Consider the following 119,584-nt stretch of genomic DNA (forward strand, 5'->3'; position numbering starts at 1 on the left):
CGGGCGCCTTTAGGCCTGCCTGAAGGGCAGGTTGGTGTGACCCTTCTCTCCCCGCACCCGCCGGGCCCTGCCGGAGATGTCTGGGGCGAGGGAGAAGAAGCGGGCCAAGAAGATGAGGAACCAGCCGGCCAGCGTCACCCTTCCTGCAGAGCCGGGGCCCTTCCCCGGCGGCGGGAGCAGAGCCTGCCCGCCTTCAGGTACGACTGGGGGACCCCCTGCCCAGGGCTAGGGTGGGAGACCGTGGAGGGACTGTGTGGTGTCTGTCGTGTGTACCCGCCCCCCCCGCCCCGGGCTGGATGTATCCGTCTCCGCAGCCCCGGTGCCTTGTGAGGCGTTCCCGGTGTGAGAGCACTCCAGGGCTTCGTCCTCTGCCGTTGGCTCCCTTAGCCCTGGTTCTGCCATAAATCTCGTTAATACGCGCTTCTCTCATCCCTTCGACTACACGACAAATCCAGAGGCGCCCGCTGCGGTTTGTATTCTTAAAATGAATTTGGATGTTATACCCCATCCAGTGACCTCCCTTTCAGTCAGACTTAGGAGCCGCCGGAGGAGGTGGTTTAGCCTGCGGGCCTTATGATAAATACGCTATTTTTCCATTTGATCTGCATACCCAACTAATTTGCCTTTTGTCGCTTGTATCTATGGAAGAGTATTGGCAGGAGGCAGTAAGGCACTTCCTTAAAATGGCAGCGTTGTTAGGTAGTTGCTGGAGCATTTTGTGCACAGGTAACCTTTGCAGCTGAAGACTGAAGGATCCTGTCAACCTGCATGCCAGATGCTTTTTTCCCTTTGTGTGTTTTGACCTGCATCCTGTATGCTTTAATTTGACTTCGATTTCCATCCGCCCTCCCCTTTTCAGGCTTTTATTTTGTTACCTATATTTTTTTGGGGAAAAAAAAAAGCATAGATAAGAGCAGGCCTGTTACTGTGAGGCCTTCAGAGGTTGACAAACTGCATTTTTGTGGTTGAACAGAAAAATGCTTGTGTCACTATGTATTTAGGTGACTGAAGAGTTCCTAAGCAGGCAGAATGACATAGCAAATTATGGTCAGCCCTGTCTGAAGATTTTGGAATACCATTGCAGGAGTACTGCCAAATTAAACACATTTTTCTAACTTTATTTGTATCAGGAAACTTCTAAGATTATGTTATACTTTTCTGTCCTGTTGAATAGTATGCAATATCATACATATAACCTTCTTCTGTAGTGTTAGTATCTTGGTTTTATAGGGCCATGTTGTAGAAACAGGAAATAAAAAATTCTAAATAGGAGTTATAAAACTATGGATCTACATAGTACCTGAAATAATTTCATTTTTCTTTAGGTCTTAAGTCTGGCACTGTCTTTTGAAACACTCTTCCATTTTCTGGTTAAAATATTTAGTTCATTCATTCTTAGGAAAACTTGATAGTGAAAAGGTGTGTTTGTGACATGAGTTAATAGCTGTCCAGTTACACTCCCATGATTGACCTGGGCTGTAGGTCTGCACAGATTTGCTGACTGAGGCAGCATCCGTCCACCTCTCCCAGCTATTTCCTTCTCACCTTCACCTCGCTGTCTGGACAGTACTGCTCTCAGCCATGTGGAAAACCCAGATCAAGGAGTTATTCTACATAAAAACTAACTTCTGTTTCCACCCAGATTATTTTTTCACCTGAATTACTGCAGTTCTGCATGACGTGTAGTTGCATTGGGGCTGCAACAGCATTGCTGCTGAACGTAAAACTTGGCTTCCTGCTTATTTGAAATGGAAAAAGGAGCTTTTTGCCGTTTTAGGTTCACATAAATTGATGCTGTTGTACGTGAATCTGCTCCTGGCTATTCCTCATACCAAAAGTATCATTTCTGGGACAGTGGATAGGCTTATTTCAGAGGCTGATCAACCTCAGATCTAATATTTTTAGTCTCTTACCCCACTTCTCCTGACATACAGGTTGATTTTTACTAGAGGAGCTCCCTGAGCTGTATGGCCCCATGTTCCCTCAATCATCTTGATGCAGTGGGTGGTGTGGTGGGAATGGCTGTCTAGAGCCTTCTTAGTTCAGTTGGCCAACATGAGCTGCCTGCGAACCATATATAAAGTTGTACTAGAAATCTTAACCAAGACTTAACTGAATAGGTTGAATATAAACTAATCTTTAAACATGGACTTCAGGGCCCCCTTAAACTTGAAGTATCGTTAGGTTCTTATCACCCTTGAAAGGTATTTCTGTACCTTAGAAAGCTTACTGTAGATTTTAGTTATTTAATTTCAATATTGATTTCAATGCCTGTGCCAGAAAAGTAACTTACTGCACCAACATACATGTGTCACGCTTACCTTATTTGTTGCTGTAACAGAATTACATGTGAGACAAGAATACATTTCCTTATCGGGGAAAAAAAATCAAGGGGCAAGAGGGAAAAATATTAACTTTGTTAGTTTGGTACTAAAACACTGACTATGCAGTAGTAAAAATCAGTACTGATGTTATGTAGACCAATTTTAGTCAGGTCTTTCCTGTTGAATCTGATAGAGTATTGGAGGCAAAGTCTGGACTGAGTACCATTTTCAGAATGTGCAAAAGTTACTTAATCTGCTGCAGGCTTGCTGCAGGACACTGCAAAATTTTCTTTCTTCCTACAAAAAATAACTTAATTATTCTGACTTCTGATTACTTTTTCAGGTACAAATATTAAGTATTATAGGAAGAATGTGCAGTGCAGTCTTGTGAGGAAAGACTGCATAGCTACCAGTCATTCTGGCTGCTTTGCATTTTTCTCTTACCTCTTTTTATCTCTAAACCCTCCAGGAGATGTTCGTTCTGAGCAGCAGTATCAGCAACAGAAATTTTTGAATCAGTCATCTGGGCCTTCTTACAGGAAAGACCAGTATTTTCCAAAAGGACAGAACAGAGGAGAGAGAGGAAGAGGAAGAGGAGGATTGCAAGGAGGACGCCAGAGTATTTCTGAGGAAATGCCAAGATACATAACAGGTTTGTATATAAGAAAAAGGTCATAATTTATATGTCCAGGGCAACGTGCTCTTGATTAAGTTTGCTGTCTGTTTTTGGTTTTGTGCAAGAGCAAAAATTAGAACTGATGCTGTGTTCTTCTGTTTTTTTCTGATTTTCTCCAAAATACAGAAGTAGTTGGATACTGGGATGAATGACCGTTATGTTCAGTGTCCTTATTTGAGCCCAGAGGGCAACTGAGCACCAGGCCAGCTGTTCGCTCACCCCTTCCCCCTCAGGAATGGGAAGGAGAAAGTAAAGTAGAAGGCTCAGGAGTCAAGATAAGGACAGAGAGGGATGACTCGCTCATTATGGTCACAGGCAAGACAGGACTCATAAGGGGAAGAAAAAGAACATCACTTAATTCAAACACTAACAACAACACTTAGCAGACAGAGTGGGACAGTGAGAAGCATTACCACATTTTAAAAACAATTTCCCCCACCCCTCCCTTCTTGCTGAGCTCAGTTTTGTTCCCGATCTCTCTGCCTCCTTACCTGCAGCAGCGCAGGGGGCAGGGAATGGGAGTTGCAGTCAGTCTGCTGCTCCTTCTTCCTCAGTGGGAGGACTTCTTGTGACTCTTCCTCCCAGGTTTCCCTTAAATATGTTATTGCAGAGGCACAGCCACCATCACTAGCTGTCTTGGCCTTGGCCAGAGGTGGGTCCAACTTGGAGCCAGGGGAGCTTCAGGAAGCTTCTCACAGGAGGCCACTGCTGTAGCCCCCTCCCCTGCTAGCAAAAACCCTGTTACACAAGCTCAGTGCATTCAATGAGTCCTTTTCAGACTTCTGAGTTAAAAAGTTTCACTTATTTATAGCAAGGGGTATGCATTTTGGTTTCTGTGCAGCAGCAAAATGAGTACTGGTAATCATTTGCTTTTAACATTGCCAGTGAAACTGTTTTTGCACACGATGTGAATTAAAGACAACTTTTCATCTAACAGAGTGTTTATTAGGAGAGCAGATTAACTTTTCAAAATGTGGCGGTGCTGATAGTTGATATGCTTCCATAAATAGAATAAGACCAACCTCTGGATTTTTATTTGATCATTTAAAAGCAGTCTGAGATGATTACTACTTCCTTTTTTGTCCGTGCTGAAGTTTTTTAATCTCTTTGAATACTTTCTGAAAAGATTGCTACTCTAATAAAGAAGTACTTAATGCAAACAGGACTTGTTGGTTATACCAGGGCTTTGAGATTCATTCACGTAGAAATATTTGTTTAACCATACTTTTAAGTTCAGATATCTAAATAATTGAAACTTATTCAGTAATAGTATACGGTATTTACTTTTATCCCAAGAAGACATTAGGCTGATGTACTAGGAATGTTCTGCTGGAATTCAGTAATTTATGTCCAGTGACCCTTTCTTTGACTTTTGCTGTTTGTGGTGCTCTAATGCAGTTCTTTTCATTCTAGTGTCTACCTTTGCTCAGGCTCGTGCTGCTGAGATCAATGCCATGTTGAAAGCAGTTGCACAGAAGTCTTCAAACTCTCTAGTTTTCCAGACTCTACCTAGGCACATGCGAAGGCGAGCTATGAGTCACAATATTAAACGCCTACCCAGGCGGCTCCAAGAGATGGCCAGGAAAGAGGTATAAGTGTTTTTTATACTATTTGATATATTATCAGCATTATATAATACAGCACAGTGTTCAGCTGTACATTTATGTTCAGACCTGAGCTTATCTGCAAAACTTCTCTGTGTACACAGGTTCTCAAACTTTGATTTGGATTCAAAATGCAGGAGCGTCTCAGTTTTAGGTAGTAGCTTGAGTAGATCTCCCTAACCGCTTGCCTTTGAGATTGTTGGACATCTTGAAAAGCTATTAGAGTAGTGATGATAAAAGGGTCCACTGCAGGAGGGGTTGTTCAGGCAGTGCATTGATTCCAGGTGATCCCACAGTCCTCGGTGACACTTTGTGCCTTGCACCCCAGCACAGCTGTAGGGTGTGACCCTGCCAGCCTCAAGCCAGCACAACCTGGTCATGACCTGTGTGATGGTTCATGTGTTAGAGCTCAAACATGGGAGGTACGTTGGAGTTGTTGGCAGACTGCGTACAGCTTAAGACTTACTAATTGACTATTCTTGGTTGCTCATGAAACTAATTTTGTGGCAGTATCTCAACATTTAGTCAGAATGCTCCTGTGGAGTTAACTTGCTGCTTACTCACTGTGGCCTTCCTGTGTGATTAAAAAAAAAATAAATTGGTTCAGTAGGATTTTATTGTGAGATTAATCTGTCTGACATTTGGCATTAGTCACTTTATCATCTCTAGACTCTTCTTAAAGTGATCAAGTGAGTTTGCTTGGTAAATTTTCTATGTATTAAGGATGATTAACATATTTTTTGCATTCTTTTTTCCTTTGCATTGTCTTTTTTCTCAAGTCCTAAGTTGTTTGAGACCTTACTCCCTCCACCCTGAGTTCCTGAAGATAATCACTTGTGATTCAGAAATTGCTTTGCGTACTTCCACAAATGTTCCTTAGGACGTGTTTTATTGGATCTCTGTAACCTGTATCTCTTTTACTCCTCTGGTTGGCATTCCTTTTGCTTTGTTAGTCATGACCAGGGATGCAATTTGGCCTGTTTTCTGAGAACTGAAGGAAGAGGCATGGGCTATTTTGTGTAGTTAGTTATGTGCTTTATCCTTGTTAAATAATCCAGATTTTTTAATGTTTATGCTTGGTTCTTTTGTGTTCTGCTTTAACTCCTTTCACATGATGGCTTTCTAACTTCTCTGTACATGCTCACACTTATTCTCCCATCCTTGTTTCCACTCCTTGTATGATTCTTGGATTTTTGAGATTATTTAATTGGCCTCGGAGCAGGTGTATTTATTCTGCTGTTTTCATTCCTCAGATCTTTTTGTATAGTTTGCGTGTTTGCACAGGTTGTTTTGTTTCGTGTTTTCTTGTAGCTTGTCATACCTCTGTGCTGTTTTCTTTTGTAAAAGTTCTGCCTATTTTCAGTGTTTGAAGTCTGCTTCTTCAAAGTTAACTGCTCCAATTCTGCTGCATTTTCTTCCTTTTTCTTAGACTCTTATCATGACCATTTTCATCCAAACACTTGGATCATCTCTTCATAAGTTTGAAGACATACATTTTTCATCTACAGTGCCACACCCCCTTTTCTCTGTCTTTCTGAACCAGTCACTCACATACCATTGATCCAGTGGTTTATATTGCCTAATCTGAGATAGAATGATGGGTCCAATGGGAACGTATTTTATTTTTTTGTGCATTTCTGTTTAGAATCCATTGGTTGCTTCACTGTTTTCTGTGCTCTTGGCAGTGATCTAGCATTCTTATTCCTTTGCTATTCTTATAACCAGTGGTCTATTGTCAGCTATTCTTGGTGAGCTTATGAAGGACGCATGAGTAAATTTTTTTGTGTGTCTTACGGTCCATATTTCTACCACTTATCCTTGCAAAAAGACAAACCAAACACTGAGAGAGTCAAGCCTTCCTCTGCAGCCATGCATTCACCCATAATTCAGACCTTGACTGGGTATTTATCAAGAATTTGGTCAAGACATCACCACAGTCCTTTCTTGTTTTCTCTTACACATTATAAATCTTCAGGGTCCTACCTGGCAGTCTGAGAGTCCATGCTGCTTCTGTACGAGCTCAAATCTTCAGGTGTTCCTAATGTCATGTTCATTTGTTCATATGCATATATTGATTTTGGACAAAAACTTCACACAGGAAGTAGCAGATCTTATTATTTTGGTTTATCAATGAGTTCCAGTCAAACCTTGATGCGCTTGTGTGGATGGGGCTTGTGTATAGTTTCAAAATGTTAGTTAGCCTCAGAAATTATGGAGAACTAACATCATAATATAGTATAACTCGATGCTAGTGCTTCCTCTATCCTTATATATGTCAGCCTTTTTCTTCTACAGAAGTTTGTCCTTTTGAGATTTACTTCAATGTCCTCTTTTTTAAAAACAGGCAGAGAAAGCTGTACACCAGAAAAAAGAACAGTCAAAGACTAAATGCCGCAAAGCTAGACGGCGCCACATAAATTTGGTAGCAGAGTTTAATCGCAGGCAAAGAAAGAATATTTGGCTGGAAACACATATTTGGCATGCAAAGAGATTTCATATGGTAAAGAAATGGGGATACTGTTTAGGAAATAGCCCTACGGAGAAGAGCTACAGGGCTTGTTACCGAGCCATGACAAGACACTGCCTTCTTCAGGTACCACGTTTATGTTTTCTTTGTTATTTTGCCAAATTGAAGTAATCAGCTGTTTAGTTATAGTGAATATTTCTGTCTCTTTGAAGTACTGTTGTGTCAGCTGTTAATAACTGCTAAGTATGAAATGAGTGGTTTCATAATTGTAATGAAGGGTAATAAGTATCAGAGAACAAGATGAACCTTTAGAAGACTCTTATGGTAACTGACTGAAATGCTACATCTTCAGTCTTCTCAAGAGCTGAGAGATTCAGTGAATCTCTGCATCATCTTCCTGAGCAGGACGCTATTGAAGACAGATGCTTTGTTCCATGTCCTTTTTGGTCTGTTGGTTTGAGAGGCAGATTGGTCCTTCAAATGAGAAATGCCTGACAGCAATCCTATAACTAACAATTTTAAGTGAAAAAAGAAAACTTGTTTCTTTTTGATACCAATTTTATTGAATGAAAAATTACTACTTCAGTGTAAATTTTGTGAAGCTCTGTCTGGCCCTTCCTTGCCAGGCTTACTTTCAAGAGTTATTCTCACTTTACCACTATCCTGTTGTTTCAGGACTTATCATATTATTGTTGCCTGGAGCTGACTGGTAAAGAGAATGAGCTTCTGAAGCAACTTGCTCGAATATGTAGTATTGACACAGGTAAAATTTATGTGGTACAAAATAAAGTTAAGGTTCTGAATAGACTGAAGGATGACCCATCCTTTTTCTTTTTTTAATATTCTGTCAATCTCAACAGTAGTAACAGAGTTGATACTGAGTTGTGATTTTGGTTGAAAAACATGATTAAAATGTCTCATACTAGGACTAGATGTTCTTACTTTATGTTGTTTATGTACCACACTAAATGTGGTACAGCATTAGCAACCCAGCAGCCAGACTGAATTTAATTTTAAAAAAATTTTTGAAACAAAAGATTATTTTGTTTTTCAATAAATATCACCTTCTTTAGGATTAACGTTTGAAGAGGCTTGTTGTCTGTCTGGAAGATTCGAGGGCTCCCTGAACCTTTACCGTGCAGATCGCTATCCTGAGGATATGCTAGGTCCTGTTACATTTATTTGGAAACCCAGAGATGGGTCTGAAAACAGACATTTGTGGATCTGGATGCATCCAGCTCTCAAACAGGTTTTTTTTTTTCCTCTATAGTTGAACATGGATTTCTTTATGCATTGTACATTTTTAATGCTGAAGATAGCTTCTGAAAAGTGCGGAAAAGCTGTATATAATCCAAGGCTTTAGGAATTAAAAGTCCTAAGACTGTTTCCGCTCTAACAATATTTATGTTCTGCACCTTGTTTTTGTAAAGCTTGTACAGAAGGTGCATGCCTCTGAGGTTTTGTAGTGTTTGAGCTTGTTAAAAGTTTCCTAGTGTCACTTGTTTCAGGATACTTTTGCAGTATGATGTTGCTTGATTCATTCACAGCCTTCCCACTGACTAAGTTTAGTCTCATCACAAATAATCATAACCTGATACTTAGCTATGAACTTTAAAAAAAGTAAAACTTTGTGCCCCATCAGTTTTTCTTACATTATTTTGAGTGAGAATAAATTCTTAGCAACATTCAGTGTTACTTTCATCTCTTGCTAGTAAGCCCTGGACTTCATTAGAATGAAGTTTATTGCCTTAAATCCATATAGGAAAATAAAATAGCAGAGTGTAATTCTTAAAACTGTACTTAAGCTTTGCAATGCTCTGCTTATCATCCTGATCCAAACTTTTCATTTTTCTTAAGGACATACTGAGAGAGTTAAAAGCAATTTTTCAGTGTTCAGAGCCTGAAGAAATCTATATTCCTGAGCCTGTTACGACATCAATTCAAGAGGAAAACCAAATGGATGGTGTTCTGAGCCTTGGCAAGAAAAGAAAGAAGGAGGATAAAGAAGGAGAAAAAGCTGTGCCAGTGAAAAAAATAATCGGTGACGGCACTAGAGATCCCTTCCAGTCCTACTGTTGGGTCTCACAGACTACTAGCATTGTGATCAGGTTTGTTCATATTAGAATCAGAAACCGTGACCCATAACCACTTAATAATAGCTGAATTCTGGCTTAACAGTACAGGGGAAAAAATTATGTGTTGTATGATTGTAAATTCACCTGAAATTTTCCTTGTGTTTCAGTGATAGAACCATGGAGATTCTCAGATACCGGCTGATTGGCCCATTATCACACTCTGTCCTTACAGAGACCTTGAAAGCTGCTTCTCTCCAAACAGTAAGGAAATGGGCAGAATGGATATTACCGTAATTTTGATAAGGTTTCTAGAATGTGCAAGCTTGGTTTTGCTAGAAAGAATCATAAACTATCTAGCCTTACTTATTATAAAGGTGAACCTATGTATTTCTACTTTCTTAGATTCTCTTTTTGACTAATGCTGATTTCAGGAAGAACTCCTATATGGATTTTAAGTGAGGGTGGGGAAAAAAAATAGAACTGATGGTGCTGTTGAGCAGGTTGTATAGTTTCTGCTGTAGTAGTGTATTCTTCTGAGAGGTCCAGAATACTTCATATACTCTAAGAAACCACAGATCATGTTTCTTGAGCAGTGAGCTAGAGCACCTAGAGCTAAAGGGCAAGATGTGAAAGGTTTAGGAAACTTTTTTGTTTTCATTAAATTATGCACTTTCCCCAGGATTTTGTATTTTATTGACCTCTTGACACATAGCATTGCTGTGGTTTTAATGGGGGTTTTTTGTCTCTTGCAGCAAACGTGGCGAGGTCATGAAATCTCTGGCTTTCTGTAAGAAATAATTAATGACAGAATTAGGAAGCATTGTGGATTGCTTTGTTTATTTTTGGAACACAAGTTAAATTGAAGTGCTTAATGAAAATTACTGTAAAGTGGAATATAGGAATAGACTGCATCAGGAAAAAATTATTTTGGTTTGAAACTTGAAGAGGAAGAAAGTGACCATAGTGGTTAAAGGAAACTGAGAGTTAATTCATACTGATAGAAAATACTGATTAACCACTTGAGTTTGACTAGATGTGTTATTTTCCAGGAAATGGCAGATTCAGAGACAGAACTGAATAACTGGTGGGTAGAAAACTGCAAGGACTCTGAAAAAGTATCTCTTCATCAACATCAAAGTGCTATCTTTGAGCTATTAGAAGGTATTTAGGCATGTGGGTGCTATGGGAGGAGGGGGAATCCCTTAAACCCTAGTGGCCAAAACTGGCATGCTAATAAGTTGACTTCAATTGGAAATGCTTATTTTTTGCTTGATCAGGAGAGTAATGCCACTGAGCATGTGCTTAGATAATTACTATGGCATGTCAAAGATTTGAGAAATGTTACATTAAGTTTTTTTAAGGGTATTTTAATCCTCTGTGTAGTCCAAACTCTTAATAGATAAACTGAATCTTGTTTCTTATCTTCATGAATTTAGATTGAGATTGCTGATGGGATATACAGTCTGACATGTACTCTTAGTCTCCCCCCAATACGAATCAAATTAATGCACTAAGTTGTACAATACCTCCACAAATAAAATGAGAGGCTCCTACACAAAGTGAAAGTATTATACCTTGCTTTATATATTTTCATTTCTAATGAGTAGTTGTATAGCTGGCTGAGTTGTAAAGTATCATAAAGTTAATAACATCTCACTTTCTAGCACTGAAGCAGGTAAGGAACTGGCTTTGGTAGATCTCACGCACTACTCGAGCTATTCAGTGTGAGGCAGTTAAGCAGAGATGAGGTAAAACTTTTAAAAAACATTTTAAAATTTTCTTTCTCTGGAAGACGAGTATAGAACAAAGTTTGTTTGTTTCTTAAGAGATATGCCAAATGCAAAGGATGAACTGAGTCTGTAAGTTGTGAGAGTGTTCTCACTTCTGTGCTAAGCATAAATGTAATTGCAAATTAGCATAAATGTAACTGCAGACTGTCTTACGCTGCTATTGTTGTCTTTGGTTATTGGACATTTAACAAGCATCGGTGAGTTTTCAAAATATGTTAAATTGAGTACTCTGGATGGCTTCTCTGGCTTACAGTGATGTCATGTCCCTGCAAGCAAAAATGCACAAAATAGTGCAGAAGAAAATCACAACTTAGTTGGTGGTTTCATGGCAATGTTCATCTGTGTATTTTTAAAGGGATAAGTTCACCATCAGAAATGCCACCAGGTACAATACTGGGCCTCACTGTTGGAGATCCTCGAGTCAATTTGCCAAAAAAGAAGATAAAAGCCATGCCAGACTTTGAAAAATACCAAGGTAAAATGCCTTGCTTATATTATGCTTCTTGTGGAACTGCCAAAGGCAACAGATTCAGTTTCTCTCTACACTTTTGTTTTCATTTGCTATCATCTACTGATTATCTCTTGCTGTTTTCCACTAGCATTCGATTTCACAATGTTTCCTTACCCTTTCCACAGCCCCTGGCAGAACAGAAACAGCTTGAAAGTTGCATAGGTTTTAGAAGAGCAATTGTGAGGGAGGGTCATGCACCAAAGCTGGTCTTGTGCTCAGTGGAAGCCTCTGTCTGACCATACAGATGATCCAGGTTCGAATCCTGGCAAGGCCAACCAGGTGCTAAAAGCTACTTAGTAAGTTTCTGTTTGACATTTAGTCTTCCTGATGCTGTTTATTTCTCCAAGAAGATATTCTGGTTTATAGTCCTACAGTGATGAAAGTTGTGATTCCAATGGAAGAAAAAAAAAATTACCATTGCATGATTAGCATTTCAGATGGCCAAGATGCTGATTATGTTAAGAAATGAAAGATGCAAGGGTGACTTATGAAACTTTCATTTCAGTGTTGACTTACACAACATTTCAGGGCAAAATTCAAATTCAGTTGGATATGAATGTCCTTGAAAAATGTGCAAGAGCATATACAGTATACAATGGGGTTTGTGTACAGTGCTGTGTAGGTGTTTCCAGTTAAGCTGACTAGACACAGACTGCCTCACCTAATAATGAGAAACACAATAGCCAGCTAGCAAGCAGCAGCAAATAGGTCAAGTTGAAGGTTCAGGAGATTGAAAATACTTTACTACTTTGGTGTGTTTGCAAGACAGTAATCTAGCCTCACCTTTCACATAAATCAGGTTGAACATCTATTTCAGTTACTGTCTTTTATGTCTCTGCACAACTCTATTACTCTGTATCTAGAACAGACTTTCTTCTGTTAATTAGTTCTGCTCAGCTAACTTTCTCATCACTAATGTTCCTGTTGGAAATGCTACGGCATAAATGACCTCTACTTTGGTTCCTTCCTGCTGAGAAGTAAGGTGAGCACTTGTTTACAGGTACTGGTTTGAGCTGTAGAGGAGTTAGCAACTACAAGAAGTAATTCAACTCCCTTCATTCTGCTTGTCATGTCTGTAAAGATGTGCTCAAGCAGGCAAGATCAGCAGAAGGCATCTAGGCATTGGAAATGTCTCATAGTGTTTTCTCTCACTGGTTGTCCCTCAGGAAGGAGGGCTATGGTAGAGATAATGATGTAAAATAGGGAGTCAAGAGGAAGGTAATACCTATGCCTTTTGGCTGGCTAGAAATGGCCGTCTTCAAGATCTTTCTACTTGGGGTTATCCTTCACTTGCAAAAAATTTTCTAAACTACAGACACTCGGAAGAGCTGATGTTGCTGAGGGGTTTTTTTTGTTTCATTATGAACTTAACTGCGTCTGTCCTCTCTGACTTTTATTCAGAGGGAGAAGGTCCTTGTTCAGCTAGAAAGGAAAGGTGAACTGCATGATACCTTCTAACTTAGGTTCTGCTAAAGGAATTGGTGTTATACACTACTAAGTTGAGTAGGTAGAAGGATGAAAGAAGACAGATAGTATAGCTGTCTTCTAGTAGTAAATGAAAAGGACAATGATAAGCAAGTAGAAGAGAAGGCAGCCCTCCTACAAGAAGTAGTTAAGGAGAGAATAGGAGGGACTAATGGTTCAGCAGGGAATGTGGCTGCTGTTTTCCACATTTCCCACCTGAGTGACTTCCTAATGCTCTGTGGGAAGGGTTACAGGATCATTCACAATCTCCTGCATCCATAGTACATGTGCAGTGGGGAAACCCTATGGTATGGTAGTCCATCTCCTACCTGAGAAGCTCAAGATTCAGGTCCAACTGCAGCTCTCCTGTTTCCCTGAGTATTCCTAGGTGTCAGTTGGAAAGAGAGGCTACAGTTACTTTCCAAAGACTGTTGCTCCTAAACTGATGCTATAGTTGACTCTGACAGCTACTACCTGTGCTATAGCCCTACCTTAATTGGCCTCTTTATTCAAGTAGCTAAAAGCAGAAAAGTTAACATTTTTTAAAATACTTCTAGAAAATGCATTTTATGTCTAATGTGTTCTCTCTATGCAAGCATTATGCTTTCTTGCCACTGTTCACTGTTTCAGGACCCATTATAAGGTCTTCCCAAATTCTACCAGTTTAGTTTGTAATCTTGGAGCATGGGATCCTGTTGCATATTTCACTGCCTCTGTACACCAATTAGATTTACTCCTTTTTCCTATAAGCCTTCTTGATTGCCTGGCAAGTTTGCAGGAGTTTAAAAAAATCAGTTAAATATATGAAGGGAAACCTACTGAAGGCCACTAAGCGCAAAAGAATAATTTCTAACTGAAGAAGTCTGTAAGTCACAAGTGACGAGAAACAGGCAGAGTGAGGAAATGCAGCGCTACATACTGATTGTAGTGTTGTACTTTTCCCCAGGACCCTGTTATTGGCCACACTTGAAGTCAGATTCCTGAAATATCCAGCAAGAATTTCTTCAAAAGCAACATCCTCCCAAAGATTATTCTAGTTTGATTTAGCATTTTTGCCAGCATTTTTCCAGTCAGTTCTGTCCCCTCAATTCTACTGGCTCTTTTGCCAAGAGTGACTCAGGAATGGAGACTATCCTCCAATTATTTGGCGGGCAATTTGTTTAACCAAAAAAGGAAGGAATTTAATCATGGCTTATAGTATACATCACTACATCAATAGTATTATCATCAACATTTCCACAGTAACACCCACCCAAAACAAAGCTAAACTTTTCCAAGATCTGTTATTCCATTTGGGTGGTATTCATTTGCCCCTTCTCTAAGAAGAAATCTTGTGAGCCTTAGAACTACATAAAATTTCTGAGCCTTGGTTTTGATGTAATTTTACTCAGATGTGGTAATACAGTGAGCTGATCTTTATTTAAGAAATATCAGTATTTTTTCATTTGCCTTAATGATGTGTCATGCTGATTGAGCAATAAAAAGGAACCCTTGCTGTATTCCTCACTTTCCTCCTCTTTTTGTTTCTTGGACATTCTGTTAGTATTAGTAAGATTGAAATGGCATTGCGTATGTTCGCAGATTCTGTATGTGTTTTAGCCTCTCTTGTTTAAAATTGTATAAAAGCTAACTGATTTTCATAGGACATCTTTGTTAACTTAAAGATGGATTGCTTGTCAAATGAGCGAACAGTTTAGGTAAGTTACAGCTGTCATCTTTGCTCGTGGATTGTCGTAGAGACAATCTGTGAAACGATACATGTCTGTCCATATCCCTTTTTTCCAAAATGCTGTTCTAAGATACGCCTGTGTAGTTTTTCCCTTGTGAGTGACATGCTAACAAATCAAAGGTAATTTCAGTCTTCCCCAGTTATTCTCACTCCTGAATGCATATGCATGTGTGCAAGCTGTGTATTACAGACATGTGCTGATGGGATTTAATCAAGGAACTGTCCTCTTCCCTTCAGGCTGGGGGATAGAAACTTTGTGAGTAAATCACTTTTCGCTGCCTTCTCAGCAGGTCTATGCCTTCAGGAAGTCAAGACTTCTGGTAAGCAACCAGTGCTTACATGACTGCAAATTAGTGCTGTTCTTTTCTCCATTTTAAAGTACACTTCAGACATTTTAATATACTTTTACTGTCTTCTGTGGGAGAATGCAAATTCCCATGCCTTAAAAACTGTTCAATATGGAGTATGGTGGAACTTTTAAACAGTCAGTGAATGAGATGCATAGAAGGAGAATACATCATGAAAGATAAGTGAGCTAAAGTTCCTTCTGCAGATGCAGAGCCCAAGTCCTTGCCAGTAAACACACCTCTTGCAGAAATTTAGGTATCTGGCATCAGTTTTCTTGGTACCATGCGCCCCGACGTACATATGGCTCTGAAACCACTCCCTAGCAATGCTGACATTTTTGCTTATAGAGGGAAGGAAAAAATTCAAATAGAAGAACTCTTACTCTTAGGCCTATCTTCTAAGACTGTTAAGATAATCAGCTATGCAAATTAGAACAACAGCTTGAAATGGAATAAAATCTTTCTCTATCTGCCTGTATTGTCTAAGCACTAACCATCGACACCAGCAGAAGTAGATAATGTGCTGATTGTCACTGAGACCTGTGTGCTTAGTAATACAACTTCCTATTTCCTATATTAGCTCTAACATCTTCCACTATCATCAGCAGCTTACTCATCAGTAGGGTTATTTCCCCTGCAGTCTTAAAATGAGGACTGAAGAAAACAGGAGAGAGGTAAGAAATAAGAGTACTTGTGTGAGGATTTGGGATAATGTATGAATTATGAATTAATGTGTGAATTACAGTATGCTTAGTAGAGAGATTAAATTCTCCCAAATTCAGTGATCAAGAGGATCAAGGAGAACGAATGTATCAAGTTAGAGAAGGATATTTTAGTGTAGTGAGTGGGATATTGGGTGGACTGTGGTGATGGTAAGAGACTGATTTAAAAGGGCTTTCTAAAGTGGAAAAAAAAATTCATGCCATTATAGAATATAGGAATTGTAGAGAACTCCCAAGAGTATGACAAGGATAGACTGCATGAACTGTAGTAATATAAAGTGGTAAACAATAATTCAGAGGAAGTTATAGTGAATAATTTACAGTTGAAGGAACTAGAACATGTTTAAATAATTTAGCATAAAGAGATTCTGTTGTTCACAAAAGCTCTCTATACACAAGATAGAAAAGTCACTTCCCTTACCTTACGTTTGCTTGTAATTATGTGCCCTTTCCCCTTGGTTTTCTGTAAGAATCAGGAAGGGATTTTCCATCACTAAGCAGAGTTTTGTTGCTGTCTTTTTCTTCTTCCTCTGAGGCATTGATATTTGCTGTATCTGCAGACAGAATGTGTTTTGCCTCTAGGAGTGTTGAGCTCTTAAGATTCTGCTCAGGTTCCTGTCCTTAATTTTTGGTCTGAGAAGGAATTCTGGTTTAATTGGCAGGGAATTGGCAAGGATTTACTTTTTAGTTTTATCATTCTTAATCTGAAGGAATGCCACCCTAATCTGGCAATTTCTTTAGTGTTTCTTCCTCTCATGTGAATATAATTCATCAGCAAGGACACATAGCAAGTATCAACTTAGTAACACCATCAAACTGTCAGGAGTGCTGCCATATTTAATATTTCAAAGGATTTTTGCAACTCTTAGTAATGGGAACATCTTAAAAATTAGAGATTTAAAATAAATAATTATTGCAGTTATGTTTGGTAGTACCTATTGTGTTAGTACCACTGAATAATCTGTCTTCTGTGCTCAAAGTCTTTGTCAACAATAACTAGAAAAATTAGCTGAATCTTCTTTTGAAAGATTCTGTGCTTTAAAAAACAAAACAAAACCCAACACATAATGTTTGTTTAATATCTAAGACCTTGTGGATGACAAAATGAGCAGCAGTCCCTGTAAATTTTAATCACAGAGCTATTAATAATTTCATTACATTACTTATTGTTAAGAATTATTTTACTTAAGAACATGTATCAGCATGCATTACATACTGTACGCTGAAGGCTTTTAATCCATAGATCACTAAAGGTACGTATACATTTTTCTTTGTTTAGATTGCAAAGCCGAAGAAGAGATAGGTTATTTAATACTTCAGCAACCAGTTTTAAAGCTTAAAATGTTATTTATCTTCAGTAATGCACACAACTGTTGGTCTGTGCAGATGTAAGCAAGGAATAGTCCCTTCCCTGAAGTTCAGAGCCTGAAGAGATTCAGAGTGGGAAGCTAGTGCTAAATAAGTAGTTGCATGCTAGTCATATCCATAAAAGTATTTCCTATAGGTGCAGTTCTTAAAGTTTGTCCTTGCTTCTCTTACAAGTTTACTTAGGCAGACTTATTTCAGGCTTTGTAATGTTGCTGTTTCTGATTTGTACCAAACCTGTTGAGCTTCACACTGCCTAAAAGGTCAGATTCTAGAATGTTAAAGGTGGCACAGTAAAGATAAAACTTGCATTGCCAAAAGTGATGTCATTTGTAATAAGAAATGCCTGTAAGAGAACACCAGGTTAATGCTTCTGAACCAGTTTATTTCATATTTTTTATTTGGATAGTGATGTGATAGTAAGATATTCCAGAAGCAGTGATGCTTGTTAAGCTTTTAGTAGTCTGTTTCTGTAGTTGTCTGCTCACTGTATTATGATAGTATAGTGGTTTTAAACTTGATACTTAAGCAACAAACATTGTTTGAAGGTTCTCTTCTTTTGTAGATAATGATAAAGTTAGGCAGCTGTACCTGGAGGGTGTACCTGTAGACTGTGCTCACAGCTTTATCTGGGACCAGGACATCTGTAAGAACGTCACTGAAAATAAAATCTCGGAGCAGGTAACTAAGAAGATGAATTGCCATGGAGAAAATGGCTAATGGTCCATAGAGTCCGTAGAGCAAGACTCTTGAAACTTGTATAAATCCAAGAGCAGCAGTTTCCCGATGTCACGGTATCTAGCTGCTGAGTTGAAGTGTTTGTTTTGTAGCCTTTGTGTAATGTTCTTGCACAATCATTGTTCATGACTCAAAAGAAAGCTTTATTGGATTGTCTACAGGCCTAAATAGTTGTAGGTTTATTTATCAGAAGGGTTTGGAATTGGATTTTCCTGTATCACCTTGACTCCAGTGCAACAGATAAAAGGGATGAAGTGGCACAGAGAGCCTCTGGCCATTTGCTGCTCAGTCACAGCCAGGACGATTCTCCTGACAGAAGAATTGCAGAAGTTGGAAGTTGTCATTCTGAACTGCAGCACACTGTGTTGTGGGCATTCTGGGCAATAACCTCTGATTTGTAGAAAGCTTTATATGTGCTGTTACAGGCTTGAAATCTCCTATCTTGACACTTCTGTTGGCAGTGGAGGAGCAACCCATAAAATGCATGGCTAAAAAGGTGATTTAGTCACAAGAGGTGATCAATTTTTGGAACCATTGTTATCAAAAAGAGAAAAAAATTGTATGGCAGAAAAATCTAAGTATTCTCTTTATGAAAATTAGTTTTGTGCTTTTTCAAACTGGCTGACGTAGTGTAAAAAAAAGCAGAGTACTTACTAAATACTACACTAGTACATGACAGTTATTGGCACAATCTTTTTGCATATGACAGTGTTCATACTGTCATGAAATGTCATGTTTACCTTATCAAACAGATGATGCAGAAGGGACACGTAAAGAGGCAGTCTGCTGGTCTGGGTTTTTTATAAATGTATCCTTAATGTGGTACAGTGAAATACAACAACTGGTGATTGACAAAGCCTTGGTGCCAGCATGCTTTATGTGAAACTGTTTCGTGACCAAATGTTCTTCCATCTCCCTGGATGTAGTTCAGATTTGCTTCATGTATTGACAGACTGTCTGGAAGCACCTGTTCAGTCTAGTCTTGTGCACAAATCTATAAATACCAAGTTGCAATAGCTTTTCTTCCTTCATCCGTGCTGTAGATTTTTGCTTTAAGTTTCTTTACCTGCTCTCTGTCGAGGTCTATGGAGTAATAAAGGGAGAAAAAGGGTGTTTAATACTTTTTTCTAAAAACATTTTTTATGCCTTGATAAAGGTCAGTTCACGTATGTAGTATATTACTAGCATATTTTTCCTAGTTATAAGCTTACCTCCTCTCTGTATCTTGGAAGGGTATATGGAAGAGGGAAAAATGGTTACTAACTTATGGGAAATGTCTCCTTCTTAGGATTTAAACCACATGAGAGCTCAATTACTGGTGCCTGGATCACACCTTGATTTGGGTCCTTGTGAATCTAAGATTCCCATACTGTTGGTGCAGCAGCCAGGGAAAATGACTGGAGAAGATCGACCAGGATGGGGGAGTGGCTGGGATATCTATCTCCCAAAGGGCTGGGGCATGGCTTTCTGGATTCCTTTTGTAAGTGACTTTCATTCTAAATTGCAAGTAAACATGAGAGATTATGTAATTTGGTTCACAGAAATTTATTTTAGAGAATAGAGTTCATATTGTGTAACCAATTCACAATTACAGGATCAAAATCCCACTTTAAAAAAGGGTGTATGAACTGGTTGATGGCAGAGGCTTGGTCTTAAAATCTTAAAAATAAACAATAGCTTTCCATATCTTCTGTCAGGTGTAACTGTGTCCACATGGCAGTCTAAGGCAGGAAATCAGTGTGGGGAGTAAGGAGAGAAAGCTGATGCTATAGCTCTTCAGTTTTGCGTTTCTACAGTCATATACCTCTGAAAAGAAATCATTTGGTGCTGCTGCTAATCCATTTCCAGCTTGGTTGTCTCCACCACTCTGGCAACAAATTAGTTGCCTCTGATTTGGGAGAGAGCTTGAAACACAAAGTTTGAGTTAAGCTTAACTACTCCTCTGGTGCTGTTTAAAACATCCTGCTTTGAATGTTTAGATGGCAGTTTTAATGTCTTTCTGCAGTTAAATTTATGCTTTAGAACGTGCAGGGGGATTAATTGCAGTGATACCTATTGTACAGTTAAAATAAATTGGGCAGTGATTTTGTCAAAGTAACGTGACATTCCTGGCAACATACAAGATCAGAACCTGTGAAATTCCCTTCAGTTTTGTTGATAGTTTTTCAGAATTAAATTTAAAGAGCATGACTAACATTTTTGTTGAAATGAACACCTAGAACTGTGAAAACCATACTTAAGTTTATTTTTTGAAAGCTAAAGGAACAGGCTTCCGATTTTCTAAGTCAGTAGCTTCCAGAGCATTAATGTTTTTGTTTGTTAGTAACCCAGAATCAGTACAAACATTGCTTTCTTGGGTTTTGGTTTTTATAACAGATATATCGAGGTGTAAGAGTCGGTGGCTTGCAAGAGGCTTTAAAGCATTCTGAGTATCAAAAAACACCTCACACTCCAAATGATTTCCCAGACTGTCAGGCTGGAGTGCAGTTTGCCAAAGAACTGGAAACCAGTCTTCTTGAAAAATTCAAACGGTAATATTAACTTAAAAATTGATTGCATGAATGAAAATATTAAAATATTGTCTTAATTGCCTGTTGTGTTCATTTAGACTTGGATTTTATTGAGGTCTTTCACTAGTGTTTCAAATCCTAGTGCTGTATAAAAAAGAAGAGAATCTTAGATATATTTAACAGAAAAGCTATGCTAAATTGGGCATATAAATTAACTGAGACTTTCTATTCCCAGAGATATTCTCAGTTATAAGGCTAGAACAAGGCTGCGTAACAATAAAATAAACAAAGTATTTCAAGCTCCCTTAGCAACAAATGAGGGAGAAGGTAGGCAAAGGCAGAATATAAATGTATGTACTAAGTGTTAAAGAACAAACTAAATGAAGAGGGATATTTCACTGTCCACTTTTTAAATACCAGGTATTCTGAAGTTTGCATTTTCACTACCATAAACACAGAACTCTTAACCATGAGCATGGAGTATCTGGAAGTGTCCTCTGCACCAGCTGGTGTTGGATCCCCTTCCAGCTAGGAGCAGGGGGGTAGAAGTTCAGAGGAGAAGGTGGTGGTGTCAGTCACAGTACATAGAAATATCCAGCATGTCTGAGAGGATATGGTGGTCAGAAATACAGCAGTGTTGTCTGGAAGTATAAAATTCTTGTTTGGTGAGATTACAAAGGGAATGCAAAGTCAACTTTCTAAATACTTGGTTTTGAAAACAGAAAATTATATTAGACCAGTAGGACAAAGTAGAAAGTCTTTTGAAGTGCTAGGGACTAAACAAGGGCCCAGGAAACAAATATTCTTACTCATTTAATTTATCATTTAGACGTCCACCTGCAAAAAGGGCAAATTATGTCAAGCTGGGCACTCTATCCCCTTTTGTCTGTCCTTGGGGGCAGCTGACAAAGAACTGGGAAGGAAGAATGAAAGCTTCAAGAGAACTTGTATGTCCATCTTCCCCACACCCTGAGCGCTGCGTAACTGAAGGGCATAGCTTTTGTGACTCCAAAGCAGAAGTGGTCAAAGAAGCCTCCCCTGAGACTCGTGAGGTAGAGGAGACCATGGAAGTAACAAGCTCTGAGAGTGCCCTAAAGACAGAGGATGTTACAGGCACCCAAGACTTTGGTGAGAGATGTGAAACTATGACAAATGACTTTATTGTTCTCAGGTATGTCAAACTGGTACACAGATGTGAGGTGTTATTGCTTTGTTGGGTATTATTGAATTGGGGAAGGGAAGAGCTCAGACTTGATTATTAATACGAGAGAATTATTTGATCCAAATACAGTGAGGAGGTTAAGTAGTTTTGTCATAAATCAGAATTTGCTGTTGAGTGAAAGTCCTGCTTTTCTCCAGCCAACTTTGTGACGAGATGAAGTAAATGTCTTGAATTATCTTTAATTTAACACTCTTGAGTTTACTGTGTTCTTGGAGTTGGTGTATTCTGTCTGCTTCCACGTGGATGGAGCTTCTAGAGTCTCCTGTTTGTGATTTTAAAACTGTTGCTGTGTAAATCAGCTTGCATTCTCTTTTCTAATAACATCGTTACAGGTGGTTCTTGCACTACTTAATAAAGTCTATATAAAAAAAAAAAAAAAGAGAATCCCCTGCATTCCAATGCAACGCATGAGGGCAGCAACAGTGTTTGGAAAGTGCCTGAATGCAAGTTTTTCATTTTTGTGTAGTTATCAGGGGAAGAAAACATTGGCAGTTCTGAACTGCATTAATGTTGTTGAAGGTTTTAGAGCATTTGTGATTTAACAGGTTTTGGTGGTTTTAACAAGTAATGTTTTCTTCTTAAGAAATAGCTTCACACACGAATTCCACTCACCCTTTTTGTGCTAAGCATAATACAAATACCAGCTTGGAAGGTTACAGAGAGCCCCAGGGCTTTTTCTAATCATGCTCTTACAAATATGCAGGGCACTTGGTTTCTGTTGTAGGACTTATTAGTAACTATCCTTGATGTTTATTTTTAAATTTTTTAATAGGAATGAGAAACTACTAATGCAGTTATCAGCCTGGTGCTATCCCACTGCTGGTAAAGATCGGCGAATCCGCCTTATTTCTCGACTGGGGCAGAAGGAAATGACTGAAGATGTCTTTTTGCCAATCTTGATGAGCTATCCAAGGGCTCTCGTATGGGTCAACCTGTCTCTCTTGAGAAAGGGGAACCCTGAATTACATGCTATGATTTGCATCCCAACAGAAGACGACTTGCTACATCTAAGCAAAAACAAACTTTTCTGTGGTCCTCAAGAACCCAAACATCGTGACATATTCAAGCACAAGGTGCAAAAATTAAAAGAGGAGAAGAAGAAGAAGAAAAAGGATACCATGAAGGCTCTAGAAGGTGACCCTCTGGGTGTTCCAGATAAAGAAGCAACTGAGGAACATGAAGATCTCATTCTTGGTCTTTGGGCAGATGCTCTCCCCGATGTTACTTCCCACTGCTCCAGAACTCTCTTGGGATATGTCACTCGAGGGGATTTTTCATTGGCTGTGGGTTGTGGAGAAGCACTGGGTTTTGTTAGTTTGACAGGGCTGCTTTATATGTTACACAACCAGCCAGCAGACAAAAAAGGGATCGTTTTGTTAAGAACTCCAGCATCTTTACAGTACAGATTTGCAAGACTTAGTATTGAGGTTTAAGTATCATTGCAATGCAGTAGAATGCCAAAAATACCAAAGAATGTCTGTTTTGTCTTCTGTGGCCTTTCCGATATGTCTCAAATTTGAGAATATTCTGAGCCCAAACAATTGTCTTGAGGATTAGGAAATAATTAAAAAGCTTTGTAGCATTATTCATGAAAATAACTAATGCATAAACAGACCTAATATTTCCTTTGATATCTGTATTGCTAAGGATTTCTAACAGTAATGCATCCATTATCACGATGTTCTCTAAAGAAGCTTATTATTAATTTTTCACCTCGGAGAACTGGGGATGCTGTAACAACACACAGGAAATAATTATTTTCCTTTTAGAAACCTTTTGGTCAGATAGATTGAAGTTTTTCCAGTGCACTTTCACATGTAACTGCATGCGATCTGGACCAATGTATATAGCAAGTGGCTTTTCCCAATTCCTCCTGTCTGAATACATGTGGCTGCAGTGGAACAGAGCTAAGTAGAGAAACCTAGCACAGAAAGCAGAAGGGTACTTATTGTGGTGGAAAAGGTCTATGCTTAAATGACATGCATGGCTGGGCTATAGAATCTTGAATTATAGCAGCTGGAGCTCTTAAATTGGAAAGCATATCAGTCTGTCTCTAGTCTAAGAGAGCAAACTTTTTTGAAAGGTAGTAAGCTTTTCAGATGCAAATTGCTGTTGGTGGGTCAGCATACATTTTTCTGTTAATAGGGGATATTTTTGTTTCATAAAATATTTTTGAATGGAACGTGCTAGGATTGAAGGTTTCTTCATGAATGTTCAAACAGTCATAAAACATGCTGGAGGGGTGAGGGGAGAGAGGTGTTTGATTTGACTGGAGTGGTGTGGGTTGATGTGTTGGTTTTAGTGTTTTGTTGGGATTTTTTTTAATGATACTAGCCATTCTTGAGTTAAGCAGCTTGAAAATTAGTTTATAATACACTGCAGTTCAGTAGCAGCATGATACAAACATATGCCTGTTGGTAGAATTACCCTGGAATGATCATGTACAAATAAAAATGTAATCTATTCTTGATTCAGTAGTATACTGACTAAGATTGATTCTTTAAGAAATTAAATATGAATCAGTTGGTGACTTTGTTTCTAAGTGTCAGTCTGGAAATGAACTCTCTCATTCATAGTTTTGTTTGGAAAAGTCTTAGGTGAATAGATTAATGTTGGCTGGAGGTGTTCGGTGGAGGAAGGGTTTAGAGTCCCTTACCCCCACAATTATTAAAGTTTAGGGCTATTGTTGGATTAAACATGGCACACACATGGGGAAGGGGTGAGAACATCTCTGATTGCAAGAGAAGTATTTGAAGTAGGGCTGGATTTTTTTTTTTTCCTTTTTACAATCTTCAGACCAATGTAAGAATTGTGCAATGGTTGGAGTTATGGTGGCATGTGGGATGTAAAGATGCAGCCTCTAGCACGGCCTGGACTACAGCTTTATGAGAAATCATGCTGAACTACTCCAACATCACTCACCTTTGATGCACCTGATAAAGCAGTCATTGTCCTAGAAAGGTCCTAACAAGCATCTGCACAAAAGCCGGCAGATGGCCCCAGAGGAAAAAGCTTGGTGCTGTGCAGGGCTGGGATTTACACGCTGCTTGCCGTGTGACTGCGAGTGCTGCAGCCTGTAGGTATGTGTGAATGAGGAGCCCCTTAAACATTACAGCCTTGGCTGCTCTGATGGAGTTCTGTCATGGTAATAATCCTGTATTTAATGAATCTTTTGAATTTTGAGCCCAATTTGAAATATTTCAAGGATCAGAGTTTCCAGAGCTGTGCTTCATGGGAAGAAAGGAGGGGAGGTGATGTTTATATGGCTTTTTCCCCTGTTGCCTCCCTCATTTTAGTAGATACATATTTTCTTGCCTCACTAAACCTGGCTCATATGTGAGAAAGGAAGAGGAGAAGCCCCCCACCCAAGCTATCATTTTTTCTTTTCTGCTTGTAGATCTTTTGTTCACTGAATCTTTCCCAGGTTTTTATTTTTTTAAAAAAAACATCTGGAGTCTTTTTTCTTTTCCTCCTATCGGTAATTTCTGCCAGGTTTTCATTTTGACACTTCCTGTTACTTTTCTTTGATTTTTCATCCTCTATTTCTGATTTATGATCCTTGTCTCTGGTGAGCCAATGAACAGAAACTGGAATCCAAGTGCATCCTGTTCTGTATATCTTGTAATATCGCTACACAGTTGTTTTCCTTTAAGTCAATGATTTATGCCTTAAGACTTCACTCTCCTTGTAAAATGTACTGCAAGCCCGGTAAGTTAAAAATGCTCAAAACTTTCTGACAAACTTTGGCTGAGAAATACTGTGACTTTATGTAGCTGCAAGGAAATTTTTATCTGTTGTTGGGATTTCCAGATTCTGAGCGTCTCAAGGGTGACTTAGTCATAAGAACTGTGTCAACACCAGATAATCAAACTGTGGATAAGTAAACCTGTGTTATCTGTGTATCAGCTGGAGAGTATGCCTGTGTTCATCGTATTGAATCAGATGTAGTTTGCAGCACACATCTGTTCTTTAGCTGTATCTTAATGCAGTTACTACACATTGGTTAACTACCCCAGACCATCTCCATCAGCTCCTGTGGGCATTATATGTGATCATTCTTGGGAACCCAGGAAGCTCTTGCCCAGCAAAGAAGTTCTCACAAGCTTTCCAGTTCTTATGCTGTTCTCCAGATAACTTTCTCAAAATGGATACCAGCACAAACCCTTAGTTCTCGTTCCTTGCTTGGCAAGAGCTTTTGGAAGCTGAAATGAAGCACAGAAGGCAATTCTGGCATTATCTGTAGCACTGTGAAGAGCTTGAATGCTAACATGCTGCTCCTGTAGCTCTGCCTACGGCTCCCTCAGAGTTCAATAAATGTAAATACTTGAGATTCACCTGGTGAAGGGTCTTTTCCTAGCCTGAACCATGACTTGCATGGTAGTTGCCTGTTATGTGAAGACAGGCACAGTGATTAATGGACCTACCAAGCTGAGGGTCTCAAGGCTTTGAGATACACGTTCTTCACCATTGCAAATCCAGAAAATTGGGTTGGTAAAAAAGAGGGTAGTGATTACTCTGTGGGATGAAGCAAGGTGTGACCGTGGCTAGATTGTTGTGTGTTTGTTAAAGACATTCAAGGCAATTGGTTTGTTTAGCAGCATGTAAGTAATGGAAAAAGTTACCTGGCAGGAAGGCAGCTGGGGTTGTTGAAAAACTGGGTAAATAATTGTCAGGGTGACTGACCGCTCGATGGAGGTGGAAGCTGTGGAGGATCATGGCACACGCAGACAGAGGGTAGTCAAATGCAGCATGACAGTTTCCTTTCAGTGCTCTAAATCTGGAAGAGCCAGATAAGTCAAACCTGATCCATTAACATGTCCATTTGAGGTAGGTAGTGGGAACAAAGCTAGGGGAGTACACTGCCAAAGGCAGGTTTCTGAAGCACTAAGACCGAGAAAAGCAATAGCGTTGTTTATTTTCCAAAAATAAAACATGCAGAAAATCCCCAACCCAAAGCACCCAAAGTCACGTGTTGCTAAATGCTCTTCCCAGAGGTCAGCAATTAAAACAGTTTACCTCATGCAAATTCAACTCAGCTGTACTAAAATTCTTTGTGAACACTGGTCTCATCAGATCCTTGCAAGAGCAAGTAAACTTGTACTGAATGGTAAGAACTTGGGGAAAGGACAGAAGAGTTGGGCTGAAACCTTTTTGTGGCAGCTTTGAAAGTCAGAACCTGCTTGATCCTGGACAAAATGAAATTAATGAGTTCAAGGTAGTTTGAAAAGTAGAAGGGATGGCAAAAGAATGGAACAGAAAAAAACACAGCTTTCATTTATTACATTGGATCTCTTAAAGAAATACAGTTTCTTCTATAGTAGGAAAAATGCCTACACAGAATGGTTTGGGGTTTTTCGGTTTGGGTTTTATTTTTAGAATTTTTTTTTTTTTTGATAACTGCAACTGCAACGTACCAGCATCAGCTTGCTTGACACATTTTATCTGTCTTTTCATTATGGGCTTACAGTAGTGTTGCTAATCTGACAGCCTTGCACAGCTAAACCCAATTCTTAAAAAATAGAAATCAAAAAGACATCCGGGACACAGCAAGAGTAAAGCAGAGCATGAAAAAACAGTCTGAAGGAAGAGAGCGGCTCAGATGTCATTATCCAAATATGTGAGGATTTGCTGTAATTTCTAGAAAGGATGGTGCAATTCAGTATTTCGTTTCATCTTGAGAAGATCAAATAAAGGGCCAGAATGAGAAAGGCTGTTTGTTTCAGCTCAGTCCTTCTCTCAGCATTGTATTTCTTAGCCCAGAAAAATCTTTTCTTTTAAAAAGAATACAATGGTTGTGATGGATGAGCGAGCTCATGCATATGAAACCCGTGTGTCCATCAGGGCTCACTCTCACACATCAATTATTTCTGGTTTTGTTCTTTTTTACACATTGGGCAATATCAAAAAGGCTCTTTTTTTGTGTGTGTCTTAGCAAAAGGATGGTGGAAAAACAAACTTGGACAGGCAAAACCCGAGTTATGCAGACCTTTATCACTCAAAAATGAGTTTAAATGTCACCTCAGAAATAAGCCACCTCCTCTTACCCACTTGAGACACCCTAGCTGTTTTAACTGTGGCTCTAGTGATGAATCCAATGTGTCTACAGTTGTAATTAATTATAAATACCACACGTGTTCTTCTGAAAAATCTTACCCAGGTTGTACCAGGTGTCACTGAAGGCAGCTAAACCTACAGGCAAAGCCAGTCGCACAGAATGGGTTGGGTTGGGTGAGAAAGAGGGACCAGACATGTGAAAGTCTGTTACTTAGCACTCCAAAAGATTCAGAATAGTTGCATGGAAGAACAAACTGAAAATCTGCAATTAAAAATACACCTTCCAGATCAGCTGTTGCTTAAGGCAGTGATTTGAAAAACTTTTTTTAAGATGCATGTGGAATTGGTTTTGATATAGGCCAGCAGGGACTAAAGGGTTAACGATAGATAATTTATATTCCTGTAAGACATTTTGTCTTACAGGAATCAATTGCATCCAGGTTTTCTGAATATTTTTACAATGTAATAATTCTTGTAAATTAGTTGGCAAATATATCAAGGGGCTTCCAAATGAAATCACAAAAACTTACGAAATTGGCTAGGAACTGTAACCAGATTTTTTTCAAAGGGAAGCAGATGAAAATAAACATTAGTGCATCAATAAAATAGTAGTCCAGGGAAAGTCTTAAAAGAGAAATAATTGTAATTTCCATTAGTCCTTTTAAAACTTTCACTGAGCTACTGTATTTTGAGGTTAGTGATTTATAAGTATTAAATTATTTTTTAAAAAAATTAGCTGTAGTAAGGACTGACTTTTATGCCTGTAGATAGCACACAATGGCACAACTTCTAAATTGGCACCCCTAAAACTACAGATTTCTGTAGCCTCTAAAGTGTCCCCAGACCCGATGCTGAGACTGAGGAGGTTTCCAGGGCACCAGGCCCAACCCTGGGTGAACATGTCCAGCAGCTGCCAGCAGAGACAGGTGCTGGAGCCTGAGAAAAAAAATCTCTGTAGAAATTGCTCCAGGAGCAATGTGGCAGCACCCTCTGTCAAAAGCTGTGGAAGCCCATCCTTCCCGTGCTGATGGGGAAGCTCTGGAGTCCTTTGATGTTGGAGAAGGGTGAGTAACAAATAGCTCAGACATCCCAATCCTGGCATTCTGGGTGCATTTGAGAAAAAAAAAAAAAAAAGAAAAAGCCTCCCTTTTTTTATGTAGTAGCCATGCAGAAGGCTAGTTTTACTCCTTTTTAAATTGTCCAAGAAGACTAGAAACATCCAGAAAATAGCAATTCCTTGCCTGAAGGCTTATTTCTCACATCATATGCAATCAACTCCTTTTCGTTGTACAAGGAGCTGGTGTAAAGCTAGAGCTCACCAATGTTACAAGGTGTTCTGTGCAAGTGCTTGCACATGGGCAAATACATGTGACACACATGGTAAGAGGCTTCCTAATGAATGTTCATTTAAATAACTTCTTTGCTTGGAGCAAATAATTTTCTTTGATTGCCTAAGGGCCAGAAGAGGCTTTACACAGCTTTAAAACAAAAACCTCCAAAGTCAGAGGTAGTTTTAATCTCACCTGGTAAAAGGGCTATGGATTGAAACTTGACTTTTCATTATTTAGAAAGATAATTTGAATGTTATTATAGACTTGTAAAAATGCATCAAGTTCAGTTCCTTTTTCTTAGTGGAAGGTGTTCTTGCAGCTTATTGAAATTATGTTGCAGACGCAGTAAAACAGACCACATCAGAAAAATAGAAGTCCTAGGAAAGATCTCCCTGTAATATAGAGCATAAAAGCATTCTGCAACAAGAAAATGTTTGGAGAAGATGGTCTGTCATTCACATTTTTAAGCAAGGCAGAAGGATGCACCAAGTACTGTCTTCTGGCTCACCTGCAGTGCCCCAGGCATTCAGCCTTCCCAGGACTGGAAGAGTGGATTCAGTTCCCACATGGAGATTTTCCCAAGACCTGTACTCATACAAGATGGAGAGGAAACTGATACATGTGCCACTAGCAACACAAACTTTGGGCTATTTCTCTGGATGAAGACTAAGCCCAATTCTTGGAGTCTCCTGTGTAAACAGTAGCAGTCATCCATTTGCTGTTTTGATTTTTTTTTTTTCTATTTAATTTCTTATAATTGTAGAGCACTTCAGGTTTTTAATTGTAATGGGATTATTTTCTATAGTGTATATGCTATATCATATAATGTTTAATGTGTACATTAACACACATCAAATGAAGAGTTAGATATAAGTCCACAGCATTAGCATGTGTCTCAAGTAATAGATCTCTTTCATTAGTTAAAATGCTTGGTTTTTAAGAGCTAAGTATTTCAAACCAGCAGTGTGCAGCTGGGCAGCACCCCAAAGGGGACCTCAGCCTGTGGGGGGATTTTGGTCTGTAACCCCCATTCTGGTTCTCATCAAATCCTTCTGCAAGGTCCTCTGCTGAGTTCCCCACAGGAGTTCATACTCAGTGCCCTTGCCATTTGGTGTGGAATTGTTTATTTCTGACAACTTCTCTGCTGAAGTGTAGTGGAGACCACAGAAGAGGGAAAGACCATGTTTATGTTCTGTGTTTTAAATTCCACTTTGGTCCTACTCTGAGTAAATCTTGGCCTTCATTTTGAAATACTGTGTATTTTTCAATGCAGATTTCCTTCTGTAAAAGGCTGTCAAAAGCTGAAAGATTACTGTCCCACAGTACAAGGAGGGATGCTGTTAGTCTGGCCAAGCAGCTATCAAAAATATGCAGGAAATACAACATAAATTCATTTTTCTCCAAATGTTTTCTACAGACAAGATCCCAGGCTATTAGGTTAACTCCAGAGACTATAAAGACAATAACTTGAACTAGGAGTCCCAGGACAGTAGCCAGGTTTCATGTGGTCTTCAGAGATGGGAACAAAAACCCCTACCAAAAATAACAACTTCACCACTGAAAACAGTCAACTCCACATGTCAGCTAGATTTCAGAGTTTATTAAGAAACAAGAGCGGTAACCTATCTGCAAGGTCATTAAATTGATGACCATTAAAAATTGATTCTTATCCAGATCCATTTGTAAAACTAATTTGCATATTTTCAAGAATTAGTCTATGGGGATCTAGACTTTGAGAAAAACATACAACTTGCAGTATTTGTTTCTTCCTTTTCAGTCCTTAAAATGTTTTGATCACTGAGTATTGAAAAATATGAAAAGCTTCAGCCAACCTCCGGACTGAAGTTTGAGTCTCCTTCTCAAACAGGAGCTGAACAGGGTTTCTGACCTCACAGACAGGATATGCTTTTATCCCATAACATAAAATTATAAAAACTCTTAAAAAATTCCCCTTTGAACTTTGACTGCTAGTATTAAATTTTTTTTTCCCTTTAGATGTCACCTATCTTCTTTCATAGACTGCAGTGTGCATCCTTCAGTTAACAGGATGATTTTTCTGTATGTACTTTCAGTGTTTGTCATGGTAAAATTTTTTCAAGTGGAAAATACAAGGGGAAAGAATGAAAAGTAGATATATTCTCTGACCCATTAGACATCCAAGTATTTTTTTCCCCAAATATGAAGCAATATATCTTACATAAAACTCTATAGCATGGGTTTCAAAAAAATTAAAATATTAATTTCAATAAAAATACAAATATTTCTAGTATGTTTTATTTTTCCACTTTCAAGCCCGAAACGCCCTTGGATAAACTTGCAGGGCACTTCTTTTCCCTAAGTCTCTTTTGGGTACCAGCATGCACTCAGAATTGATTCCTTTCCTCTAAAGAATGAAACCATCAACCTCTATTTCCTGCCACTTCAAATGCAAGCTGGATGCTGAAGGAAGAAAAATAGTGATTGGCAGAGCTTGGAGAGGGAGCCAGGAGGAGTGAGGAGTGCCAGCTCATCCAGTAGAAAAACTCATGTGAAACAATTCCTGGTCCAAGGAAATCAGACCAAAACTCTCACTGTAACATCCATCATTGGTAGAAACAAAAGCTGTTGTGCTTCTGAATGTGTTCCAATTTAATGAAGGGACAAGCAACCAAAAGGAAAAAAAAAAAGAGGAACCCCCAACTGTGGCAGCACATATGAACAACATCTCTTCACAAGGGAAATAAAGCACTGAATTAAAATTTATGGTTTCCCAGTAGCATTACATACCCTGGGAACAGTGAATGTTTTGTTCCTTCCCAAAATGACAAGTGTTAAGATCATAAAATCAAGCTGAACTGGAGTAGCAAATTGATTCTAGACTATCTAGTTCTTCCAGGCTGTGTCATGCCATGTGGAGTCAGTGGTTGGTTGCCTAGGGTAGCAAAATATTAGGAATAACACAGTATTTAGTGACTGTTCCTTATGAGCATGCCTCTGAGAGGGGAGGTGTGTTCATGTGTTACTGTGCTTAGGGCAGCAGAAACGCTAGAACTGAGTCAGTCCTGAGTGTTGCCTTTCTAGCCAACTTTCCAACAGCAATGAACTAATAGCATTTCCAAAGGTTAACATTTCTGTAACTTTGCCAAATGGTAGGGTCATGCCCTGTTCTTCTGCTAATACAATTTACTTCCCTCATTTTTTTTCTCATGACCTTTTCCCCACTTTGCCACCATCCATTTTGGCCCTTTCCCATATTGCTACAGACCTCTAACATACTGCTGAAATTATCAGCTTCATATTTGTGTTTTGCTCTGGGCAAGTAAGTGCTGCAGAACTGCTGTAGCTGTAACAAATCTGCCTAAACCTCAGCTGTTAATCATGCAACAAACATCATACTCTCTTAACTTCAGATATGTGCAAGGTTACTCATATGTCCAGCATGTTCAGGGCTTAAATCTGGCTTTAATGGAACATTCATCAGCAGGAAGCACATAAGCACATGGAGACATTGCCCTGGTGTTTACCCTTACAGTGTGATGGTACATCTCCATTTTTTTTGTTGTTGCAATAATGCAACACTGTGTTCATCTGAGAAGAATGTGTTCCTTGAAGCCTTGACTTTTGATAAGGTCACTATCAACACTTTCACCCAATGTGCAATTACCGGGTACAGGTGTTCCTGCCCTTTGGCCTGACACCACCTGGTTGTGGCTCGAGATGGGATAATGATCTGGATGCATCACTGGTGTTATCTGATGTTGCATGTCTCTGTTAGTTTAGTAGTCCTTCAGTACTGGAGGATAATCAACATGTGGTTCTCAGCCTCAGAAGCTCTTCTTGCTGTTTTTTAACATTTTTTTCCACAAGTATAGTATTGTAATCTTTTCCCTTTGGATGCTACATGCTATTCTTGATACAGTGGATGTGATGTCTCAAAGGCCCAGCAAGATATCAGGGCTTCTGTGCCTCTTGTGTCATCTCCTGGCTCAACAAAGCCATTTAGTAGCATGAATGCAATGAGAACAGGTGACATATTTACTAAGAAGAGATGCGACTCTTAGCCAAAAGAAAGTAAGAGACACAAATAAGAGATGATCCCTGTTCAAAGATGTCACTCTTGTTTCAGCTTTCTCCGAAGAGATGATCACCATTTACTTGTTTACTGGGCTCTGTTATTCCTTAGTTCTCAGAGAAACAGGTCTGCAAAACTCTAATTCAGCTGTGACCATATTCTCTAGTTAATGTCTAACTTTTCAGAACACACTGCATTTTTTTGTAGCACAACAGCATCTGCAGGTGGCACTAGCAGAAGTGCTGGCCCACAAGCTTCTCCGAAGCTTTCATCTGCAGCCAATGGATGGCCAAATGTGCCTGGCTGAGGCTTATAGGGGAGAGCACTACTGTACAGTTTTGTGATCTGCAAGAGCTCACCCCGGGCATGGGCTTTGTCCCTTTCTCCAGACCCTTGGCTTCCTCAGGCCATTTATTTCTGGAGACATCAGTACTGCATATGGCTGTTTGCTGCACGTAAATGCACCAGGTGCAGGTTTAAGGAGTGAGACAGTAACTCCCTATCCCACATGCTTGTTAGGTGATTTCCAGCAAAATCCTTGTAACTATCATGTCAACAACAAAAATTTTCTTCAGGACCCAGCACTGTTCTGCACTCCATGAACATATTTCCACAGCAAATGTTACCGCCTGAGACTGCCTTTTGCTTTGAAGTCTTACTTGGAGGGTGAGGGAACACAGGGAAGAGATCTGAGTATATTTTTATAATGAGGAGAGGGTTTTTTCTTCACTTCCCGCTCATGCAGTAATGGCTGAACTTTGCTTTCTTTCTTCTTGTGAAGGAAATGTTCCAAAATAAACAAAACCACCAAGTTGCAAGCAGCTGCGCTGCTGGGAAAGCTGGAACCGAGAGATGGCACTTTCCTAAAGTTAGGGACTGAAAGTGAGGTTACAACCAAAGCCTTTTTAGTATGTTGATCTCTGTTCTCACCCCAGGTTTTCATATAAACCATTGCCTAAATAACTTACATGAAGCCAGCATGAAGAGAAGCAACAGAAGAAGGACATGTTGGCAAAAAAGGTGTATTTTGATATCCCAACAGTGGGGTGGTCCACAGAATATGCAGGAGAGGCAGAGGAGCTGTGCAGTGGTGCTGCATGGTCACCCATGGGTGCCCAGTGATGGAGGGACCAAAAGAGAGAGAGAGGCTAAAGGCGCTGGGGTGGGTTAATGGGAAGCCTCATGTGAGGAGGGACTGTGAGATAGCTGGTGGAGGATGCGGCTCTGAGACCAGGGGAACACGCCTCTCTGAGATGTGAAGCTGAACAGAAATGAGAGCTGAACATCCCTGCCTGCCTCCTCCTGGGAACATCCCGGCTGACCCACTGGCCCCGGTCCCACCTGTGTGGTGCTCACAGCCTGGCCCACCTACCCCAAGCTGCGCATCGCTCCTTTCTGGGGCCAACTAATTTTCAGCTGCTTTTCAAACTCAGGCTTGGACCTGTATTTTTAGCTCGAAGATAAACATTTTGAAAGCTGTCTTCTTTCTCACAGTGCAGGCACGAGGTGTTTTTAATTATCTTAGGAAAGCTTTCCTTGGCTAGGCCAATTTATTCACTGTTTCTCTTGTGTAGCTGGTCTGTTTGTCTTGTGGAGCTGGCCTATAAATGAGCTATTAGGGGTTTATTGTATAACTTTATCAAGAAAGTAATCTCTGAAAAAAAAAAAAAAAGAAATCTCTTATAACAATCTTTTTTTTTCTTTGCAGATAACTTCGCAGAAGCCAAATGATCCTCACAGATGACCACCCAAACTTGCTGGAAGATGCTTGCTCCAAATTAAAATGTTTAAGTTTAGTAATGTTTTGGTCCTAAAATGTTTTAAGTGATGATTTGGGCAGGAAAAAGAAAGTTCTTCCTGTAGGGGGATGCTATGGGAGAAGGAAGACCTCTTTTTTTTCCAGAATGAGATATTCTTGAGTCATCAATGCATGATAAGTGCAGAGACAAGCAAGTCCTTCCTGCTCTTTGCTAGATTTACGTCTGTTTTACACACACACACACATGCACGTACTCATATAAAGAAAGAAAGTGATGGGGAGAGAGAACAGCAGCGATTATTACACCTACTGGTTTTATTATTGGTTTTGCTGTGCAGAGTCTGAACCATGTGGGTGTTGATGGCTGACTTTTTAAGAGACTTAATGAAGGTTACCTTTGGAATTCTTGACATTCATCATGGTAAATGTGCTACTCACTTAGAAGAATTCAGTTACCTTAAACAGACTATAACAAAAATTTAATTTTCCTTTTTTTTCCTTTCACATACCTCTGCATTATCTCTTTTCAGGGCTAATGCCAGTATTTTTCAGGTAACTGTAATTTTATTGCTTTCCTACTTACAAAGGGAAAAGAGGTATCTTTCTTAAGTGCTCCTCAAAAGGAATAGAAAAGCAAAACCATTGTAAGTACTGAGACTCCTCAATATTTACATTTTATTACTATTCAAATGGAAATATGAAGGGGAGGGAGTACTGATTCTAATTAGACTGTCCTTTTATGTTTCATTTCTGAGGCACCTCTCATTCACTGAGAAAATGTTTCCTCAGACTCAGAAATTGAAAGAAACCCATGAGGAAACCTGTCTCTTTTCAGGGGTCTGTACATTTACTGTCCATGTCTTCTAGAGCCCACCCACCTTTCTTCCTTGGGATGCTCTTACACTGGTCACTGCTAATGCAACTTTCCTTAAAATCTGTACTCCTTCTAAGTTCTTGCGTGTTTTGATCATGACTAACATCAGTTAGAGTGTACAAGGCATTCAATGTATCAGCTCTGATTTTATACTCTGGTTTATGGGAACACCCAGGAGATCTTACATCTCAGGCTTTCCACACATGCTTGCAGAAAAACAGCATGGGTTACAAAGGCATTGGGGTTTAAACATTTCCTTCACTATGACAACAATTAGACAACAACTACTTTCTATTTCGCTGTAAGTTAGAGCTGTGAATAACAATGGAGAGGTCTAACCACCCTCTGCTCTCTGAGTAATCCCTCATGAGCTGGGCAGCTTTAGGGAACAACGCAGTTCTGCTCTCAGATGTTACTGTGTCCATGGGAGACTTTCTCAACTTGTGCTCTGGGGACCGCTCATGGTCTGAAAGACTTCGGAGAATGGTTTGTGAGATCACTCTAAACTAAAGCAACTCTCCCCACTACCTCTCCCATCCCAAAACTGCTCCCCACCCCCTCCCCCGTTGTCACAGTTTTCAAAGGGCAGCCCAATTTTTAGTTGATTATTCACAAAGAACACTGCATTAAGACTGCTCAAGCAGCCTGCAGCTTAGTCCTCCAAAAAGCTCAGGGATCTTTGGCTTAAAAAGCATGGAGAAACACTGCTTTGGAGAAGTGTGTCCACTATTTTATTTGTTTGGGAAGACACAAAGCATCTGCCTCATGGGTTGTCTGTACTCTTTAGAGTCAGTGACAGATTACTGCATCAGGCTTCCATCTTTCACCAAGTGCTTAATACGCATGAATGAAGCATACTAGATGCAACAGTTCTAGTAGTAAAAGCCAGCAGTTTTATATTACTTAACTCCTTTTGCCTCCTGGACACCACCTCAGATGCTGCTGAAGCCCTTCCTTACCACTGTTGCAGTAGGCTGGATTGGCTTTTCCAGCATAAATATTGCTCCTGGAAGATTTCAGCTACTGCATAGCCTCGGCTCAAATGCAAGTCTTTTCCCTTCCTCACAGCTCTGCTATACAGAAAGGAGGTGATTTCTGCTATGCACAGAAGTTCTCACTGCACTTTTTAGCTGCAGGAAGCCACGACTGAATGTATGGCTACATCAGACTGTGGAGCGTAAGACAGGGAGAGACCTCCGTATCAGAAGGTCCTGTGCTATTGCAGACAAACAGATCATACATTTTGCAGGCTCTGTCTAAACTAACCTACTAGTTAGGTTTCTTGCTCCCGCTGTTTCTACTGTAAAGCTCATTGGAGCCTTATTCCAGAGCTTGCTTCTACCAGAGCTGGCTGGAAACTTTATAATTCCAGACACATTTTTATGGTACATGTAAACCTATTTATTCTTCTGTTCATGCTGCCTTTTATCTTAGTGAATTATTTGTACTACGGTCACACCCATGGGCCCTACCCAGGTACTTCTGGGCACCCAACAAACACTCTATATGGAGTGACCCAAATGGATTCAGGACAAGACTGTAAACAGAAGACATCAAACACAAATGTGTGCAGCAGACTCAGACTGGTGTTCCGACTGCTGACAGCTCTGCTGCCTCTTTCTTCACAGGGAACATAGAAATACTGTAAAGTCCTGCTATGGAAGGCAAATGGAGAGAATGGGGAAGAATCAGCAGATTTCTCCAGAGATGAGAAGGCCAAGTTTTATGGCTATACTGAATTTGATTCCTTAAAAAAAGGAACCAAAACCTTGCCATACCCATAAGCATGCAGGAATTCAGGATTGTCTCATCAGTGCTGGGGCACTGTCTGTCGTAAGCACAGGCTCAAGGCAAGGGACAGAATGCCTTCTAGTACGCCCCCAGCTCACCCCAGCAGTTAGGGTGTTAGTTATTAAGCAGCTGAAGGAAACCACAGGGACTCTGGTATCCACTGTGGTTTCTGCAATCTATGAGCACCAACATTCACTGAAATAGATCTAGGACTGTTCCTATCATTTTTTAGCACAACTGTATTCTTGCAGGTTGATGTTGCACATATCACCCTGTTTCATACAGTCCCAACTGCAGAGCAGCTCTGCCTGTGGCTTGGTGTGTTTAAAGCCACCATTTAGCAAAAGAAAACAAATTAATATAGGCCCGAGTTTTGGCCAGGCAGACATGATATGTTTTTAAGCTGTGATTTTGTTTTGGACAATGGTTAATGATGACACATTTGAAGCTATGATTTTATTTTGCATTAGAAGACATGTATGCATAGCCGATAAGTATTTTTTTCCAGTTCTAATGCTATTTACTGCATGTTGCACAACTTCAGTCTCTAAGAAAGAAATAAAAAAAAGGTGCACTCTGAGCACCAAGTGGTGCAGCATGTTGCATGCTAATGAACACACAATAGGGCTGGTACCAGTGAGATATTAGTCTATGCCACACAAGTACTCAGTTGACCAGACATACCCACAAACACTTTTTCCTCCAAATAGCACTATTCAAGAAGGCAAATGTCCTGGTCTCGGGCACAGCTGGCAGCACTGATTTGTTCTCTGCTATAAGATCCCATTTTGAGCTGATCATAAAACTGCAAATTTCTACCATCTGAGCTGAAATTTTTCTTATAAGGTGTTTACCTCAGAGTGTGGTCGTCGGATATTTATAATCAGTCAATTTAACAATATGATTTAAGTTCTTCAGAGAAAAAGGTAGTAAAATCTGTTTATTTCTTAGCAAAACCACAGCACTGAATTTCTTTTCATGTGGGAGGAAAGAAGCATCTTGTCCTGATGGCCATATGAAGTGCCACCACAGCACCCTCCAGACTGCAGCAGCAGGGTCATGGTGGAGCAGAAGTCCTCATCACCCGATAGCCCAGTTCTTCCACTTCCCAAAGATGTAGCTAGTGGTCTCCAGTTCAGACTGGGAAAGGATTTGAACTTGGGCTTTTAAACTTCACATTAATGTTTTGACCACCAAGAGGCGCCCTGGAGCAGTGTGTATGCTGAACTCTCGCAGGCCATAGAAAGCCACTTGTTTGGTAAAGCGCTGCATCCTTTGAAGCCATGCCCACCTCCTGGGCTCAGGGCTGCAGGGCACCCTCCCAGTGTAGCAGGTGGAGGGGGTTATGTGAATGGTCCCTAATCCGCTTAGAGCAGTGACTAGTGGAGGTCTCCCTTCCTCAACAGTGAAGGCAACGCGAGGATGCTCAGCGTGTGCTGTGTAATGGTATTGACTTTGGTCTGTTCAGCTGGCAGAGCTGTGGAGTGTGATGGCAAGCAGCTGGGGGAAATGCCATTTTTTACTCAACACAGCCTTTTCAAAATTATGGTTTGTCTGCACTATCAGTGTCAAGGTAGAGCATCTGGGAAGTACACATCTGGAATTCACGTGAGTACTTATTTGACATAAGTGGGATTCATGAAAGCATCAGCTCAGTTAAGCATCAGACCCTGACTCAAGGAGGAGGGGGCTGACGTTCAGATCACTCCTTAGTAAAATTGCTCCAAGATCTCTCTCTCTCTCCTTTTCCTCCCCTTTCAAGGGTGTCCTTTTGGGTTCCCAAATGAAGACTTTGCTGATTGCAGCTGTAGAGCAAAAGAGTGCAATAAACAGGAAAGTAAGAGTATTTATCTCTGGCGCAGCCTGCCTTGTTCTAGTCTGGATGGAAAAGAAGACTAAAGTCCACAGAGCACTGAGTGAACAACAAATGGCATAAGAACAAATGCAGCAAAAAAGAATGCCAAGGTTGTCATCCCCCATCAGCGGTTTGGATGGGTTTCCTCCTTGGAGAAGCGCTGGGGAGGCTCGAGGCGGGACCTCGTGCAGGAAGCAGGTGGTTTGCTTTACCAAGAGCCATGCGTAATGGTCAGGGAGCTGCGCTGCACGCCGCGCCAAGCTACAGCAGATGGGCTGCAGTTCGCTCTGCTCAAGGATATTTTTCATGTTATGTGTGGAAAAGAGCAGTAACCCTTGTTTGTTATATGAGGCCTTGTAGGACTTTGTTTGGAAAAAAGCCATTTTTGAGATAAAAAAATAGCCATTAAAAATGTGAGTCACTGTAATCACATTCAAAGTGCTCCAGCATGGCTTTTTATGTGCAAATATAAAAAAAAAATCACTATTAAAAGCAGCTTTTTTTAAAAAAATGAAGAATTCCACCCCAAATTACCTCAGGCTAATTGAGGTGACATTACTGATCTGTTCAGTTGAAATTACTAAGAAAAACCACCCCAAACATCTCAAAGTACTGAATTCAAACTATTCACAGTGCAAGGGTATCAGCAAAACATCTGTGCTTGCTCTGTGTTGTTACTCAGGACCTTGGGCTGTAAATGCACCACAGCATTCTCTCCAACACAAAGGCATTTCAAAACTTGGATCCCCAAAAGGGCTGGGGAAGACTTATTGCTTGCACAGGGAGAAAAACCAGGACCAGAAGCACAGGGTCCACCCAGAAGCAGGACCCTGTGAGGAGCCTTGGGCACCTCATGGTGGGAACATCCACAGCCCAAGCAAATGACTGATCACCTGAACAAGCCAAAGAGGGCAAGGCTGGCATGTACATCCCGCTGTTCTTTGGGGTTTGGATGCCCCATTTAATATTAGAAGGTGCTTGTGTCCTCTCGGAGGGGAGGTGCTCAAACTGCTGCTTCCAAAATACATTCTCACTGTGAGGCTGTGAGTGGCAAGGGGCAGAGGGAGCAGAAGCCTTTCTGTTGTAAATGACGAATATCAGCATCTTTTCTCTCTGGTGTACCATCTCCATCCTTGATGAGAGACCAACTGATCCAGGCAGAGTCTTCCCACATCCAGGCACCCCTCCCAGACCGTATTTGCTTACTGCACCTTAAACAGTCACTGAATGAGTGACCCCTCTCTCAAATCCAGGCTGAGCTCGCAAATATCCCAGGCACTGCAGAAAGGGAACCTTTGTGAGGTTGCTTACTAGCACTGCTAGGTGCCACCGTGCCTGTGTCAGCCCCCGGACCAGAGGCTTTCAGGGTCTCCTGCTGAGCTGGGCCTTCTGGAGACCTCTGAGCAGGGGCACCTACTCTTTGGACCATCATGAAACTCAACAATGAGTGAGAAGTCAAATTGCTAAAAATAATTGAGGCTGTTTCATCTCTGGGCATGCAAAACAGTCACTCGTAAATTACAGAAAGCGTAGGCACCTCCTGGGAGAGGTGGCAGGGCTGCAGCTGTGGGAAGAGGGGAAGCCGGGCACCCGATCATGGCGTGCTGGGTCTGGTCCAGTTCTGTGCTACTTCTTCAGTGTTGCTAGGATCTGATTTTTACTCTGTATTTGGCCAACTGCAGACACTGGAAAAATGGAGACAGAACAGAAAACAACCACAGAAAACAATTTGAGGGCTGACAGAAATGTCTGATGGTGAGAGACTTAAAAGGCTCGTCTGTTTGGCTTAGCGAAAAGCCCAAGTCATCTTACTGTATTTTACTAGAGGGACTTACCGAGTGCTTTAAATCACTGGCAAAAGACAAATAGCTGCAAGCTAAATCCAGACAAGTTAAAATAGACATAAGGCACAGTTCAAAAGCAAACAATGAATCATTGCTTGTACAAATTGCTAATGGCATTGGTGGATCCTCTACTTTGACTAGTAGGGTAGGATGGGGTGCCTTCTACTGCAGATGGGCCAGAGGGTTCACACAGAGGTGCTTGGAGGAGGTTGCCTGACTGAAGCTGTTCAGGAGGCCAGATGACATCAAGCTGCCTTCTCATATCAGCAACCTGCTGATATTCACACCACTACATCGAGTCCTGCAGCACATCAACGCACCCAGCATCCAGTCAGTATTGTCAGGATGTTCCTGTAAGTCAACTGTTAAGTATTGTCTGGAAAAAATAAACATGTGGGTAACTGCAGTGCTTGGTAATAGTAAATCATATTCCTCAGCTCCTTTCCCTTGTAAAACACGTAACAGCTGTTCTTGGAAAAGGGAATAGAAGCTCCAGTGCTTTGTTGTTGTACTCTATTGCTGTATGATGCATTACCAGCAGTAACCTTCAGTGACAGGTAAGAACTGCCTAATTAGCAGCCTCTGTGCTATGCAAGCTTTCTCTCTTACTCTTGACTGAGGGCATTAAAGAGCATTAGAAAGTATAAAGCTCTGGGCCTGGTACACGTGCTATTGAAACTCAAGAAAAACAGTTAAATTTTTTTTTCAAATGGAGAGAAAAGTCCTGATCTTGTGTTCATGCTGCTCTGGACTTATGCCCACCAGCTATCAAACAGAAGACAAATGACAGTGCTGTTCTTTCAACCATTTTAATGCTTCTGGCAAAAGACCTGGCAGCAGACTCCAAAGATTTCATCTAGGCAAGGCAATGCCTATTCCAAGAGTGGAAATCTCCAACTGGAGAGCTGGCAAGTGCATGTTTGTGCTGGAGGCTTAAATCAGTCATTTCTATTTTTCCCAGTGTGATCTAGCAAAGTACAGAAATCTGTTCCTTCAATGGCCACAGGCCACTTCTCATGTTTAAGGTATTATTAGTGCCATGGGCTACAGTGACACATTGACTTCATGTAAAACAGTCAGTGTTAGAACCACCTGTTTAATTATTGCTTTACAGTAGCTCTACTTTGAAAACTGTCAACGAACGCCTTGTTGACACTGTCAACAAAGAGTTCAGGAGACCTCTGTATATTAGTGGTCCCCTGGAGTCATTCCTCTGTGTTCTTGCAAAACTCTCCTGCCACCACAATATATTTCTGATTCTGTTGCTGAACACCATAGCCCTCATGGTTACCTCATGAACTGACACTAGTTCCCCTGGCACCAATGCCTAGGTCCATTAGCAATCGAAATGCTACTGCAGATTTATACTATTAAATGCATTTTCTCCTTCAAAGGCTTGGGCAAACTTTAGGGGCCTAACTGCAAAACTGGGATTTAGATTAACTAAGAAACCTACTCAGCAGCTACCTAACTATTTATTTAGGATCTGATCTGTTGTGCTTGGAAGTTCCTGAGGTGCCAGTAATTCCACTTCTGTGGATACCCAAAGATGCCCTTGATTACTCTGGTGGGACTCACAAAATGAAGGGAACATAATCTAAGACTGTAGGTTTGCACAACTTCCTTGTATGGCAGTACTCTATAAACGCTTCCCAGATCATGGGAATGTCCTGGCAGTACCGTATCTTCTTATCAGAGTAAGCCTGTGGTGTGTACACACCACACAGTCTAATTTCTCCACAGGGCAGACCTGGCAAGAGCTATGCATGGGAGACAGTACATGCCAAACAGGCATTGATATGATGGCCCAAGCGTTCAATTTAGCATGTTTCAAAAATATGTTTATGTGCAGCCTAAGGGGCCAGATCAGCTACATGTGCTCTGAACAGATTTAACATATGACAAGAGGACAGGGATCCTTTCTAAATGTTCGTGACTGCTTAATATGTAATGATGTATTTGCCAGTGATGCCTCCTTGTATGTTATAACTCAATGGTTACTTCAGCCAGGGTGCTTGGAAGGTGCCTCTACACATTTCCCAGCTTCAAAATGTTGCAACATCTCCCATCTGCCAAGGGAATGTCTTATTTCCTCTAGGCAGAGAATAGTCATTCTTCACTCCCAAATCAGTAACTAAAACCACATACAAAAATATATGGGATCACTATTTATTCACTGATGAATCACTAATCATTCACTAATTCTATCCCAGAACACAGAATTGGAAACACAGAATTTCTCAAACTCCTGAGAATCCAGAATGCTAAACATTTCTCTATCTTTTGCTCTTGAAGTGGCCTCAGGGTGTAAGTCTTCCAGCTTGGCCCTCCAATAATAATTATGGTAATGAGCTTCTATCTCCTTTGGGCTAGTTGCTAACACAGTCCAGCTGATTGCTCCAGAAGGAATAAACAAACACATTTAAACAAGAAAAAAGCCAAGCCTCTGTGGACAGTAACAACAGGGCAAACTGGAAGACAGCTCAGTCAAATCATCTGCACCCTAGTGTCGTCAGAGGCAACATTTTCTCTGCAAGCAACCAACGATCCTGCATAAAGTGAGTTGGAATGAGAGATTGCAAGGGTAGACCATGTTGAGTTCAGAAAACTTTTCAGTCCATCCTTCCAGCACTGTTTATGCACCTTATAGCAAACAGTCATTGGAAAGAAAACAAACAGTCCTTAGAATAAGTAGTAGGCAGACATGTGTGCGGGCTTCTAGTTGACCTTAGGATACTCCTGGTGCCACAAGCTGCTGATCTCAGCCCCATGTGGAGCCACTCAATGTTCACTATGCACAACCCAATGAGTCCGGCTCGGGGTTTTGCTTCAGGAGTCAGACTCTTAAAAGTGCTTCAGGAAGCTTGTAACTGTTGCATTTGGGGCATGGTGATACGTGAAGAGTGAGCTTAGCAGGATGCTTGCTGTATAGTGAAGCTCCTCAAAAGGAGAAAGATAATTGAATAGTTTCTCTCCTTCCCACCAGGCGTTCCAGTCAGCCTGGTTAGCTCCACTCAGAGACCCAACCCAGCAAGGATTAGAAAGCAGAGGGTTTCTGCAGGGTGAGCGAGCTGAACTGGCTCACAGAGAGCTAGAGGCCACGCAGGACCTCACCGCCAGGAAAAAGAGGATGAGACTTTTAGCAGCAGTTCAAGCAGCTTGCCAGGTGCATGAAATCACAGGTTCAAAGCACAGAAGCTCAAGCCCCTCTAATGTCCCACCTCTCTCCTTTGGTTTTAGGTGACCAGAGCTCTTACACATAAAACATGAGGCCACCAAAAGCTGGGCTGTAGCAAGGAGCAGGCAGGAAGCCTGCCAGGTGAACACCAGGCCCCTACTATGGGCAGAAATACAAATCCAATCCAAAATTCATTTATTTTTTGCCAGATGAAACTGTTTGCTAAATGCATCCTGATATTTTACAGCAAAAGTTAAACTGCCTCGCACTACTCCAGAGCTCCCATTTCCAGGCCTGTGGCCAGTTAATACTTCATCTCTTACCACAGCGTGACCAGCAGTGGAACAAGCACTAAACGAGTCCTGCTGGTTCTGGTCTGTCAAAAATCTCAAACTGGAGCCTGGGGGGACCACGTGAGCTGCTGCCTGCCCACCACGCCTTCCCTCAGATCCTGTGGAGGATCTCTTCAAGAAAGTTCAGTCTGCAGGTGCAAGTTTTTGCAGCTTATGTCTGGCCCACATTTTTGATGTCAGGAAAAACATTGCAAGAAAATAACTCATTATTAAAGAGAAGAGCTCCAGAGACTTTTTTGTATTCCAGTGAAAAGATTTTTCTTTAGCAGGCATTTGTCTGTGATGTTTGCAACCTAAATATCGCAAGCAGAATCTGAAAATGACATTGATTAGAAACTGATTCTTGAAATAAATCATGCCCCTTTCTTAGAAGAACAGTAATGAATTCTTGTCACTGAGTTTTCCTGATCTTTAATCTATTAATTAGTTGGAATGTGCTCACATCTCAAAATTATGTCAAATCACAACTTTTAATTGCACATAATTCCTACCAGTGTTTTGCTCCATAAACTAATCTCAATTACATTTAAGTTTAAATAAAACATTTTAACCCTTAAATTTTTTGTATAAACCCACAGGAAGAAAAAAGTGTTGTTCAAAAAGAAATACAGTAGTTTAAAATAAATCATAGCTATTGTCACAGATTTTTACATTTGATTTCTTGCTTTAAAGAGCAAATCCTATACCTGGTAACCTTTATTACCTCCTCCAGCTCTCCTGAGTCATGGAAACAGAATTCAGAAAGATGCCCAAGGCGAATTACTTAAAAGAGAAATGAAACCAAATCCTTTCACTCATTTGTTTCCCAGGTCACAGAATGAAAACCTGTAGGCCTCCTATTTCCATCTTCAGCGCACACTTGCACTTGAGACTTAGAAAGCGGCTTAAATTTGACTTGTAAAAGAAAGATAGAGGCATGCCCTTACTCCCTGGAGAAAGCATATGAAAAGAATGTGCTTTTTTTATTTTAAGCTTTAGAAACTTGAACTCAAGCTGTAAGAGGGGAAAGGAAGGCCACGTCCAGGCAGCTGGTACAAGTAAGGTGCAGACACAAAGTCTCGTCCTGTGCCAGCTGGAAAAGATCCACATTGGAAAACAGCTTCACAAACCACCACCCCCCCCCGCACCCTGGCTCCAGGGACATTGCTGTATAGGAAAAACTGCAGCACTGAGTGTGCTTTGTAGGGTTTGAAATGAAACTGTCTTACAGATCTTCAGCTGTACCTATTTTTAAATGAAATAAACAATTATTTGGGTAAAAAAGGAGACCTCATTTCCTCATATCCCACTGAAACAAAATACACACAGCCTACGGCCCCTGTCCATTACTGCAGATTAATTCAAACCTAAAACAAGTATCTTGTCCAAGATACAAACACTTTCTAAGAGCATTTTCACCTGTTTCTGCAGAGAAAATGTCTGACCCCACTCTGCCAGCTGAGGTAGATTGATGCTACCAGGTAGGGGTAAGTGGACCCATGATGAATGCCCAGAAGCAGCTTTCTTACCAGGAGGCTGGGACTGAGACACCAAGACCTCCCAGACCTGAACACAGAGCCTGTATTGCCATGGTTCCCATCACTGCTGGCTCTTCAAACCAGTGTGGAGACGCTACCATTTAATGAAGGAAAAACTGTACTGTTATCATGACTCTTTGTGATCCTGTTTTTTACAGCCTTTCCTCAGGCAGGATTACCAGTGGTTTAGGAAGGAGGCAGGAGTTGCCTTAGTTTTCTTTTTTGGGAGTATTTTTCCAACACACATCAAAGGAGAGAGCCAGGCTACCCCATTTCCTCTGGAGAGCTTGTTAGTTTTTTCACTAAAACCTTGTTTTCCTGAAAACAGAGTCTAAATCTCAGGACAGACTATACTAACAGGTAGTATAGCCCAGTTCAGTCCAGCCCAGTGCACAGGACTCCCCTTGGAGGGAAGATGTAAAATGTCAAGCATGGTTCCCTAGCAGCTCTGCCTTGGCTGGGCACCTCAAATGTGTGCATGGGCGCATGTACATACGTTTATGGCAAATACTGTCTTCTGTCCCCCTCCTCACACAACTGTTTATTTCCTAGGAAAATAAGAGAATTAATCTGCTGGCAGAAGATAAACAGGATCTTCCCTCTACACATAATATAAAATACTTTGTGTGTACACATTGTGTATACTGTATATATGCCCACAGTTTTGACACCTGAACAGGAAAGATGAGATTTTTAAAGGGATTATACATATAGCAGAATACTTTGAAGTCACTTACAAAAATTCTTCTCATTTCTCAACTTTGTCTTTAAGCATCTACAGAGATCTGAGGGGTTTCAAAGGGGAATTTTTTTATAATCTTGTTCTGTGCTTATTTGCATTTCAAGACAATTAAGATTCTAAAAATATCCCCAAGAGGCATTGATATTAGGAGAACTTCCATTTCATTAATGGTTATTTAGTTTTTCTTAAGGATTCCTTTATCTTCGGAACACATTTGGAACAACCTTGGGATAAATTAAGTAGGATTAAATAATACTTTGACTCATCAACATACGGAAGTTCAACATATACTTGAATATGTCCAATAAAATGGTGCTGATGATCCTTGTTCCAGTGGTGTACCTCCTGTTAATTGTCATGTAAGGTGCCTGCTTCTTTCAGTTTTGACTTTTCACTGAGTCATCTTCATTATTCAAAGTGCCATAGCATGAAATGTGAGAATCTGGTTGTATTTTGCCTGTCAATTTTTGTCCTAAGGAAATGGGGTGAGAGAAAGGAAAAACAACAATTCTGTGAAGAATTTTAATAAAACAAATCCCCCACCAATCCATCATTTAAACATTCTTTGCTCCAGTAATCATTGTTTTCATTTGACTGGTTGTAACAATAGCTTGGAAAAACTCTGAAAAATTCTTTGAAAAATCTGTTGGGAACAGGAATAGAAATTAAGGGAACAGTGTATTTATTAAATATGACTAGAGCACATTTGTGACTCAACTCTCCTCAGTCATCCCATTATCTGATAACTCATTTTTAAAGAGAGACAGAAAAAAAGCCCTACTCACCAGGAATATGTCCATAGTCAATAAAAGGAATTTGTACATGCTCCTCTTTTTTATTTCTTGCAATTACAAATACACCAAGAAAAGACAGGACACACCTGCAAAATAGCAGTGGCATAGTATCATTAGGAACAGTTCACTGCATCTGAGATGAGAATTTCTTTCCATGTTTCTTTTTCAAGGACTTTCAAACCCAAGCTGCTCAGTTTGCAAAGAAGCTTTTGTTTCTGGCAGCTCTATAAATCCATCTTGGTCTCCTTTTCAGTCTAGTTTTTGACTTCTGCAGCTTTACTATCAGTTCCAAGGGCTCCACAGGCAAAATTACGCTTTCAGCAATATATACCTAATTAGATGTCTATTGTGAGACCACAATATTTGAATCCCTGAGCAAATCTTTACAGAGCATCTAAACTAGCCTTCTAGCATTTGTAATTTCATTAACAACTCAGTCTAGCTACAGACAATCAACATTGCTGTTGTTTTTCTCATTTGACTGTGTGTCTCAGGGGCAAGCTGTAAGCCAGGAGCAATGAAAAATTGCTATGTTTGGATAAATCTTCTATCCGCTCTGTGTTGGACACACAACCACTAATTCCTGCCTGCCAAATACATGTGTTGAATCTCCATTTTTTTTGGTGACTTTTCCTGCAATCAGACAAGATACCGGTTGTGTGCACCTATTCCAGTCCAACTGCAGAGGATGAAGATGTCTGTAGCCATCATCCTTGTTTATTTGACAGCACTGTGGCAACACACCTCCCACAGTTCTGGGAGATGCTTTTAACCATCTCACACTCATTATCAAGTAACTGTCACCTGTCCCCAGAGTTGTTACAGTGCTGGTAGCCAGCAGAAGGTTTCTGCTCTCACAACACCTAGGCCCTTCTTTAAACATTTATTGTTAACAGCTTCTTAGCACGCTCTGAACTTTTCCACAGGCATGCTGTGTCTTTCTCAGCACAGGAAGACTGGGGAGAGATGATATAGCAGTGCCTTGTAGGCAAGCAACTCATATAATTGCCCACACCTAGTGGCAGCAAAGACCAGCCAGAAACGCAAGTGGAAGGTAGCAATGGGAAGAGATTTCTTGTAGTTGTAAAAACACCCCCTATAACATGATCTTTGGTGGAGAGCAGTGATTTCTCCTTCCCACTGCAGGAACACATGCTGCTGTTTTTTCATTCCATCATGAGATTAGTAGTTCAGAAGTGTCTCACATTTTCACATCTTTGGATTCAAAACCAGGCCTCCAAATTCCCTAAGCACAGGCATCAATCTTTCCTTTAATGTTTTTTTATCCTAGTATAATGGCTATTCCATAATACTTTAATAACAAGAGTGGTTTCTTCTTACTGAGAAAAGAAGGGATTCCGACAGGCAATGCTGTTTCAGTACAAACGTTAGGACAGATTTTAGGCCAATACACTTACCCAAACAGAAACATGAACACACTCAGCAAAGCTGCACTTTGGAATTCCCGATAAAATATGACCCCTGGAATGTGACAGAAACAAGAATTGCAGATCTTGACTGGCTTCCAAGTGATATGAATTACAGCTGGGTGGGTCAGGGGCAGTGTCATGCTCAAATGGAGCAAAAAAATCCCAAATAAGGTATTAATACACATTGTGATGGGTTCACTTTATGTGCCCGTATTCCATTACGTAGGCTTTCTCAAGATACTGCATGGAACTGGAGAAGGTTTTGTTTATCAGGTTGGAGCATGTGCTGTGTTAGTAACTGCACAGATGCAGGTATTTTTTGCATTGTCAGCAACAGTTTTTATGCAGGTTAAACTTGAGGTCTTACTCACAGAGTCATACTAATATAGCTAACAGGTTCTTCATGGATTTAGTTAAGCCACTCCAACAGACCATGTGGACATCTTAACTCCAATTGGGAACAGGTTTTCCACAACTAGCTGTGTCCCTGATGCTTACACCAAGTTAGGGGCTCTAGCAGCCAAGTTTGCCAAATCTTTCTGGCTGAAGGGATCACTAGCTCTTTCTGGTCACCCCTCTTCCAGGAATTAGCACCTCTGCAGTGGAGGTGACAGAACCAGATGTGTATCTGGATCTCAGCTGCCCCAATTCACAGCCAAGTATATTAGCTTTAAACCACTGATGAGCATAGTTTTCTTAGAAACACCAGAGTGTGAACCAGCACAGATGAAGCGTGACTGTATCTTCAAAGGCTGTAACTGGAAATGGGGGAATCATAAGACAAGGTACCTTCTACAAGCACCCCAGAAAGATTCAGCAGAGGTTGTTCCTCTAAGCCCTACACTGGTTTAACTAACCCAGTGCAAATGCATGTGTATCCAGTCACAAAGCTATTAAGCCATTCCTGAATAGGTACTTGATCTTTTAAGGAGGCACAAGGCCAAATTCCCCATATGGTCACAAGAACACAACCCCCTTTTGGCACAAGTCTCCTCTCAGTCACAAAGTGTAGGTCTCTTCTAACACAGGTGCTGAGGCAATCTGTGCATGAAGCTAACTCCCCTTCTCATTAATGGCAGCTCTGCATGAGAAACTCCTGCACGGCAATGACAGGAAAGCCCCCAGCGTGTGTTAAAATGAGTCATAAATGTTCTAACAACATGATCATTTTGGCTCATTGCTGATACAGCATCTTAGTCGTCCTCCCTGCTCATGCTCTTATGCTGTGCACCATTTCCAAGATTTGCAGTCCCTCTTTAACAACACTGAGTTCAAAGTTCTCACCCAGAATAAAATGTTAAATGCTTAAAAAGTCTTTGGAGTCATTTTATTTCCTTCACTTAACCTAGAATTCCACCTTCTGAAACGGAATATACACTAACTGCTATGAAACACAGCTGGTTGTCATTTGAGTAGTTTGCCAGGCTGTTAAAATTACTCTACCAGTTCGGATATGGAAAGGCTGGTGTGCACATGGTAAACTCATTTACTTGATGTCAGGATGAGGCTAGTATAAATTCAGGATCTTCTAGTAAGCCAGCAAGGCACAGTAAACCATACACATCAATTCTAGAAATGCTAGAATTTGAGTATTTTTATTTTGCTTCAAAAGTTCTGAACTTACTCACTTTTCAGAACTTAACCACCTGTCACTTAGGAAAAACTTATTTTTGTGAAGACAAACATGACTGGTTTGTGTTCCTGTTCACAGGCAGTAATTCTTGAAAACCTGATGTTTAGAAAATCATTCTGTAAAGGCAGAAGGCCAGAAACAAACCTGAAATGATGGCACTGGTGGTGAAGAACACAAAATTAATGGGCACAACTGCTGTCACTTTGCACAGATGTATTGCTTGATTCAAGAACCTGCAAGAAAAGCGTTATTGCACCTCATGCCTACAGGAGGTTCATTGCACTTTAAGTCAGGTTAAGCCACTTTATGTCAGTTTAACAATAAGTGTGACTATTTCTTACCACAATGGCTAGTAGCCCTGGACAGATATGTGTGTGTGTGTGTGTGTGTGTATTGACTTTACTTTCTGATTTTGACTATGCAGAGTACAAACAAATAGGCGAAAGCAAAAAGGCTGGCATGGATTCTTCCAGCCATAGGCTGTCATCAGAGAGTCCTTTGAAGCACTGTTGGAAAAAAATTGTCTGCCACAGATAACGGAGGAATGCTAGGGCATTACTGCTTATGGTATGCATTGGTTCTTGGAAGCAGGGCTGCCTGCAAGCAGCCAGGGACAACTTGCTCTAATTTAAACAGGTTGTACAAGGGTGTATGTCCAGCACAGGCATAGACACGCGACTTGTTTCACTTTGCTGAAGTCCACATTGCTGCTACTGCTCAATCCAACTTGGATAACCCATGTATTTGTATGTTTACTCATGCAGTCATACCCCAGACACACTCTGTCCTGCCGGGAAAGTCTGGGAAGGTGGCTCCAATCCTCTGCTCCTTGGGTTGGAAACTCTCTGCTGTGCTCTCAGAATAGCAACACAAACCCTCACCAGAATCATGAGCAAGAGCATGCGGGGCCACAGGAGCATACACTACACACAAACCTGCAGGACCGAGACACTGGCCACAGAGCAGCCTGTGCAGTCTGCATCAACGGATGAAAAAGGCAAAGCAATTAACCCACTTGTACGGAGACCACAGCTGTCAACATTTACCCATAGGGTGATGAATTATGAGTGTGAACTCTTGGATGCACCGGCAGATACTTTGTTATGTGAACAGTGCATTTCAGACCAAAAGAGAAAGATCAGGAGGCTGCAGAGTGTATTCAAAGCCTATAAAAAGAACCACACTTAAATATTTCACTGGTACAATATATGTGCACAGTAAAATCCAAGCTTGGATCTGTTTTAGCCATTAAAGTAATTGCATGGTTATTTTAGCAACTGTTGAACAGTCTCCATGGTGCTTTAAAAATAAAGAAATCCTACATATCCACAGGATAGTCGGGATTTTGAAGTCATTGAAAACACCTCATTATTTTCTCCCATTTGCAACAAACTTGGTCACAGGGACTAAACCAGTGATACCAAGGCCCAGTATTGAATCCAGGAGGATGTTGAAGCACAGGCTGTTCTGACAGTCAAATAAAATAAGAGAGGAAACAAATAAAATAAAAAATTTAGATTGACAGCACTGTCTCTGTTAGAAAATGTATCCAAGAGAGAAGAGAGAAAGAGACACAGAAGCCAGGGAATGAAATGGGCATATTTCACTTCAGTTTTAATTTTGACCCAGCAAAAAAAATAAGAAAGAAAAAACTGGCAAGAAGGAGAGGTTAATTCAGCAGCTTCCTATTTACCAAGCTTTTATTTCCTATTTTAAATGCCCTGAGCTGTTCTCCCAGAGAAGACAAGCTGGATGTAAATCACTCTATAATCTGTTACAGGGGAGTTCCTGAGTTAGCCATGGAGAGTCACTGCATAATAACGCATGGACTTTCTGATTCCACATGGGAATGGTATGTTCTGCCACGAGAAAGATGGGCTGGCTCTTCTACTGGAAAATAATCACACAAGTAAACACTCAGACTCGCACTGAAGCAGTCTAGATGAGATTACTAAATGATGCTATCAGCACCTGAAACAGAGAGACTGACATAAAGGGAACGGACTCTCTATTCAGCTGCAAGCTGTATTTTATCATGCTGCCACCCCCAGCAATCTGCAAAAGTAGCATAAAACAATCACTTAACAGGCCAGAGGCCAGAGGGGAAAACTTTGATGTCCCCTGCACATCGAAAGTTAACTATTTCCTAAAAAGATACAGACATAGAGGGTAGCAAAAAGCAGTATGCAAATTTAACAGAGGCAGGGAGACATTCGAGATAAACTCTCTTCTTTTGTCTGACTAGTGACATAAGCTGGGGAAAAGAGATGCCTAACAAGGGTAAACATGGCCATTTGATTATTCAACAATGGAGGTTTCTGAAAGTAACCCTCCCCAAATTTACATAAACATAAATTTCATTTAGTGAGTTCAAGACCTGTGCCAAAACTAGAAGCAAATTTGGGAAAACCTTGTATAAGGTGATAGCGAGAGAAGGTAGCATTTATAATAATAATAAATTATAAACTGTGAATTAAAGCCTAAATAAACAATACAATCAGCTGTAGGCAGTTCATGCATCTGTCAAGGTTCTGCCAGGAATTTATTGCCTTTAAGGGCAACTTTGTACTGAATAAAACTGACAGATAAAATGTCAAATAAAAAGGTTAGGTGACAAGCAGAATCTCACTTACTTGACTTGGAAAGCACAAGAAATTGCCATTAAAACAATCATGATATAGAAAACAGGATAAGTTAGCTGCATTTTCCCCTTCGCAGAGAGTGTTATCATGCTGGCCACAGCCTTTACAGCAATGACAGTCGGCGATGCTGAAAGGGAAAGGGAGAGATTAGCAGGGCAGGATTCACAGCAGCGACCTCAGAGCATCAGTAAGGGAGGACAAGCTGTCAGGTTAAAGCCACAGGTCTCCTTGCCTAAAAAGACACCGAGGAAGGATTTGGGCACCTAAAACCAAGTGTGTGATTTTATAAACACATGCTAAGCTACTGCCTAAACTCAGAGTGGCCTTAGCTCCATGTGCACTTTGCATTTTGCTTTTAAGTTCTTGTAGCACTGAGGTCTTCAACCCTGCATCAACCCAAAGTTTTCCCATTTTCAACAGGGTAGCTGAGGTTAACATCAGATAAAATCTTGCAAGGGTGGGGGGTGGGGGTGTGGGGGTGTGTGTGTGTGTGTGTGTGTGTGTGTGTGTGTGAGAGAGAGAGAGAGAGAGAGAGAGAGAGAGGGGCTTAACTCAGGGTGAGGAAAGAACTGGTTCCATTTCCCACTGCTGGGCATATGCCCTAAACACTGGACTACCAGTTGGAGGTGGTACAACAGCTTCCGCATCTTCCAGACATACTTTATGTAGCTACATCTTCTAATTTGGGGCCCATGTTGCATTATTCAGGAGAGCTCTGAGAGGTCTCATTATCTCTTCAAAGCAGCTGGGACACCTAATAGCAGCCTGCATGTGACACTGGCAGCCTAAAATAACTCTTCACCCTCAGGATTTCTATGCTGAGATGGGAGCTGGCCAAAGCTGACTTCTGGGATCACATCCTGAAGCACCTGACTGTCCCTACGGGTTATGTACGGAGAGCAGACAATCAGTGCAGGGATCTGCATTTCATTTCAGGGATCAGGCTCTTCAGACCATTTATTTACTGGATTTAGCCCACAGAATAGAATATTTCAGTAGTGTGTTTTTAATCCATTTAGTCACTGTCATTGCATCACTACAAACAAATCCCAGTCAGCAAGCAATGATTCAAATATATGTCACCAGTTCAGAGAAGTCTTGCAATACACATCTTTTAGAAAAGGGGCTGAGAGTTGCTTTAGATTTCCTTTTGGAGTGTGCTCTTGGTTTGTTGAAGCTAACCCAAGTAGCCTGTGATTCCTGCAAATAAAATGTAACAAAATCAAAAGAAACTAAAATGATAAGAAGAACCAGACTGCAGAGGTGACCTTTGTAGAAAGGTAATTAATCGTCAGGAGCACCGCCCACCAGCTGGGATCCAGTTCCACCCTCTTCCAGAGGTGAGGAGTGTCAGTGGTCTGATTCATCCTCCCAAAACTGCAAAATATAGATTGGCAAGGAGAGCTGCACTGTGGAAAAAGTTCAGGCCAAGTGTTGGGAGAAAAGGTGGGGAAGAAGAACAAATTCGGGTCTGTGGTTTTGATTGCAAGCATTTTTCTTATAACAAGTCAAAAAGTTCAGGAGAAGTTTAAGAGTCGCATACATCCTGTGATGATCCTGTTCACCATCATGAAATTCACTGTTTTCATGACAAAATGTCCACCAAGTACTTAATTTCTTGCTCTGTAATGGAAATAGGTGGAGTGGTTTAACAAATACAGCAGTAAAACTGAGCAGAGGAGGTCAAATGCTGGCTTGCAGTGGTGCTAATGGTACAATAAAAAGCCAAAAAATACACTCAAGCCCAACAGGCAGCCTACATAAAAAATGAGGTTTGCACTCTAACATAGAATGATTATTTTAAAAGAGCACTTACAGGTAAAAATTAGTAGTTTGAATTGTCCAACTAAAGGTAAAGAGTGCTGAAAAATTGTTTCTATTAAAAGGGTGGTTTCCATCCCTTATAGTTTTAACAAACCAGAAGAGAAAGCATCAGGGTTTTTTGTTTCTTTGGCAGGTTGGTTGGTTTGGGGTTTTTTGTTGGTTGGTTTGTTTTTTGTTTTTTTTTTTTGGGGGGGTGTTGTTGGTTTGTTTGTTTGTTTGTTTTAAATGGAATGATCTTTTTAGTTAAAGTAGCCCTGGAATAAGTTTCAAAACCTAGGAAATGGTTTTCCTATCTCTGATAGAACACCCCTCCACCCCCCCACCCCCAGGCTATTATGATAAATGATGTCACTTTCCAGCTGTAAGGGCAGGAAACTCAGAAATCCCACTTTAATCTGAAATATTTTCCCCCAAACTTACAATAACTCCCAGTATATACATGAGGTAAGATAATTCTCACCAAATGAACTTGCAGAGTGGTACTAAGCAAAATGTTTGCAGATTTTATGATCACCTCTGTATTTTTTTCATAATGAAAGTAGATCTCATATCCAGTGAAACACAGAGGCTGCACTCTCTTTAAAGAAATGTTTCTACACCCAACTGATACCTGTACGAACCCTTCACCAGGTATATATCTGTGCAGATATGAGAAAAGGCAGAAATCCCCTTCCATGAACTACCACTGAGATCCCAAGCCTCATCTAGCCTTCCTCCAACCAGGACCCTCCGAGGGCAGTGCACATGTCAGATGGCTGGGAGCAAAGCTGCTGCGTCCTCTCTCAGCGCCCCCCCTCCATCACTTTGCTCAGCAGAAGGGTCGGAAACCAAGCAGAAGACTCTAAGTGTAGTTTTGTGAGAACTGCCAGGCACCAGGACAGCTGCAGGAACTGGAGCCAGCCACAGTTCTGGGTTTCCTGCTCAAGGGAAATATCAATATTTCAAAAGTTCACATGAACCAGGATTTGTTTGTTTGTGTCTTTTTTAATAGAGCAGAAATAATGACACATTTTTCCTCAAGCTGCATATGCTCACCAAAACCTCAGCAGCCACCAGCTGAAATTGTATTTTTGGTTGATTGCAGCCTGACTACCAAAATGCAGTTAGTGCCTACTGGGGCACGGGTTTGCAGCCCTGCTGCTGTTCAGCAGCTCCACGTGTCCCTTTGGCACTGGTGGCATCAGGACTGGCAGGCTTCATAGCAAAATAAGCATGCAGGGTTATGCAGCCCAAAGGGCTGGGTCTCCCGGAGCCATGAGTTGACCTTGTCTGGGGCAGCCATCACGGTGGGTCTGGCCAGAACTGCAGCAAAGTGTAGAAGCCCACCTGGAGATCTTCAGGCTTCCAGCTATGCAACAAGGAGGCTGGACCTGATCATTGCTCAGGAGTGTGCAGTGCTTCACACTCCTCGTCGCAGGGTTGGAAGCTGCAGAGCAGCTCAGGTGAGCTCTGCCAAAGCTCCTAGGCAGGAGCTGGGGGATGGCTGGACTTACACTTCACTCTTCCAAATCAAGAGCAGTAGAACAATTAGACTTGAGGCTTTTGGGGCTCTTCCATCTTTGCCTCACGCAAGGATCACGGAAATCCTTCAGTGCTTCTGCAGAGCTACCGATCCTAACGTTCCTAGCACTGTGAATGGGACACTTCCCACCTAAATGGGAAGACTGTCCCAAAAAGTTGATCTGAAAGTCTGAGCTTTTCTGCTTGGGTAAGAAACCACTCAGGGATCTGAAAGAAGTTAATAAATAAATAAATAATAAAGGTAATAAATCTGTAAGAGTTTTTCATATTCAGTTAAATCCAAATTGTGTAACTGGCAAACCTTAGTGAAATTCTGTTTTATCAAAACACTTATGACCAGCTCCATTAGAAATGTGCTTTATAAGTCTTTGCAGACTGATACATGCACCAACTGAGCTCAGTGAAGATACTACCATTGACTTCAATGGCACAGCTCAAGCACCTTTTCACTTCAACCAAATAAATGTAGTGTCACATCAGGGTTTCATGGAGAATTGACAAGACAAGGATAGCAGAAGACACAGGGTGGTGACAAATTCTTAATATATGCCTGCAAGCGACAAGCTTTAGAGACAGCCTCCTGACATTTTTCAAAACTGATTCAAGTTTAACTTTATTGAAAGCTACCCAATAAAATGTTTCCCTGAGTATTGATTGTGGTAACATTAATCAGAAGTCAAACTTCAGTGTTGCCCTGAGTTCTTGTTGTGCTTCTGGAAAAGTGGTAAAGTATGAAATGTTGCATATGCAAAAAGGCATAGATAATTCAAAGAAAAGTTCCTGTACAGTCACAGCATATCACTGCATTTGTTTACAGAGTGCTTACAAGGTCTTAAGCTGCTGTTTTAAAGAACTCATTTTCACAGTCAGCCTGCTCTCCAAAAGAAAGTTTCAAAGAGTCCACTTTCCCAGAATCTAAAGCTAATGTGCTATTTCAAAAAAAGCTGCAGAATACCATTTCACATAGCATATTAGTTTCAAAAAATCTGTAAATAGTCCCAGCAATAGGCATAGAAACTATGTTTCATAATCGTTTTTTTTCTTCTAAAAGAGACTACAGTAAGGCTCATGTGAACAGTTTCAGTGATTCTCCTCCAGCACACTACTTTGAAATGGCCCCAAATCTAAACTAGCTGGGGAGACTGAGCAACAAGGAATTGTCAGGTAACAGACAGGAACATTAAAGTGAATAATATGTTCTTACCCAGTAGTGCTACCATCATTAACAAAACCACGATGTGTTTCGCAGCCTTTCTTTTGTAAAAATAGAGGAGAATGCAGAATATTATAATTCCTAAAATCTGAAGACAAAAGGGAAGAAAGTTAGAGCTGTGAAGCTATGTAATATATGCTTCATTCAAAGTCTTTGAGATGTCACATCCATTTTCTCTGCTCTAACAGTTCAAAGGAGAATTACTTTATTAAGTATCTTCTGCTAAAAACACACCTTATTGCCAGTTGACTGAACTATCAAGCAATTGTCATTTATCTTTCCTATTATAGCAGAAGTTAAACTTTGAGCATTTCTTATTTCTTTAGTTTTTCTTTTTGCATTTCTAGCTCTATTTTGTCACTGGTAGTGTTGAGAAGACTTTTTAAATATGACAGCAAAGATACACGTTTATTGGTAATAATTCTTACAGAAACTCTGTTTATAATTCCTATGACGTAACGCACGTACCTGGAGGAACAGCAGTCTCTTAGCTATGGCATTCCTAGTGTCACTCTTTGTGACATGCAAGCTTATTTTTGATACCTTCTTTGTCTTTCTCCCCAGTCATACTAAAAAAAATCCCCCCAAACGTTGTCTTTTTGTTCAAGTTTTCTGACATACATTGTAAGGAGAAAAACATCTATTTCATGTGGTGTTTCTCAAATCACAGGTACCTGTCAGGAGCTTACCTTGAAAAGCTCAATGACACACTAGCAGACCACACTGCAGGACATCTGCAGTTGCCAAAGCAGCTTTACATGCACTATGCATTGTCCAGACTTGCTCCTTCAATAACATCTAACAGCTAAATGATGACAGTTAAATTTACTGACTTGCTGTTAATGTGTCTCTTTGCAGATTCCCTTAGTAACTCTTGCCTTTTGCCATCTCAGAAGTGTGGGTAATCTCCCTCCTACCCGTGTTGCCCAAATACCCCTCTATGCCTTAAGAAAACAGAAAATGCAAGAGCCAAAAATTTCCGTGAAGCCCAGACTTAGATAAAGAGGGATAAAGGACCTCTGCACTGAGAGCTGCTCAGAAGCCTGGTAGCCTTAGAAACGGCGTGAAGAAAGAAGTTCATTTGTGCATGTTGCAAAATAATCAAATGGGGGAAATAAGAGAAAATAAAGATTGTCATCATTACTGAATATGGTTATTGTCATTTTTTGACAAAAAAAAAAAAAACAAAACAAGTCAAAGAAAAAACTCGTGTCTATCTCCTTGGTTTTGTCACCACCATACTATTTTATGTTTTATAATACCACACCACTCTTAAACCAACAGTCACCATAAGGCAGCACTAGACTCAAAAATACCTGAGTGTTGTGGTGATGAAATTTCTAAACAAGTGACTGAACAGTTACTAGTGGCAGTTATATAATGTAATATAGCTGATTTCTCATTTTGGAGAGTGACTGCAGCAGGAAAGCAGTTATCAGTTACATTCAGTTACTAAACTTCTTTACCACACTCACACCTCCCCCAGTTTAGTAGTGTTCAAAAATATGAACAGAACATAATTATCCTTTAATTCATTTTTTATTTACCTTCATGCTGATCCCTTGCTCCTAAAGACAGCTGAGAGACAACTGTATTTCAGAACATTAAAACCACAAATTTGGATTTTACATCACCTTTCTTTAAAAAATGTCAAATATTTATCACAAGATTTTAAAAAATTGCAACAAATTGGGGTTTTTTTTGGGTTTTATTTGTAAAAAATATTGAATAAAGCATTTTGGTGGTGGTTTAAAAAAAAAAAAAAAAGCATTCCTTGACTCGTCCTTGTTCAATAACCTTTGCAGTCTCTTGTGAAGTGCTGGGCCCTTCTCCCTCCAGAGTGGCATCCCTCCCCACCATCCTGGCACCCAGAGGTGAAAGCTGGGCCATCAGATGCTAGAAAAGAGGCTTTTGCCTCAGTTTCAACTTGGCCAGCCTCCCCAGCTTTATTCAACAGTGTAACACTGGGTATGTTTAAATCAGGAACCAAGGCAAAAGTCATGTTAAGATCTGCAGACATATGAGTTCATCTTGGCCTCCCTGTGGAAAACTAAAACAGGGGTTTGAGGGAACTCGAGAGGAGAAGTAAGGTAGCAGCTTCACTCTTCATGCCACTAGCAAACACATTTTAGGGCCAGAGGGGAGTATCACATTATCAAGCTGCAGCTACAACAGCCTCCAAATAGCTTCAGTTGCTATTTTGACAGTGAACAATTGCTAAAAGAATAGAAGAAAGCTGTGCTAAATAAATATTCCCCACATGGAAAGGTACCCAGACTAAGAAAGAAGTTCCAGAGATGTCCCAGGTATCGTCTTCCACGACATGCCAGTTCAGGACTGGCACACAGGATGGGTGTGACTGGGATGGGTCCATGGCAGGAGGTGACACAGCACTGTGAGATGTGCTTCTGCCCACAACACAAACCCATCACCTCTCCCAGACCCTTGGACTGGTTGCCACAGAGTGTGCAGAAACCTATGAGACAGCCCTACTGTATGGAGCCATCTATACCTCAGGTATTGATTAATTTTATATCCCCTAGACAACTTTAATCACAATGCCAATAGAGGAAAGCACCATCATCTGCCCTGTCACTTAGATTTCAAACAACACAAGAACAATCATCCAAAACCAAGCCTAGGGACATTTGCTGGCTCAAAGCACTCCATCACACCAGCTCTGGCATTCCACTCTCTCTTCCAACTCACTCTGACCCCCAGAGTGGCGGGTAGTACTAAGCTCCACCGACCTTAACTGAACCAGGTCATCACCGTTGGCTCTGTCCATAAGCCCTCTGTCACTTCTCACCCTGACATCAGCTCTTCTCTTGCTAAAGCTACTATAAAGCCTCACTGTGATCTCGTCATGCTTAAAAGCAAACAAACCCACCAAGAACTCACTTCTGAAAGGAAACAGCCAAGCAAAACCATCAAAAGGGCATAAAAGAGTCCTTGATGGCAGCTCTGGAAGAAGTGCACAGGACTCTGCTTAGCTACTTGTGCCTCCTGGGGCAGCCCCAAGAGCAGCACTGCTGTAGGGCCATAGATAGCAGTCCTGGGGAGAAAGCTGATGTTTGCTTTTTGGGCCTATTATTTAAGTTTACTCAGCTCTGTCAAGTCTCGCACACTAAGCATGAAATTCAAACAATTAGTTCTCACCTTGTGCTGCCCAGCAGCCAACCTATTCTTCCATGGTTCTCTGCTACTCGGTGACACACCAACAGGTCACCTTTAATCCCAAGGCAAAGGAGAGGCCATCACACTGAGTCACACTGCAAGCAGAGTGCCTGGCTCCTAACAGGACCCACGCAGACAGGAACCCTCCTGGGGTGCCCCAGCTTTTGCCTACAGTTGTCTCCTGAGAATTACCCAAAATAGTGCTCGGTCTCATAGTTGATAGCTGTTGTAGTGTTAAATACAAAGTCCAGGAAGGAGAAGTGCGTAGGTTATATCAGCTTCACATATTCTGTTTAGAGGAATTGAAAGAACTTGACCTGCTTACAATCATTTTTGCTATTGTAACTAATCTCTCTTGAAGTCTCCTCAAGCCGACATCTCATCAACATTTTTTTATAATCATGATGTTTTCCAAGTTTCTAAGCATCACCAGAAAGAAGGTGCCAGAACAAAATACCGCATTGTCTGCCTCAACTGTTTTTCTGAGATATACAGGAACATAGAGACCAAAGAATCAGGAGGGTCTTCTAGGCACTTTGAAGGAAAAGCAGAAATGCTTTGAACCTGATTTTATAGAGATTAAATATTAACAACCCAATACTCACAAGGCTTCTGCTTAGGGAAACCTAAGAGCTTAATCTATAATTGATGTCTTCTGTAGTGACTCAAAGTGCACATAAGCAAAAGAGGAAAAAAAAACAAGCTAGGATAGTCATTCTTGTTCAGACATGATTATGCTACTGCAAAGTCTCAGAAGGTGACTCAAAGTTGTCTCATGTGGGAACTAGAGGCTATTTATGCAGAATTCCTCTGTTGCCAGTGGAGTGCCACATGGGGATGGTTTATCACCCACTCAGAACATTATGTACCACTGGGGCTTTGTATTTCTCAGCAGACCACACTTTGGGGCTACTTTTAGAAAGACTGTTGGACTGCATTATACTGCTGTACTGTCTCCTTGCTATATATTTATACTGGAAACTGCAACTTCTGCTGTGCTTTTTTATATCTCAGCAACCAACCTGTACTGGGCAGCTCACAAACAATTATGAAGAGCTAGTTCCCTGCCCAAAGAGAATGCTTACAGCAGGGTTTGCTTGAACTTCCAGCAGCATACCAGGATAATCAAGCTGGTATCTCAGAGTCTCTTGAGTCGTCTTTCCCTCCTCTGTCTTCTTTGGACAGACGAAGCTCAAACCAGATGAATTCAGGGAGCAGAAGGAACAAATAAAGCTTGATATGTTGTTGAGTCAACAAGATTTGCTGTTACTTGCTCCATCCTTCCCTGCAACCATGCTGTACATGTAGAATTGGATGCTGTCTGAGGCAGGGAAAAGGGAAAAGAGGGCAAAGAAAGTCCAGGGGTTATCTACCACCTCCTCCTAATGTCTCCTGAGAAGAATATAGCACAGTCTTCCTAGGCATTTAATTGTGTTCTTACTAACTTTTCCTGAAACAAAGTCAAAAAAGTCTCAGATGGGGAAAGTCCTTTTCCAGCAACCTGTTGGTTTTAAGAAAATGTGAACAGCATATGGCACAGAAACGGTGTCACTGGGAATGGATGGGGAGTTTTGTCCCTCCACCACCTCTACACAAATGAGTGAGACAGCAATTTAAAATCAGTGCCTAAGATGCCAGACTGTTTTAGTATCTATACACAGAATTGTATGGTAGAGGGGGATATTCAGTAGGAAAGGTCCTCCAGTGAGCACTGAGACCCCTGTTCTGAGCCCCCTCTTAATGAAGTCCCTCTCACTCTGCTGAATAGAGGGATTTGCTGAAGCTCTTGCTGAAGCTGAAGCTAGCCTTACTGAACACCCCAAAACTCTTAGGCCTTGCCTTCAAAAACTTCTCTACTGCCTGACTGAAAGTGCATGTTGTGATTTTACAAAGTATGATCATTAATTTCTTCCATTGAGCTGTATCACCATCTTTCAGGAGCATTTAAAATGCAGCAAAAATTGAACAAGAGGACCAGCATTTGTCCTTTCTGCTTAACCAGTAGTCTCATGGATAATTAGATGTAATATGTAAAGTCTGCAGGTTGGCTAAAAGATTAAGGTGCTTAAACTGTCTACTCAGTGGCTTTCTAATTGAGCTTCCTACTAGGAAGAGCCCGGGCACTAATAATCTAACCCAAGAGAGTCACTTTACAGGGAAGAAAGTAACTGCTTCTAAAACTCTTATGTTGCATCTTTTACATTCAGCTGGAGGAACAAATTTTCAGCATTCCAGAGGAAAAGAGAGAGAGAAATTCCTCCTACTCACTCTGGTCTTGTTCCTGATGCTAATTAAATACATCAAAGAAGACATACGGTATCTGAAGTTTGTATACAGATAATTTAATCAAAATGGTATTTTTGTATTTGAATGCAAACTCAGGTTCAGATTAACCTGAGTGGCAGCGAAACAGGCCACCTGTCCACATCACAACTTCATACAAAGCTCCTTCTGGCCAGGCTTAACTACATGGGGATAATCCAGAGTGATATGAAAGAAAAAAGCAGAACCAAGAGCATACATAGCCTGATTTTTAAAAGGACAAGTCCATCACATTCCAGAAAAGCTCTGAAACTTAGATGTACATGCAGACAGCATGGCATGAACACGTCTACAGGAATTATAAGCAGTGCCAATATTTAGGTTCTCCCTCAAACCCACCAAAACCCAAAATCTTTCCCTTCTTGGTAATCCTGCACAACTGTGACTTTCCTGTGCATAGTTTGAAAGACATATTTTGGTTCAGCATATTTTCATCTTAGGGACCAGGGTGATGACCCAGTATTGCTTATGAAAATCACACAATTTGTTTTCAGGACCAGCTTCTCTGCCACTAATTCATAATGCTGCAAAAAGCCCAGTAACCCCAGTTTTTCTCGTTTAAGGAGTAGTATGAACCAGATACTCACCAAATATACCAAAAAGGGCCAGCTCACTAAGTAATTCTGTACTCGTCTTGCTGTGAGCTCTTGGGGTACGTTTGGAGCAAATGTCACCAACAAGTATGTCCCTGTTACTGTCAGTGTTCCTCCTTTAAAGAAGACACATTATTTTGGTAATACAGTATTTGGTAATCATGGTCATCCTTGCTCTCCAGATGATTTGGAAATAGTCTCTAGAAGAAAATTTAAGTCCATTTAATCAGATCTGGGCTTAGGTAATTGGGTTGCCTTTCATTTATGGCTTTATCTAGTGTAATTTTTATTTTGGAAATATGAAAAAAGCTGTCAGTAAAGCAGTGCTTTTTCAAGTATTCTCAATTCTAATACCAAGTGCATGACAAAGGAGAATCGATCCTTTGTATTTCTCAGAGGCACAAAGCAGGTCACAGAAACTTATCCTAAACTGAAAGGACAAGTTGCTTATAAGGCAGACAGCTAGATCATTAACCAGTGTAAATAAACATAACTCTCCTAAAGTCAGTGTGGCCACAGAGATCCGCACCAGCTATGGACCTGCCCTGGAAACATTAGGTGCAACACATACGTTCCAGTCCAATGCTTACGTGAAGCTGTCATGAAGCCAGCATTTTGACCGCTCCCTGTTGTATTTGCAGACCTATGAACCATTTTATAAAAGGTTGATTTGCAAAAGACTGTTCAGCCATTAAGTTGCCAGGGCCCCTTTTCAAGGTCAAACTTGCATTATTGTGCTTTTAATAAAAATCTGGAAGTTCTGCCTTGTGGACAGCCAACTGACAAACACAGATGTTCATCGAGGTATCAAGATAGAAGTGAGCCCATCCTGAGCTCATAAACTGTATTGGATTAAGAAAGATATTAGCTAATCATTTTTTTTTCAAGTAATCTTTAAAATTCTTGGCAAACCTATGAATCAGTGTGGAATACAAGGCTCAGGGATACAAAACAAAGCACATCCGGAGGGCTTTGCTGGCACTGCTATTGCACACAGTTCCTTTGGAAAAGCAGAACTGTTCTATATTTATGTGCTTGCAAAAACATCACCATATTTCCCATCATACAGCTCATTCCTATGGAATGTAGCAACATTGTTAAATCCTTCTTGCAAAGTTGAACTCACAGAAATAAAATAAATCAGTGCTGAACACTGGTTAAAGCAACACACAATGTATAAGGCCATAAGGGAAACATGATCAGTCAAGGGAGGGGGGGATTTTGAATGTAGCAGCTGAGCTGGCAAACTTGGACCCCAAACCTATATAAATATTATATAGTATTCCTGGAACAATACTGAGCAGATCTCTCCAAAACATTCATGAGAACAGCTGAGATGTCCTCGTTATATTATGGACAATCAAGCCTAGATGCTAGGAACCCCACAGAACTATCAGGTGCCCTGTAGCAACATCAGGTGCACTGTCCCATCCGAGACGGCTTGGTGTAAAGCCCAAACCCTGAAATATGCTTGTCTCTTATTACTACTGTGTTCAAGCTGGGCAGTTTTGATATGCAAAAAAAATCTTGGACACAGACAAAAAGTTGACATGCTTTTACAGGGAAGACCATGTTTCTCAACAAAACACTTGACAACATGATTATTTGTTCTCTGGAGTGATAAAACTAATACCAAAAGGGAAGTTGTCACTTTTAATTGAGCTTGAATTTTTGTTCAGTGTTTATGCAGTAAGAAAAAAAATCTTATATTTGAATGAGTAACTCAATAACTTCATTGTTTTTATTAAAATTGTGTTGTACTCATAAAAATAATACTAAATACAACCACAGAGGCAAAAACAGACAATGAAAATAAATTTGAGCAATAAGGACACATAAGGAACGAGTTATGGTTATAAGAGCAGAAGATTTGGGAATGAAGTTTTTTCCACATGCATTGAAGATTCTCTCTTTTTGTCACTTCTTCCCAATTTTGAAAGTATCTGCCTCGAAACACTTGCTTGGGAGAGTGGGAGTGTGAAGGTGGGGGCTGCGTGAGAGTTACAGCTTGCTAAGCATATGGCGACACAAATGTCCATATTAGCAAACGCTTACTTACCCAATATATCAGCAGCCCTCATGGTCTTCTTTAGGAATAAGACAGAAATAAATGCACTACCTAGAACAGAAATATAAAGACATTTTTTATATTTGTTATAATATCGAGTGCTATAGCAAAAAGCTGCCCTCGGCCAAGTTTAAATATATCTCATGGCTGTTGTTGCTGCACCATACGATGATATAACCAGCCAGGAGTCCATTCCGGCAACTAACCAACCCTCAGTCTTTGTAAGATTTTAAACGTATCCAGCAGGCTCTTACGTGGCTGAAGAGATGAAATACCCTTCCCATCTCCCACGCAGACACTGCTTAAACTGCTCTGATTCAGTCATGTGTGGAAGTGTCAGGAAAGCTGGGCACCGATCAGCCTTACCATTTTACTCCTCATTTTGCTACCAACTCACTACATGGACTTGCTCAAGGCAAATTGCCTCATAGAGCGATAAAATTCTGCTTCTTTAGACTTCGGTATATTAGAGGCTTATAAGCAAAGTAGCAGCAATACAATTGCAAGGAAGAAAGCCACTGCAAAACCATAGTATTTAGTATGAACTAAGAGAGAGGTCATGATGTCTGCAAACAAGCAGGTGGAAGAACCAACATATGTACCATACAGGAGCACTGCCCATGGTCTTCTAGAGTGACTTGTAATGAGGAAACAGGCAAATCGAAGTGAGGCCTGGAAATGATCTCCTCTTCCATGGGCAATGCTTTCCCTTGCTCAGCTCTTGCCTCTCCTCTGTGCCGGCTCCTAGCCCTCCCTCTTTGGGATGTGCAGAAGCAGGTGGGTGAGCAGCAGTAGTAGTGTGGTTGGGATGAGAAATCAGCAGCTTAGTGTGGACACGTGCTAGAGAGGGAAGAAGGGGACTTAAAATGGATGAGACTGTTGGCCACCTGGGAGAGATGGCTCTATTCCAGCACACAACATTAGAGCATCTACCCCTAAGGAGAAGCAAAAGAGGCTGAATAGCTCCTATGTGAGATGAAGAAAGGCCTTTGTGAGAGGTGCATAACTAATTCATTTAGAAGCCTCAAAGAAAGACTCTGCCCAGGAAGGACAGTGAAGGGACACATTGAACCTAAAACATGGGATGCTGTTACAGGAGCTCTGTTTCTGCCTACAGCATGAAATTCTTGGTTTATTCTTGAAATAACAGTTCAACCTTTTTGCAACCATCTTTGCCTCAGTATCTCTATTGTTCTGATGGAAAATTTAATTTTGTGGTTAGATAGCAGATGTACTCTAGATAAATCTAGAGAGGTTCATACCAAGAGGCAAACAGAGAACTGAAATTCAGCATTATGTCTGTGTTATCCAGTCAGTAGAAAATCAGATATAGCAGAAGTCTTAAGTTTAAACTGTATCAAGAGTGATGGAGGTCTATGCAAAAGAGTAAGTAATATAAAAGAATCTTCAACTGAAAAAGCCTCACTGAAAGCTGCCTGACATGGTTTTCTTTATTCAGTGTTTCAGTGACAACTTTGCTGGAGAAAGACACTGGTATCCAGGCAACACTGGTAATAGCAGAGCTACCTAGGTTTAGAAAAGAGACAGGACAAAAACCAGGAAAGAAGCAGTCAACCCAAGATAGTGCAGAAATTAATTACTGTTCTGTCTCCCTGCTGTCATAGCTCTGCCAAACCCCACCTCAGCCCACCCACCTAAGAAGTCACTGTCACAACAAAAGACCTGTTGCTTAATGAACTGATGCCACAGGGATTTTTTTTTATTTTTTTTTTTTTTTCCTGTTTTGAGTACCCCATTGTCTGGGCTCTCTGCATTCCTCCAAGATCTGGTAAACGCAATCTAGCATTTAACGCCAGTGTTGGCATCCAATTTGGGGTGAGATGAGTTATGCCCAAAATTCTACTGCCTACTTCTCTGGAGATGACAAATTGCAGCTTCGGGGGGATCACAATCTTTGAGGCTGGCAGTGGGCACAGGGAGGCACTGGAACGCAGCCAGATAATGAAACTTGTCACTCAGCCTGTCATCCACTTTAATAATGCATTCAAATGTGGCAAGCCCTTTCTCCAGAGATAGATAATAATGCACAAGAGATCATGAGCTTAACAGAACGTATGTATAATTAATGCTCTGTATGATGTGTAATATGTAGAGGAATCTAAAAATAGGAAAGGTTTTAAGAATATATATTAGGCCATCTGGGATTGGAGGAAAAACTGAAGTAAGAGGGGAGGTGCAACACCAAGGTGAGGAAAGCAAGACCCAGGAAAGACTGAACACAAAAGACAACTGTTCCTGTGGATAAGCCACCAACAGTTTATATGTATTCAAGTGAAGAAGAAAAGCAAATGGGCTAAATCCAAGTGAAGAAGCAGAGAGCAGTTACACAGATCTGATGAGGTGCTAGAAGAGATACGTGACTGATCAGAAGCCTGGCAAACCCTGGCTTTTATTCAGCTTCAGGGTTGAATTTTAAGCAAGTTACAGTAGCACAGCCAAGATAGCACCTTGTTACTACACACTGGCTAACAAAATTTTTTTTGTTTTGTTAATTTTCTGGGGTTTAAGTTCCATAAGTTTGGCTTTAAATTGTCTTCTATGTTCCTCAATTTGCGGGGAGGGGGTTGAACCAAGGTAAATCAAAGAAACCAAGGACAGATCATCTTGACACAGACAATGGCTCACTAGAAATGATGGGCCAGAGGAGGAGGGCTATGAAGGGAGCCTGGTGAGCCCCAGGAGTGCAGGCTGGCATTTGCTCCTTTTGCCTTCTGCTGGCTTTGCAGCTTTCCCTGGTCAGCAAGACAAAAGGCAGGCACCAATGTGTACCTCAGGAGCCCAGTGAGAAATGCACAGCCCTCACAGCCGCTCTGCCCCTCTTCCTTCGCTCCTTTGGGCTCTGGCTTACAGACTCAGGTGTATTTAGCTGCTTAAGACATTAACTCCTCCAGAAAAGGCAGTTTTAAACAGTATGCTAGATGGCCAACACATTACCCCCACCATCCCCTCTCTGCCTGGTGGCCTCCAAGCTGACCCTTATAGTAGGAGTTTGGGTTAGGGACTGCCTGAGGTCTCTTCCAACTTAAGTTATTCTAGGACTCTGTTGAACCCTTAGCAGAAAAGTGGGCATCCAGAGGTCACAGCTAAGCCTACCAGATATATGAGTTAAAGCCCTTACTGCATCCCATATTCAGGTCCTAAGTGCAGCCCTGTTGCTGAAACCCCTGTGCTCAGTTCCCCAGACTCTCTGCTCCTTTCCCACCCTCCCTCAGACCACAGGCAAAGTCTAACAGCGATGTTACACACTTGCACTTTCCTGGTAGCTTGCTTTCCCTACAGCATGATTACACCCCATCACTCCAGCATGAGTCTAACTTCCTACCATCCAGCCCCAATTTTCTTTTTCCCACACCAGGGTCCTCTTGTTTCCCCTCTGTCACAGAAGGTATGTGCCTTCTCCTCCTACACCATTATACTGATGTGGGAAATAAATCACTGAACATTATGTTCAACTCCACAGATGAATAGACTGAGGAACTTGGGCAATTGCTGTGCTGAAAAGTATTAATGTGTCTTTGCAACTGTTGTTTGCCTGTTGTTTTTTTTTCTTTAAAAAAAGCTATAGACAGTTCTAGAGATTGAGATCTGTGAAAAATAGTCTTTTTTTTTTTTTTTAAATTGGTCAGCAATAGAATACAACCACACAGAAATGCAGACAAAAAATTGTGTCAAAATATAAGCTGGCAACAGCTTGGCAACAAAACAAGCAATTTATCATTATTCTGAAGCCTCACTGGTTTTGAACATACAACATATGCACAAATCTAAAACCGAATTGTCAGCCTGTAAGTCATTGAAGAGAAGACTGCATCCCTGGTGTCTGAGAAGACTTGTATACTTTTGGGTGAATCAGAACATTTTTCACTTTTTGACTAATTATTAAGATAAACCTTTCAAAATGAGGCACAAGTCCTATTCTCACTGAGAGTGGTGGCAGATAGCCTGCTCAATCAAGAGAAGGGCAGAAAATCTGGGGGATGATCTGTTAAGGATTAAACATTACAGAACCAACACATCCTAATTAAACCCTTGAGTTCATTTCATGCCTCTATAGAGTCATACTTACATTAATATCCACAAATTGAGAAGTGAATAGATCCTGTAAAATACCTGTATGAATATGACAGAACCTTTCTGAAAGCTCATGAAACTTCAGTCTGGAAATACAGTTAATTCAAAATAAAAATATTATGACTTAGCACTACATTAAAATCATGATAAATAAAAACTATTGGGTAGAAAATGGGAAAAAGTTTGTTCAGGAGTTTAATTGTTATGTTGAAATAATTTAATCTTCTCATACATCAGCATAAAACAGGGTGCTTTGTATTCATTATTGAATTAATATATAGTCACTATACATTGAATGAGTATATATTCACATTATTGAATTCATATATATTCACTGCAGCATGTGAATTTCAATTAAAATCAAAAAAATGGTAGAAATGTCCATTTTCTGCATGATATGCAATTAAGTGCCTTAAGGGAAGGCAGTAATGGTGCTACACATAGCTTAGTCAGCTGCTCATTCTCTTAGGAGAGTGATCGTTTATGATTATCTCCATATGTGGGTTTTCTCCAGCACAAACAGAAATAAAGAGTAGTGTGATATGTGGGTTCTGCCACTAGCAGACACTGAATGGTGAGAACCCAGCTCACAAAACAACTCCTCTGCCTCCTAGACATGAAGGCTGCAGTTAGGATTGTTTCTTGTTTGTTTCTTTAAGAAAGGGATAATACACAACAGGAGAAACTAAGATAGAAAATACGCGCTGATCCGCAGAGTGTATTTTCTGTATTTTGTCCAATCTAGGCTTAAAAAACTCAAATGAAGGAGTGTCCATCGCTTACTTTTCCTGCCCAAAACTATATAACAAATAAATATATTTCATTATTACGTTGTTTTCCTGGTACTGAGGCTATTTATGAATCTCATCTTTCTACCTCTATTGTCAGGTCTTACACTAAATAATTCCTTTCATAACTGTTTGTAACTTCAAATAGTAGCATATCTTTCCTTTTCTCAATTGATGAGCTTCATGTACTATTTTAAATAGATTAATGCTCTCCTCATAAATGCATAGATTGCTTTTACTGCTTCTGTCTTGTCCTACAGTTTTCCTATAAAACCACAGAATTCAATATTTGCCTCAAATGTTTGTTCTGTTAAGCTTAATTGATTTGGTCAGGTAAAGGCATTTAAAACAGCCCATTCTGCAGAATGCTTTTGTACCCATTTCACTGGTGGTCTGGATGAAATACCAAAGGAGTACTAGCCATGATTCAAACATTTGCACCTCTCCAAGTCTGTGCAACAAGAAAAACATTTCTCATTGAGATCAAGCATTTACTCTGTTTTATGCAACTTAAGGGTCTGTCTCCATCTAATGAAGCAGTTTAAGCTCAGCCAGTTGCTTTTGCACTAAATCTGTGCACTAAATCTATGTTGTGCAAACTTATCCTCAGTCTACCTTCCAAGGCAAAGAGATTCAGGACCATCCCAGTACAGAAGCACTTGGAGATGCTTTAATCCATCCCTAAACTCAAGCTATTGTAGTCTGCCACACAGTCTGGAAGATCTGGAGAGATGATGAGACAGGTAGCATATCTGATCACTGCAGCTCAAATAAGCAGAAATTTGAGGGGATAGAGAACAGGGAGTAGGTCTTCCACAGGGGATCCAGAGGCGATATACCAAGAGGGGGACAAGAAAAAAGGCTGAACTGATGAGGTTGCCAGTCATGAGAGGTATGTGGTTTAGCTGAAGGATAGCGTGAAAAAATGATTTTAAAACATGCCTGAGCATTTTTATTAAGCACATTCAGAAGGAAAGGACCTGGTTTGGAGAAAGGAGTCGTGCTCACAGTCCTGGAGTACACCAAAATCCCTCTCTCTCATGCAAAGGGCTACTAGGGGGGACAGAAGGACAGGCCACTAATGCCTGTGCACAAAGCACAAGGACAGGCAAGTCCATGTGCACTCTGCAGGCACTGACAGATAAATCACAGCTGGTTTTGTGTGCCTGTAGCACCACAGTGGAGTCTGCATATAGACAACTGATGCCTGAGAATCAACTTGCCCTGAGACTATTAGCTTAAAACCTCCTTGATCTTATTAAGGATCTTATCAAGTACATCTGAGATATACTGTCTTGCTTAAGGTGAGGGCAGGAGCTTAAGGAGAACCAGTCTGCTGACCTACTGTGAGTCATTTTGGGGTAGACAGGGGACAGGATCCAGGTATGAGGAGGATGGATGCACCAGTGTCACCTTCACGGCCAGAGCTCTGTGTCAGGGAGGATTAACACAAATTTGGAGAAACTTAAAAATACCTGCATGCATAACCAGAGTCAAACAGAGTTAGCTCTGCCAAAGACACCCAGGAACAAATTCATCACAGCTAATTGACTACTCAAGCCTATTGTTAGTTTATATGATATTAGTGGTGCACTGAATACAAAGAAAGATACTACAGAATTTATTCAGTCAGTGCATAACCTCTTGATAGCTATCCTGCACAGTGAACGTGTAACAATTCTAACATGATTAAATATTAGTATTTGAAAAGTGGTGGACAAAATATGAAACATTTTTCTCCATCCTTAAAGTCAATATCCTGATAAAAAAGTAAGCCAAAGAGAAATTGCTCAAAAGAGAGACCATTAAGGTGAGCTTAATTCTAGAAACTGGATTATAGGATACAGACACTGCAGAGAGAAGGAAGAACCCTGAAAATCCTTTTGTTACATCTTCTAGTCAAGTACAAATGAAGTATTTCAGATAACACTCTGGTGAATATTTCCCAGTTCTCATTAGTAACAGAGTTCTCAAAATCCCAAGTTCTTGGGTCACAAAGATGTTACATTACAATGAGTAGGAGAAATCCATTTCTACTAGAGTATCTGAGAATGTTTTTTGTAAAGCACCATCAGGGATATCAATTTTCAAAGCCTAAAGCAATATTTTGCCCCACAGCTATTTAGAAGGAGCATATAAAAATGCACAGGGATCTCCACAATGTCAGTCTCAGTGAGTTAAGTGTAAAACAACTCTCTACAGAATGATGAAAACTGCAGAAGAAATGATCTCTGATACTACTGGCCTCTCCTCATCCCCACCCCCAAGTTATTTCTGTAGGCAAAAGCAAGACAATGAGCTAAAGACTACAGCAGCCTAAAATTACCCGAGCTACATGTAAAACATGATTTTTAATTTTTAAGTATAAAAAGCTTTTTAATGATCACATCAAACATGTATTACTCCTCCACTTTTAAATTAAAAATTTACCAATTTCTCCTCTTGAAGAAAACAACTGCTGTCTTCTCCAACTATTTAAAACCCTGAACAGATGTAGAGCTTGCATCATTGCAACCACACACAGAAATACTTCCACTGTGCAAGAAGAAAAATAGAGTCTTTGTAGCTTAATTCTAAGAAAAAAAATTTAAAATCTACTGGTGTCATGCCAATTCATGGTCTGTGGTGCTGGATTCTTTCTAAAACCAGCCATCAGAAGCACCCAGCTCAATAGAATAAGGCACAAACTTTTCACTGTTTAATTGATACCAGGTTAAGTGCAAAATTCAGTTGGATGCAGTTAAATGTGGTAGCAGAGCATAATAGATGTTGGCTCCATCTATTTTAAGACCCAGGATGCTTCTTGTCTCAAAGGTCTGGAGATATATGATGGGTACAGCCCAAATCTGTTCTGGGGAGAGACTCCAGTCTGCCGTATCCTCCTCCAAAACCCTGGTTTCCATGCAAAAGAAACATTCCAGAGTGACAGAGATCTTCAGAGAATCCCCTAGATGAATGGGCATACTGCAAAGCACGTTTCCCCTCAGCACAGCATAGGTACCAAGTACTCAATGTCCATGAGAGTCAGCTCCTACCATGTGGGATGTGCTGATACTAAATTTGGAAAAAAGTGATTATCACAATGGTGGACTTAGGGTTCAGATACACATTTGAAGTTTTTTATCAAGTGCTTAATTCCTTAATTAAAAAAATTTATGAAAGACACGCATTCAACAATACCGCAAAACAACTGCCAACTAGACTGTGCAAAGTCCACCTCCACCACATAAAACAGGTCACAAATTACTAAGAAAAATATTTATTGATCTTTAAAATTGGAAGACCTGTTGCCAAAACTATCCTTTGCCCAGTTGTTAGCAGATGATGCCCTAAGTGATGAACTCTTCTAAAATTAAAAGGGTGCTCTCGCACTCCCTTTGGCTTTAATTTCAGAAGACAGGAAAATATCTAGTGGTAGGAGGTGTTTCTGGGAAGTTGTAATTGTAATTGGCTGTCTACATAATTTTTACTTTCCCTTCCTTAAGGGAATGTTTGCTAGACTAAATAAAATTTCAGATATCTCTATTGTTTGGGCTATGAAATGGATACTGTCAGATGATATATGGGAATGGAATATAAGATATTAACATCCTTTCTGGGGTCTTCCAGGATAAGCATTTTGGTTCAGTTAATAAAAACCCCAAACTGTGGATGAGAATTTTGATAAGATATGTTAGGAAAATGGTTTCTTGGTATTTGTTTTAAGTAAGGGGAGATGGAGAATGCAGGAAACAGATGCAACATTTTTTTGCATACTGCAAAGGTGAAGAAGAAGGAATTTGCCCAGATAAAAATCAGCTCTAAATGTGACCTCTTCTTTGTAGCAGTTTAATAACCAATGGAATTTTTTCTCTTCCCACTGCTTTTTACTTCTTTCTAGTTTTATATATTTGCATTTTATTTCATTTGAGCAACACATTAGATTGGTCAATGCCCCTTTATGTTCAGAGACATCTGGAAATGTCTACAACTGTTAAAGATATAACTCCAAATCACACTGGGATATGTCATATTAATTTACATTTTCATGTCAGGTAATATCTCATTCCTTTCTTTGAGAAATCTTTCCTACAACAGTGAACTACCGTGACTTTGTATCTCATTCTCCAAAATTCTGCAATAGTTTAACATTAAAGGTTACAGTAAATTGCCTGCAGTTTCCTTCCCCCACTATCTCTTTGCTAAATTGCACCCACATATGGTTGGCTGCCTGCTTCCACCACAGCTGGGCAGTCCACCAGGAAGATAATTCATCTTTTCTACCTTCCCATGCAGAATCACTCACTGCAATGTCACTTCCAAGCATGAAACGGGTAGCTAGAGACAGACCATTAAATGGTATCACTTGTCAATAGCAAGCGAATGAACCAGTGTATGCAGAGCTGCTGTGATAGCTTTGGGTGCCTCAGCTGTGGATATGATGCAACTCGATTAAGGGATATAGCTGCACCCTGTATTCCTGTTTTCACAGCCTCTGTACAGTGTTGCCTTGTCCACTCTGCTTCGCATTAGCACAGCAGGGTAACATGTTTTAAAATGTATGTTTCTTTATCAAAGAAACAGACATACCTGTCAATGCCTTAATTACCAAAAGACATATGATGTAAAGAGTAAGATTATATCAAATGAGTCCTAAGGATAGGACTTCTGCTAAAGTCCAATTAATCTGCACATAAAGATACAAATTAACAACTTCGATAGTGTCCATAAATGAACTAAACATTTCAGGAAATTTATAGTCCCTATATGTCACACACTGCAGAATCAAGAAAGTTTGCTCATGTCAACATGAATCACAGTAGATGGGCAGGGGAAAGGCAGCAGAAACTGCTTGGTGTGATGGCAACACAGAAAACACGTTGTAGGTCACAGAATCACAGAATCATCTAGGTTGGAAAGGACCCTGGAGATCATCTAGTCCAACCATTCGCCAGGCACAGTTCCCACCTACAGCATATCCTTAAGCTCCAAATGGACCCTACTCTTGAACACCTCCAGGGATGGGGACTCCACCACCTCCCTGGGCAGCCCAATCCAACCCCTAACAACCCGTTCTGGAAAGAAATGCTTCCTAATATCCAGTCTAAACCTTCCCTGGCACAACTTGAGGCCATTCCCTCTTGTCCTGTTGCTTTCTACTAAGCTAAAGAGACTCGTCCCCAGCTCTCTGCACCCTCCTTTCAGGCAGCTGTAGAGGGCGATGAGGTCTCCCCTCAGCCTCCTCTTCTCCAGACTAAACACCCCCAGTTCCCTCAGCCGCTCCCCGTACGACCTCTGCTCCAGACCCTGCACCAGCTCCGTTGCCCTTCTCTGGACACGCTCCAGTCATTCAATGTCCTTTTTGTAGTGAGGGGCCCAAAACTGAACACAGGAATCGAGGGGCGGCCTCACCAGTGCCGAGTACAGGGGTCAGATCCCTTCCCTGTCCCTGCTGGCCACGCTATTGCTGACACAAGCCAGGATGCCATTGGCCTCTTGGCCCCCTGGGCACACTGCTGGCTCCTGTTCAGCCGGCTGTCAATCAGCACCCCAGGTCCCTCTCTGACTGGCAGCTCTCCAGCCACTCCTCCCCAAGCCTGTAGCACTGCTGGGGGTTGTTGTGGCCCAAGGGCAGCCCCCGGCATTTGCCCTTAGTGAAACTCCTCCAGTTGGGCTCAGCCCATGGCCCCAGCCTGTCCAGGTCTCTCTGCAGAGCCTCCCTACCCTCGAGCAGACCAACACTCCCACCCAACTGGGTGTCATCTGCAAACTGACTGAGGGTGCACTCGATCCCCTCGTCCAGATCATCAATAAAGATGTTAAACAGGAGTGGCCCCAACACCCAGCCCTGGGGGACACCACTCGTGACCGGCTTCCAACTGGATTTAACTCCATTCACCACAACTCTCTGGGCCCGACCACACAGACAGTGTTTTACCCAGTGAAGCGTGTGCCCATCCAAGCCTCGAGCAGCCAGTTTCTCCAGGAGAATGCTGTGGGAAAGGGTGTCAAAGGCTTTGCTAAAGTCAAGGTAAATTACATCCACAGCCTTTCCCTCAGCCAATGAGCATGTCGCTCTGTCACAGAAGGAGATCAGGTTTGTCAAGCAGGACCTGTCTTTCACAAACACATGCTGACTGGGCCTTGTCCCTCATGTGTTGCATGATGGTGTTTAGGATGAGCTGCTCCATCAGCTTCCCGGGCACTGAAGTCAAGCTGACAGGCCTGTAATTTCTCGGATTACTCAGGATTTCCCGGTACTCAGGATCAGACCACAGATCTGTGCAGTTAGCGGGATGCCAGCAGCCCCCCACTTCAGGGGCTTGTAGAGCTGGCAACACTGGTACAGCAGTGAGTGACCAACTGGCAGGAACTAGCAGAGCACAGACACAAAAGACAGAACTATGGAAAAAGAAAGATATTAGAAGAGTCTCTGTGTTAGGTAGCGGGTTTGTGTTAAACTGTCAGCTCATGTAATTTTTAAATTTTTTTTCCAAACCACAAGATTTTTCCCTCGTGGTCCTGCTGCAGCTCCTGCAGTATTATTCCTCTAGTCACAAACAAGTGTTGAATTAAAGTATGTACCCAAGCAAGAAATGGCAAACTATCTCACCGATGACTGATACACATCCCAGTGGAGCGACAAGGGCAATGGGTGCAAATCCGTAGGCTGTGAAATTGCCCACCTCTCCAAGGCCCAGAAGGGTAATCCCGCACCACCATAGCTTGCTCATGTAGTAGGGCTTCGGCTCCATTTGACAAGCCAGTCGGAGATGAGCACATTTCTAGAAAATTAATTACAAAGAACAGGCATGAAAAGAAAGACTTCCATTGTTCTTATGTCTGACAAAAGTGGAATAATTAAGGGGGCTGTCAACTTCAAATTCCAGGTGCATCAAGGTTTTCTTTTTGAACATTACTTTTGGCTTGTTGTTGCAGACACATGCTCTGTGTTAGTTCAGTGCTGCTTCAGATGTGTGCTTTCTCAGCCATGGTGGAAATGACTAACAAATTAGATCTCTGAATAAATGTGAAAAATATTAAGTGAATACTAGCTAGTGCTTCCTAGCTATCATTGCATACCTCTGTTCTTCTCTCAAAACAAAGCTTGGCAGTTGTGCTGTGAATCTGAAAACACTCAAAGGCAGGAGATGAGATGGAATCAGAACTATGGCAACAACTTGGAAGAATGGGACCAGACAATGGTGTCCCTGCTCCATGATATATATGCTTGCCAGAAATGCAATTTTAAAATTAAAAAGGCAGCACTTAATCACGTCTGCTGTAGGGGGGACTGTAAATTAATTAGGTAGAATTTGGGATTTGGCTACAATCTCCTGTTCAACCTTAGAAGAGGATCTCAGGTAAAGCATTATTTTCATAAAGAAAACCAGCTATACCTCTATAAACAGGTATAATATATACTCAAGTAATATTTCATCAATGCTTCTTGTTACATGCAGAAAATATCACTGACACATGTTGTAATTTTTTTTCTCTCTGCCTGTACAGCAAGAACCTGTATATAACAAGATAATTTGACTTCGATCACAGTGGTCTTCTGAAACAGAGTCCAAGCAGTGTCCATCAGGAAGATGTAATATTGGGGAGGATGCAATGTTAGTTCTGCAGAATATCCTTTCCTTTCTCAGATTCCTCACCAGCTTCTCTGCACATGGGTCAAAAAAGCTGGAAACCAAATGATATGGTTATTGTAGTATAAATGGTGTTAAACCACATTTTTTTTCTCCCTCATTTGGTATTTGATTTTGGAAGTGCCTGTGCATAGCCCCAAGGAAGCTGTAAACAATTTTCCTCATATTCCCATTCTACTCTGTAGGCTGTGCTACACTGTAGGGGCCAACAGTAATATCTGTGATGATACACCATACTCTCAGTTGTTCCTCTTGTTGAGACGTTATTGCAGCTTCATGCTGTGGAACATGTTCAGGGAATGAAATCCTAGGAAGAAGTTTAGCCCTCCAAGGAGAAAAGGGCATAAGGAAATCAAACTTCCATGAAACACAGGCCAGGAATTCACAGTAACATCCAGGATTTTGCATGTTCTATTCTTATAAAAAAACAAACAAAGCCCAATAAAGATCCAATTGAAATGAATACTAAATAATATTCAAATCAAGAATCCAAGTTTCTCCTGAAAACCAAATAGGACAAGTTCTTAACTGAATCCTGAGCTCTGGTTTCTCCCCAGACTCTTGTAGGAATAACTCTTGAGGGCACAATGTGATTGAAAAGATGTGCAATGGTGGGTGGGTGAGGGTGAGCTCAGCGGCTCCCCTACAGCCTTCTTTCTCCAGATGTCTGCCGCCTTTGCATAATAGAGTGTGTGGATGGTATTTAGGTGGAGGCTGTTTATAATCCAGCTGAAATACTTTGCAAATGGTGGGCTGTTCTATGGCTGCCAACCAGCTAGAGGGAAGAAAGGAAGGAGAACTGACTACATGGTGGAAAAGGAAGAGAGAACAATAACATTTGGCCTGTCCATTTAATATGAATGTGAAAATAAATGTTGAGATCTAGGGAAAGTTGTTATTCATATTTATAAGATATTGTTACTAAATGGAGAAAAAACTATTTTAAAGGATATATAAAAATTTCAGTTGAAACTGTCTGTCAAATGGTAATGCAGAGCTATTGGGTTTTCCTAAACAGCATTTTCCTAAACAGCTGGAAGATATCCAGTAAATTCTGTAAATGATTACAAGTCAATAGATGTCTGCCTGCACACCTCAGTACATCCCCTGGCAAAGCATCCACTTTGGCACTCAGCACCCTCAGCAGACAAAGATATGAAGTCTGAACAACCTCATTATTATGGGCTAGATTGAATTTCCACTTCACCAACAAGAGTTTTTCCACTGAAACAGAGCCTGTCCTAGTCCTGTCACTGTCAGCAGGAAGTTGTACTGGAGAGGCAACAGTCATCTCAACCTGCCTGCCATCCCCGGCTAAACAGATTTCTTTCTATGGGATTCTCCAAATAGAGATACTTAAAATAGAAGGGGATCATTGAAGAACCTTCCAGCATTAATAAAATGGATTATTATGAATAGAAGATTTCGCATTCTATAGCTTTCTATTTCATCCTTTACAGAAAAAGCAAGAAGTAGTTTTATGTGAGGCATATACAATTCATAAAATACAAGCTAGCAAAAACACTTTTTCTGGACAACTTGCACAACAATGTCTTCTGCGCTTTAAAAACTTTTGTTAGAAAACCTAAAAATACCATGAAGACTACCTGATACAGATTATAATGAATTTTTTAACTTTCTACTGAGTATGCATTTTAATTAGTAATACAGAAAGGATTTTGTAAATCTCATCCTACAACCCTTTGCCATAGTTGTAAGGTCAGCGCCTCCCATTGGTTTTACAATTTAAAATAACATTTACTCGGATTATTTTTTCCTAGTTGGAGAAGGAAAACTAAATTAGTCAAAGTTGTTCTAGGGCCAAATATTACAAAAAACTTTATGTCTCTATGCATTTAATTACATTAATTGCTTCATTAAGCAGGGCCTAAGACCTTGTGGTCAATTCCATTTTAGGTTTGGACACTCTGGGACAGGTTCACATGATGTCCAGTGGGACCACAAGCAGGTCACAGCTGGTATTCTCTTATGGCACATTACGAGGAGGAGTTACAAATTTTTCTTCTGTTCCCATATAAGAATCACAGCACAGAATAGGTTGAGAGCTATCATACTGCCAACAACTACAGCAGGCCACTGTTACACTACAGTTAAAGAGAGGGAATGTTTATTAAATGCAAAAAATTTTGTATTTTGAAATTCACCATAAAAACAAATTGTAACATGTTACTTGCTAAGTATAAACAACTCTGAATAAAGAGAAATCATTTCATACCTGTATATTCAAAGACACACTAATCAGAAAATTTGAAGCAGCAGCCAGTAAAACTCCCAAGAGCTGAGTCTGTAAGATCACAAAACAAATACAAAAATATTTCTTATTAGTTTAAGAACAATATAACGGTGGTTTTCTGATAGACTGTTCTAACCCAATCAAAACCAAATTATTGCATTTTTCAGTCACCGAGTTCATGCTGCACTGAGTAAACCGATAAAAAATATCTATGCATAGTTGACTAGGGCTTAAGTGATAAACACCTGGGAATGGAAAGGGCATCCTAGTGCAGGAGGTGGTTTTGCTGCCCTTCAGTAGAACACCTTCTTAAATCTCATGAAAGAAAAGCCTAGATATGTCTCAGTTGAACACTACACACGGGTATTCTTCTTTTCTAAAAAGAACGGACCTGTTCTGTTACATAATCCAGAAGGAAAATCAGCAGCAATCAAATAGTTCATATTGGAAAACAATTATCTTATGCGTTAACATATCCACTCTTTGACAGGGCAGCCAGGAACATAGCTCTGCTGATAGTTTCTTTAAAGTATTGTGTTGTTTCATCAAATTCTTTTCTAATCAGCCTGTTTAATTTTCAGTCAGATTTTCAAACTTTCTATGAAGCTGAGAAGTTAAAAACATTGAAGCAGAATTCATTACTTTGGAAAGCAGCCATTTAAAGATGCCATTTCAGCAAGTTCATATAACAGGTACATGTTAAAGCTCCCTGTCTACTTTCACAATTGTCACACTTTGTACATTGTTGTAAGTGTATTCAAGATCCATTCAAGGTCATTGGTATATTGCTGTGAGGAGCCCCACTAGCTTGTAGAGAAGACAAACTTCAGTGAGCTTTTATAAACAAGGCCATGGTAACATAATCCAACTATAGTTTGCAAGCTGTAAATCAACATCCAACTCAATGCTTACAGCCTCAGCTTTCATGACTCTTCTCCAAGAAAGTCCCTGGGCACCTATGAAGAGGCAGTGCCTACCAGCAACATAGACTGTTGTCCCTCGACATTTATAAGAACAATATGTGATCCAGCAAGCTCGGGGTGGGGGTAAAGGGGGGAATTATTGTACCCAAGCTAGGAAAGAGCATCCCCAAAAGTGTGAAGAGGCAACAGCCTTATTACAAATGGATGATAATAATCTTATTTAAGAGACACAGCTGAACCCAACTGTCTCCACCCCATGCACTTCTGCAGAGGCTCAGACTTGGAAGGAGAAGCAGACAACAGAATTGCTCTGGGTGAAATGCCTGGATGACTGCCAGGTGTCACTAAGACAAGACTAACAGGTACAAGGGGATGCAGAGAAGGGAATGTAGGAGGTGAGAGGGCTCCCTTTGCTCACACACCCTCTGTGCTAAGTATTACAGCACCAGTGCCACGGCCTGTGTACAAGAAGAATTACTCAAGGGTTTTGCCCATACCCTCTGGTGCCTGGCCATTGGAGGTCCCTCCCATCTTGCACACCAATAAACTCCAGTGGATACTCCAGCAGTGTGTCCTGGGCTCTCACGCACGGTGCATTTTCCATGCTCTGGGAACACCCCTTGCTGGGAGCAGTGGGGAGTGTGTGACAAGATGTCACAGCACACCTTGGCACAGATGTCTCTGCTGAGATCAGATCAGTTAGAGGGACACAAGCAGCCTTGGAACCTCCTTCCACACTGGGGAAATGCTTTCATATGGTCCCCACCCAGGGCCCCACAGAAGCAGAGGGGATGGATGTCCCTTCCTGATGTATTGATGCTGTAGCATCAAATCCTGAGCACTGATCTTGTGCAAAGTTTGACCACTTCACAGGTGGATTACTGCACTCCCCTCATCATCCTGCACACACAGCAGCTTCAATAAAACAGCAGTTAAATAAAAATTGGTTTTCTGCTCCCAATGACTTGTTCTTTTTAAATGACAAAATGCTCCCTTGTGAGGGGGTGGAGAAGTGGCCTTGTGAGCCTCATCATGAAGGGTTTAAGAAAAAGGAGACAGCAGGGAATAGAAAACAGAAACTGTCACTTCATTTACCCCATCATTTTATTGCTTTCACATCAGTAATTGTAATACATCCACACTACTCCCAGCAGAGAACCCTGTCTCTCTGCAGTTTGTTCTGATTCAGTGGATGATCCTACCCTTATGGCTGCATCTCTGGATAACCCCTTGCAGCCCCTTACTCCCAGCTTTCAGCTGGAGGTCACACTGTGCAGGACTCAGGAGGCAACCAGCACCCCAGTGAGGAAACACGGTTTGTCTTAAGCCAGCCCAAAGCGGGGGTCTCCATCCAGCTCTGGAGGTAAATCTTGCATGCAGCTGGTGGGCAGAGGATGAGGCTACGTTTTCCATCTGTCATCAAAAACATGTGCACACTCAGATTCCTGAATGGGCACTGATGATACCTGCCTCCAGAGACTGTGAATCGAGTGCCCCTTTGATGTCTTTACACACTGCATGGACAGGGACTCCAGCAGGAAGTTTCCAACACCCTGCAGCACTGGTGTCCTCTCCACAACAGTGACGGCTTTCATACCATGGTGGTTGCTTCATTAGGTACCTGTGAGCTTGGCTCAGATATCCTTGTGGGACATGTAAGATTTCTAACATGGTGACCACCCTGTGTCTGACCAAAATTTTTGGTATCGCAAAAGTCAATCCTCTTCTTACAGGTTTCAGAAATTTCTACGAACAGGAAATCAATCAAAAACTTGGGTCTTCTCATTTTCTGGGAAATACTGAGATATGTGTCACCTTGTCTCAGTGCTTCCCCATGAAATACAGAGATCAGAATTTCCCTCAGCCGTGGTTGGGCTGGGACATGGGCCTGGCTCAGCATGACCTGTAGCTGGGCAAGGCAGGGCTGTGGGGAGTTGTAGATCTGTCCCGCTGTGGCATTGCTGGCGCGGAGGCGGATGGCCCGCGAGGGATGAAATTGGTCCCAGGCTGTGGGCAGGGTGGGAGAGCCCCTGGGGTGGTCAGGGAATGTGGGTGCCTTCAGGGCCCTGACAAACATAGGCAAAGCTGTTGGGTGACACTCCCTTGTGCCTAACTCAAACAACCTCCTGTGTCTGCACATAAGGAAAAAGTGCATGTGTATGATCAAGGCAAATCCATGGTGGCAGTCTGGGCTCAAAAATTCCCCTCATTTCTCAGGTCATTTTATTGTAATGACCACATGTTTCACCTGAGCGTTGCTGTTGGCATATATACTGCGCTGCCTGCTCCAGACTGACATGTGTTAATGAGCTCTGGTTAATATGGTGATAGCACCATACTTCCAAACCCAGGGCTGGACAGACCCCTAAAGATTAAAAGCAGAGTATGATGCCCTAAGGAGGTCAAATATCACATGGATCCGTTCAGGGAGATGAGATGAAAGTACAGTTACAGCTATAGCATGGCAAAACTGTCTGGTACAGATTCATAAGCAGACATGCCAATATTAAAGAAAACAACAAGGAACAAAAATCCAGTAAAGAGGAAAATTAAACTGCAGACTTCACAAATCAGAGTGCATCTTAAATCAGCAGGCAATTTCTAATGCACAAGAGCTATCACATAAAGCAGTGCTCAAAGCAGGAGAGAAAAATAATGGGATACTCTAAGTCAGGCGAGTAAAACCATACATGAATGAAAGATGACCTGTGACAGAAGACAGATGACCCTATCAAACCAAAATGGTTGCTATGTTGACCTGAAGGCCACCACCACCCTTCCGTTCCCATCTTGTCATGTAAAAGGGCTTCATTATTTGTGCTGTGTCTGCTATTCAACATCCTTCAGAGGCTAGAGGACTGTTGGAACAGCCAATTTTATAAGTAATGAACATGATATTCTTTGAACACAGAGTTTCCAGTTGTGATATCATCTGCAGCACTGCAGAACTTCCCACACATAACTTTTGAGACAAACCTCCATGAGGGAATTCAGTTGCAGACACAACTTTAGAGCCATGGTGCTACTTCAGTCAACTAAGGACTTCTACAGGAAAAAGCTTTAGATATTCAAAACTATTGGCATAGAATGCAAGTTCCTTCATGACCAATAGATCTGTCTGAACACATAGGTCACTTTGTCAGACCCTATATATTGCAAATTGTTGATCCATTCTTACAGTGCTACCAAATGCATGAGGCTTGTCACAGAAACATCCTGCCCTTAAGTTTTCCATAAAGTAAAAAACCACCACAGACATTTTATTTCCTTCACTTTAATACGTTTTGGAACAAACCATGAAAGTCACTTGCCAGCTTTGCAGTCTTTTCTAGATAGTGCCTAAGCACACAGACCATGGACTGAGGCTGTGGATCTGCCAACATTTTCCCTGGTGGCAAAGCTGGCTTGAGAAATTCCTTCCTCTGGTCTCCTGTTCCTTCACTGCCTCATTTGCATTAAAACAACTATTTGTAAGACTGACAAGGCACTGTTCCAGGTTTGAAATAACCCTCCCAAAATATACCCCATTAGCATTATGTTCTTTATAAGCCACCTGCCAACGCTTAACAGTAAAGGCAGATTAAAATTCACAAGCCACAGCAAGGGTTTTTAAATGGTGACCCCACACATTTTGCCAATGGTGACAGTGGCCTATATAGGTGAGGGAATGAGTTCAAGAAGTGGTAAATTTATCTCAAGCAAGGCACCTTCAGCACTAGCCTGACATACCCCATCCCTGTGGCATAAGACTCTCACACAAGCCCAGGCATGGGGAAGGGAGGTTGAAACGATTGGTCAGTAGGCATCCATTTGCCAAGTCAAGTGGCAACATATTGTTGTTCAAAATAAATGAACAGCAGTATGGCATATTCCTGCAAACAGTCCTGCTTCAAGCACTCATGCAGGACCTGATGCCTATTTACCCTAGCACCTTTTCACATCGTTCTGGCAGTGCTTTAAAAGGGTATTTTACATGCAAGATCTCTTTTTATTGTGAAAGTAAAGTAAGGGGTTTATGGCAAATTAAAGCCAGGCTGAAATCTAAATCTTTGGCATTAATTCTAATAAATTTATCCCTTGCAGACTAAAATCTACATTGGAGACTCAGTTATACAGTGAGATGCAATTTATCCATATTATATGTATGTTTTCCTAATGTATATTAAACTGCAGTTGCCAAGCCTGTGAAATGAAAACTTAGAAAGATTAACTTAATTTGCATTGACTAAAAGGTACATGGCCATTATTTATAGAAACTTGCTATGCCTATAAATTGAACTGATGGGCAGAAAAAAACCCACTTCAAATGTATGTTGTTGGCTCACTCATCAAGGCTAGTTAAACTATTCCTTCTATTTTTCTTTATTTCTGCATTTATTTGTGATCCAAAGGTGTTCCAACGAATGTAATGATATATACTGCATCAAAAACTACACAGTTTCCAGTAACAAGGATTTTGTCAGATCTCAACGGATCTTATTTAAAAAAAGGGAGAAAAATGCCTTCTAAACTTGCAATTCTGAGTTAACTCTGAAGCAAAGGGGAATTCAGGGCCCTTAACAAAAACCATATTTTTTCAAAGAGCTACCATGTGGAATTAGGAAAGGCTTATCATTTAGCTATTATTATTCACAGAGCTTTGGCTGTACTCAGTGCTTTACAGATGTATAAAGAAAACAAGATCCTTGTTTCAATGGTTTTCATACTGCAATTCATATACTCATATATGGGTTCAGGCCCATGTGAAGTACTGAAGGACAGCTGAAGTGAGAGTAAAAGGGCAATTACCAGTGTTGGAACATGTAATGAAAATACATTTGATTTATTCATTATGACATAAAAGAAAAAAAGACATTGTTCAATATACAAGAAGGAGAGAATTAAAATGTTTGGAAACATCTTTGTTAGGAACAGAAGTAGAGAGGAGACTTGGTAACTAAGTCAGGATAAACTGGAGTGAAGACAAGACAGTTTGTAGGTTTTACACAGGTCACCAGGCTGGATTCCAGACCACAGTAGATAAAGTTCCTATCTCATCCTTGCCTTTACTAGATTTTGCCTTTCATTACCTCACAAAGTTAAAATATATCTTTTTCCAGAAAATAAATAAACTGCAAAGGCTGGAAGGAGAGCCTGGTAAATTATGAAAAGGTGTGGAAACTTGAGAGGGTAAAGAAACTACAGAAGTGGAACCCTTTTATTCAACTTCATGCTTTAATCATTTTCATGAGATCTTACTTATATTCATCAGTCTGATTAATTAATGTCCATAATGGATAACAAACTGAGACAAAGAATATGAAATTTGAAATATACTAAGATAACTTCTGATAGGCTCACTAAGGTTAGATACACACATATCCATTCACTACAAGGTTAACAAGCATTATAAGTAGTAATTTTTTTTTCCTTTTTGAAGAGTTACAACCAAAGCTCTCAACTCCTAAATTTCAATTTCTTAGTCTCAGGAAACAAATCTCAAAATTAGAAATAAATAGGAGAATGGGGAAGGGGCAGAATGGATTTATACACTGTTCCTTAGTTGAATAGACCAGGATAATTTGCTGCATAATCAAAGACCATTTCATGCTTTTAATACTGCCTGTTAGGATGCAAATTAAAACCACTCCAATGACTGTATAACAAAGTCTCTAAAAATTTAAATTATATTTGATAAAATCTTAATAGAAAGATTTTCTCAAGGACCATCATATAACATCTCCATGGCAACTATAGAAATTAAATACCAGGAAAAGCAAGAATAGGCTTACGAACTTTTGCAAATTTCCACGTCCCTCAGGAGAAACAAGGAGTCAAGCCATCATTGCCTGACCAGCTTCTCCCACAAAACAGCTAGCTGACTCAGGGATATTCCTCTATGGCTGCCCAGGAGCAGGCTTTCTGGATACTCCTGTTTGACCCTGTCTAATTCCTGGTGTACGTGGTAAGGTTCAAGCCAGACCACTCAAAGAGTAGGTATATTAATTCCCAGAAGCTACAGCCTGGCCCACATTGGGAAGCTTTGCTGCTCCCCACTCTGCATCATGTGGCTCTCTGGACCCCTAAATCAAGAGCCAAGGAGGAGACACAAGACTCACGGGGAGCTGGAGTGTACCAGTTCATGCCTTGCAAGATGGAGCTAGCTCTGCTGGTGCTCAGAAAGACAGGAAAGCTTAAAAGGGAGCTATCTGAACAACTAAGTAAATAGTGCTGTTAAGTGTGACATCAGGTTGCAAGACAAGGCACAGAGTGCTGTTGGAGAGACGGCTCGCTCTGCATGTACACGCAAACGTGCCTCCAAGCCAAGCATAGCTAGCTCATTCCCTCTTGTTATTGTAGTACAAGTCTTGCAGGAGTACAAATGAGCTATTTCTGATTCCACTTAAATCAGATACACAAAACCCTGACAGAAATGTAGCCAGATTAATACATTATTTACCAAATCCTAAAAAGAACTTTTATATAAAAATCTCCTTTTACCCGCCGAGACGAGTTCATGAGAGGAATGACATGCCCCTTCCAGCATGCACCTTTCTAGCATCACTTTCCAACAAAGGCAGGCTTGTCTCCCATCCTGTCTCAATTAATCCTCTGCTATCTATAACTAACCCCTCCTGTGATGTGCACAGAAAATGCTTCTCCACATCACAACCTGGGTGAACATGCTCAGTTGTGAACCTCAGTGTTACACGTGTGAGCCGGGGATAAATGTAGGCTGGAAATGAGGACACTTCCAAGCCAGAGGCATTTCAGAGCAGCTTCTAACAGGAGTGACAACAGGGTAGGGGAAAAAGAAAAGATCTGACTGAATTGAGAATGAAGTTTGATCCATCTGTTAAAAGAATTACTTGATGCTATGGCAGGGGGAATGGGCAGCCCAAAGGCCCTTCCAGTTTGCTGTTCCCGTAGAGGAGGGGTGCTGTTCATCAGTTTTTTGCTTTCCTTCCTGCACCTCACACATTTGGCTCTCCTTGTTTCATTTCCACAGAGCGTTAATCATTTACAGATAGTTCCTAATACAAAAAAAATGACCAGACTCCAGAAGGCAGAACCTTCTGGTTAGCAGCATTATTCGTTTAAATATAAACAACTGCTAGATTATCAGTGATGATTTAAAAACAAGAGGTCTTGCACTCTCTAAAACATTCACATGTATGTATATGGGTGCATACACATAGAAACACACAACTGGATGCTTTTAATTTGCAGATACTTCTGGTCAAAACCAGACCAAAGATACAAATCTGGAGATAACGAATAAAATCTTCAAAGAAATTATATGCAAATTTCTTGCAGGGGCCTGAGATACAGGCAACGGGCTCATGTTTTCCCAACTATCTCCCTGTGACACATTGCAGATGTGCATTTTGACATTTTACTACAAACTGTAACCTGATTTAAAGTATTGGTTACCATTTTGTAGTTCATGGTGTGTGTGGACATAAGGAGTAGGTGCCTAGTTCACAAGAATCCAAAACATCTACTACAGCCTTCTGCTGCAGAAAAGAGAAGTCAGTTTAGCTGGATGACCCCTTGTAGGTACCTTTATCACCCTTTTATGTTCTCTGTTGCACTTAAAGAGATAACAAGGTGGAGAACTTATTTCCCAGTTTTGAGTAGTATCAATCTTTCAGCAACTGTACTTTATGTGGATTCTCCTTTTGTTCTCTTGAATCCTTCTGTGGGTTCTTCTTTATAGAACTTGCTGTCTTTTTTTCTGGTATTTTAGTGTTAGTAGGATATAATGGTTAGAAAGTTTCTTCTTGACAGGGATTATTGTAGAGATGGGGCCATGAAGAGAATTTATGCCTTTCAAGAATTAAAAAAATGAAGGAGAACTGAGCATCCTTTTCGTGAGTCAGATGCTATCATCTCCATGCTTTTGTAAACTATGCATTGCTCCTTAGTTTGTCATGGGAGCCTCTGATCTATAGCTGTAGATTAACTCTGGTCAGCAGCTTAGCCCCATGCAGCCACTCGCTCACTCCTCCTCAGCAAGATGGAGAAGAGAACTGAGAGGGTAAAACCACAAAAACTCATGAGTTGATATAAAGGCAGTTTAATAGGTAAAGCAACATCTGTGTGTGCAAACAAAGCAAAATCAGGAATTCATTCACTACTTCCCATCGGCAGTTAAGCCATCTCAAGGAAAGCAGGGCTCCATCACATGTAACTGTTACTTGAGAAGACAAAAGAACTCCAAAAGTCCCTCTTCCTTCCTCCCCCAGGTTTTATCACTGAGCACAGCATCATACGGTATGGCATATCCCTTTGGTCAGCTGGGGTCAGCTGTCCCAGTTGTGTCCCCTCCCAACTTCTTGTGCAACCCCGGCCTACTCACTGGTGGGGTGGGGTGAGAAACAAAGAAGTGCTGTGCAAGCACTGTTCAACAATAATTAAAACATCACCGTGTTATCAACACTTTTTTCATCACAAATCCAAAACATAACACCATACAAATTACTACGAAAAAAATTAACTCTGGCCAAAACTAGTGCAATAGTTAAGAGACGGAACTAGAGTCTTGATCAGATTAAAGCTGTGACTACTTTTTTGACTGAAGCTTCTGCAAATACTACAAGCTTTGCTCACTGTCACCCTGGCATGATGACTGAGTCATTGATGCATAACATAGACACTGAATGATAATGTTCATGGTGCTATAGTCACTGCAAGGACCAAAAGATTGTCACTGAAAGAGCGAGAAAGAAAGGAAAGAGATTAATGTCATTAGAAGTCAATAAATGTAAGAACCTTGTGACAATTCCAAAGCAGAAAATAAAACCAAATCCCAACAAAACCCCACAAAAATGGTAGATAAACATTAAGAAATAGTAGGTTAAAGTCATAAAGCAAAGTAAATGGAGTCATGATCTATTTACTGCCAAGCTGGAGCACCCAAAAGTTAAACTAGATTTTAACTGGGAGTTAACTATCTAGGTACAACTTATGTACATAAACCCCATATTTTAGTTGTTTTTCACAGGAACATCTTTCCATGGTAGACATCCTTGGCTGTTGAAGAAAAAGGCTTCAAGTGGAATCCATATCAGTTGGCAAAATTACATTGTTTTGAGCAGGATGACATCAAACATGTAAGATAAGACTCAGGTGGAGATTTTAGCTCCCATGAAGCTGATTTAGTTTTAGGGGATTAAATGTCAGCAAGAGGTGGGCTTGTCCACAAGAGGATATGTACTTCACCTCAGCCAGCATGAAGAAGCCTTGTCCAAGGAGTCAGCATTTGCTTTGCTGTGAGTCATTGCTTCCACATGTGGAGGGGTTTCCTCCAAATCTTTCTTCTCTCATCATGGTCCAGACCTCGCATTCACTATAGTCCTCTGCATCACAGGGTTGTTTCTGCAGAACACAGCAGGATACGAAAGGGAATGTAGCCAGAGTCCCTCATCCAGAGTTAAACTCCAACAATCCCATGATTTCTCTCTACCACAGTTCCATAATCTATCTTCATTTCCCCATTATGGACAAAACAGTTCATATCAGCAAACAAGGCCAAAGCTTGTAGCCTAGAAGATGTAAATCAAACACGGACATCGTGGAGGAGAATGGAGTTATACTGCTATAACCTCAATTTAAGCAGTACACATCTGTTTAGTTTGATACTGACTATTTACTTTTGAGCACACTCTGCAAACATCACTGCCACGTTTCTTAAGATGTCTGCTCCAAGCCTGGCATTGATTCGCATACCAACTGGCTGTCTTTTGAAGCTGCTGGCAGTATGTTTCAAAGTCCAGATTACTCACAGAATGGAAAGTGTATCTCACAACTGTTCACGTTAACAAATGTCAATCTTCTGGGGCAAGCCTTGGTGACATTACAAACATGAGCATAACAGTTTATATGTGTCACCAAAACTCCAAATGGAATAATCACAGCCTCCAGTTACTAGGTTAGCCAAAGGTCCTCACCTCCCTTATGACTGAAGTGCACAATCTGCTGTTTGCTCATCTTTCTAAAGCCTTGGGTTTTGAGTTTGGTCAAATTTCTACTCTCATTTGTATTCTTTTGATTCCTTCAAACTGGAGTTAATCAGATCCAGCAGACTTCAAGAACATAGGAAGAGAAAGATCATACTTCAGCTTCAAAGAGCAATAAAGTCTTCTTTGGGTCACAAAATTGTAAGGGGCCACAGTGTCACAGGTAAGATTTTATGAGAAGGGCAACTTCTATTTAAAAAATTGTATCAGTAAGCATTTTCCTGTTGATTTAGCCAGACAAACTGCCTTATCAAGGAGTCAAATGAGCACTGGGGCAAATGAAGCAGCCGAATACAGATTCAGGATGTAAGCAACACCACCTCTTTGGGTGCCAGCGATATCCTAACTACACACAGCAACCTCATGAAATCTCAGAAGCAGGCAGGTGTTTGCCTGAGCAGCCAGACCTTCACCCTACATCACCCTGCAACTCCCAGGCAAGGCTGTGAGACACTAAAATCAACACAGCAGCCATGGCCAATTTAATTTAAATTCCACTATTATAGTAGTCTGGTAGTTGGGAGCAGGGAGAGCAAAGCACTGCAGTGACACCTCTAAAGCAGGGCAGGGATTCAGACTCACCCCGTGCCTGGTCTTTCCTAGTCAGTGCTAAGGGAAGAGAAGCACTCACCCACTCACCCTTCTTTGCTGGCTCCAGACTACGTACGATTCTGTTGCTCTGGATCACCATGTTGAAGAGCAGTGCCTATGTTTTAAGCCCTGTAGTCAGTGGCTGAGCTGGATATCAGACAGAGTCAGCATTATGCCCCCAATCTTTCTGTAAAATACCGTTCTGAAGCAGTCCAAAGCAAAACTCATTTCTGCACTAGGTAGGATACGTATAACTTGCGACTTAAGTTTTCTTGCATTTGTCTTCTGCACCCTACTTTCTGACAAATCACAAGAACTGTAATGTTCCTTATTGCCTAGAAATTTCCAAATTTTCTCAAACCTCTTAAAACATATTATCGTAATTACAAAGCTCCTGTTTAACTCATTGTCACCTTAACCATTAAAAAAAAAATTTAAATGCACGGTTTTTTAATGTCCTCAGAAAAACTGAAAACTCAATTTTACATAGCAGCTGTTGGGAGGGGAAGCATTGAAAACAGTCTGAGATTTGGGAAAAATAGCTCAGTGAGAACCAGGGAACACGCGCTCAGCAGAGCTGTAGTCAGTACTCAGCATGGCCCCAGCCCTGTGAGGCCAGTTGTTTCCAAGGTCCTGGCTGAGGTGTCCAGGAGAAGCCACCAAGATTGCTTCACTCAAAGTGAACTGTGAGTCATCAGCCTAAATAAAAGGGCTTTGCTCACCAGCTTCTGTTGGCTGTCAGGCTAGGAAGCACTCATTCAAGCAGCTCTGCTGGCAATGCTGAAGAGATGAAAGTGTCCAGAACAGATGGAGGATGAGCTCTCCCATCAATAGCATTTGCTTTGGGTTTGCATTGCCCCAAGCTCAAAACATGGAGCTGAGCTGGTTTGCTGTATCTGCTGCCCAACACCATGCTGGGCTTTGAGGGGAAACTGCCACAGGTACCAGACTCCTTCTAGCCTTGATAGAAGAAACCCAAGCAGGGTGATAGAGGCCTGCCAATAACCCTATCAAACTATTCTGGGACCCAGAGTAATCCCTGATAAAAACTAGATAAGCAGGTCACTTCTCAGGCTGACTCAGAAAGCTGCACGCTACCTCCAGTCTTTGGGTTACTTTCCCATCCAGGGCATCTGTTCCAGACCTGTGGCACCATCCCCTGCCTTCTTTATATTCAGAGGGATAAACAGCTGCATGGCTTACTCCCACTCTGCTTGCAGTGACTGAAGGAGGAAAGCTACATTTCCCTAAGGAATGTGAAAGTCACAATGACACAAACATGCTCATGGTACTGTGCAAGGTGACACACAAGGAGTAAGGCTCTCCTGTACTTATATCCCTTACCTTTCAGTAATTAATAAGTCCCATGCAGCAGCTGATCTTTCTTTAATTTAGAGGCAGCAGTTTATATAAGCTGTGTGCTTATTTCACACCAGACACATTGTGATCTTTACATCTGCAGGGACAGTTGATGTTTGGCAAGGCAGAATGGATTTATGAGGTTGTAAAAAAAATATGGGTGATCCTTTTTAACCAGTGCTCTATTTTGCTTGCTTATGTCAGCTTCTCACTCACACTGAAGCTAATCAGAGCATAACCTCCAGCAGATGAGACCTACAGCTCTGGCAGAGCCTGAAAGCTTGGGTGCAAAGCCTGCCCAGCTGGCAGTCTTGCATTTATGATCTAAAGCCACACATCCTTTTCTGGCAGAACCTATTTAAATGGGGACTAAGCCATAGACATGTGTCTGATTCCTGACAACAGAACACCACCAGAAGAGCATGCATCAGTGCTGGCAGCAACTGTTTGCAATACTGTTTCATTCTAATTAGACTTTTGGATTCCCTATGACTGATTCAAAAAAGGTGTATTTGAAAGACTGAACAAAGGCCTCTTCCCACCTTTTGCTTTATAAGGGCTGAAAATAACACACATTTCCCACCTAAGAAAACAGTATGTATTTTCTCCCATACATATTCCCCCATAAGATAAAGGAAACTGAAACTGTGTGAACTCTGAAATCTGACAGGTATAGAAAAATATCTATATCTGCTTTCAATGAACAGCTTTAGAATAAGGAGCTGGAGGGAAAGGGGGAAACACTTTTCACCATAGTCTTTACAGATGAGTACAGCAGCAGGGACCTGCGTGAGGACATGCTTGTCTCTACTGTCCCCAGGCTCAGGGAATGGTTTACTGATTAAATTGAAACAGTTAACATCTGCAGTCCATCAGGGAGCAGACTGCAGCATAAAGTACTTTACAGAGAATGAGAAAATGGCATTAAACCCCCCTACAAACACCTGAATTGGAAAAAAAAAAAAAAACCAGGAGGGTTTGCTTTCACCTTTAACAGCCTGATAATATCTGGTGATTGCTTTTTGCAGAGGAAAGCTTCCCTGGTTGAAACCCATGTGTGCAATCACCATGGGCTTGCTCTAGAGCTTTCCCTTATTGAAAACCATGGTTGGAAATTTCATTGTTTAAGTGCTTAAAATATCCTAGCAAATGTTTGTAGGTTGTGCCATGATAACTTTTCTTTGGTGGCAGTGCCAACTGAAGAGGCCCTCACTATTTCTGGGGAGCTTCCTTAGCTAAGGGAAATGGAGAAGTAACCTTCCCCTCCATGGAGTGGCAGCTCCCCGCCTTCCTGCATGGGGTCCCTCACAGCACAAGGGCAGCAGTCCCTACGGTGACAGAAGCACCAGCAGGGACTGTGCTGCCACTGGAAGACACAGGGATCAAACCATGCCCTCACCTTGCTGGCCAGGCTCAATGTCACTAAACATCAAGCCCATAGCAAGATGGGGTGAGTTGCACTTAGGACTTTCTCCTTGAGCAGAATGAGCTAAAAACCTCAATTGTGGCACTTCACATGAAATCAAGATTTCATGTATATGATGGAAGGCAGCATAGAAAGACCTCACAACAATGTGTTTAATCTGTGAGATTTCTCATTGCACCTGATAGCAGCCACCACTGCCTGCTCATTAGAGCCCTCAAAGGATTGGCTTTCCTGGCTGCACATACTCACCACCTGCCCGTATGGCCTGTGACAGGCTGTGATATATTGTCACGGGACAAGAGGCCACAGATCCATCTGAAAGAGCTGTCAACATTTTAAACCTCAAATATAGAGCCAAAATGATTTATTACCACAACCCATGAAATAAAACAATCTCTTGAGGTGAGTGTCTGGGCAGCCAGTAATAACTCTGAGTTTATTAAGAGACAGGCAAAAGAGGAAAAAGAAGCAGAGGTGAAATGAATTTCCATCTCCAGCTCAGCTTCTGTACTTGAACAAGTACACCCAGTGACTACACACAACAGCCATGAGTTACGGAAGAAGTGTTACATGTGAGCTTTCCTTGACTATTCTTAACCCACTGTTTTCTACTTATCTGCTACAAAGTCAAACCAAGATCAGTATTGCAGATAATAATCTCAACTAATCTTGCGAAATGTTTTTGTCCAAAACCAACAATATTGGAAATAAATAAACAACCTTTGAGAAGAGCTGAGGGAAATAAAAAAGGATTAAACTGAGGCAATCACATACGCTTTCTGTTAAGCAAAGTCCACATGTAGTGGCTTCTTACATTCATTACCTCAGCAGACCCAAAAATATTACAATAATATTAGTTTGCCAGGAAATACTTCAGGAACTAAGTACATATTTAATCAGATTCACTGCATCATTAAACATGCCCGTGTCCCATGACATACAACACAGCACCGAGACAGGGAAGTCTAGGGGACCACAGGATCCTGTGTTGCTGATCTCAGAGATGCAGTTCCCTCAAGCAGCATCAACCAAACTAACTCCACCTGATGCACAGGAGAAATCCTACCTCCACCCTTTTTTTTTTCCCCATGACCATGGTATTCCCCCTTCTACCCTCATGATGACAGCTGGCACCAGTTAGCCTGATCAAGGACCTGGCAGAATAACCCCAATTAAAAAAATAAACCAAAGAAATGTAATGCCAGCACAAGGAGGCATTATAGTACACAGCCTTGTAGACACAGGCACTTTAACTTCTTCCTGGGAGCTGTACATTTACAGACATTGTATAAAGCTTACTCTAGTGCCATGGATTTTCCTAACACATGTGTCAGATCTGCTGATCCCATGTGGATGTCTCTGATGCTGACATGGCACTAGGTAGCTGTGACCAGCAGCCATGCTGAGTCCCTCATGTCTAGGGGCTCTTGAAAAGGGATCTTGCTCTTTCACCTCCTGATTGGGTCTGAAGGGACTGAAAAATACTCCCTGAAAAGCAATTCACCTCAGCTTTCCTGGGATGTTTCCAGGCAGATGAGAGCTGGTGAAGTTATGGTCTGTTGTAGAGGCAGAAAATGAAGAGCTCCTCTTCAAACCAAATCAAGAGGATGAAATGGCCTCAGGAAAAGGGGAAGGGAAAGAGCCTCTGAAACTGGGATGATCCGCAGCCAGGAATGGAGGGAGGAATTGGTTTCTGATATTTCCAAAAATTTAAAATGTGAAAATAGGGGTGCACAGAAGAATTTAACTCTTGGGAAAATGAAGGTTGGCAGCAACACATGACCCATAGTTTCTCACTACCTGCTCCAAAGCCTCAACTCAAGTAAATGGAAGCACAGGAAAATCAATCTCACCTGCAGATACCTAAGCAACACTTAAAAATGATTCAGGTCTTCTCAGAAAACTACCAGGCTTAAAACACAGCAATCCTCACATAACCACCCCAAGGAATACTGGAGTAGGGCCGGGATGTTTTGCAAGCAAACTGATAACACCACTGTGACGTGGAGGTGGGTGTCCCCATGCCAAGGGAGTTTCCCATTGCTGCCTTCCTCCAGCAGCTCTGCAAACATTCCCAGTCCCGGGACCCTAACTCCCAAACCCACAGTACCCTTGGCTCCACACTCTTGTCTCCCATAATTGATCCCAGTTCTGGTCCTGGGAAGCACTGCCACCGGCCATCAACAGGTGTCCTGTTGCTCCAGGAACCCGAGCACAGGAATTCACAGGTTTCCTTCCCTCTGAGAATATGGGACTGAGAAATGACTACTGACATCTGGATATCCACCCAGTAGCAAATACAGAATCCAGAAGTTTTTGGGACCTTCCCTGGGCTATAACCTGCTACTAGGCTGCTCGCAGAGAAAGGAAAGCAGTTAGTTGCAAGGCATTTTATGCACAATTTATACCAATACTTTGCATCGTAAAAAAGTGGTTTGCCTCTTATGCAGTGAAAAACAAGAATGTTGAGTATCCTCCTATGCCTCCTTGTTTGTGAAGCAAAAAGCAGGGAAAAGGTAAAGGGTTTAATCAACCTCCAATTCATTTTTATTGTTAGCAGATGCTTTGACTTGCTAGCTCTCAGGGGCTGCTTCCAGTCTCTCTTTTGCAGTTGCCCAAATACATTGTCAGAACTGACAGCAACAGAAACACCGATGACAAAAACCAGTGATGCTCTAGCACAAAACCACACAAAAGAGCACAGCTCTCTGCCCGGTTCTAACTCAGAAAGGACAACTTGGAGCGGGAAGCCAGGGCAGCGTGGGCTGAACAACGAGATGAAGAGGGAGCAGGTGTCAGCAGCAAACAGGCACTGGAAGGGGGCCCTTTGGAGGACAGTGGGGGGAGGCTGAAATGATTACCCTGCTCTCCCCAAGCCCAGGTGTTCCTGGGCCCCAGCATGGTGCTGCACGGCAGGCACTTACCTCGTGTGTGCTGTACCAGGGGCCGGAGAGGGGCCCGCTCCCGGTGCCCGGCCCCGCAAAGGATGTGTTCCAGGATACCCGCTCCGAAACGGGGAGGATGCCCATGTCCCTGCCCTCATGCCCCGGCCACTGGCCATGCCATGCGCTGTCACAGCAGTGGGGCTGGGTGGCTCTGAGGAGAAGCGAGCAGGATAGGGGTGAGGCACTCGCTTCCAGGTGGGGAAAAGGCTGTTGGCGTGGGTCACTCTGCACACAGGCGTGTGCAGCCGAGGGCACCGGCACACGTCAGCTGGGGAGTGACTGCAGCATAGAAGAGAAAGGGGAGCTTGACAGAAGGTTTTGCTGCTCCTTCCCAAGACAAATGCCCCACCCTGCTCTGAAAAGGCAGCCTGGGAAATTAACTCCTTCAAATCAGTGCCTAAATCTGATGGTCAGTTATTAATTCCTCACTGCTACTTTGCAGGGTGTTATAAATGCAGAGGCAGAACCAGAAAATAACTTTTATGAATTTACTGAAATGAGAACAAGCAAAACAAAAAAGAGGTTCGGTACACCGAGGAGCAGGGGGGAATTTCCGCACCGATGGACCCACGACGCTGCATAGATGGATGCACAATGACGAAGCATAAACAAACCCACCACTCTTTATAGTCTTTCTAATACATATTCATAAGATGGGTGTGGTTTAGTCCGCACAGGTGCAGTGGAGTTTCTCGAATCTTCTCAGCTTTTCTGGCGTTGTTGGGGGGGGGTTTTGGTTGTTTTTCCACTCCTTTTCTCGCCAAAAAGAGAGTCCTTCTGACAGGGTTTTTTCCAGTACTTTTCCACATTTGCAATAACTGTCCATATGAGTCTGAATTTACCTGATTAAAAAACCTCCAAACCATTTTAACAATAAAACTACAATAAATCTCTTTCAACTTATGTACATAGCAAAACATCAGCAGCACCCGTGCTCCCCATATTAAAGTCATTATATCTTTAACATGAATCACCACCATATTCTTCACAAGCGGTTGGAAGTTGTTCCCATATGCGTATAGTCACTTTAAATTCTTATTTCTGACATGTATTCTTCACTTATATTTCCTGAGTAGTTTCTTTGCAGACATTTCAGGCAAGGGGTTTGTTCCTAGGCTATGGCTTTATCAATTCAGTCTGTTACTTTTGGTTTGATCACTTAAGCTCTCCTGGGAAGAAAAACAACAACTAAAAAAGCTCCTTAAAAGGACCGTAGGAGCTAGCAAGGTAGGAGCTTGGCAGAATTACATGGGAGACAGAAATAGGTTTCTAGAGAAGCACAGAAAGGAAGAATTAAGCCACTGTGTCTTCAGGCTCTGGGCAAGATTGACTGCTTGCAATCCAGAGATCTCATACTGTACCTTTGAAGTACTGGGCTGTATTAGTTTATCCTGTTTGTCAGCTGGGCTTGAAAATGTCCAGTCCTGACAATTAGTGTAGCAGAAACGGGTCAGCGAGTAATTATTCTACCACCTACTACAGCAGTTTTCTCCTGCTCTTAAGAAGAAGTGGGATTGTTTGCTTAGTTCCAGTGGGACAGGTGGTTCTACTATCAGCAAGATGCATCAGGAGAGAAGAGACCAAGTCAGCAAGCAGGAAAGCAGTCTGGGGACTGGGGTTCCAACAAGCAAGGAGATATGCTACCTCATAGAAATGAGCAGCAGCAAAGTTGACTACAGAGAGAAAAATGAAGATATAGCCCCTCAGTATGATTAACTTGTTCGAAAATGGAAGGAACATACAATTACAGGAAAGAAACTGAAGTTAAATTAATACTCTCCTACTTGACTACATAACCAATGCCTGCATTAACCACAAGGATGTTATTTGAATCCACCTTGAAGATGATACAGGAAAGGCAGAAGCGGCAAGGTGCTGCTGCTTCTGTTAGTGATAACACCCCAAAATACAAAACCTTGCCTTATAACAAGGAATGTTTTGTTCATGTGTGTTACCTAACTTGAAATACCAGTTTCTGTGATCACAGCTCCAGTGAGTCCTTTGTAAATACTAGAGCTAGCTGCAGCCATGTACACATAGGTACACTGGAAAAAAACAGCTCCAATATTTCACGGCTATGTAAATTGCTGCAAACTATTTTTACAACATTGCGTAATTATTCTCCGGATTCTAAGCTTACATTAAAAAAAAAAAAAAAAAAAGTTTCTAGGCAATTTGGGTTATGGTTGAAAAAAAACCCTTTAAAGTAGAACTGAAGTGCAAACTGCTGCAGTGATACTTGCCCAGTCCAGAGAGAGTTGAAACAATAGCTCAGAGGGAAGTGTGAATGGACCCATTCTTCTAACTGGAGCCTAAACTGGAAGTCTGCTGACAATTTAAGTGTCAACATCAGCTACTTCAAGGAAGATCATTTGAGCAGAAACACCATGCTAATGTTCTTATTTGTCATCCTCAATTTGCACTTGTTGTACAGCAGATCCTGGGGCGAAGAGGAAAAGCCGCAACTGGTGTCAAAAGTTGCTGGACCGAGGAAAGTTCTCCCATTCCTCTGCCTCCTTCACCCACAGTAACCTCTGCCCCAGCTCAAAATGGGGAGCAAAGAGGTCAATGCTTCCCCGGGAAGTTGTTTTTGGTAGGCAAAGGCCACAGCAGTCCCCACCAGCCTGCCAGTGACCTCTGCAGTATGGTTCTCTGTTGCCAAAAATGCACAAACTGGTAAGAGATTGAAAACGAGTGTAAGGGGAGTGGGAGGAGAGGAGCAGCCCAAAATATCTCTTGAGGACAGTTGCTGTTGTTTTTCTTCATTCTTGTTGGTTCACTGCCTAAAATACAAATGTGACTGTGGTTTTCTCTTGCATAAGAAAGCTATTGGAACAGGTTTTCTGTAACGTTGTCTACGTGGAGCCCTTGTTGAATTGCTTTTGAGGTTGATCTAACAGTGATGGATTGCTGTTCCGCACACGGTCCAGACATGCCCACTCTGTCTAACCATACCAAGGACTCTTATGGCATCCTTTGTTTATTAAATATCTCTGATTGTCTTGCATGTATAAGAGCCCAAATATACAGGTGAATGTAACATTTTTTTTCCATTATAAGACAGCCCGATTAAGAAAGTAAACATCATTTAAAAAAACTATTTCTGCTCAGCAAAACCAACTCAGTATGTGCAAATGTCCCTATACTGGTGCATTGCTGTTTTCAGGCTGAAAGTGATGCCTAAGGGATTGGCATAAAGGTATTAAAGCCCTTGAGACTGACCCTTAAAATATTCTGAGCAAATGTCCCATAAAATGGAAGCAGAAGATGGGATTTGCAGGCGTTTTGACTGAGAACATTACTTCCAGTTTTCAGTGCTGCGTGACTGTGCTGCAAGCTTTTGCCTAAAGCCGAGTTCTGTTCGAGGGTCCCTCAAAAGCAGGGTGGGCCAGGAGAACAGGCTGGAGCCACTTCAAAACCATGGAAATATGAGATGTTTTCAGTGGGCACCACAATACATTAGCAAAACTGCACAGCAGAGATCTGGCACCAGAATCAGGGTCACATGAGTGGGCACATATTCAGAATGCAGTATTGTATGATTCCCTGCACATGTATTTTTGGTTGTTGTTCTTGTTGTACTGTGGGGAATCTGGGGTAGCCCAAAAAATACCTCAGGGAAAGTATTGTCAGAAAGGTGACCTGACTTGCTATTGCTGTCTCTGTCTTTACACCCAGGCAAAGGCAACAGAGGAAAGGCAATAGGTTTGTGCCTGGCTGTGGTGGCTGACCCACATCAGAATCAGGACAGGACTGATTCTCGTCCTACTGGGTAGCACATAGCACCTGTGAAGATGGAGTGGATGCTGCTTGAGTGGGTTTGCTAGAAAAGCTCAAGGTTGATTAAACTGAGTAATCTGCAGGGTGGCAATCTTTGACTCTTCCCATTATATTGCCAGTCATTTTGGGGTAGAAGAGAAGGGGCTACACAGCCTGACAAATGACATCCACCTTCTCTAGTGGTTCCCATCAGGCTCTTAACAGATAGGATTACTTCTAAGCAATGGAGACACAAGAGACTATTGTGGGTTTTAATTGCATGTATTCCCTTACTTTGATGATGTATTTCTATCTGCTATTCTTTGACCAAGCACAGGTCTCTGTTAAAAGAAGATAATATTCCTCTGTTGAGTCACAAGGCTTTAGAGACTGCAATGAGTGCTTTGTCAGCCTCAGGTTCAGATGATCTCAGACAGTGCTTGATCCATGTGTCTCCCTGAATTCTGGCTTGTCTGATATTGGGACCACATAAACCAACAGAGGCATTATGCAGGTTCCTACCTCTAGTTGCTTTAGCCTCTTGAAGTCATCCATGGGTAGCCTAATCTGGCACCAGGGTCACTTCAATTCAAATACTCAGTGCATTTGGGTGTTTGAAGAGGAAACAAGAGGGCCTTTTGTGTTTGTTTGCCCATGTCCTATCACTTCTCTGAGTTTACACTTTGTCACTGTAGATGAACCACATTCTTAGCTGAGAAGAGTCCATATTCTTGACTACTGGGCTCTGGTCAGAGTTACCAAGACTCCCTATACCAGAAAATGAAAGGTTATGGTTTCCTCCTCTGCCAAACAGGAAAATAGCCCTTCCTTCAGGGTACCTAGGTGTTCCTACCAGCATCTGCTCTCCATTGTGAGAATAGAGCCCAGGTGATGGGAAGTTCACTGCTGAGATAGATGGTCCCAACTCGGTGATACAGGAGAAAGTTAAAGAACTTACTTTAATCTGCTGCTCAGAGGACATAGCTGCTACTGTCAGATTAGTGCAAAAAGTGCTAAATTTGTGCAGGATGATCAGATATGTTTCTGAGTTAAATGTCTACAAGCAGACTTTTGCTGGGTCAGTTCATGTGTGTAAGGCCATACCTGAAGACCTGAACCTGTGAGCTGGGGAATCTGCCTGGGGTGGGTTGCAGGCAGGGTATACTGTGTAGTGTTAGCACAGGACAACTTGTGGAAGATGTGTACAGACAGTCTGTTGATTTTTACAAGCAACTTTCATCTCCCTTCCCCCAGCAGCTTTACAAGTCCATGGTGCAAGTATGTACTACTCCATATGCTATCAATTACAGTCTTGACTGGAAGTTGCTTTCTGTCTTGAAGTCTACAAATGTACGAAAAACAGGAGTCCTGGAATCAAGATGTACATTACGGACCTTGGAGAAGGATTTTGTCTTTCCTTTCAGGATGATGGATCACTGTGAGATTTGCAGAATTCGGACATTTTCATTTTTGCCTTTTAGACCCTACTAATTTAGACTTAATCCTGATATTTTTAAAATCAATGGCAAAGTTCCCATTGACTTCAAAAGAGACGGCCTGAGCTCTCAGTTTAAGAACAATTTTAAACAAACAAATCTAAGATGGATAAGAATTGCATTTTCTCTCTATTAAGCATGCAACTTTCACATTTTCTCCAAATGTAAACGTTACCTGGAGTGCTAAGCAGTGATGTGGTTTTTATTATTTCTTTAGGAGGCTACAGTACCTAAAGTATATTCCACACATACTTCTTCATTTAGGAGCCAAACATAGCTATGTAAAGTGAGCAGCTTGTTTACAGTAGGACCTTATGGCTTGCTATCAAATTAGTGCCAAATCAGGACTGTAGTAAACAGAGGTCAAAGATCAAACCCACAATTTCACATAAATTCCAGACCATATACACAAAATTTAAAATGCAAAATCTTCAAATCACAAGACCATCAACTGCTCTTAAAACTAATCAAAAGCAGGATAAGGACTGGAGGAAATGGAATTTAAACATGATTTTAATCCAAATTTTAATGGAACAACTACATCATGGATATCTTTCAAATCATGACAGCTGACTTCATGCTACTTATTCTCACTTGCCATGAAACAAGGTTTTGGTACATCTTACTTGCTATTCATACTTGCCATTTTGCTTCTTTTTCTCCAATTTGAAATAAAGATAAAATAAATTACGGAAGTGTTACCATCTAAGACTTTACAGTGGCTCTGTTCCTGCTAAAGCCCTTGGTAGTTTTGCATCACTCCTTTTTAGTGCAGTGATTCTCTGTGTTCAGAATGGGGAATGGTAAGATGCTGTTTGTTCCATTTTGTGCTGGAATGACTGTGTCTGAACAGACTCAGCTCCCTTTGCTGACCATCCTTTCCTTGTCTGGAGGCCAGTGCCCATGTAAGTGTCTCACACAGGAATGTGTGCGTTAGACTAATCCCCAGTCTGAAGTGGTCTGGGAGGAATCCTGTTTCTGGACCCAACTAAGGGAAAATAAGAATGCACACTTCTTAAAAAAATAAACTTATTTGTTTAATGAAGGTTTAGTTACTGAATGCCACCAGATGTCAGCATACACTATATGATTAAAAGCAAGTGTCTAAGACCTCTGAGAAGTGAGCAGTGGTAAAACAGCCTTCTGTCCCATGGAAATGATGTACCAGATCAGCTTTTCTGTGGGAAAAATTATGGCAGAGGTCAGCTGGAAGAAATTGCCTGTGAGGTTTTTTCTTTAATTATTATTATTTATTATTACTTGAGCATCTCCAAAGAAGGGCAATGAAGCTGGTGCAGGGTCTGGAGCACGTTTCGTACGAGGAGCGGCTGAGGTAACTGGCGGTGTTCAGTCTGGAGAAGAGGAGGCTGAGGGGAGACCTCATCGCCCTCTACAGCTCCCTGAAAGGAGGTTGCAGAGAGCTGGGGATGAGTCTCTTTAACCAAGTAACAAGTGATAGGACAAGAGGGAATGGCCTCAAGTTGCATCATGTAAGGTTTAGACTGGATATTAGGAAGCATTTCTTTCCAGAACTGGTTGTTAGGTGTTGGAATGGGCTGCCCAGGGAGGTGGTGGAGTCCCCATCCCTGGAGGTGTTCAAGAGTAGGGTCGACATAGCACTGCGGGATCTGGTGTAGTCGGGAACTGTCAATGTTAGGTTAATGGTTGGACTGGATGATCTTCAAGGTCTTTCCCAACCTAGACGATTCTGTGATTATGTGATGTTTTGCTTGAATATCTGTTCAATTCTTGCATCCTTGTGGGGGTGTCCATCTACCCTCCCTTCACCCCTTTTCCCCATCCACAGACCTGTAAGAGGCCTGGATCACCCTGTGCCCAGTCTACAACTCCCTGGGGTTTCCCAGCACAGGTCCAAAGACCTGCATCTCCCTTGGATCCAGGGCAAGGCAGGGGTAACTTGATGGGGATCCAGAGACCTGCTTTTTGTATGTGTAGTTAGGGAACATACACCTGCAGAAGTATCTGCTCTGATTATGTAGGGACGTGAGAACTCACCAAGGAGGTGGGCACAGAGAGAGGTTGGTGATGATGTAGGGGAAAAAATATGAGTAACAGGAAAATGGTGGTGTGATTTTTTTTTCCTGATATACTCTTTCCTGGCAAATGCCAGAAAGCCAAAGCTGTCCTTTGGATCACCCAGTTTAATACCTGCTCAAAACAGGGTTTAAACTATATACATAGTTTTAAACTATAATCTATGCATACAATGGCTCTATTTTCTCCTATTAAAATCAACCACACAGTTCTTATAGTAAGGGCAAACCTTTGGGAACCTTCAGCCAGGCTTCTTCCCTGCATCTTATTAACTGCCTTGTGTCAGGACCTGCAACACAACCAAACATCCTCATAGCTTGATGATTTAAATTTTGTACACACATTGTACATTTTCCTCTTCCTCCAGTCATATGCACCTTTTAAAACTGCTAAAGCAACAAGACTTTATAGTGTAGCCATGGCCTGAAGGGCCCTTCAAAACTGTTTTTCTCAATCAACATGTACAGAGTTGTAACCATTATTCTGCCACTGTAAATTTTGACCTAAATCTGCCATTGTCCACACACATCCCAAGAAATCAGAGAACACTGATCTATCAGAAAGCACAAGTCCAAATAAGATAGCCAGACCCCAAGGGGTGGCTGAGGAAGGTGATGTTCCATTGCAGCTGGGATGCAAAATGCTATACAGTTGAGCTCTCTAGCACATGTCCTCTTATAGCTGAGCTCTTTAGCATGTCCTCTTTTTCACTCTTAGAGATTTGATTTAGTTTGGGGTATTTTGCTGTGTTTTTCTGACTTTCTGGGTGTACAGCAGCTTTGGTTGAAGGTGCAGTACAATAGCTCCGAGTGCACTGGCACCCTTCCAGACTTCACAGCCGTGGCTACTGTGCTGCAGCAGATAAATTCTGCTGGAGGCATGTGCTGTTGTCACCAGACACCAACTCAGCAGATCTGATGCTTTGGGGCAGCTTTAGAGGAGACACAGAAAGCACAGTGCTTCTGGACACTATCGATGACATTGCCTACATGCTATTCAGCTGCTCTGCCCCGGCTCAGCCAGTCTGGTGCATCCCAGAAGCATCAGATATCCGTGCCAGAGGCATGTGTGTGAAGACCATCTGTGCAGCAAAATCACTGCATGTGTGCATGCAGTAACATCATGGAAACTCGAGCAATCCAAGGGCAAAAAATCCATCAGGTCTTTCAATGTCTTTCACAGCATGAATTGGAACAATCTGAGGATGGCTCTGCATCAGCTGAGTCTCACCTAAAGAAGGGCATGTCTTGTGTTAGTGGCCTAGCTGTAAGGGAACGAGTAGTCATGAGATCATCTGGGGACCACCTGAGTATCTGTTTAACCTGGTTCTAGCTATGGTTTCAGGAATCCCCCTGGCTTTGCAAAGGATAAGGCAGGCACCTTGCTTCAAATCACTGGAATTCCTTAAACAGGATTTGGGTGCCTATGTGCCTTTGAAGATGTGACCTGTGCCTCAGAAACCTTATTCCACTGAATAGTCCATTGACTTCAGAGGAAGGAAACTGCATATTATAAAAACTGTATTCCAAAACCACAGTGAAACCAGCACTGGAGCCAGATACTTTCTGTATTACAGCCTTGACAACACTTACATATGGTGGCAGTGAACTGAAACAGAGTATGATAAGGTCCGATCTGGAATGGATCTGTTTGGAAAAAAAAAAAAAGTTGTTTCAAAATAAAAATTATGGTGTTTTGGTAAATCTGGAAAATACCTGCAATATTAAACATAAAATCTAAAATAACCTGAGTCAACCTCCAGCATAACTGGACTGAGAGCACACTGGTTTCTTTTCTGCAAGAAAAAAATTGTTAACATGAATATCACCTATATTTCTCTGTGTGTGAGTGTGCTGGGAGCAAAGGAAGAGCTCAAATACCTTTAATAATCAGTCAATTGATATCACAAAGCTTGTATATACACAATATTGCCTGTTAAAATATTTAGAGAGCTGGAAACAAGCTTTCTTCACATTACAAAGGACAAAAACTTTTTATGCCCTTGTGTTTAAATTAAGAATCAATAGGTTTATTTCCTTAGAAGTTCAGTTTTCATAAATGTACCATTTTGCCTTCTAAGAACAGATAAGATATCCCGATTATAAACTAGCTTTTATAAATGTCAAAGATATCAAAGTCCAATGTTTTTTGCTTTAACTACAGCAGTACTCACTACAGAGTTTTGGAAATGCCACTTTCATCCTTGTAAAACCTTCCTTGTAAAACCTAAAGCAAACAAATCCTATACAGATCTTCAGAGATGGGGATAAAATCTAGGGATCGTTTGGACAGCACAACAGTAAATAATAATAAATCAAGAACATGGTGATGGATTTCTTTTGCAGACATCTTCACCGGGAAGTATTGACACAGATGTTTCCTGAAAGAACAAGTAGAGATCCCTGAAGCATTTGCTGCAGAAGTGCAGGTGTTTGCTTTGGTGAAGAATACTATCATGGTGTAAGTAAACAGGACTTTGCAGGGGTAACTGTTGGGGGATGTTATACATTTTCTTCACATAAATGATGGATTTTAAGTACTTCACTGATGAAGCAGCTAACTTCATTAGTGAAGAAAATACATATTTTGCCATGATTTTTTTTTTCTAGACATAGACATTTTTGTTAGAATATGTATTCAAGTTCTTAAAAACAATTCATATAGAAAATATGTCCATCAGGGACACTCCATGAGTTTTAACTTCCTTTGGGGAAAGTATTTTTTGTCTTGCCAGAAATTTGGTTCCTTATTTAGAGTCTGTAGAACATTCCTTCCTATATTTATTATATTTTTTTACCATATTATAGTAATTTTAAGATGAATAGATTTATTTTTTTTTACCTCAGACTCCATGACAGTGTCCCTTTTTCAACTTAGACATGAGGAACTGATCTTTCTTCTGAAAATACTTTTTTATTATTAGAAAGCCATTTGAGATAGAGTTTACAGACTGTTTATGATAGAAAGAAAAAAAGAACAGTATAAATTGAAATCAAGCTATACCAGACAAGGAAACATATTATCTAAGAAAACAATTTACAAGACTTCAATCAAGAGTGGCTTATGTGTGTAACACATGGAGAGGTTTCAGTTTGGTTGTTGGGGATCCTCCAATTACTCATCCAGTCTTTGCACATGTGGAATAAATGGATTCCACCTAAATCTCAAGCCTGCAAGGTTTTCCTTTGACCTGTAATATAGTTTCCTAGGCTGAATAGGTTCTGTGTGTTTCTCCTAAAGGCCGGTGATCAAATCCCAGATGCATGTGTGGGTGGGGAGAGCCCATTTTCAACCCATAGTGGAACAGGTTTTTTCAACTATTAGCAGAGTTTTATGCAGAAACCTACTCATCTCTTTATAAATCAAATGCAGCAATTCCTGTTATTTAAATAAGCAGGGTTTAGAGTGTGCACAGATATCTTCACTTATTACCATGGTTATATAGATCAGGTTTGTATTCACTAGCTCAGGGCATGTGTAGCTGAAATGTATGACAGAAACCGTGGAGATTGGCTTTATAAATAGCTGAGATACAGATAGAAACTGTAAGCCTGAGGGGATTTTAGGTCTTTGACATTTTGAGGAGGTTTTATTTTTTCCCTTTTTCCTAGAGGGTTATTTAGATTCTCTGTGAGAAATGGTATTTTGGAGTTTGAAGGATATAACAGGTTTCCCTTAACTTTTTACATTGGATGCAAGCTGTGTTTGCCATTTCTGTGAAGTCTTGTCTCATCCCCCTGTCTTTTCTATTTTTATGTTATCCTTCAGGATGAATCTTTTGTATGTGTACATCCTCCCTTTTCCGCTCTGTCCTGGAATGTGGGAATGATGAAGTAGGGATTATGCCATTAAGCCTGAGGTGGACTTCTGAGATTGCATTTATTTAACCTGTACAGCTCCTGTGTTTGCTACTTTTGAAAATCCAAGTGTAGACAAAGACTACTAAAAAGAAGAAGAAAAAAAATATCTATTTTTTTTCTAAAAATATCTCAGGATTACCTTGGGAGATGAGAAATCCCAATGGACAGGCAAGCACTGCGCCAGTGTCACAGCCATTCCCAGTCCAGATATGCATGCCTATCCCTGATGCCAGGAGGGAAAAGGGGTTTGGGACACTGTATTTCAGGTTTTGGTTGGGATTGCTGCACAGCAACTTCTGCTACAGCCTGCTGAGGAGGCCGCCTGGCACACTGCAGAACTGTACAGTGCAGGGGGTAGGGGCAGCAGGCTGCTGGGTTGGACTCAACTTTAATTGGTTTTGCACTACACAGACATTCAGGTCAAAGTGGTCTAAAATAACCTTTAGTTAATTTTGCCTTATGTATCACTGAATGGGAATTTCCTACCATTAGCAGTTATAGCACTGATAGAGCTGCTTGGAAAATGGTTGGGGTTTTTTTGGGTTTGGTTTTTTTTTTCAGTGGTGCTCTTTTATTTTTTAATTAAACCTAATAAAAGGCACAGCTCTGTCTCAGGTTTCCAAATGAACACTTGAAAATTGTCCAGGAAGGAACATCTTGCCACAGAAAAGACAAAAAAGAATGAAAAAGAGCAAATTTTTCATTTGAAAAATCTCAGTGGAAAACATATTGGCCAGGCATTTCAGCCTCTAGATCACCCATAGATCACCCAGCAGCCTCAGGTATGGCTTGCAAGTGTTCCCTGTGTAGATACAGCAGTGGTTTTAAAAAGCATGTTGCACATATCAAGCTTTTGCAATAAATTAGTTCAGTACCATAGCTCAATTTTATGTTGTCTGAAACTATGAATACAGATTCCTCTAATCCCCATATTTTCAACAAAGAAGGGTGTATTTGGTGTCTGATATCATTAAAAATTTCCATTCTGATAGCACCTACAATTCCCTTGCACAGACCAAGTCTCCTCTATATAAACATGACAAAATGATAATTCTTTCACCTAATAATGATTTTCACATGAAGACCAAGAGTAATTTCTCCTTGCTCTGTTCAGTTTGATACAATGCTCCGAGGAACTTAAAACGGCTCCTTTGAAATCATGTTAGATCTCTGCGTGCGGTCACATTATAAGCAGTTTGTTTGTTTAGGATTCCCCATGTGTAGCATACTCTCTCGTGGTGTGCATGCTTATTTTCCAGCACATGCTGGTGCTGCTGAACTGTCAGAGAGAAATTCCTTTCTTTGCAAATGTAGTGTTATCTTTGAAGTGGCTTGTTGTGAGCTGCTTCTCAGTAAAATTGTGTACGATACTAATCACAAGGGAAAAATACACAGGAATTGAAAGGGAGGTGTTTTTTAATTAAGTAAAGAGAAAGCTCCTCTAGGGATGGCTCAAGTATTTTAGCCCTACAAGGCCTAAACTCTTAGCCACAGTTTATTCTTCCGATTTATCCAGTGGAACATAAAGATAGACAAAGACTTTGCAGTGACTACAGGTTTCATAGGCTTTCATTTTGGGTAGTTCATATAGCAGTGCTGTTGGGACCTGGCTTTGTAGGAGCGTTGTACATGTCATATTGAAAAACTTATCACTTTGAGGCACTTCATCCAAACCAAAGGCTCTGAATTCACTGTCTGCTTTCCACAGGACCATTAGTGCGGCAGTGTAGAGTTAAATAACAGAGATGTTATTGGATTGGCTGATGTAGTTGCCAAGCCGCTCTCCATGACATTTGAAAAGTCATGGCAGTCAGGTGAAGTCCCCGGAGACTGGAAAAAGAGAAACATTACACCCATTTTTAAAAAGTGCAGAAAGGAGGACCCTGGAAACTATTGACCTGTCAGCCTCACCTCTGTGCCCGGGATGATCATGGAAGAGATCCTCCTAGAAGCTATGCTAAGGCACGGGGAGGAGATTTGAGACAGCCAGCATGGCTTCACCAAGGACAAGTCTTGCCTGACTAACCCAGTAGCCTTCTATGATGGAGCGACTATATCAGTAAACAAGGGAAGAGTTACCGATGTCATCTATATGGACTTATGTAAGGCCTTTGACATGGTCCCCCACAACTTCCTTCTCTCTAAATTGGAGAGTTATGGATTTGATGGGTGGACTATTCAGTGGATGAGGAATTGGTTGGATGGTCACATCCAGAGGATAGTGGTCAACAGCTCAATGTCCAGATGGAGATCAGTGACAAATGGTGTCCCTCAGGGGTCTGTACTGGGACCAGTACTGTATAATATCTTCATCAATGACATAGACAGTGGGATCATGCACCCTCATCAAGTTTGCAGGTCACACCAAGCTGAGTGGTGCAGTTGACATGCCTGAGGGAAGGGATGCCATCCAGAGGGACCTGGACAAGCTTGAGAAGTGGGCCCATGTGAACCTCAGGAGGTTCAACAAGGTCAAGTGCAAGTCAACAAGGTCAAGGTCAAGGTCAAGTACAGTCTGGAGGACAAAGGAATTGAGGGCAGCCCTGCCAAGATGGACTTTAGGGTACTGGTGGATAAAAAGCTGGACATGAGATGGAAATGTTCTCCTGAAGCCCAGAAAGCCAGCTGTATCCTGGGCTGCATCAAAAGAAGTGTGATCAGCAGGTCAAAGGAGGTGATTCTCTCCCTCTACCTCTGCTCTCGTGAGACCCCACCTGGAGTATTGCGTACAGTGCTGGAGTCCCCAGAATAAGAAGGTCATGGACATGTTACAGCAAGTCCAGAGGAGGGCTGGAGCACCTCCCTTAGGAGAACAGGCTGAAAGAGTTGGCATTATTCAGTACGGAGAAGGATACAGGGATACTTTATTGCAGCCTTTCAGTACTTAAAGGGGGCTTGTAAGAAAGATGGCGATAAACATTTTAGCAGGGCCTACTGCAAGGGTACGAGGGGTAATGGCTTTAAACTAAAACAAGGTAGATTTAGACTAGATGCATGGAAGAAATTTTTTATGATGAGGGTGGTGAAACACTGGAACAGGCTGTCCAGAGGTGGCAGATGCTCCACACCTATAAACATACAGGGACAAGTTGGATGGGGTTCTGAGCAACCTGATCTAGTGTAAGACATCTCTGCTTACTGCAGAGGAGTTGTACTAGATACCTTTAAAGATCCTTTCCAACCCAAACTGTTTTATGATTCTATGTTTAGGAAGCAAGCCCAGGGATGGTGTTGCACTGCAAGAGAGCCCTCTGTCCAAAGTAGTCTTCCTGCCATCTCAGATGTCAAGGTCTGTTCCTGATTTACCACCATTAAATGTTTGAAATGTCTCAATTCCAAAGGTAATCCAGGTTTCCTCTGCTCATCTCTCAATTATCTAAACTTCATTATAGAACAAAAGTTGATTCTAGAAGATGTGACTGATCCTGAGGTTTCAGAGATGACTTACAGCAATCTAACAGGGACTACTACTGGAAGAGATTTTCCTTTTCTCCAGATCCCTCTTGCCCTGGCCCTGGTTGCACTCTCCTTCCCTCCTCTCATTTCAGCTCTTGCTATCCTGCAACCCTGTGGAAAATCAGAGACATGAGCTGATCTGGCTGAAGATTTTTTTAAAAACTTTTTTTTTTCTGGGTTAGTTTTATAGCTTTTTCTGCTTACAGTTACTCTTATCTTGATGTAAAAATCTCCTATTTCACCCTATAAAATATGCAAACACTACAGTATGCAAAAATAACATGTTACTTCAAGTTTTCTTAAGAATCTGGTGTGAGAAATCTCATGACCACCACTCCTCATCAAGGCCCTGCGTAAAGGGATGCAGCGTGTGCACAGGGTGACTGAAGAGATATGAGCAGAGAACTGAATACTTCAGCATGACCTGGAAATAATTAACCTAATCTGAAATACAACCAATTATCCTTTGGTATTTAAACTTTCCTTATACATAATTAAACCATAGGATCCCATTAAAATTTAAAATTAACAGGTCTTGTAGGTGTTATTTTTTCTTTCTTTGTAGCTGCCTAATGGCAGAGAGCCAGTGAACCCTTGCCTTTTGAAGCAACTAGATTTTAAATAGCGGAGCCTCGAAGCCTGCAAAATGTTTTGCCATTTTTTTCCTTGCCTAAAAGCACTGACTGCCCATTCACTCACAGAACTGAGCATACACAGCCTATTAATTGACACTATTCTGATCTTGGTCACAGCCTGCCAAAGTTATTAGGAAAAGAGCAGAGATTTTGCTTGTTTTGAGATGTAAAAAGAAAAAAAAAAAGCAGCATGATCTAGTTCTCTGAAGACCATTAAAAAAAAAAAAAAAGCAGCTTGTTGGCACTTGCAGCCAGCAAGCAAAACTACGCAGCGTGCCTGCACCATACCATTGGAATGATGCTGAGGGCTGGGGCTCAGCCCTGCCCCAGCTGGCAGCCCCTGTGGTGTGTGGTTGAGTCGCCCACTGCCCAGGGAGCTCAGACAAGAGCAGGATCAGCCCAGTCCACTGGTGCTCAGCCTCCCAACAGCTGTCTCACAGGCCTTGTTTATGATGGGAAATCACACTGTGGTAGCCACCAGGAGTCTCAAGCAACATGTTCTAACATGATGTAATTTCCTAGTGTAAACCATCCCACCGGTGTCTCCTTCCAGTTGCAAGGCCAACAAACAACATGCATGTTGGGCTCAGTTGCTAGTGAAGTGTCCAAACATGCCAGTGCAAGGAAGGCGAAAGTTCTTTTCTCATGTGCTTCAAATCCAATTTAATGCAACTGTAACAAGCCCAGGTGAGATGTCACGGCTACTCTGCAGGTACAGAGATGCATAAACTTAATCACGGCAGCTTTATATGGATTCCATTAAGCTAGTGCACTTGTTCAGATTCAAGGTTGCATGCAACTTGCCTCTCTGGGTGCAGATGTGATTGCAGTCCTTCCTTCTGTTAGCACCAAAGGGGATGTGAGCATCCTGGTCCCTCCAAACAGGCAAGTCCACCCTGGGTGACTCCTACAGTCCAAATCATCCTGGGTGACTTAAAATTGCCAGTCTGAGCCAATGCTGGGGTAGGCTAAAAGCACTTCCACTTGCATCCCCAGGAGCAAGCTGTGGGGATGAAGAATGTGGAGACCTGCCAGGAGCATCTTTTCCATCAACACAGTTGGATCCTGAAAAGGATGTCTATCCACACTAAGGAGTGGAAAGTTGTACTAGGTACCTCCAGGGGTAAGCAGAGCAAGGGAGTGCAGGGATCTCAGCAGCAACATTCACCTATGTAGTGTAGGCATATACACAGTCTCACAGCTCTGAGTTACTTTGTGATTTGTAAGGTATACACCAACAAATACTGACATTCCCCCTGGCTCTCCAGCTGACCAGTGGTACTTAGCAATTTCATACAGGCAAAAGCAGTTACTTCAAAATCACAGTCTCAGTTTCAGATACAATTCGACATTTACACTTGTCGAAAAGTCTTCTCGGGACAGGAAGGTGAGAGACAGAGAAGCGGAAGAACACAGAAGGAAAGGAACATTGAGAATGACTTTGATGTACTCAGCGTCTTGCCACGTGGATGCACTTTGCAGGAGGAAAAAAGATTATGCTACTTTGCAGTTTGTATGGTGCAAGGGCTAAAGCAAATGTTGACCTCACTCTGTCAGCAGGGACACTAAGGGATTATCTGATCTGTTTGGTCTCACTTGTGACATTTTTCCTTACATAAAGCTCCATTGACTGCAACTGATTTACACCTGAGTAAATAAAAGCAGAAGCTGTTGTAATTACTTGCTCCTCAAAGACAGAATTGAATCTAGAGTTAAGAGCCTGGTTTAGGATGCTTTTCTCTTTCTATCTAACTGATAGGAAGCCAACATGTTCTGTCAGAATAATGTCACAGTAATGTATCAAGAAACATTTGTAGAACAGAGACTTTTAGTAAACACCTTCCAAGCTAGGTAGATCACTGAACACACCCTCAGCACAGAAGTGATTAATTTATCCTTTTTCCTTCAGAGTTGGTGAGCAAAGGCACAGCAGCCTGAAGTGCCATATCTCCAGGGACAGCATTGTCCTCGAATACAACCATGATCTCAGCTGGAAAATTTAAGAAACCTGCATCCCATAGCATTTGATAAGCTCTGCTTGACTCGCACACTTGGATTTCTCACATCTTGCAGCTAGCAGGGGCCATATATTTGTGTTTATGGTGGAAATCCAGAAAACCTGGCCATAGAAAAGGATGTTATAAGAAGAAAGGCTGGTGTTTGCTTTGCAGTGCTGTCCTACCCACAACTGCAAGTAAAATGTACTCCCTTTATGTCATATGAATCCGCAGCGTCTCTTTGCCAGGTTACAAGCATCACTACAGCCTTGTGGTTCTTGCTTGATGGCCTCAGCTCCACCCCTGCAACATTTGCTGACAGCGAGGAAAGCCCAGCCATAGGTGCAGGTGTCCCTGTTACCTGCCATGCTGGTGCACAGGGCCGTGGGAGGCTGGCAGCAAACATACGAGCCATAGGCGATGTTTCCCTCTCCAAAGGCACTTTGAAATGTCAGAGCTGACAGCAACAATCTCCTTCTTCAGCTGGTATCAACAGGATAGAAGGTAAATACGGACAGAGTGAAAATCACCCATCCATGAAATCCTAAATGCTTGAATTACATTTAAACACTTCTGCAGAGGAATGGCTTCCTCTGGAAATAGCTTCGCTCTTCAGACATCAAATACTGATTTAATACTGTCACTTCTCACTGCACAGCCACAATTCATTTATATCAGCCAGTTGTGTTGTCATGAACCTGGTTCTCTCTGGGTGGCAGCTGATAGCCTTGATGGGACTGATAATGTCATCAAACACAGAGAAATTCATAAAAGGTAAAATATTTTGCCATTACAGCATAATGACAAGGAGAAAAAAGTGTAATTTGTTGAAGAGTAGTTGGATTTAATACTGAAATTGTTTGGACTTCTGATGAAAGCATTTATTGTAATCAACTGCCATCCTTGTGAGAGAGGGCGTTACTTGCTGATTGGCTCTAAGTGTCAAATTAATATTATCTTTAGCTTGTTTGCAAAACTGCCATCAATTTCTTAAAGCTTACAAAGGAGACAGTAGCAACCCATGTGTCCTCCTGTATAAAACTACTGATCTCCTCAAGATTTGTCCGTGTGCCTGTAGAGACATCATTAAAACTGCATGATGTTGGAGGCTGCAGTGCCCAGGAACAGCCTGCACGCTGAAGACAGTAACAGCTGGCTCTGAGTTAAAACAGTGAATTTGTATTTATTTTCTTTTATTGCTTACTCACTTACTAAAAGGGAGAACATTTACCACTTGCTCAGTTTTTCCAGTGCTGCACCATCTCTCCCTTTCTCTCTTCCTGCGTAGTCTTCAGCCGGTTTGTGTAGGACATGCTTTATCCTACACCCACTTAACTCTTTTTTTTTTTTTTTTTTTTTTAACTACAGCAGATGCAGAGCCCCACTACCCAAAGTGGAGGAAGCAGAGGTCACCACTTTCTGGGGAGTGGAGGAAGGTATGGGCAGCGCATCCTGCTGGGTGAGGAAAGCCTCCTGTATCACTCCCTGGTGAACAAACCCACTGTGCTAACCAGAGGAGCCACGTTAGTGGCAACTGCTCTAAAAGTCAAGTTAGCTTTAGCTAGGATATGTAAAATGTTGTCACTGTAAACAGGCCTGAGGGAGTCAGGATCATTAACATCGTTAAAACAAAGCTTCATCTCTTCATCCTCACAGGGCTGCAGAGCAGCAAAGGCAAGAGCACCAGCTCCTGCCTCCTTGCTGCACAGGCAAAGGGCAGGCAGCCGCTTGCCCTCCCCAGGTGGGAGCCTATCCTGCAGCAGCTCTTTCCAGATGCCCTTTCTCACACTGACTTCCACACCAGCATCCTCCTGGCCTGTTGCTCTCAGAATCACAGAATCGTCAAGGTTGGAAAACACCTTGAAGATCATCCACTCCAACTGTTATCCTAACACTGACTGTTGGCAGCTACACCATATCCCTCAGCGTTATGTCAACCCAACTCTTAAAACACCTCCAGGGATGGGGACTCCACCACCTCCCTGGGCAGCCCATTCCAACCCCTAAAAACCCATTCTGGAAAGAAATGCTTCCTAATATCCAGTCGAAACCTTCCCTGATGCAATTTGAGGCCATTCCCTTTTGTCCTATCACTTGTTACTTGGTTAAAGAGACTCATCCCCAGCTCTCTGCACCCTCCTTTCAGGCAGCTGTAGAGGGTGATGAGGTCTCCCCTCAGCCTCCTCTTCTCCAGACTAAACCCCCCCCAGTTCCCTCAGCCGCTCCCTGTACGACCTGTGCTCCAGACCCTGCACCAGCTCCGTTGCCCTTCTCTGGACACGCTCGAGTCATTCAATGTCCTTTTTGTAGTGAGGGGCCCAAAACTGAACACAGGAATCGAGGGGCGGCCTCACCAGTGCCGAGGACAGGGGTCAGATCCCTTCCCTGTCCCTGCTGGCCACGCTATTGCTGACACAAGCCAGGATGCCATTGGCCTTCTTGGCCCCCTGGGCACACTGCTGGCTCCTGTTCAGCCGGCTGTCAGTCAGCACCCCCAGGTCCCTCTCTGACTGGCAGCTCTCCAGCCACTCCTCCCCAAGCCTGTAGCGCTGCTGGGGGTTGCTGTGGCCCAAGGGCAGCCCCCGGCATTTGCCCTTAGTGAAACTCCTCCAGTTGGGCTCAGCCCATGGCTCCAGCCTGTCCAGGTCTCTCTGCAGAGCCTCCTTTGACCCCATGATGGGACTGCTGCAGAATAACCCGTGACAGAGCTGTCGTCTGACATTTTTTTTGTGATAGCCATCACGCCTCCCCATCAGGAAACAAAATCTCCCTCTGGTTACAAACCTGGTGTGCACTCAAAGACATGGAAAGGGCCATTTTCTCACTGATCGATTCACCTTGCTTTCTCAGGGACTCTTGATCTTCTCCGTGATGGGACCTTATACATTTATACTTACAGCTTTACATTGTTTCATTTCCTGCTAGCTTCTCACTAACAGCCTGCTTTGATTTAACTCCATGTGGCCAGGCAGGATATTATCATCCAGGAAAATAGAGAGCCTCTTCATATTGATATTGATGTACTGATATTTATGAAGAAAACAAAAGGCATATATTTTTCCTCATTCTTTCCTCCTAGAGTTTCGAAATACAACTTAACTTATAGCAGTATCACAGTAAGGAAGAGTCCCAGCATCAGGGGAGAACAACGCCAGCCTATTGCCTCTTCCCCATCTTTTAGGAAATGGAAATACGAGAACCTCTGTGATCTTTCATGTAGGTGAAAAGTTAAGGCTAAGGTCTTAGAGGAGTGCCCATTCATTACCTGACACTCTTGTTGCTCTCGGGATTCATGAAAATTGGGCTACAATTTTGAGTTGTTTCCACTTCAAAAATGGTCTTATTTTTAGAAAGAGACATTCCGGCATTTATTTTGTCTTTGTGTGATAGATTTTTCCCTTCCCGAGTCTAAGTCTTTGTACTTGCCTTTATTGAATTTCACCTAATTGCTTTCAGACCATTTCTTAAATTTATCAAGATCATTTTAAAGTCTTCTCCTGGCCCCCAAAGAGCCTGCTAGTGTAGTGTCATGTGTGAATTTCACAAGCATGTTTGCTCTTTATGATTCAAGTCATTCATGAAAATACAGAATGGTACCAAGCCCAGGACAGATTTCTATGAAACCTCATGCATGTAACTATTCCTGTTTGTCAGCACATTCTTGAGAACTACTTTTTGAGTACCTGTTTAATTACATTTTCTGAATATTTATGCATCCTCCCTTTAGCAGTTTCAGCTAGACCAGACTAATGAGTTTCTTCATGAGAACACCTTATAGAAAAATGTCAAAAATCTTACTAAAGTCGAGGTAGATCACATCTACTTCCCACTTTTCATGATGTCCATTTCTTTTCAAAGAGGGAAAGTAGATTATTTTGACCTGATCTGTTCTTGACAATTCCATGTTCCTGTTTCTTATCATATTTTTTCCATCTAGGTGCTCCTAAATAAATGCATTTATTTCAATAACTTTAAATCATCACAAAGCTGAGTTATAAAATTCCAGACCCTTTCTCCACCCCTCACTCCTTTTAAAGGCAAATATTTTTATCTCTCTTAACTCTGTGCTATTGCCACAATTTGAAGTCAGTTGCTTCTGGTTAGAGATTGCTTTTGATAATTCTTCGGCTCTCCAAGTTTTATTAAGCTCTCCCTCATGAAACATCTAACTCATCAGGACAAACTTCATACATATCCCCCCCC

At 41.4% G+C, this 119,584-nt stretch overlaps 2 protein-coding genes across 4 annotated transcripts; one reads left to right on the forward strand and one right to left on the reverse strand.

Moving 5' to 3' along the window:
- The first annotated feature begins 6 nt into the window (after nucleotides 1-6).
- On the forward strand, nucleotides 7-24,584 carry POP1 (POP1 homolog, ribonuclease P/MRP subunit). Its single transcript, XM_026842697.1, has 15 exons — nucleotides 7-197; nucleotides 2,794-2,976; nucleotides 4,414-4,589; nucleotides 6,949-7,197; nucleotides 7,747-7,834; nucleotides 8,145-8,320; nucleotides 8,929-9,179; nucleotides 9,314-9,407; nucleotides 10,196-10,307; nucleotides 11,292-11,411; nucleotides 17,640-17,755; nucleotides 19,101-19,292; nucleotides 20,189-20,343; nucleotides 21,152-21,493; nucleotides 22,317-24,584. Exons 1-15 carry the CDS (start codon nucleotides 77-79, stop codon nucleotides 22,975-22,977), a joined length of 3,036 nt encoding a protein of 1,011 aa, XP_026698498.1. The 5' UTR covers nucleotides 7-76; the 3' UTR covers nucleotides 22,978-24,584.
- A 16,134-nt stretch (nucleotides 24,585-40,718) lies between these two features.
- Nucleotides 40,719-98,456, reverse strand: NIPAL2 (NIPA like domain containing 2). Of its 3 annotated transcripts, none has more exons than XM_026843080.1 (11): nucleotides 98,103-98,456; nucleotides 80,861-80,929; nucleotides 77,583-77,754; nucleotides 66,102-66,161; nucleotides 64,037-64,158; nucleotides 57,942-58,038; nucleotides 53,384-53,519; nucleotides 50,895-50,983; nucleotides 49,106-49,169; nucleotides 47,679-47,773; nucleotides 40,719-40,944 (listed from the first exon to the last, which is right to left on the reverse strand). In XM_026843080.1, the coding sequence occupies exons 1-11, from the start codon at nucleotides 98,205-98,207 to the stop codon at nucleotides 40,886-40,888; spliced, it is 1,068 nt and encodes a 355-aa protein (XP_026698881.1). In that variant the 5' UTR covers nucleotides 98,208-98,456; the 3' UTR covers nucleotides 40,719-40,885. The 3 variants fall into 3 exon arrangements, with proteins under 3 accessions (XP_026698881.1, XP_026698880.1, XP_026698882.1); XM_026843079.1 differs by lacking the exon at nucleotides 40,719-40,944 and adding an exon at nucleotides 45,407-47,365; XM_026843081.1 differs by lacking the exons at nucleotides 40,719-40,944; nucleotides 49,106-49,169; nucleotides 50,895-50,983 and adding an exon at nucleotides 45,407-47,365.
- Nucleotides 98,457-119,584: the final 21,128 nt, after the last annotated feature.

The sequence above is a fragment of the Athene cunicularia genome, assembly GCF_003259725.1.
Source record: "Athene cunicularia isolate RWA chromosome 2 unlocalized genomic scaffold, athCun1 chr2_part1, whole genome shotgun sequence".
Classification (NCBI taxonomy): domain Eukaryota; kingdom Metazoa; phylum Chordata; class Aves; order Strigiformes; family Strigidae; genus Athene; species Athene cunicularia.

What these genes read in the sequence shown, in the direction of transcription:
- POP1 (XM_026842697.1), top strand. Translation starts at nt 77, where the DNA reads ATGTCTGGGGCGAGGGAGAAGAAGCGGGCCAAGAAGATGAGGAACCAG. An exon ending in CAGAGCCTGCCCGCCTTCAG is followed by an intron (nt 198 to 2,793) that starts GTACGACTGGGG and finishes TAAACCCTCCAG; the next exon opens with GAGATGTTCGTTCTGAGCAG. An exon ending in CAAGACACTGCCTTCTTCAG is followed by an intron (nt 7,198 to 7,746) that starts GTACCACGTTTA and finishes CTGTTGTTTCAG; the next exon opens with GACTTATCATATTATTGTTG.
- NIPAL2 (XM_026843079.1), bottom strand. Translation starts at nt 98,207, where the DNA reads ATGGGCATCCTCCCCGTTTCGGAGCGGGTATCCTGGAACACATCCTTT. An exon ending in AATGATGGTAGCACTACTGG is followed by an intron (nt 53,520 to 57,941) that starts GTAAGAACATAT and finishes TTTCCCTTTCAG; the next exon opens with CATCGCCGACTGTCATTGCT. An exon ending in GTGTTCATGTTTCTGTTTGG is followed by an intron (nt 47,774 to 49,105) that starts GTAAGTGTATTG and finishes GCTATTTTGCAG; the next exon opens with GTGTGTCCTGTCTTTTCTTG.